This window comes from Lathamus discolor, chromosome 1 (assembly GCF_037157495.1).
Source record: "Lathamus discolor isolate bLatDis1 chromosome 1, bLatDis1.hap1, whole genome shotgun sequence".
NCBI classification, from domain to species: Eukaryota; Metazoa; Chordata; class Aves; order Psittaciformes; family Psittacidae; genus Lathamus; species Lathamus discolor.
The window spans coordinates 60,361,236-60,503,571 of NC_088884.1; the positions used below are offsets into that span (position 1 = coordinate 60,361,236).

Here is a 142,336-nt window from a genome sequence, read left to right on the forward strand (position 1 = left end):
AAATGGAAAACCAAGGATTCTGCAATGCTCTGAGAGGAAAGACAGCATCAATAACTGGAGCTGAGAACAGACACCTCTGATGAGATCCGTGAGAGTTTGCAAAGCTCTGAAAAGACAGTATTGCTAAAAGGCATATGAAATTTATCCTGTCCCACGTTGGTCTTATAACAACTGATTGCACATATTCATGCAATGGAGAAAATGTAAGGCTCGGGTACTGACTGATTGATAGTGGCTTAACAAGGAGTGAAGTGAACTGGTCTGAGCTGCTAGATCCACAGGCAGGCTCGATGAGAGGCTGAGGCAATGAATCATGAATGATTATCTGGGTTACATTGCTGAACTGTGCTATCACTGTAATAAGCCTTTTATACTACAAATGCTGACGCTCTAAAGAACCCAACCTCCACGCTCTAAACCCTAGAGCTGTCAGAAAGAGCAATCCCAAAGCAAATGGAGTGTGGCTGTAGGTATTAACCCAGATCCAAACTTGTTATTTTTGCCATAAGGGTAGCATCTTGTAAGTGATGAATGTATGTAGATAATTTATGTATACTTGGTACTCTACATCAAGACATAATTCACAACTATTCTAATTTACATTAATCTTTGGCCTCTTTGCTAGTTGAAGACATGCAGTAGTGAGAGATGTTTGTGCCTGCTTTGTCTTCTTGAGCCACAACGTGGAGAAGCTTGGTTGAATCAAGAGACAAAGAGGTATATTGCTTGGGTTCCTAAGGTTTGATCAAGAGATCCCTGATGCCAGTGAAATATAAGTGACAAAATAAAGTGGGAAGAAGACTCAAGATTTTTGTACTTAGTTGTAGGCCAGGGCTAAACCACAACAGGCCTGAATTCAATTAAGTGTAAGAAACGTAATTCAATTACTTGTAAGGTGCTGATCCAAAGTCCGTGAGTCCACAAAAGCTCTGCACTTGTTCCCTTGGGCAGGGATCAGGCCCTGTGCTAGTTCATGTTTTGGTCAGATCTAACTGATTTTGTTGAAATAGTTGTTCTTGCTATGTCAGAGTTTCAGGAGCCTCAAATTGCAGAAAGTAAGCAGCTGAACCTTTACTATTTTAATGGCTGTATTAAACATTTTGTAACTCTGCTCAGGCCAGACTTTAAAAGAGAGAGCAATGGGTTGCACCTGCAGTTCTGAGCAGGGAGAGTAGGCAGTTAATCTCCCAAGAAGCATTTCTTTACAACAGGCGCTTGAGCCATACAAATCTATGTGCAAATTAAATGGGAGGGGGAGGGAGTTGGGTTTGAGGTTTATTTGTGAACAATTTGGCAGTCTTTGAATAAATTATATGAACTTATCACACACAAATAAGCTTGAACTCTTTCTCTGCCCCTCCATCCCTATTTTGTATATTTGTTTGTATCCTTTTTATCTGATTTAACAAAGAAGCTAAAATAAACATCTGCTCTCTTTCAGGGATAAATTTAGGGATTACTTCCAAGATTTCAAGAAGGCCTTTCATAAAGTAGATAAAAATAGAGATGGCTATGGCACACTCTGTGACCTGAACAGGATACTACAAAAATTCAACTATTACCTTGATCACAATCAATTCAACAGTATTCTAAACAGGCTTGTATGATTATCCCCTCAGCACCTCTTTGGTCACACCCAGCAAAGCCTTAGCAGAACTAAGCTTCTATTTAGTATTAACCATACAAGAAGCTCTGTTAAAACAATGGAGCTACCAATATGCGTCGAACTGCACAGCCATGGAAAATCTTAATTAATTCTGCAGGTAACAGGAGTGAAATGGCTTCTTACATAAGAAGTATGCTTTGAGTACTTGTATTTGTTTGCTGGTTTGTTCTATTTATTTAATTTCAATTTAGTAGAGCAGGTGTGTGAAACATATCCTATTCAACACAGAATCAGAATTAATTCAGGTTATAAAATAGCAATAATCAAATAATCCAATGTTGTTGCTGTGCAAGACTATGCTTTTAATTGTCTGTGTTAACATGAGTAAGAAGAAAAATCTTTTGTAGAGGCTGAAGAGCAAAAAGGGCTCTAACATTAGGTACTGTGGTTCTTTGCACCAAATAGTCCCCAAAAGATTACATGCCTGGCAGCACTGGGTTTTGTTCTCCAGAGTCTATGAGACCAGACTCTTTTTCTGAAATAAAATTAACAAAGTCTTTTCACAGTTCACCTTTAATTGGGTGATCAACTTTTTATGAATTGAAACCTTAATAAGAATCTGCTGCTTGTTTCTTTCTCAAAGACCTCTTGATGATAAACACCTCTATTCATTGTAATTTTGTGCAGATTATTCCTTTCTTGATCCAAAATAGTCTTTTCTAAATAATGCAGAGTAGATTAGCATATGCATTTAGTTTTATTACTAAAATTTTAATGCCCACTTGGCAATTTATTTCTCTGCTGAAATGGTGTTGATTATTTCCTTTTCCACACAGTCTCCAATATTGGAGCCAGCTTGACACGGGTAGTATGTGGGAGTGCTGTGCAGCTGCAAGATGCAAAATCAGGGCTCTTGAATATTTTTTTTCTTACTAGCAGATATGGGGTCTATAGTTAATTTATTTTCCAGCCTGTTTTATAAAGCTTCTCCTTTGTTTTACTGGCTCTCCCCATTAATTAGGCATTCTTGTAACTGGATATGTTGGTGATTGGTAGCTGAGGCATTGGTCCCCAGTGATTTACTGTGGAAACAGATGATAAAAGTATGTTACAGTAACTCAGATTTAAATGAGAAAATCGGGGTTGTGTAGTGGGGCCATCTCCTCTGTCAAGTCTTGGGTTACTAGGATTTGCTTTGACCATAATTCTAATAAAAGCTGAATACAAGACTAAAAATGTCCAGTGTTTCCCCTGCAGCATAGGAATTGTTTATGTAATACATGTGTGAAAGCAATCTACAGTTCTTGCCATTGACTATGAAATTATTAAAGTCAATTAGAAACCTCTACATAGATGGTAACTCTAAGGTCAATCTGGAATAATTCCACAGGATTCAATGGTTCTGTACCAAAAAAACCTAATATATATTGTGGTCTGGAGACACTGTTGTTCAGTGACAGAAAATTCCCCAGACTGACTGCACTAGCTTTATACTGGCTTTATAAGCAAGAGCAGGGCAAGCCCCTGCTATTGAATCCCTTGTGGTGATGAACTCTACAGGCTCATTAGGTTTGAAGTCCTTGTTTAAAATATACCAGGTGTCTTTTCACGAAGTGGTCAAAAGCCACAGGACATTGGAGGAAAGTAGTTTTTCATATAATGGTTAGTGCTATTCATCTTTTAGTGTTTCATCCTGAATAAATTTATGATGTTGTATTTTCTGTATATGTGAAACTTGCCTTAATTCTAGTCTTTTTATGATAAAACATCTTTGAATTAAAATAATTCAGTTTGGTAACAAAGTCCTTTGCAAAAAACAATTTCCCAAATCATATGCAAGAGCTCGTCACTCCCCACACTGGTATTTGATGAAAAAATATATTCACTGTTTTTACCTGGAGCTATCCATAGTCAGCTCTGCAGCCCCCTGAATTTCCAGTGTGAGAGAACATGAAATTCCCCAGCGTCTGTGATCCAGCAGATGTTTCAGCTGACAGGCAGAAATTCAGCAAGTTGTGAGCGCAGCCTGCAGTGCCCGTGGGCTGGGCTCCCAGGCACAGCCTGAACACAAGCCGTCAGAGGAGAAATCCTCCCAGGACACTGGGTGGCACAGGTCAATGGTGGCAGCAGCTGATGGGCCAAATGTAGCAGCCCCTTATGAGGCTCAGTGGATGGGTGAGTGCCTGAAAGAGTGAGGCTGAGTCCTGCCGAGAACATGTAAAATAATCCTCTATGGGCCTGACAAGCTGTGCAAAGAGCAGTCTGAGAGGGAAGGAAAGGCCTTCCGTCACAAACATAAGGAGAAGCATTGAATGGAGGCTGGTTTGGTTTCTTTCCATGGGGTAGAGAAATTGTGAGTGAGCAAAGACCTGTGCTGGTACATCCATGAAACATACCATGAAGTGGTACTGGATGTCTTAGTTTGTGTCTGGTAACAGCTTACCAGACATGGAATGTGGTTCTGCTTCTTTCTGTCTGAATTGTAACTACCACAACGCACTGGGAGGCTTAGGTAGCACTTCAGCGTCTATGAGTTGAAGTATTTTTGTAAAGCCAATGCCCAGAAAGTCAAGGGAAAATACCAGGACTTGGCACAATGAACATCTACTCCTCAAGAGAGTCTGTTAGACTGTTTACACTGTGATCTGAAAAGGAGATTCAAGGACAAGGTTGGGAGCCTACCGTGTCCTCCAGCCAGATTTGGAATGGTAAATTCTTCAGCAGATTGTGATCAAACAACTGTGCTGTGTTTAAAAACCACCAAGTTAATGCTGATGGACTGGAAGGTTGTGCACTTGGGTCCAGGCTAAAGCAGGGCTCCTCTTGAGCATCTGGAGATTAGCCTGGAACTGCATGTGAGAGTATGGCTGCATTTAAATTACAGGATTGGTGTCTTAGACCTGAGAAAGAACTTGGGTTGTAACTAACAGGATTTATACACTGACAGCACAAGCATATCCTGAAGTACAAATAATACTTCATAATAATTAATCAGCACAGACAACAGTGAGATAATTATTCAAAATCATTGATATCTCATTCTGTGTTTTTCCTTTAGCTTAGGAATCAGCATTCATGACAGCAAGCTCTCTTATCTTGATTTCGCAAGTGCAATTGATGATGGCAGAGCATCTAAATACCAACAGAGACAAAAGCAGGATACACCACCTGCAAGTTTTGCAGTGCTCAGCTTAGAACAGACCCTAATTAAAATAAAAGAAATAGTTGCATCATCTCATGATTTGTTGTACAAAGTAAGTTTCATGTGGTCACCGCATCTTATTTAGTGTCTATTTTTTCCTGCCTGGATGGGGACTAACACAAAGACTTCAAAACTTTTCTGCTATTAATTGAGTACTACCAGCCACCTCAGCCTATGTAGAAATATCATCTTCTGACAACTGCAGACTTCTTGATTGTCTTCTAGTAACTCCACAAAACAGGCATATCAAATCATGCCTAGAGTTTTTGTGAAGGTAAGGATTGGAAATGAAATAGTGAATAGCACATTATCAGGACCTTCATCTCTTCCCCAAACCTCTTTTCCTCTTTCAGTTGCCTCTAAATTGTATTCCAAGCATGTAAATTATCACGTCTTTCAAACAGCTCTGTTAAGTTTCCTAAGCTGAGGCTTATTATAAGTAGATATAATGTGCTACTGCAGACAGGCATTATGGTTTTATCAGACAAAAGGATCATGTAGCAACTGAGGGTAAAGACAAACGATCAGATGTGAGCGCATTATAGTGGCTGCAGAAGTTAGCACCTGTCAGCTGGGGCTCTGTAGTTATCTGCATTTATGCTCTGGGCCACTTCTGATTCTGACACAGACAGATAAGGTGCGTTAGCTGTCGAGCAGCAAGTTTCCTGGTTTTCCCACCTCTAAAATGAGAGCAATAAATATAACCACTTCTCTGCAGAATTTTGAAAGCCCTGAATGAGAAAATGCTGTATATTAAGTAGTCTTAGGCTGTTGTGTTGGAGTCTACTGAAATGCAGCAGCCTCTAGAGTAAATAATTCTTGATGCCGCAGCAAGATTGTTTTCAAGCATAGGAAAGAAGAATCAAAAATACCTTGACGGAAACATTGCTATTGCAAAGAACTGTAGAGCCATCTCATGTGCACTTGCAGTTTCAGGTCCAGTTTAAGCTTATGGATTTAGAGACAAGCTTATGCCTGCAAAGGTGGTCTCACTACCCCTGTATCCCCAACAATGTGGTCTTCCTTCCTGCCTGCCAACCAGTGCTTGTCTTCCTGCCCAGTGACCTGGGTCAGGGAACTTCAACCTGACAAAAGCCTGATCAGTTGTGTGTGGCCATGGCGGAGCTGCTACCCACACAGGAGAGGAGAACAGTGGCTGGGGGTAGAAATTCCCTGTCATCAGTGGCTGCATTTCCTAAATCTCAATCTGTAAACTGTGTCCTGCAGTTAAAGATAACATAGGCTTCCAGCAAAGACCTCACTAGTGATGTCACTTACACAAACACCCCCAAAAAAGTAGTACCATGGGAGATGCTGGGTTTTTACAGAAATCTTTTTTTCACACTATTTGGAGACTTCTGTGATGTTTGTAAATTCGCTGGGGCCACATTCCTATTTTGGCCAGACAGATTAACTATTGAACTGGATATCGAAATATTTATATAATCACTTCACATTTTTCACAGTAAGCGTGTGTGTGTGTTGGGGGGGGGGGGGGGGGGAAGCCTTCCTGTGCTCTCTGTTATTGAAATAAGAAATAGATAAATCCAATAGCCCAGGTTAGTGTTAGCTACAGGTTAATGGAAGATAATATCTGTCCTGTCATCCCTGGGTGTCTTGGGAATCATAGAATGGTTAGGGTTGGAAAGGACATTAAGATATCTGTTTCCAACCCATTTGCCATGGGCAGGGATGCCTGGAAATTTTAGAGGTCATAGTTTTGTCTGCTGAGGATATGATTTAAAAATGGCCTTTGGCATGAACAAGTTGTCCATTTAGTTTTTTAGGATACCAGTTGATTGTTAATATAACTTTAGGGACCAAGGGGTTTTCTTCATGGGGAGCCAGGCTTTGTCCATGATACTATGGAAAAGCCGAACTCTTTCTCATTTCCCCTACAAGAAAAAAATAAGGAAGTTCTCAACTTTCTTCTGAGCCATTTTTTTGAGTAATAGTTGCTGCCATCTGTGTGGTGGGGGCTCTATGACACAAAGTTATAATATCTTGTTAAGAAGAGGCAGACCTGAAAGCGCAGTTCCCAGAGTCCAGCCAGTTGAATAAAATAACCCAAAACATCACATCCCATCCATGACATTCTACAAATGAAAGTTCTTCTACTTTGAAGTTTAATAATTCAGGTGCGTCTCTGTCAGTGTTATCATTTCCCACGCAGTTTCACCACACCTGGCGCAGCGCATGCTGTATACTCAGTGCTTTGGTTTTCCTAGAAGACTTTCAGTAAGTAAGCAAAGATCAAACTTTCATGTTAAGAAGTTACAAAATCCTCTTTAGTATCCAAAGGATTCCTTTCCAATGACCTTTGGATATGGTAGTTTTTGTTTTGCCAATAGACACAGTTCAGGTTCTATAAATACACATTTTTAAACCCATTATTTAGAATAGTTCTAACGGTAAAACAGAAATTGCTGTATTACACCAATGTGCAATAGTATTAGCAGGCTAATAGGTCTTTAACGTGAAGTTTAGAAAGGCATAATATTTCTTTTCATTTATGGAATCAGTGATTTATATGTGCAGCATCATAACGGGCAGAATAAAACAAGGGGGCACAGTGAGTCAGTAACAGAATGCGAGAGGATATGACCCACACCTTTTCTAGACCTTTGTATTTCTGCCACTCATTTGAACTACTCTCTTGTATGCCTCCTGCTACAACTGTGCTAAACCAAATCTGTTTCCCTGAGAAACCTTTGGAAAACTCCTGTGAAGAATAGGTCGGGTGTTCTGAGCAAGGAAGGACAAGAATAGATCAAGTAACCTTTCAGGATGAGGTGAAGCTGATGAGAATGAAGGACTATTGAGTTCTTTACACAGTAGAAAACAAACTTGCCCCACGAGGGGCAATGAGCTGAGGGGAGAACAAAAGGCAAATTGAACATGCTCAGGTGAGCTTAATTAAAAATACCTTAATTTAAATTATTTGAGGCAGCCCTCATGTTTTTGTTTCTTTCGTTTCTTGTCTTAACCGCCGCCTTTTCTGGAAAGTTTGGGTACTTGTTAGAATGCCTTTTTGCTTTTACTGCAGGTTGTTGTTCATTTCCATGTTTATGTTTACGTGTGGCACAGAAATACAGGCTATTTTTTGTCTTATTTCAAGAATTGCACCTCATTTTTTAAAGAAAGGAAAGCTTCAGACTAAGTAAGGTTCTGAGAAATGTGTTTTATTTCTCCGTGTATAAAATACCTGCAAATAAAGGGCATGTGGGTCTCAGGTATTTCCATGTGAAGTGCTAAATAGTTGCTAAAAAAGACTTCTTTTCTGAAATGCCTACATTTGCTTAAATAATTTGAATTCTAGCTTCTCAGGCATTTCCTCTATTTAATAAAGAAGGCACTGAAGTAATTAAAACACTAGAATTTCAGCAAGTACTTGACCATTTCTGCTTTAAATTATCAGACAAAGCAGTTCAGGCACCTTTTCAAGTACCTTACGTTTATGAGGACTTCAGAGTAGACTGGAAAGATTTCCTAAAAACTATGAACCACCTCATAGAGATACTAAGAGCTATCAAGCTATGATGTATTTCTTTAAAATATAGACTTAAAAACCTGACTAACTAAGCATGCACAATTCATATATATTTCTGTTAAACTCCATGAAGCCCTTGTCTCCTTACTAACTGCTTTAAGGAGTTACATCTTACACTCAGGTAGATTTAGGTCTGTACACGGGGCAAGCTGAAAGTACGCAGCCATACTGCCCCAGCTGAACAATGCAGGACATGAGATATCCAGATATGCCCAGTGATCCCTGAAAACTGTCTAGATGGACTGCAGTGGCAGGATAGAAAAATGAGTAGAGCGGGAAGCCCACCAGGTTCTTGGTGCAAATAATAATAGCAGTGTAGATGTAGCAGGAAGGTCAAATACAGAGATTAGTCAAGTACAGAGCAAATCTTGACTGAAGTCATGGAGAGTCTTCTGATGCTCTGAATATGCATGTTGCAACAACTCAAATTAGAGGTGCTGTTTCTCTGTGACAGAGGTTTGTGTCCACAGTGCCTGTCTTGGAGTCACTCACTTGGTACAGACTGCAGGCACAGATCCCTCAGTCCATAATCACATGCTTTTATCTGTGCTTACTGTATTTGTGAATAGCAGGAACATTATCAAAAGTGTAAATAAAGAATTCTCTGCCCAATTTTAATTTCATAGTCCTTCCTTTCCCTCTGGCTTTTTCCCTCTTAGTCTGGCTTACCAGTGGGAAGAGGGTGTAAGTACATCTGAGGGTGCAGGAGTCGAAATGACATTACCTTACAGCTCATTTCTGAACTTGGCTAAGAATGAAAGCTGGTTGCTAGCTGGATAAAAAACAGTTCTAATAAAATAATAAAAAAAACCCCACATTAATTTGCATCTTATATTCTGAGAAGTAACTATGTTTCATTCTCAAAAGTATATGCTCAAAGCACAAATAAAATGAGAAAAATAATAATCATCATCCAATGGAAAAACGTATAAAAAGCCTACCACTTTATTGCCATGGCGATAATAGAATGTTGTGCTAAACAAATCTGTATGGTGATTAAGTCTTGTGTCATAAAGTAGAAACTGGAAAACCGGTGAGAGCTGCTGCAGCCTCTTCATGTCCCAAGTCCAAGTCTGTCAGGCTTCAAATAATTGCAGGACTTGAGTGACTCATGGAAGGAGAAGAAGGAGGAGGAAGGACCATAGATTTCAAATAAAGGAGGAACCATGAACAGTCCCAAATGTATGTGATGTGTTATAGGTTTCTGAAGCTGGTTAGAGACTTTACATGTCAGTTACCAATAGGCATAGCTTCACCAAAGTGCTTATCAAAGTGTAGCTCTAGTCAAAATTTTATAAGGTTGCTTAAATGTATTTTATTCTCTGTAAATTTAGCATTAATATTTATAGTAGTGCAACTGTTACTTTGTCCTTAGTGGCAGGGCTACATTTAATTATAGTTATTTAAAAAATAGTTGGGGGGATTTTTAAACATTTATATTTTCAGCTTATTAAAATTAAAATGCAGTCTTAACAGATATAATAGATTACATGGTTCTGAAGTGTGAAACAGTGGATTACTTTGTATAGGTTAGAAAATGCAGCATTTCCCCTTTTCCTGCTTTTATGCTGAGACAAATTTGGTAAGTTTCAACTGAGTCATATCAGCACAAAGACCAATTGTATGAAATATCTGTATAATTATTCTAAGAGTGTATTTGTGTGCTGTAATATTGACCTGCCAGCAAGCTCCCATGTTAACTTTAGAATAAGTAGCTGCTTTTGTTAGGGAAGGGTTTGCTGTAACATCTTCTCATTCTCCAAGTAGGTGCTAAGCCTCCTTAATAACTTGTCAAGCTGCACAATTCCTGGGATCAAGTTCTGCAAGAGTGTGTGTTTAACATGAAGTCTCTTTAACAATTAGTCCTCCAAGACCCCAGATACCTTCCACTCAACTTAGCAAAAAAAAAAGATACTTGGTCCATGACAGGACTGGAGCCTGTACTGCTTTTTCAGTATCAAGCATTCAACTTGAGCAGTTTTCTGTGCTGTTTTAGAGGTAAAAGGGATAAATCCATCATTAAAATCCCAAATTAATCCACAGGGGAACATTTTTGAAAAGACAAAACAAATACGACCCAGGTTCACAGTGCTGGTTCAGCTTCCAGATGCTCTCAAATCTCATGTTTTCGTTTTGGGTTCAACCCAAAATTTCCCACGCCTTTGCAATTTCATCCCACCCTGGGTTCACACGTATTCCTGGGCTCCTGTGCAGGTTCCGAGAGAAGGGTGGTTGTTAAATTATTCACTTCGTTCAAACACACTGCAATTTTGGCCTGTAAAGTATGTATCTAAATTAATGAGGTATGCAACTCATTCAGGCACATTAGGAAAACTGATCATTATGCTGTACAATTTGATCACTGAAGTATATTAAAAACTAACAAGTAAAGTATGCAGCTTGATCATTAAAGTATGGAAAATTTACTGGACTAGTAAAGTATGAGCCTGGGATGACTTTTGTCTCAAATGGCACCTCATAAATAAAACCCACGACCACAAAGGCAAACATTCACAAACCCAAAAGCTATATAGGTTTAAGTTGTATTTTTCCTAGAAAACAGCTGAATAAGGGGACATGAAAAAATTCTTGTGGAAATTATTTCTGGATGTTTTATGCATCATGTGGATCTTTTGATGGCTTTGACATACGTTGATGAGCTTTACATTCTGATTGACTCTCTAAAATACACACTACAGCATCTGTATATGAGCAGGATGTTCACTGAAGTACGGCTCTGTAGAGCTTTAGGGCTACACTGTACAAAAATAGAACTAAAGATGCGAAGTATTTTAAGCAATATGACTGCAGCTTAATATTCAAATAAGAAAAAACCACAGTTATGGCACTTAGCTTGGATGTTGCTAACCAACGGCAGAAGAGCAAAGGAAGGAGACACAGAGCATATTGTCTCAGATGGGATGCTACTAACCACAGGTGGACTCTATGAGGATATTTGTAAAAGTCCAGACCCCTGAGCTAGGAATATACATTGTGAACTTTCGGCTGGCCTGCCAGTCTTGTGATTAATAAGGCCTGAATGCAGCTCTTCTCCATTAAAGTAAGTGGCTAATACATTCGGGCCTGCTGAAAGCTGCAGATGGGAATCAGACTCCCCCCAAAAGAAAATGTACTCATCTGTCCTTCCCCACTGTGAGCTATTTCAGATGCAGAAAGGGAAAAAGTAGTGAATGTGTAAAAAGCAATAGTTCAGGTCATGCTGGTCAGGTCTAGAACAGCAAGATATTCATATAGCATCAGCACAGCTGCCTGTAGGGGGGAATATATGGGGAAAGGATGGATTATAATCAATGTCAAACAATTTGCTGTTTAGCCTTCCTGGAGCTGAGGCCCCTGAGTGATTTGCTGCAAGCTCAGTAAACCTTTACCTGTCAAGTCCAGTAGGCAGGAGAAAGAGGGCAAGGCAGGTTGAGGTGATGGCAAGGAGAAGAGACAGAGGCACAGCTGACTAGGGGTTTGCTGATATGTGTGTCTCAGCTGACAAAGGGAATGCGTAGAAACATATTTAGCAAAGCTTTTTTCTTTTCTTTTCTTTTTTTTTTTTTAAGTGATTTAATTTGAAATTATGGAATTTGGAAATCAGATTCTTTGCAGAAAAAATTGCACAACATTTCAGTATCAAATCATGCATTTGGTTTAGCTTCATCCTGAACTTTCTGTTTTCAAACTAAATTCTCCATTTTTGTTTGTGCTTCCTCTTTTGAGTTTCTCTGCAGTCTCATGCTGCAGAGTGCTTTCATCACCAGCTGAGTGCATTTTGTTTCCAGTCACTTCCATCTAATCAACCTGCCTGCAAAACTACAGGCTTGTTTGTTCAGCCTTGGTGCTCTTCCTGCCAGAGAAAGCATCCTACTTCTTCTTGGACCAGTATCCATGAGAGGATTCCCGTCAGTATAGCAAGTTTATATATCTCTCTACTGAGCTAAAGCCACTTGCTTTCACATTGCTCTCAGCAGTGGTTGCTACAACCCCTTCCTGTACAAAAACATATAAAAAGAGGTTCCTTGTGATCTTGGAAACTAGTCTTATATCTACAGAGGGGACAGCACTGACACAACTTACCAGTTCCATAAATGGAGAGTGGCTGTGCTGTGGCCCCCCACTGTGCTGTGGCTCACTGATTTGCCTGCAAGTGATGGAATGCACAGAGTGCAGCTCTGTAGTGTATCTGTTGTAAACATACTGTTTTAGAGCTCAAAAACGCTATGCAACAGAAAAGTTACTCATTGGTCTTCCCACAACCCTGTTTCCTAAATCCAACAGTGTTACTAACCCAGCTGTGTTCACCACTGTGAACCAACTGTGTTCAGGCGGTTGAAGTTCATTTTGCTGCCATGATCTACCTGTGAAATTGCAGCAGGACTGCATAATGACCTCCTTTACAGAGGTGGTGCTTTTCCCTGTCTTGAGAGTGGGTATTTTACAGGTTTATTCATTACTCATTGTCCTCATATGTTGAACCTCTGGGCCTTCCTGTTCTGGGCCACTGATATAATCAGACAACTGGCTGTCATCCATCATGACCCACTGCACCAGCATCAGAGATTGCAGGCCTGCTGATTATGTCCCTACTCTCAGTCAGCAGCACCACAAACTTTGTCTGAGCTCAGGTAGAACAGCTGTGCTCCAGAGAAATATCCCCTCTAGGATGCCTGCCTGTTTGCATCTATTTCCGAATATTACACCTGCTTCAGGCTGAGAAACATTAAAGCTTTCCTTACACCATGATTTAACTCCATATTCCTCTTTATCCATAGCAAAACTGGTTTAAAAATTCCCCTTCCTTGCCCTGCTCTCCTGTGCAGTGCCCTCCCCAAGACTTGCTGTCCATTATTGTGCTAGGGTATCTGGTTTGGACTCTTTCCTCAATGACGAGTGAAGAAAAGGTTCTAATGGAATTTTAAAATGGCAGATTCTTCTTTGGGAAGCCTTTCGCTCTATATTTACTAAAAGTACAAGGGGAAAGTAGGAATAATGGAAAATAGGGAACGTAGTATTAGACCATCAGCTGTACTGCTGATGGGCTACACACTGTTGGGAAGACAGAGGAGCAGGGAAGTCTCACCATGGCTCCTGCTTTTTAACAAGTTCTATCTAGGCTTAATATTTCATACTCATTTAATACAATAGTTATTTTAATTACATTTAGAGGAATGTGGCTTTTCTTTTTTTCTAGACAGGGCAGAGATTGGCATGTGGGCCACCTTTGACTCGTGTCAAATCGTATTTTCAAACCATTTTATACTGTTACGTATTCTAAACACTGCCAAGGGTATTTTATCCTACAAATGTGACCCCAAAACTTGAATCTGTTGCAAACACTTGGTCAAAAGGAAAATGGTACACTACAGAATGACCCTTGATGGAGTTTTCATAGTTTGTTTATAATTGGGTTTATCGTTGCAAGCTCCTGTTGCACACCAGCTATCAAATCCTCAGCAGGCATAAATAAGCACTCAGGTTAATGCAGCTAGACTGATCACTGCCAGATGAGGATACAGGTCTACTTGTAACCCAGGGATAAAATATAAGCTTTTATATAGTGCTGAGAGCTAGAACAGGCTGGCTGGTTATTACTGGTTATAACCAGGAATTCACCAGTGCATTTCCACCCCAATCCGTGCTCCGACAACTAACTGCTTCTTCCACACATCTTTAGGGAAAAGCACTTACGAAAACAACTTGAAGATACATATTGCTAGGATAAAGTCCCATGGGCTAAGCACAAAAGCCTCTAAAACTGTGTAAACTGTCAAAAGGATGATTACTTCTGGCAAAGGTCATTCCCATCTACAAAGAGGGAAATGTATATGTCCCCTTTTTTAGGGAAAGATACAAAGGCTTTCTTGTGGAAGCTGTTTCCCAAGACCTTTTCTCTCTGAGCCTCCCCAGAAAGGGATGGAGGTGAGACTTGTGGCAAGGCAGGGAGAAGGGCTAGAGAAACTATAATTTATCTCGATGTACTGATTTACTTTCTAATTAAGAATTCTTCTTAATAGAAAAATCTTCCAGAAACAGGAAGGAGCTGCAGGAATGGAGCTTCACTAAGCAGGTGTGGGTGGCAGAGCCTTCTTTTATTACTAATCAGCATAGTTATGCCATTTATAGAAAAGGACATGAGGCTCTGAAGGAACTTTCTAAAGAACAAAAATACAGCCCTGCTTTGAACAGCAAGCAAGCTACACAGACTAGCCCATAAGAGCCTCCTAATAATGCCTCCCCTTTCTTGGTGAAAGCAGGCGGTGAAAGTGGATTTACATGGTCCTCCCAAGGCACCTCAAATTCTGTTAGGAAGAGGAAGAAAGCCTGTACAGAGCTGAGCAGGACAGCCAGGTAATCCAGACCTCACAGGCTAGGGCAGCAGCTGACATTTGGCCATCGCATGGGACAGGTACTCAGAGGCCATGCGGTAGTGTGAGAAGCTGTGAAGCAGGAGCAGAGTCCTGGCCCTTGAATTCTAAAGTGATATACTTACAGAGCTTGATGGGAGTTGTGGAGCACATGGAACCAAATATCAGGAAATCACTAAAAGAGAAGTAACCCCTTTTCTATACAACAGAAAGTCTTCTATAAATGATCTGTAAGTGTATGCTAGGGCATGTACACAGCTCTGAGGCAGCTTCATTCCAGTTCCCTTTCACTCATGAGGTTAAGTCAGACACAGCAAAGCTAAGAAATGTACCCACACTGTGTATCCAGTTAATTTCAAATGAAGAAATAACACTTACATGTCCAGATTCCCAGTCCAAAGTGTGAGAATTTAGGTTCCAGCTCCATTATTTCAGCTAAAGGTGATTCTTTCAACAGCAGATGATAGTGTCGTAGATACACACTGGATGCACTGACTGCACGTGGTAGATGAGTGTAATGCAATAACTGAATATAAAAGCTTTCTGTTTTTCATTGTGTGGTTTGCAAGAAGAACAAGTGATTTATTTTTTTATCGGCTCTCTAACCATTCTAAGATCAAAGTGCATTAAGTCTTATGAAATAAACAAAAAGCTCTTGAAATTAAATGAATTAGGAAAGGTTGCATTTACAAAATATGTTTCTTTAAAAGGTTGCAGGGTAGTAACACTTTTCCTGAGCCTTTGGCTTCATTAGGATAATTAAAACCAGCAGTACAGTGCTTTCTAGTTGCAGTAATATTAGGCAGGCAGAAGGTGCGCCCTGCGCTGGACCATGCCTGGCAGTCTTTATTTCCTGACTACGGCACAGTCTGGCTTCTGCCTCTGCAGCCACAATTCCACTTCTCATATTTCTTCCCTTAGTAATAATGCAGCCGCAACGCTTGTCCCACACGTATGTTTTATGTAAAGCATGGTTAATATTGGAAAGTGTTATTTGCATCTGAAGATAGTGGAGTCTTTTCTGATTAGGAGGCAGGTTTCTTGCAGTTCTGTAAGAAACATATTCTCTTTTCCATCCAGTTATAATGATCATGTGAGACGTGACAAGGGAACAGGAGCGCAGGACCAAAAGCCATCTGTTTCTTTTTTGGTATTTCATATTGCATGGAGCAAGAAAGTGGCAAAGCTTAAATGCTTAAACATGGTGGTATGAAACATGATAGTAACATTTAACTTGCTGTAAAGAGATGTCTGAACCAAAACCAGATTTTCTTTTTTGGTTTGTTTTTACAACGACATCTTACCACAGCTATAGTAAAACTGGCTGCTACTTGTGCTTGTGAAAACTTTGCTTTCAAGATATTTTACATATTTAGTTTAGGCAGTGCAGTGGGTGGAAAGTCAGCTTCCACTCCTGAAAATAAGTAGTTTCGTCTTCAGAATTCTGAAACTGCCTATTATTATTATTATTTTTATGCACTGTGCCATTCTTTAGACTAATTTTATAAGTAAAACTTGGTTTGACTTTAAAAACTGCAGTTTACTGCTAATTCTGGAGGTAGAATGTAAATGTTGAATAGACTTCGCTGATATTTAACTTTATTAAATGTAGCCTTTTGCATGCACAGCTAGACTTTTGGCATTCTCAGGTATGTCCATACCAAAGCCCAGCAGCATTTTACTCTACATTTTATTCCAACCAACTGTATTTTGTCATTTTTATTTCTGCTTGCCATATGACCTTCTCCCGTATTTACCCAAAGTGTGCTTTTCCCGGGGCAGAATGCATAATGGGAATTTAATCAGTAATAAGCTCCAGTGCTAAAGTTTAAAAAACATACACTGCTGTTAGATTTGAAATCAACACCCTGAAAGAAAAAGGGGTTTGCACACACCTTGTGCTAGCATTAACACTCTTGCACCCAACCCTTTCCCTGCTTTCCCCTCATACATTCTGTACCTTTGCAGCCTTCAACTGCATCATTTAGCTGTAGTACCCCTACTGTGGATGACCAGATTAAAAAGTACCGCCATAAATATGCCTAGAACTTAAAAAGGAAAGGAACATAATTGCCCTCTCTTTCATCTCAGGACTGAAGTGCCTTTTCAATCAAAGAGATTTCCACTGCTTGCTAAAGACTATTCAGATGAGAAGAATACATTTGGGATATTTGGGCTGGTTAGCGCTCACTTCCCTTTTTTCTATATTAACAGAATAACCCTCTTTGTATGATCACCCAATTTTTTTAGACCCTTGTAAAAGTTTAGGTCAGTCTTGGAATCCTGTGCTTTTGTTGGCCTGTCACCAGTTGGATCACGTTTGTAGTCTATTTTTTCCCTTAACTACTTGCATAGCCCCCTTTCTTTTTTGTGGTGCAAGCCAGAATTCCTGGAAGCAGTTTTTACTGCCTGCAGGATCTCGAAGGCCGCCTTCTCCATGGGTTCTTTGACTGGCTGAATGCCACACCACAATTTATAATTTATTCAGTGGATCCATTAGTGATTCTCTGTGTATGTTTTTTGTCTAGACTGAGGAAGGGCAAAAAGTCACTCCTCCTTAATCTGCTTGGGAGCTGTCAGAGAGAGGCGTCTTCTCACAGATACAAGAAGTAGTGACTGCTGGCTTTAACACAATTGCACAGGAGTTTAAAGATGTTTACTCTTCAAAAGATACTACAGTGTATCAAAAAAGGAGTTCTGGGATATATGTAACCGACATTTTCAGCAGCTGACTGAAGAGCAAGTAAGAAACCTATATTATTTTGTCTTGTTAATTGAAGTGTACAACTGGGTAAATTGGCTGTGGCTGGAGACGTGTTTGTATACTGCCGTGTATAGGCAAGTAGTTTAGAAATCTGGATGAAATGAAAATGTTTTAAGGCTATCATTCCATGAACATTTGTTGCTACATTTGGGGGAGATTATTTTTTTCCTTATCTCTGTGTATGGTTATGAACTATAATAATCACAGGCTTTCTAAAGCAAAGTCATGGAGATGCTATTGCTAATAGCAAAGGTGTGAATTTAAAGCACAGTAGTTCTCTTTCACTAGCTCTTTATATGTATACTTGCTATTTCAAAAGTCGTTTTTTTTAAATTTTAAATTAATACACTTCCAGTTGACGGGGGAAAAAAGCCTTCTCAGCATGGAATAAAAGGTATTTCCATGGGGAGCTAATTCCTTTAATGCAAATTCCTTTTTCTCAGTAGCTATTTTGAACTGCTTGGACAAAGAAAGGGGCAAGCTTTTGACGTTTCCCGGCCACCTTTCAGCCGCTTTTCTGGGTAAAAGATTCCACCCGATTAGTGTTAGCAGAGTTTATGTAACCCTGAATTTAGCTTGAATGACTGAAGTCATGGCATGAATCTGCCAGTACAAACCATCTTACTAGCCCAGTGCTAGTCTCAGGGCAACCTGAGAGGCCAGTCTTTCATAAGATTCTGCTTCTGCTGAACTTAGAATAAAAAGAGCCATATTTTTATCTTTGTTAATGCTGGTTCAGTGTGGTTTTTCCTAGTCCAAAGACGAGGTGAATAGTAAAACAGAGGGAACCTTGACTAAAAGATTTCAGATTTTACTTAGCAGCATTCTAACCTTCATACTCATGATTGCATCAATGCCATTTGGCAGCAAACTGAAAGACAAGACACAGAGCCTCCAAACTCATATGCATGTCTGCACTACAGAAAGATATTTTGGTACTTTGCTCATTACAGGTATACCCTCTGGCCCAGCATTTTTTACAATAAATTGCAGACAGGAGCAGGGCCTGCTTGTGATTGCAACAAAGAGATTGCACAATCTTCCATGTTATCAGGTGCTGCTGCACATGTGTGAAGTTGCAGACGAAAGCACTCTAAAAATCAAAATATCTTCCAAATAACAGAAAAATAACAGAAAACCCCATATGTCCTATGTGCTCTATTCCTACATACTCTATTCCTCACCACACTTCTGGTGAGCAACTAAGTGCAAGTGCTGTATTTGAACCTGAAGCCTCAACAGCAGTTGAAAGCAGAAGTGAAAATGTGGTGATACTCTTTCCTCATCCCTATGAACCACTGACCAGAAGTACTGGGGTGAGCTCACAGCTAAGCTCTGGCCAAGGCAGGAGAGCACACACCTCCGTGGGATGTGAAAAATATCTTCGTTTTTTAATTATTTGCTTTTTTTGGAAGCATAAGGCAGCCATCTCCAGCTGAAGAGTCCTCCAGACTAGATCCTGTCTACACTCAAAAAGCAGCAAAGGGACACAGGAGCTATTTTATACTTAAAAGAACCTCAGGCAAGTCAATAAAAAAAATCTCGATAGAAACTGTCATCCATAATAGCAACGAGAAACAGGCCTGAGGAGCTTCATTTATATAAACAGCAGCCTTTGTGTGAGTGAGACTCAAGCCCTGTATTTCCAGAGATATTTTGATTTTGACAGGCTTCTCAAAGATATGCCTACGTATATCTATATGAAGATGCCCCAGGAGAGCCTTCCAATCTGGGTACAGGTTTTGCCACTGCTAATCCAAACCAATCCATTCTGGCTGTTGTCACTGCTTAGAGTTGTTACAGAAGTGTTTCTAAAGTCAGAGTCTGGATGACTTCATAGAAAACATCTTTTATCCTTTCCCAGATGATGGCCTCTTACTGTTTGCTATTAGCTGCAGTCTACGTAGAGTAGTGGATGAAGAATTTTTTCCTGAAGTCTGGGTTCTTGGTCTTATTGGTCTTTCAGAATTTCTGATACTGTGACCTTTTTCATAAAAGGCTAAGGATGGCAAAAACTCTGCAAGCAAGGTGTTGATTAATATCTCATCAGCTGGCACCCCCTTTTTATCACAGGCACTTTTTTTGCTTGAACTCCCTTGACTTGCTCGAACTATCGGCAATTCCCCAAATGGCTAAACTTCGTTGGGTGTTAAAATAGTTTCTATAGCTAATCCAGCTCATCAGGGTATTGTTCTATTTAATTGAAGTTTATAATACACTTTGAGATCCCCGTATGAAGTGCAAAGTATAATCAGAAGCGCAAAATAGAATTGTTTATAATTCATAATGTGGTAGCAGCCAGGCCAATGGGGGAAAGTTGAAAGGAAATTCAAAATGTATCCTTTGCCCTTTGAAGTTTGACTGCAACTTGGCACATGCATCAAAGAGGTGACTAGTTTCCTTTAGGGTTTAAGTCTCTGCCAAAAAAAGATCAAATCAAAAGGAATCTGAGGTTCCCAATTAGATTTATATTAAAAATCAATAATGAAGACCCTATAAAGGCACACTGATGACTCTTGAAACACAAAATGAGTGCAACTTATTTAAGGGCAGGCTGTGCTAATCCTTGCTTTGATTAGTAGCTTATATCATGAGTAGTCCCATTTAATTCAGTGCAGCTACTTACTGAATGAAGTGCTGTTCAGCAGGAAATCAACTCAACTGATTCCATAGGATTCCATACAAAGCCCAGAAGGTGGGCCACCTGCCCTGTGCCAGGCCAAACAGCCACATGAACCTTCATGAGCAGCAGAAGCAAGGGTATCAGCAGCTGCCCCCAGGTCTTCTATAGGCTGGCTGTACGTCGTAACTATATGTGATTCTCAAGGCTGTAAAGATTTCCTGCTATGTTCTTTCCTGCTGATTCATTTTTTCCCTCAGGGTGAAATAATTTGTTGATGCAAATACAATAGCTGAGGAACCTTAATGGCCTCCTGAGATGGTGATATAAACTTAGGTGCACCTGATAGCATGAGAAATTTGCCTCAGTGGTACTTAACCAGGATACAGGTGCATTGTGTATTTGATTTACATCTCATGTTAAAGCGTTATCCTTCTATACTGCAGCTCAATCACTGTGTCTAATCACAGGGTTTAGTAGTTGAAACAGCACACTAAGGGCCCAATTCAATTAAAAAATGTCCTGCAGAAATCCTTTTTTTCATTGTTTTTCCAGCCTTGTGCAGACTTCTGCAGAGAAGCTTTGATTTTTTTATTTTATATTTTTAATAAGATGGGACCTAGGATTCCTTCTATTCCAAAGCATCCTCACACTTTTTTAAGATATGTTTTGTCATATTATTAGCACATAAGGGGATTCTGGTTTTGTAAAACTAGAATTTACAAAAGCCATCTTTTTCTTCATTATTAGTTTGAGAATCTCTGGAACACGACGGATGTCGGTGATAGTGGACAGTTGCAATAACAGGACTTTTTTGAAGAAGTTCAGCTCTGAACTTGTAACAATGCCATCAAGCACTCCCAACACCCAACTCATTCTGCAACTTCTACCAAGTCAGCTACTACTTACGCAGTGCATGATCCACGCGTGTCTTCTCAGGCTGAACGTCTCAGGACATCATCTTCTCCAGTGCAAAACAGCGTAAGTGTGGTTTTTCTGTGAATTTTCTGGATTTTCATTTGTGTGAATAGGTTGAAAATAATACCTGTGGAACTCAGTGAAGGTATTCTTATTGATTTCCCATGAAAGCAGACACAGCCACCTGCCAATAAGCAAACGAGGTAATTTGCAAAACTGTGTTACAATGACAAAAAGGGCTAGACAGTAACTCTGCTGAAGTCAAAGGATATGTGTCAATGTTTACCAATAGCATTCCCTGCTGTTACCGTACGCATATCCATCAGTGCTGGGCAGCTAATAAAATTTCTGTCTTTAAGCACAATCAGATTTCTGAAAACAAAGAAAATCCAAACTCCAAGTGCCCAATAGCTGCAAAAGCAGCATACAAAAATGTAGACAGCTTATCTGTGATCATCTGACAAAGCTAGGCAGGATTGGCAGTTGCAGTTTTCCAAAAGGTGTTTGCTGGCCTGTCCTAAAACATTCTGGTGGTCTTGCCTGCTTTCTGGTAGATACCAAACAACAGCTGTTAATGCCTGATGGTCTGACTGATAGACTTGCCATGAAGGACAGTGATCCAAGAGAGGTAAGACAAATGGATTAGGAATTTGCTTCATTTTTGCATCCAACCCTATACTTCCTGTCAATAATGCACTTTGGTTCTCTCCACTGCCATGCTGGCCTCTTACCCAAGTGTTAGAATTCACAGAAAGATGGGGAAATCATTACAGGAACTGAAATATCCCACTTGCGGAGCTGCACCTACTTATTCTAGTTCTTCAGCTACAACCAAACCTACAACAGAAAAATAAAATATTTAGAATTATTCAGTGCCTGGAACATGCTTGGATATTCTGACTACTGCTACATGGAGATGTTTAGCTACTGAAAAAGAAATAACAGATTGAGCAAATTAAAGATGCAAACAACTTGTCAGGGCTGGTAAAACTAAACATTGTCCCATCTCTGGCTCAATTATTGCATTAACTATAGGTTCTTTCTTGAAAAGCCCAGACAATTACTTACATGCATCCTTTACGCTTTGATCCAGTTCCCAGTGAAAGCAACAGAAAATTCCTTGTTACTGCCTGTGAATGTTAGACTGGGCAGTAGGAACAGAACTTAATTCTTCCCAAGCTTACAGCTGTTGGAAAGACCCCAGCCAGCCTGAGCACCAATCAAGATGAATGCAGCATTCATTGCATGGATATATGTGTGAGGCCTCAGCAAGTATGCACCAGTGAGACCCTGAAGTCTCACTAAATGTGAGATTATACACTGGATCTGGAAGCATAAATACCACTTATGCACGTATCATAGGCTGAGACTTTGCACCCAGCTCACCTACAGTACTTCTGAGGCAGCAGTCAAAAAGACGCTGTTCACCAAGATCCTCTCACATTACTCCTTCTGTGGTTCTACATAGGACCACTGCAGAACTGAGTCCTCCCAGTAGCAAATCAAAGCAATGTTATTTCATAATTTAGTGACTGTCATTGGTTTGTGTTTGGTCTAAGATGGTTCTATATAGCTTTTTTTGACTATGGTACCTGTTGTTTAATACAAAACATCAAGCCAAATTAAGAAGAAATGATCAAGGCCCGCTAAATGTGTAGTGTCATTTTGACACTAAGAGTGTTCTCATATTTTCACCTACAGTTTTGCAGACCAAATTCAAACCAGCCTTAGAAGTGACCCAAATGGGACATTAATCTCAAGTCTGGAAGACCAGAAATTGGATTTGTCGTCTGGTGATTTGTCTACACAACCAGTAAAACTCAATAGAAAAAAACCCAAACAGCATTATCTTTTGCTTTTAGATACCAGCATCCAGTTGATCTCAGAAAACAACTTATTCTGCACGTGACCTTAACTGCAAAACAGTAGAAAATAAGAAAGAAAATCAAGCATTCCTGGAAAGGGATACTGAAAGGGTGCAAAGAGAAGGATATCAGCAATGTAGGAGAAATCCCAGTGTCAGACTTCCTAGGTTTCTTACCATCTGAAAAGTGCTTTATTCATTCTCAGATATATTCTGTTGTTCTTCTGGTGTCCCAGCCATAGGAACATCTGGCCTGAAGTAAGTGCTACCCACTGCATGATTTCTCCACCTTTATACTGCAAAGCAGAATAGCCTTGGGTGCAATACATTCACATTCCTATTCAGAATTAGCTACTCCTTGAAAAAAGGAGTGCACGGCTTTGCTTGTGGGTACTTCAGCATGCATACAAGTTCCTCATTACCTTCCCAAGTCACTATCCTTTCTGTGCCTGGGGATATGTCAGTAAATAGATTCACCAGACTTTTCCTTGTGAGCTTGTGTGTGTTTCTGGGTTCAATGCTTAACACCTGCTGATTTGAGAGGACCCTGGATTTTACTCTTAGAAGCACACACATTTGTGTGTGTGTGATGAGTGCACACCTGTATAATCAAATGTAAAGTCATGGCTATAAGAACATGTCAGCTTATCAAATCTTTTATCTCAGTTAACATCAAGGAGTACTTCTTGTGCATTTAAAATCAAAATGACATGTTATCAGTCCTCTGAAACCATGTAAAAGGTGAACTACCACCCCATAGGTATATGCTTATGCTTATACCTACATGTAGCAAGATCTGCATAACACACACAGCAGTCACTGCAACTGTTGAGCTGGCATCATATCCCAGGTAAAATTTGTGAAGATAGGACAATGACTGGCTATTTTTAAGGATGACAAAATTAATATTCTTTCTTTGCATTTCAGATATAGCAGGGAAATTCAATTTGGATTTAAGGGGAGATTAACCAAATAACAGCAAAATATGATTCCAAGAAAAATGGAAGATTTGCATACTATGACTTTCTTCAGAGTTATGTCTTATTCTTAAAACCACAGGAAGAGGGTGATTATACAGAAGCCACAAAAGCCGGTAGGTACAAAGCTAATAAAAATCAAAGCAAAATTTGGGGTTTTTTTCAGTTTCTGCTATACTGACAAGTTATTTCATGGCCCGTTTTTACAGTCACTTTTAAACAAAGATTTTCCTTTCTCTTATTTAATACCATGGTACTAGTTGCTTAGTATTCATTTGGTACCTCTTTCAGTTAGAGGATTTAACTCATTGGGATCATATTCGGTGTATCCAGGTTATAAGGTAAATTGGCCAAATTTGCTAAAATTTGCCTACCAATTCCAAATAGAAAACATGGGAGCTGACAGTTTAAGAGCTTTTGTTGAATTAAATTAAATCAAGCTAGAAATAAAAAGTGCATGGGATGTGTCTTAGGATGACCCCAATTTGTCATCAAGCTGCTCCACACCCATCACCCTAAGTCCAGAAGAATCTCTCACTTGCAGTGCTGTTAATGGACATTAAAAATGTCTGTTATCCAGGACTGGCCAGCACATATTGCGCCCTTGCAGCTCTCCCTGCCACATGTATATACCATCTCCTTAAGCTACAACGAAGGGGCAAAGGAGTCCCAGCAAAATGGCTACACACAGGCTGTTTTCCTCTGCCTGCAGTACTGCTTTAGGGCAGAAAAGATCAGAAGAGACACTGAAATCTGGCTCTGGTGGGCCAGAAAGAAAGGCATTGGTAGTAGCATCCCAATCAAGTTATGTAGTAGGAACGGTGCCAAATTCCAAATCTGCTCATTCAGCGAGCCTGCTGCATTTTTAGGCTGTTTCTGACTGTGCCTAATTAGTTTAGATATGGTTAGTAGCAGCATTTTATAGAGAAATTACATTACTGAACTGTTTTCACATGTGGAATGAACAGATTGCTACCAAGGTATGAAGAGAGTATCATTAGGAATTACCAAGTATTCAGTACCAGTAGGGAGAGTGAGGTAAAACCATTAAGTTTTGCATTAAAGAACTTCATTATCTTCCATAAGATCTTCTTTTATACACAAACTTGATGCTGTAAAATTACATCCCAGTGTTCTGGGGTGGATAGAGCAGTAATTTTTAAGTCCTTATGTAGTTGTCTCAAATAATTTTTATTTTATTTATTCTACTTAGAAAAATAATAAAGGTCTCAGTCCATGTTCTGAGCACCTTTATGTAAGGTAATATGCAAAGCAAAATTTCCTCAGAGATTGTTCAGTCCATTTCACCTAATAAGTGTACAGATGCACATCAAAAGGAAACTTAAAACCCCCAAATAAACCATTTTTCTTTCAGTGGCAGGCACAATTCCTTCTCTTTCTCAAAAGCCTGAGAGAATCAATGGCCTAGGGCTTCATGGAAGCATCCAGGCTCTGAGCAATGAAAATAACCCATGTTGCAGTCACCATAAAGCGCTCTTTCCCTCCCTTCACCCCACAAGGAGGGCTTAGTACTTTGGGTTGGAAACTGCATTATTCATGTACCCACTCATTCCTTAGCTGCATAGTCTGTCAGAGCAATACCCCAGGAGCACAGAAAGATGATGCAGCTGCCTCCCAGTCCTCTTATAACACATGTAGGTGCAGCACAGCCCCTGTGTGTTCACAAAGCAGATGTATAAAGTCAACTGTGTGCTTCCTTCACGTGCAGATGCTTGTGGAGGCTGCAGTGGCACGTGCAACCGGCACCCAGTTGCAATAATAAATGCCAGGAAAGTGAGACGGAGATGGTTTGGTTTGGTTTATTTTTTTAAAAAAGGTAGTAGAGGAGGTCCAGAGCCTGCAGGTGGACTGGGGCTTGCTGGCTTTGGGAAAAGTCCCTTACTCATCACACCAGTGATAAAGCTTTGTACAAGTGGAATTAGTTTTGCCTTAACAAATAGTTCTGCAGTTCTTTAGTGTAATGAGTTTAGTCAGGCTAAAAACAACAGGTCACAGCATGTCCCAGTGAAAATTAACCTTATGGACTTGTGAAAACAAAGGTTAAAAAACTGGTTACAAGTTATTTTTAAACTGGGAAAAGTGTATAGTAAGGTTTTGGGTTTTGTTAAATACTGTACTGCTCCCACAGTTGGCTTATGTAGTCACTTTGAAAAATGAACAGTGCAGAGAATTAAAAATGACTGAAAGAAGGAGTTGAGAAAAGGCAAGCTGAATACATGTGAAAACACAGATCTGAGCAGAAGTAACACTGACTTCGGAATCAGTTTCAAATAACAAAAAGTTAAGGCTTTGACAGTGATTAAGTAAATATACCATCTGCACTTCCCAAGAATATCAAAATGTTATAGGTTAAAATGATCTTGTGTAAACAGTATCTTGCAATAATTTGTAAACAAATTATTGTTTACAGTATTAAGACAGTATTACAGTCCAGCATCTTTTCTCTCTGCACTATAGTTCTTCTTCCCAGTTGTGCCCATGATCTGTTATTAATGTGAGTCTTTCTCATCCAGCTTCACTAGCTGAGTCCTGGACCACAAACCACATCATTTTTCAGTTCAATGCTGAGAATTCAGCCCAAGATCCTGCACTGCTGGAGACCAATGGAGCGAACTTTTAAATCTGATGATGAAACTCATAGCGGTCAGATTTCAGACAAGCAGGTTGCTTTTACCAAATAATGGTCAGAAAATTACAGCTGTCTAATCTAAGATTCCAGATTGATTTTTTTCTGGAAAATGGTACCGAACTAGAGCATACAATTTCATTCTGGATCCTGTCTGTGACTTTAGCTCTGAACATCACTCACAGTAATCTTTCTCTACATGTAATTACAGTTCCTTGAGGTCTGAGGTCTTGGTGGGATCCTGACTAGATAAAACAGAGAAAAACCTGCCTTAGCCCCTATACCAAGTTTAAATGTTTATCTTTCACAAACACATGGCAACAGAACACAAGCATACTTGCCGATAGATCTCTCTACAGGCACTGCTATAGCTGCAGGATTCTGTGACCCTCCAACTGCCGTGGCCGCTTCTAAATTTAGAATGGGCTCAAGTAATCCTGATTTAAAAGCCTCTGTTTCTGTTTTCTTTTTCTGTTTCTGGAATCCTTTCTCTTCTGTATGCAGTATAATTCTGTATTAGGTAAGGGATCCATATCCTCTGCAAATATTTAGGCATCTCATATCTCCTCAAACAGCAAATACACACCTGTGTATTCTGGATATTAGTGATTCTTCATCATGATCAATGGGTAGTTTGATTTTTGCTTAGCTTTACTGATTTAAAAATCTTTGACACTGTTTTAACTAATAATAAGAATCACTGTTCTGAAGTAATTCTGACTACTTTCTATCCAGTTGCAAGTTAAAACAAAAAACTAAAAAGAAAAGAGTGGGGCCTGAACCCATTAAATGCTGTGTGCATTAGGACACCCCTTGGTATCACTACTACTAAGCAACTAGAAGACAGGACGCTTACAGTATATGAATGCTTGGATGCAATAAGCAACAATAAAGTGTGTTTCTGATGCTCCTCTTCCCCTGGAGCTGCAGGAAGGTGGGCTGTTGCCTGATAGGTATAAACCTGTTCAATATACTGGTCACAGAAATGCTCTGTCAAATCTTTACGCATTTAGGACTGGTGGGAATGCAATATGTTCTGGCACTGCCACATAGCTGAAACCCGAGTCCCTGCCTGCTCCTCTACAAAGGCTGAGGAGCTAGATGTGTCAAAGAGGCCATATCAAATTCTTGCCTGGGGCTCCCTGTCTATCGCTGCAGCTTTCTGACTGCTTGGGCACTGCCTCAGCAGACTAGGCTCAGAGGAGGAGGAGTGAAGATCAGGCTTCTTTGCATTTGATTTTAATTTGTTATGTTCCTCTAGGACATATGATGATTACTATTTGTAGTTAAAGCAACGTCAACAACTTTTATATCAAGCTTCCTAACATGATATAAGCTAAGCAAAAGAAACAACAAAAAAAAACCAACAAACAAACCCACACCAAAAAATTAACTCTTTGTGGATCTAGATCCCTGAAGAAACAATCCCTGATTACACAGTCCTACTACAAAGGTGTTAATCTGCTGTTTGACAAGATATCAAGTGATTTATGGAGGTACAGATCCCTTTATCTCCTAAGTAACTTAATTTACTGAAATGGGGAAATTAGCTCTCTACTAACTTCAGTACCACTGCTATTTATGGCTGTACTGTCTTGCAAGGGGTCATTAGTGATTTCTGATGCTGAGCTGTTAAGAGGGAAATGGGCAGACTAATCTGAGGTTGCCAAAAAACTAATGACAACTGGCATAGCACATAAGGACACACCATATTGCTAGTCACTTTCAGGGTTTAAATTCTGAAGTGCCTCTAAACCCAGATGTAATCCTCAGAAATTAGTGCATTATTTTCTTTTACGTCATGGCACTGAGAACACTTCAAACCACTGAAGTGCTGAAAAAGACACTTGGTCAAATATTTGAAAGATGCACATATGTAAACTGGCTTTTACCATCATGTGAAACAGATTCATCCTGCTCAAGCTGGGTTCTCACTGAAGTGCTAGGAAGCTTTCAGGCTGAGCATTTGTTCCATGGAAATTAAAAGCACGGAGTGCATCAAGAGCAGTATCATATACATCAGGGTTCGTACAGTTTGAGGGACTTCTGTTTCTCTGAATGCAAAGGCTTCAGATCACCAAGAAGGGTAGAAAAGAAGGTTCCACCTCTTCATCTCATCTCCAGATAGCAGTGGATGCCTTTTAAATATGCGCTTTCTGTAAATTAGCTTCTATGCATATGGGTGCTACGCATTTCCCAGTGTGTCCTCAGACAAGTGCTGGTTGGCCTAGTGGACAAAACCCCTCTGTATGCCGGTTTTCAGGCACACATCTGAGGGAGCCAGTATTGGCACAGGAAGGGCAAGGAATAGTGAAGTAAGGTTTGATTTTCTAACTCTGAGAAACCCAAAACAGAGTGGAGCTGAACCATCAAGATACTTTGTAATGAAATTTCATCAAGATAAACAAAAGTTTTTACTTCTTGCTCACCAGAAGCACTGAAATTAATTTTAAAGTTGTCTATGTCTTTTGCAGGTTCTCCATGACTACAACATTGACCTAGCTGAAAAGGAGTTATTCAACATTTTGGAATACTATGATAAAAATTTGACTTAAAAAATAGACTATAATGATTTTCTCCAGACATTCATACAGTAGGGTTTGGTCAAAAGCAAAAAAAATCCAGATAAAGACAGTAACTGATTTACAATTTCAAATTTCAAACTAATAAATTATTTGACTACAGCTTTTTTTTATCTTTTCATTAGAAAACTCAAAATACTTCTAAATTCTGACAGTGGTCTTGTGGATTAAATCTACATAGTGAAAGAATTAATTTTGCATAATCCTTTTATCAAAAAAAAGAAAAAGACAACAATTAATATTGTCAAAATAATGCTTCCTAAGACGTCTCCAAAAGTAATTCATTTAATTTTATGCATTTTATTACTGACATACTCTTAACTTCAGTAAAAAGGTTTACAAGACATATTATTGAATTTCCTCAATTGTCATTTTCCAGATTTGCTACTTTTAATACATTAGGCTTCATTATCCGAAAAAATCATCCTGTTTCTTGGAGCATCATTTTCCTCTACTTGCAGTGCCATATGTGTATTGTCAAAGAACACGTTCATAGGGACCAGCCGTTGAAATCTGAGCAGATGCCAACTGTGTGTGAACACCACACCTTTCTCTGTTAAAACTATTCTTCTACATCCACCAACACAGTTTGGAAAAGAAGCTACTTTACCAATAAACATTGGCTTCATAATTGCAGAGAAATATTCCCAGCGCTAGCCATGAGGTTTATTTTTTAAGGATACTACATATAAATTTATATAGCAAGCAGTAAACTGCAAATAAAATCTCTGGTTGGATTTCCCAATTCTAGAAATACTCTGGTTTAATATCTTGTGAAGTACTTCTATCTTGGTGAGAAAATTAAAAGATATCTGACTGTTGAACTCTTGTGATAATTAAAGGATAATATGATCATCAGAGCCTGCTTCCTAAGATTGCATCAACAATTAAACACATACCTGCTCTGAAGAGCTGTTAGATAAATGTTTCATTGTCTGGTTCCTGAATTAGTTTTCATCAGTACACAAAAGAACCCTGTCCTCACCACCTGAACTGATCTGGTATCTTCCTTTCTCCCAGGTAACATATAAAGATAAGTCAATAAAAAATAATTTTTAAAAGAGAGAGCAAGTTATGGGTGTACAAACACACATGCACGCACCCACACACATATATCTCAAGGGAAGTCTTTGGAATGGGAAGGGGTAGTAGAACGTAATCTTGTTTTTCTTACTACTTCTAGTGCAAGTGTGAGCCATTGCAGTGAATCTGAAAGATTCCCAGTGCAGAGCACTTTACTGCATGTTATTGTCTGAGAAAATGTTTCTTTGCATTTGGAGTTTTTCTGGAGATATTTTGAGTAAAAAGCATTGGGGAGGTTTCAGGTTGGATGTTCTGTATGGTTTCTGGTTTAGTTTCCAAGATTCATGTAGTTTGTACTCTAAGAGAAATACATTTGGAGTTTAATATATTTGAAATAATAACATAAAAATTGCTTCCTATGCTTTTTTTTTTTTTTTTCCCCAAAACTGATGGCTTTCTGTAAGCTGCTGAAATTGCTGCTTAGATATTTGATTAACAGAGGAGACTGAAACTACTGGTATTAAAGGATGTTCTCCCATGCTAAATCAATACAAAAAATCCTAGTTCAATTAATAGAAAACAGTAGGGTTTAAGAATACACGTACACGTATAGCAAGTGACTAAAAAGAGCTGGTCCTGGTTCAGTTGCAGGAACACAGTCACGATTTAGCTACTCCCAGCTGGCCACCCTGGCAGGTCGTGTGTTAACCCCAGCTAGCCTCACAGGGATGACTCCAGTGTCAGAGGCATTCTCAAACAGCAACAGGTAACCATGCTTCAGCAACTGACCTGAGCCCAAGAGGGGGGCGGCTTAGCCCCACTTATGATCCAGTTGGCCCATCTTTGTTTAATTTTACCCTTGTAACTGGTGTGGAGCCCCACACTGCTCTGTGCTCTAACGGCAACTTCTTCCCTCCTCCCCAGCCATTCCTAATTTAATTTCTGTAAGTATTTCATACAGTTCATGTACTGAATTAATCATTCATATCAGTTAAATAAATAATTGCTATTTGGAATACCTATGATTAAAACACAAATACAACAGTAATTATTTTAAAAATTGTGGATTTCACTGCACTGATCTAACCGAGGAGACAAAAATAGACTGCATAAGTGAGTATCCGGTCGAGCTGTTGCGGGGTTTGCTGGCTTGTTTTGTTTTTTCCTAAAAAAGTCTTCTCCTGTACCTCCTGTTTGACAATTGGGTCTAATTTTATACCAAATACAGACTGCCATCCCTGCGCTGCTTTCTGGCACAGAGCACGGCTACTGTGTTTCACAAAGGGGTGCAGGAGTTGTGTCCCTTGCCCTGCCACTTTTAGGATACCCACCATCATCAGGAGGGGTGATGTGGCGAGGGGATGGATGTCTCTGAGTTTCCTGACACATCCTGACAGAGGATTTTTCATTAGTTCAACTGGCAGGAGTATCAAATCCAGCAACTCCGAAGGGATTAAAGAACAATCTCTTTGCTGTACAAACAAATCAAATCACGCTGGGGCGTTTTCAGTGAGTTCTTACCAGCTATTTCTCCAACCTCAAAATCAAGCCAAACCCAAACCAAACTGAATTTCAACTGCCAGCGTTTTGAAATAACCAAGGTAATTCTTCATATTAAAATTGCAAACTGATGGACGGATAAACTTTGTAATAGAAGAGGGCTTATTTGTTTTGCAGCCGCTCCACCTAACCAAGGGTCAGCCACCCAGCTACGAAGGGCTGGCAGAGATCCCTTGTTTCCACTGTGAGGTGGATAATGTCAGTGGGATTGAGCATTATGCCAGGGTAATGGTCTCCTGCTGCTGTACGTAAACACCGCAGCAAAGCCAAGGTAGTTATGAAAATAAAAGCATCAATGCAAAGCTCAGAAATGTAATTTCCAAGCAGAGGACAGCGGTCCAGTGTCTGCTCCAGCAGGACCGGCGTTTGCCCTGCTATCCCTGGGGGCAGCAGCACAGGCACACGGACTGCTGGTTTGGAAACTTGGGAAGGGGGAGCAAAGGGAGGGATTTTGGCAGCACGGGTCTCTGCCAGCACTCCCTGCGAGGCGGCATCTGCTGCCACTGAAACGCAGCAGCAGGTGACAGCCCATTGCTGGCTGCTCCCTCCAGACATGCCCCTTCTAGGCTCGGCGAAGAAAAACCCTTAGGCAAGGTCTCTCACCTCCCTCCCCAAGGGTCCTGCTGCCGGTGTTGGGAAGAGACGCACTGACCCTCACACCCGAGAGCCAGGGCACGGCCTCCTGGTTACAGCCCAGCCCTTGCACTAGGCTTAGCGGCAGGTGGCCATCAAGCATCTGACTGGGCTGATCACGATTAACGCTGCCAGGCATCTTGTGAGGCGTGAAGGAGGCCAAGCACACCCCATAGTCAGGGGGTACGTCTGCCTTCAGCAGCCCCTCCAGCAAAGCTTGGAGAACAGCAGACATGGATCCCCAGGGGTTAACTCAACTGTGGATGACAACCTGCGTTGCCACACCTGCCATAGTGCTTCCCTGCTGTTCTGCCCCCAAACCAGCAGTCTCTGTGACTGCTTATTTGCTTCTTCTGAGCTGGAGACAAAGGGCTTCCTAAGGCTGGAGGAAAATGGGTCCTTCTGCAGTGCTCTAACATTGGTTTAAGTTTCATTTCCTTCACTTCAGAGCAGAATAAGCCCATTGAATGAGACTGAAGACACTAACAGATCTACTGCTGCACAGGAGCCTCATGTCACTGTCAGGTCACCCACCGTCCTGCTAGACCCATCTTGTTTCCCCACCTGCACAGCCAAGTTTTGCCCATTGCTACATCCCTCAGCAAAACAGCCAGCCACCCACATATGGCACCTCTGTCTTAGAGGTGTAGTGCAAGAAAGCTCACACCAGACAAGCACCATAATGGTTCCGGGGAATTAACACACAATGTAAATACCCATCACCACATAGAAAGTGGATATCAGGTAGAAGCAGACTATAGAAGAAGGCAGTGCCTGTCCCTAAATTTTCTTCTCCCCCAATCATTCCTTTCAGGCTTTTCTCACTTCAAAGCCCCAGTAAATATGGGTGCTCACCAGAAACATGTGCTGCTCATTAGCACATCCCCAAGCCCACCTGAGCTACTTGGCCTCTTCAAATCCCCTGCCCTGAGGCCAGCCTGCTGCTATTGCCAAGAAACAGAGGTTGGCTTAGGGGAAGGAGCAGCTTCGTAAGAGCCCTTTTGGAGCAGAGTAAAAAGGCATAGCACGAAAGCTGTTTGCTAGAAGCGTGAGGAAGCAGGACAAGGGAAATGAAAGATGGGAATCAGTCAGAGGAGTGGAAGGAAGAAGAGGTTTGTAGACTCTGTACTAGTTATTTCTGTCCTAGGGCTTGGTGTGGAGCCTGCAAGAGTGGGAACAGTGTGCTCAAAGAATGAAGAATTAGGGAAGGGCAGAAAGAGGGCTAAGGTTAGGAAAAGGGACTGAAGAGAAAGGAAAGAAAGAAGAGATTCATATGGGCCATCTTCTATATGACAACTGGCATAAAGCCTGCAAGGGCAGAAATAAAGTGTGCTTCAGGAAAAAAAGAGTCAAACTTCTTCAGAATACAGTCATTTGATTAAGGCATTACTGTGTGAAGTGCCTATATCTCTGTGCAGTTACTGGTTTTATCTGGATGATATGCAGCTGGTCATGAGTACTAAGGGATGCTCCAAACAGGGGAAAATGAAAACCAGGTTAAAAAAAAAAAAATCTGTTTCCTAAAGAATAATTTTATTCTGTTTTTGTATTTTTCTATGCTAAAAGCTGCCATGCAATGGAAGAGTATTACTATGCTGTGAAAAGAGTCATAAAAAGAATTTTGTATTATATCAATACTTAAAATATGCAAATATGATATCTTCACAACGCCCCAAAATTATGCCTGGCATGAGTTCTTAGCAACAATACAAATATCATCATCTTCAAATAAGCAGGTATAACATGCTGCTCAAATAGCTGTAAAAATAACCTCATCACAGCTCTGGGAGCATCCAGATTTCATCTTTGATGTAGATAGATTTTAAGTAGGAAAGCAAAGAAAGTTGTCTTAAACATCAGGGTGTATAGGGATGAGCTGTAGTGGAGCAATCATATATTCAACATGGAAAGGAGACCTGCTGGCATTCATTTACAGAGCTGCTGTTGTTATAAAAACCCAGTTCTGGTACTGTGTATGCAGAGCTTCAGAGGCTGAGTGCTGTAGCACAGCCTTCTTCCATCCTGAGTCCCCATTGAAACAAGGTTAGCCCCAGGCTGCCATCCAGTATGTTTGAGTCTTAGGTTGGGTAGTGGTTAGCTAGCATCTGGCTTTATCACTGCATGTAAATTGGCTGTGATTTAATAAAGAAAAGGGCGCGACAGCAAAACTAGTATAACATAGACATTTCCTTGTGGGGTGAATAACTTTTCACTCCTGCTTTCAGTGCGTTTATACAGGGCTCGATTTTGATCTCGTTAAATCAACAATCTCCCATGACTGCTTTGACTTCAGTGAATTTACCCCAGCATTTGAGATCAGGATCAGACCTTGGTACTTTGTTTTCTTTTCTTCTGATTTTTTCTTTTTCTGTAGTCAGGTTTTCGAAAAAAGTAGCAGCTATTTCTGCTCACTCCAGAGCGAGAGTGGCGGGAGGGTTTTGCCTGAGGAACAATGCATCTTTCTCTGTACACTGTGCAGAATTCCCATCTTGTGCATTAGAATAGATGTTGAAACAGTTCTAATTAACATTTATAATTTGCATTTTAATTGCCTGCCAGGGTGTGAAATGACATGTCTGGGTAAAAGGAGCATTCTCCTTAGTTCCAGTGGTTTGCACAGTCCCAGCGAGGCGACGGGGCGGAAGGACCCTGGCCAATGGTCCTTTTGCAGCATTCCTCCTAATTAAGGCAGAGCCTGATCCGAAGCCCAGTGAGCTAAGCTGAAAGAGTTCACATGGGTGTGTGTTTGTTTGTTTATTTATTTTTAATGAATGGGACTCCCATCATTAATTTTTGTCTGAAGATACACATCAAACCTTGATTTTAAAATTGCCAGTTGCAAAGAATCAGCACGATCATTTGATGGTTGTTTTAGTGGCTAATTACTCTCTTCTTTATGAAGAAAACGCCATGTACGTACATATGAATACATATATATGTATTTTTAAGGTGATGTTCTTTTAGATAAGAATGTGCCTCTGTGCAGCTTTCAGCTTGTGCACCCTGCAGTTACATAAAGGTCATGGTGAAATCATAGAATCACAGACTGATTTGGGTTGGAAGGGACCTTAAAGACCATCTAGTTCCAATCCCTCTTCCATGGGCAGGAATACCTCCCATTAGACCAGGAAGCCCTGTATAACCTGGCTTTGAACACTGCCAGGGTTGGGGCAGCCACAGCTGCTCTGGGCAACCTGTGACAGTGTGTCACCACCCTCACAGGGAAGAATTTTTTGCTTAATATCTAATCTAATGAACCTCTTCTTTCAACAGCAAGACAAAGTGAGCTCCCTAGATTTTCACTTCTTAGAGCAAATTTTCCAGTTCTTTTCCCATTTCCACAGGTCCTTCTGGTGTTGATTCCAACTTCTCAAAATCATGCTAGAGTCAGTGATGTATGAACTGGGAAGTTTTCAAATCTTAGCTGTAGGGATGTCAAATACAGAGGACATGTAACGTCTTCCTGCCAGCTTTGTCCACTCAATTGCTGCATTTGCTCTTCTGGCCATGACACCAGCTGAGCACACCAGGCACTTTCTGCCAACCACAGCCATCCTGTTCTTAGAGCTCTTCTCCCTGAGGCAAAGTGACTCTGGCCCATGTCCTTGTATTAAGTGATACAGCTTCATATGTGGCCATACTGAAATGTAGACCAATTTGCTGTACCTCATTTTCTAAAATAAAAACATGTAGATTGGAGCGTACCTGTGAGCCCTCGTATTCAGTATTCCCTGTGGCCCAACACTTGGTTCGTCTGTAAAAAGTTTCAGTAGCACCTTCTTTGGCAGGGGGAAGGAGCAGGTTTCCTGGTCAAGATCTAGCAGCTAAATCATGTCGGGACAGAAACCACTACCTGGAGGATCCTACAAAACATATAGCCTCTTAAAGATAATTCCTCATTTAATTACATTGGTTAGGTGGTTTTTAACTCATTTAACGTGTGCCATGCTGAAACTATATCATTCCCGTTTCCTCCGCAAAATACTAGGCAATGGCGCCAAGTCATGTGCCTTACAGAAGTCTATTACCTTAACACTATTTCATTTGTCATCCAAACTTGTAATCTCATAGAAAGATACCAAATTAGTTTAAGAAGATCCATTTTACTTAAACCCACCTTGATTAGCATTTAATTTTATTAGCTCCTTTTAATTCTTTATTACTTCAGCCTTGTACAATCAATCCTATCACTGCTTTTTTCCAAGTATCAAAGTCAGGCTAACGCTCTCTGACTTTGACCATCCTATTTCCCTTTTTTATAATATTGGCACTGTTTCAGCTTTCTATGGACTGCTGAGATTTCTCTCATGTCCTAAAGTGTCTGAAAATTCATTCAGTAACAGTTTAAAAAGCTCCTCAGTTTGTCAGATATAAAGTTCCCAATTCATAACATTTGGTAATTGCCATTTAACATGCTGTTCAAGGACTACTGGGCTGAAAAGCCACCAGCACTGGGTAATGTCCCACTACCACCTGGCCTTTTTGTCTGCCCACTGCAGAGAGATTTATTTTAAAATTACACCTTTTTAATAATACTGTTGATGCATCTCCCATTCCCATCATTCCCATTTGATTTTGTATTCTTATCATTACTATTTCAAGCCATTGATACTCCCTCTGCATGTTTGCTTTCCTCATCATTTTTAACACAATTTTCTTCCTTGACCAGTTTGGTATACATCTTTATTCTTCATTCATTTTGCATTTATTTACCCTGAAAAATGGGTTTGTAAGTTGGGTTGGGGTTTTTTTGGCTTGCTTGATTGTTGGGGTTTTTTACCCGTTTCAGGTATTCCTGGATTCTGGGACTGTTTTCTGACAAACTTTCTTAAATAGTTTTCAAATACCATCTATGTTTCCCTGTTTAAGTGTTTTTTCTCCCCATTGATTTGTTAGTTTTTGGCTTTCTGAAATTCCCCTTTTTGAAAGACAAAAAGCTTATCTGACTTGTTCTATCTCCTTGTTTTACACTCACACAGTGGACGTGATCAAAGTCATGGCTGCAGATGATACCACAAACTGCATCAGTGTTCTATTCTCTGGACCAGTTCTTGTCCATCAAGAAGAGACATGGTGACTTCCTGCTGGAAGTAATGTTTTTGTCAGAAAATTGTCATCTGGAGTTTGTAGAAATTCTGGCAGACTGTAATCTCCGCTTTACACCATTCAGAACAAACTGCCTCATGATGCCGAGTGTGGGGTGTGTTGCAACCATTTTTGATCTGTGTTTAAGTAGTGGTCATCCTCTATAGGGAAGACTCCATAAAGCTTAATTCAGTTTAATAGTGTCAAGGGCATACTGTCTGGAGAGACACCACCAGCTTTACTTCTTAGGTCCAGTGGATGAAAAAATATTCCAGTTGACTGACTTCATCGTTGCCAGCATCACCATTTTATACCGTGAGTCAGTTTTATTTCCCTTTTGCCAAGTTGATCTTTTCTAAAGAGATTATAAACAACTTAATCAACATTCCTGTCATGTGTCATCCTATTAGGTTTCATTAATATCAGCTAGTTCTAATGCATGTTTCTAAACAAGCAATTTCTATTCCTTGCATTTATTACCTGGGCTTTTAATCTTGATGAATTTCCGCACAGCACAGTCTTTGTCTCTGTTGCCAACACACAGATTTTGTACAGTCTGAGGGTTTGGTGGTGCCGCCTTTTCACACGCTTCTGTTAATTGTAACCCCTCCTTGCAGCTCCAGACAGTCAAGTCTTCTGCAGAACCCCATATTCTTTAACTTAAATCTCCTAGTTAAGCAGCATTTTCACTGTCAGGTCCTCGCATCTTCTGATTTCCTTCATTTACTTCCATGAGGATACATTGAACATCTCTCTCCAACTTCTTTTGGAGTGTAATGTTTATTAAACTGCATCATGATTCAGTGCAGTTCATGATGTGCCATCCTTTGTGCTGTGACCCTTTGTGTCAGTTCATCACTCTGGTGCCAGCCTGTCCCTTGGAGAATATTTCTTCCTCCGCTTATCCATGGCACAGGAGTTGATCTGCCGCCATGCAGATCAACTGCCTCCCCAACTTTTCTGCTTCTTCCAGGTATGCAGTGAGGGGATGTTCTCTGCATTTCACTGTCCCAGTACACAAAATTTCTTAGACTTGCCTTGTGGAAATAGGAAAGGCTGTGCACCATATTTACTTATCAAAGGCAACCATCAAAGATGATTAAGGGAGTGGAACATCTCCCTTATGAGGAGAGGCTGAGGGAGCTGGGTCTCTTTAGCTTGGAGAAGAGGAGACTGAGGGGTGACCTCATCAATGTTTACAAATATGTAAAGGGTAGGTGTCAGGATGATGGAGCTAGGCTTTTTTCAGTGATATCCAGTGATAGGACAAGGGGCAATGGGTGTAAACTGGAGCATAGGAAGTTCCACGTTAACATCAGGAAGAACTTCTTTACTGTAAGAGTGACAGAGCACTGGAACAGGTTGCCCAGGGGGGTTGTGGAGTCTCCTACACTGGAGATATTCAAGGCCCGCCTGGACAAGTTCCTGTGTGATGTACTGTAGGTTACCCTGCTCTTGCAGGGGGGTTGGACTAGATGATCTTTTTAGGTCCCTTCCAACCCTTGGGATTCTGTGATTCTGTGATCAGTTGAACAGCTTTTAAAGCAAATTTTTTTCCCCAAAGAATGAATCTTTTTGCTTGCTATAACTCAGGTTCCTGCATTTGAACTGTCATATCCCAGCTAAACCTGAACTAAACTGCCATGATTTGCAAAATACTGCACAGCCCAGCACTCTGAGCGCCTGACTCTTGCAGGGATAAAACCCTGGTGACACAAGGGCACACACCTGAGGAGTCATTCCACTTTGAAGATGAAATGACTTGAAAAGCTGAAACGTCCCTTGGAAAACAGTCATGAAAACAAAGTGAAAGTGGATCATAAATTCAGACATAATGAGCACATCTTCCACTAAAACATGATCGGAGTGTTTCTCCTTGGAAAGGAGGCCACTTACGTGGCCAAAGTGAAGGTCCAGCATAGTGGGTATACCTCCTGACTACTCCAGCTCAGCTACAAAAGGGCACAGTGCAGGGATAAACTCAACTACTCTTGAAACATCATGAAAAATTGCAGAAGTTTTTGGGTGCAGTCATAGATGAGGATGCTCGTTTTGCTGAGGTCTGTGCCCATACTTCTGCTGATTCCAACAGGACCATTTTTCATCACGTTTCTTCCAACAACTGAAGGAAATAAAGTTGTTGTATTGAAGACATCAGAGCAAAAGAAAGAAATACAGCAGGCTCCAGGATTTTGATGTGGCTTTCTTGCACACATGAAGCTTTGGAGCTGTTGGGTCAGCCAGACAGTGCAGGTGGCTTCCCTTGGTAATGAAGGACATAAAACTTTCCCTTCTACAAGGAGGAGCATTTTACACCATGAGGGTGGTCAAACACCCTCACACAGATGTCCAGAGGGTGATGAGCTATCCATCTTTGGAGATACTCAAAAGTCACTTGGAGGAGCCCAGCCAGATGTGCTTGGAGTGGGAGGTTGGGCTGGGTACCACCAGAGGTGTTCCAGCCTGAGTGACTCTGAAACCAGACTTGGGACATTTACTCTTCAGGGAGTAAGTTGGTTTCCAGGTTCAAAGGACTGTGGGCTTCTGAGAGTCTTGCACAAATTCAGCTCAGTTTTGCCTTCCCACTGATACCAGCACCATCTTGAGTGAAGAACTTTGCCATCCTCTGTAGCCATGCACACGGGAAAGGAAAAGCTGCTGTGAAGCCCCTGAGAAGTCAAGAGAAGTAACTGCCTTTTACATCTATAACAAAGTTTTAAAGAATTTTCTTTATTAAAAAATAAAACGCCCATATACCTCCTTTCTATTTCAACTCTGTGTGTGGGCTGTGAGTTCCTGATGATTTTTAGACCAACACCACAATTACTAAACACAACCGCTGTTGATAGCGCCAGTGCGGAGACTACTGATTCAACACTGTTCTTTAAAGGACACTCTCCCTTTTCACTCAGAAACAGAAATGAAGCCAATAGGGAGCACAAAACGTCATCATCACTTCTGAAAGCCCCATTGAAGTCATTTGCTTTCATGCATTTTGTTGCTTTCCATCTCTCAGCATTGAGTTTCTTTTGTTGTTTCTTATAGATAACACCAGCTTCAAAGTTTGGAGGAACCGTTCCCCTTCTGCCGCTGTTGTCCTTTTTTCTTTTATTCCTTTAGCAAATGTTGATTTCTTTGCAAGTTAAAAGGAGCTGCTTTAACAAAGCACACCCAGGATCCAGGAGAGCTGGGTGTCTCGCACAGCAGCATCCTTTCCTGACCAGCAAATGCAGCTGCTCCCTTTGCCCCTTTGGTCTACCCAATCTTGTGGCCTTGGCAGAGAGTTCTACTCTACAGGTTAGAGTCTGTGCTCTATAAGTTCATATACCTTCATTTTAAGGGATGGCATGGGCTCAGTACCAGGTGAATTAATAGCAATTAAGAAATCCTTTACTTTTAACTTAGAAGAAAGCACAGTATTTCCAGGTTTACCGCAGCATTAGTGAATGCTGGCTGGTTACATCTGTCACGCAACTAGCTCAGCCAGTGTCAACTGCAGTGTAACACACTGATGTGGAGCTAAAGGCAGCTGAGGAAGTGTCTTCATCATGGTTTGCTGAATGCTTTGTCTATATTTTCATGATTTATTACTTCCTTGACTTTCTTAGGTGTTGGGAGGAACAATGAATCAATCGAAGCGTTTTCAGAGCAGGGACTGCTAATTGTGTGAGCTCTATTTACTGCTCGAGAGTTCCAATTTTGACAAGTCTCTTGACCGCATGTTGGTATGTATGATTAATTATTGTTACAGGTATCTGCAGAAGCAAAGAGGATAGGTAACACTTCAGAGCTATGATTTCTTTCTGAACAAGCAATAAACCTAATGATGTACACTCTATAAGCATAACAGGTGAGGAAAGAAGGTGCTTTTGAAGGTGTGCAGGTAAAACATCCCTCCCCAGCAACGAGTACCCAGAGCGCACAGGCTGAAACAATGGGGCAGCAAGTTGGAAAGAGTTACTTCTATTGACTTCTTCACAGCAGCTTTCCCTTTCCTATGTACATGGCTACAGAGGACTGCAAATGAGGTGCTGCATCACCTGGCACATGAATGAGGGGTGGAAGTCCTGGTCAGTGTGTTGCAGGCAGGCCACAAGGTTATTGAGGTGCCAAATGTTTGCACACCACAAACAGATAGGACAAATTCCAATGCTTGGGTTGCTGAGGGACCCTGCTGGGCACTTCTTTCTAGAGGCTTGTCCTGTCATGCTTCTGCTTGGTCACCCTGGTGAAGAGCTGCCTTTGCTCTGGCTGGTGTTGGCATTTGCTCTTGCCAGAGCAGAGATCTTCCCTCCCCATAGAGGGGATCTGCCCCATATGAGGGTAGTCACTCACCCAGAGAGGCTCCAGGTGATGCTGAGAGGTGTCCCCAGGCTCACCACAAGCAGAAGGACCTGCCCCCTTGTCCCACAGTACTCTCGGCTTGTTGCAGGTCCTTCAAGCTGGTGCTGCTGGGGAAGGTGGCCAGTTTGTCTGTGGGCTCAAAAGCAAGAGCAAGGTTAAGGCTTGCACATCATCCCTGGGGAGGCTATAGAGGCATCTAGAATGGGGTGCCCATGATGAGGAGCTGCTTGGGGAGCCCCACCATGAGTGGCATGAGGCGGCGAGGACTGACAGGACTGGCTGTGGGAAGCAGAGGAGTCGGTGACAAAGGAAAGGTAATCTGCAGCCGGCACACGTCTGCGTGAAGCAGCTCTCTGTTCATTTTAAGATATCAGGTAACAGATGCAATCAGAATGGCTGCGCCATGCAACAGCCTTATAAAACAGTAGAAGAAATATAAATACGGGTTTAATTGCTCACTCCACTTAAATTGCTTTATCCCGCGTTACTTCATTATTTCTAGAAAATTTGTCCTAAGCCATTACGGTGGGAGGCAAAGTTTGCAGGAGGCCATGAAATTTCCCACTGCAGCAGCAGCAGCCTGCCAGAGCAGGATATTACACCGTGCAGATGAGAGTATTTCTGTCTGAACAAAGCCCTCCATCAGCACACTGGAAGCAAGGCACCGTGCTGTGCAGCTGGGAACCCGACCATCACTTCTCCATGTCCCTTGTGTCTTGGTGGAGGGGCAGCACCACCAGTCTGAAATGGAAACCTGAAATGCCATGGGGAAGGCTTTCTCTGAAATCCACAGCACACAGCAGCAGGGCTGCCTGACTGCACCACGCAGGGGTGCAGACGGAATCACTTACCCCAGCGCCATCGGCTTTGGCCCAATGCACCCGCAGGCAGGGTCACTGCCAGGATGCACGCTGTGGCATCCCCTGTTGTCCTCCCATGAACAAGTGGGCACTTGTTAAGGGGAGGCATCCCAGGACTCTTTATGATGCCTTCCCACTGCATCAGTGGCCTCTGTGGAAAGGGCTGTGCCACCAATCTCAGTATCTTCTCATATTCCCAATCTGCACTCAGGAAACTGGGGCAGCCCCAGTCCCTGCAGCTGGACTCTAAGTGCAGCAGGGAAGGTGCAGCTGGGGCCTGGCTGGCAGAACGGTGCTTCAGTGTCACCTCTGACTCTCCTGAGTCTTTGCTGGGTATTGGATAGCTCAGCTGGCGGGCAGAGCATTTTCCTTATCCTGATTTTGAAGCTTAACACTACTGTAAGCCATTGCAGCATGCTTATTGCATCCAGTGTTTTCCCATCCAGCCCTCCCCAGGCTGCTCATCCCTTCCACAAGGCAGGAAGCATTACAAGAAATATGTTTGAGAGTAATTGAAAGGGCAAACCTGTCCAGGTCACTGTTTCTAACGTCTGTCCCTTCTCCCCAAGGTTTGCTGCAAGCCCCTAGCACCACCTCACTGTGCAGCTGTGCCCCTCTGGCAAAACAAGGGGAGAAGCATCCACACTACCGGCTTCAGTCCAAGCAAGCAAACAGCCTCTTCTCCAGTGGTGGGAATGGATTTGTCCACTGACTGGGCCCAGATTGTGCTGAATTGGAGCAAATGAGTGGCATGAGTGCCAGGGCATGTTATGCGCACTACCTGGCGGCAGGTAGTGAGGTTAATTGCTCTGCTCAGTTTTAGCCCATTGTGCTCTAAAGGACGAATGCACTTCACTGGGCAGGGGAGTGGGAAACAAAGACAACCGGTTTGTGCAAAAAAAACCCTGCTCCTTTAATCTGTTTGAAAGCTTTTGGGACATCAAAGTCCTAGCAAGAAGAGATATCTCTGATATAATTGGTGTGGACACTTGCAAAGGTTTTGATAAAGACCTTCATGAAAGAGCTATATGTGGGAGGCAAAAAGGGGTTGTGGGCTGGGCATGAGCCAAGAAAGGAAAACCCAAAAAGCAAGATGAGGACTGTGCAGATGTCACTTCGCTCCATACCCCACCCAGCAGCACCTCCAGCCGCAGGGCTGCTCACCACACATGGCAGATGAGGTGTCCCTGACAGTAAAGCCGGACCATGGGAGACGAGGATTGCCAAGGGCACCCCAAAGCCAAGGGATCAGGCCAGAGCAAGGGAAAAGGATCCCCCCATGAACACACTCTGGAAGGGCTCCCTGGGAGGAAGGGGGTGATGGTTGTGAAAACCAGGTAAGTCCAGTCCAGAGGAGCTGTCACCTCTTCAGAAAACCCAGCTAGGGCCACGGATAGCTCACCATAGTTCTCCACTGGGGATTGCAAATATATGCTATTACCCTCAGAAATCCTAAACAAATGAAGAACAGAGTTGGATAAAGATCAGGAGAGAAAGTAGCAGGGAACTGTGTCCAAATGCTTGGATAGGAAGCAAGAGGAGGTTCTCTTCTGGCATCACTGCCTCTCACTGATTCCCAAAGGACACATCAGAAAGAGAGGAGGGGAACATTTCAGAGATGGGAAAGTTAAGAGAGTTAGAAATAGAATCTAGCTAGAATTGAAATGATTTTAATTTCTAAACAAAGTGAGTAAAATGCAACATAATGGCAGTTTACAAAATAATGAATGGCACAAAGAAGGTACATATAAGTACTCCTATTTACACTTTTCACATAAAACGAGAAGAAAGGGATAGTCAATAAACCCGAACAGCAGCACACGCACAAGGATAAGCTAAGTAGTGTTGTTCTAATGCACTGTGCATAATCACCCGGGGAGCTCGCTGTTCCACAATATCATTAAAATCCCAGATGCAGAGAGACTTGCAGAAAAGGGACAGGAATGTACCTGAAAGAAAAGAACATTTGGAGTTATATTCACTATGCGTGAGTTATACCAGCAGTGAGCAATAATATGGGGTTTTAAGAGAGAAATTGTACAAACAGGAATAAATGGGAGTGGGGCAAAGATCCCCATGGGCAGATTATTTCAAACATTGCCTTCTGCAGAATGTTGTGTTTCTCCTTTCTCTGAAGCATTTACATTGACTATTATGGCTTTAAACCGACAGAGGGTAGATTTAGACTAGGTATTAGGAAGAAATTCTTTCCTGTGAGGGTGCTGAAGCACTGGCAGAGGTTGCCCAGAGAAGTTGTGGCTGCCCCATCCCTGGCAGTGTTCAAGGCCAGGCTGGATGGGGCTTTGAACAGCCTGGTCTAGTGTGAGGCGTTCCGGCCCATAGCAGGGGAGGTAGAACTAGGTGGTCTTTAAGGTCCCTTCCAATGCAAAACATTCTAGGATTCTATTAGCAGCTGTCAGTGACTGGAGAAGACAAATCACTTCTTATCCCCACGGGCCCCGTCCTGCAGCAAGGCCAGAGCACTTCACACCCACTCTGTCCCCGTGATCACCCAGAGAACAGAGCTTTTCCCCTTCCCTGCCCACAGCTATCTGGTCCGTGGAGCACCCGTCAGGGCCAGGCAGGCAAGCTGCTCCCACCAGCCTTGCCCCCTGCAGCAACCCCCTTGAAAACTGCTGTAGTTTTGGGGGCTGTAGGGGCCACCATGTTAACATCATGTGGGAGCCTAAACCCAGTTCCACAGGCTGCGGTACAGCTGCAGTGGGTTGGGGCTGCCTGGGAAAACGCATCTGAGTCCCAGCTTGCTCATTGCTTGTAGCCAAGGAACATTTCACATCCTCAGCCGTATGTGACTAAGGGAGGTGAAAATAACGTCAGTTTTTTTCATTGACATGCAGTGCTATCTCCCCTGTTCATGGTCAAAATCAACTGAAATTAAACTTGGTTAACAATTCTGCAGTGTTGGAAATGTGGAAGGTGGGAGGTGTCCCTGCCCATGGCAGGTGAGTTGGAATTAGATGATCTTAAGATCCTTTCCAAACCAAATCATTCTACGATTCTACACACTTAGCGATACACACCAGCACACTTCTGGGAGCAATGCTGCCTGGATAAATATCAGTGAAGGTCAGCAATGGGGAGGTGGTGTGGGAGAATGATTTGAGAAAGCATCCCTGAATTTAAATAGAGCCGACAACTGAAAACCGTGTTTGTGGAAACCTTCCTTTTCACGGCCTCCCTAGTCCAAGGTACATCAGATTTGAGGCAAGAAGCCCAGGCCTTGACTGTGCCCACAAAGTTAAAAATAACTCACCTCACTTTGATCTCTCTGTGAGCTTCATGTCCTTACACTCGGAGCACAAACCATCCTTCCCCTGACTGCTGCCCATTCCCAAAGCATGGCACCCCAATTCCCTACTGCTTCACAGCCCCATTGCAGCACTTCCTCACATTAGCTTTTCCCAGCCTCACCGACACATCTGGCGTATTCCCCCACCAAAATACGTTGGTTACAGGTAGCAGTTGTGGCTTTCCCCTCTCTGCAACCCTGACTTCCAATTTGCTGCCTTCTGCAGGAGATGTGGTGGCCAGAAGAAGCTGGCAGGTGGAGCAGGGCACCTTCTGCCTATCACCCCCAGCCCCTCTGCCACATGCCCCTCAACCCCTCCCGATAAGAACTTTCATGTCCTGCAGCCTGGCTCCTACTCCTGGAGCAGACAGGCAGCCTTTCCCACAGAATGCATGAGGTGGACATAAAGAGTCTCTCTTTTTTGTTTGTTTTGGTTTTTTTAAGATTTATTTGTCCAACATGCTTGACCAAAAAGTACAACAACAATCAAGTTATGCCAAAATGATTAAATAATCTTTAAGCTTTCATACCTCAAGTATTTTAAATGATATTCTGAAGGAACAGCTGCTTTCGTATCCTTTCCACATAAAAATACACAGTATTTTGAAGATGCCTTGGGAAAAATTATTTTTAAGAGAATAGTTTACGGTCAACATACAAATTTTGTTGAGCCTAATAAAAGGACCTCTTCCCCAACTTTAACACTTTTTAGTCTCTTAAGTGCCGTGAGCGAATGTAAACATTTCAGACTTTTAACATACAGCCAATTTCCTGCCACATTTGTGGCAAATCTCTTGAATTGTGACTAGCTAAGACACTTTTATTCTAACTACGCGCTATTGCTCATCTTCCCAGTGATGGCCGGAGTTCATATTCAACTATGAATTTCAGTGCTTGCTGATTTAGGAGCTGATCCTGCAGTTTCTACACCAACAGCTTTGACAAAAGCACTCATCTGAATTCATGGCAGGCTACTCATGCACTTGTGAACTATTCACCCAACAACCAGTTGTGGGCATCACCGGTTGGTTTGGGTTTTGTTTCAGGAAAAAGCAGCACGTTAGCTTAGACCCCAAATCACCCAAAAGCTTACAGGGAACGACAGACCTGCAACTTCTCATGGTTTCTGGCGGTTTCTGGTGGGTCCACAGCATGAGTTAGTTACAGGGCTCGAATGCCACAGCTCCCAGCAACAGCTGGAAAAGCTGCTGTCCATGGGAAGCCAGCAAAACACAATGCTTCTGCCCACCTTGCTTAGAGTTGAGGCTGACATAGCCTGGTTTTGTGACACAGGCATTTTAAATTGTGTATGCATATGAAGTACATGCAGCTGCTATGTGAAGCTCATTTACACCCATAGATCAAGTGAAAAGTAACATACACAATTATCCAATGCATGTGTGCAGATGTGGGCTATGCACAGACCTGCAAACAAGCCTGTATTGGTAGCGTGATGGTCTGCCCAATATATGTGCACAAGATTAATGTCTAGATGCCATCAGCCCCAAATTCAGGATGCAGCAGTTAAATTAAAACAGCTCCTCTTTGCGCACAGAGTTATTGATGGAACTGACCATTGTCAGTTCAAGACAGAAACCCATTTCTTGTAGGGCACATCTGAAAACACATTTTTTTCTGGCGGGTCTGTAATCAATTCTCAACCGTCTGCCTAGGAAGGTTTTAATCCCAGCAGCTTCAACACCTCTGTTAACCTGCAGGAAAGATGCATGCGCAGTACCATGGCACTTGGCCACCCCAGTGAGCTTCTGACACATGTCCTGCTTTACCTGGCGTCACATGCAAAACGACAGATGGGTTTCAACTCAGTTGACAATTTTGTCTTGGGCCTCTTTTAGCAGTGTCCATGAGTGAGCGAACACCAATGACAGATTTTACGAGTCTTTGTACCCACTGGTGTGTACTCATTACTCATTGCATTCACACTACCACATAGCTACCCAAAAGTGAATGCCCAATCTCCACCTTGGGATGACCCCTTCCCCTTGACATCTGTAACATTCTCCAAGGACAAAATGATCACATTTAATCACTTTCTGACTGGGGCCAAATTCGAATCAGTAACCTCATTATTGGCTGCATGTCCCATTAACAGGTTTTAAATAGTCCCAGTGGATTCTATTCAAAATACCACAAATGAACATACAATCACGTATCGCCTGACCATAAGAAAACACAGTTATATTTTTTTCTTTTCTGTTTTTTGTTGGTTTTTTTTTTTTTTTTTTTTTAAGGGAAATGTCATCCTTTTTTTTCACAGGTGAGGCCAGGTTACAAATTCCTGAGTTTATACTGCACTTAACACAGTCTCCCTTCTTGAACGTTGAGCTGTTTACAGCATGCTGGCAATATGCACCATTTCCCTTACCATCTGTAATGCCAGATGTAGTAAAACTTCATTTCAGTACAGTGAATTAGGGCCTCTATTGTATTGGTTTTGAATAGATGCAAAGACTTAGACCTGGAGGACTTGAAGTAACAGCTTTCCTCATGTGACTGGTCAGTCGTGCACCATCTTTTATATTTGCCTTGTTAATTAAGGGAAAACATCTTTACCATCATTCTTCTTTTACCGAGAGCTCACTGGGAAACATCTGAAATGAGGAAATCCTAGTCTAAACACTTAAGTTTAAACTGCAAACTTTCTTAGAGAAACATTACTTTGAAAGACATTGTTCTTTTAATAAGTCCAATATAATGTGCGGTATATACAAAAGTCCCTACTTGAGATATATATATATGTATACGTATATTATATATGTGGAATGCATTCACTTTTCTGTGTTCACAAATATTTTAATGGTGAAATGTTAAGAGTCTTTAATCTGTTTCTGGCACCAAAATGTCTTTGTTCCTCATCCACTTTCATCACTCAAAATTTATCTGTTAAGAGCTAGCAGAGAAAAAAGAAGATTTTTGCTTTTTTTTTTTGTTGTTGAATGAATCCCTATTGGGATTCTCAGCCAGCAATATAAAGTTGCTAATGTGTTGGGTACAACTTTAAATCCTCATTATAATCATGTGTTCCTTGGAGTAGGTAAGTCAATAACTATAGGCGGATTAAGTGGCTGGTAATTCACAGTGCACACAGATGCGTTCACATAGGTAGTAGTTCCATCAGCCATGACACCATAGCCTGTGAAGAAAGACAAACTCTGGTTACTCTCATTATTCATTACTATCTTCTTCCTTTTTTAATTATTCACCTTTATCACACAGCAGTAAGTGCCACATTTATTACTCAGAAGGAATTTAAAAATTCACTTCATGCAAAACATAAAGGTCTCCTGAATTAACACCATCTTTGTCCTGCAGCAGAACTTTTTGCCATCTTTTAGATTGTGTACGAAAATCAAAATGGACCCTCACTAGCTAGTGGCTATATTCTCTGGTAGCCAGCTCACCAAAACTTCCTGGAAAGACAGGTAATTTTCTCTGCAAAGCTTTTTTCTTAAAACCTTCTCAGTTTTGGAAAGGATAAGGAGATAGATAGAGCTTAGGCAACTGCAGCATTGAAAAAACCCCACAGTTCTGATCATTTAGGTTTGCAGTCATCAGTGCAGCAAACTCTGGACAATTTTCATCTTTCCACCTTTTTTCCTGTCCTTTGTTGTGTATCTTGTAAGCAACCAATAAGGATAAAGCATTGCTTGAGTAAGGGGAGTATGTGTGCATGTGCACCTGGGCGGGATTTGTCTAGTAGGGATCTCTTGTCACTACATGTTTGAATTTGTTGACCAAGTTCCACCAAATTTGCTGGAAAGACACTAAAATGCCTGACCAGTCAAAGAAAAAACATGGCTATGACAAGGTGAATTTAAGCCTAAGACACCACAGCATTTCCATAGGAGAAAACACTTCTGTAAGTCTCACCAGTGGTAAAACAGCTTTAAGTACATCTCATGTCTTACTAAACACCCAAGCCAAACAATTCCAGAGCTAAATCTGCAAAAAATCAGACTTCCAGCTCTAATGCCTGTAAGAAATACAGTGAAATGCTGTTTCAGAGAGTGAAGCAGAAGCCCTTTAACTGCCCTCGTGTTATGAAAAAGGAGACACACTCTCCATTGCCAAAAATCTTTTCATGAATGACTAGGAAAAAACAGAAGCTTGATTCACCAAAACTAAAAGATTAATGTTGGAAACTTGCATTGAAACATTATGATCATCATGAAGGAATGCATTCAAAATCAGAAATATATGATTTTAGGGAAATCACATGCTAGAAAGCATTTGTACTAAGATTCAATCCCACTATTATTGAAGTTAATAGTGAAACGTATGTGTTGCTACTGAGGTACAGCTATTCAAATCCTAACTGCTTAGGATTCTACAGTTTTTCTGAGTGCAATTTTATGTCTTATGGAAGCATTGATAGATGCATAATTTACAAACAAAGAAACGGTAGCCAAATTCCTCTCTTTTTTGTTCCTTAAAACACCCTGAATAATGCAAGGCCTCCTGGACTCCCCATGGAAAAGCCACACTATAATTAGGGACAAGGGAGGGAAGAAAACTCTGTCAGGTTCCTGTCACAGACATTTCTTTAAATCATTTGCTGTTGCCACAGAACAATTGTTCTGTGTAAAACACAAACTGCACAGAGGACAGTCAGCATTGCTGCTGGGACTTTCTGTCTCCTCGGCTACATCTTCAGAGAGAACAGAATCAGCTTGCTAATACGTTCTTTTTGCTGAAAGATTACTAATGCTACAGTTCTCACTCATACCCTACTGCCAGCAGAGTTTCCTTTTGCATTACCCTGGCCAAGTACTGGCTGCAATGGGCAAAGCAGGATTTTAGCCGGAGTCCCTGCCATGCTGCTAGTCACTTCTGTGGGTCAACCAGCAGCAAGCCCATGTGTAGAGGTATTTTTTGGCAGAGACAGCAGTGCAGAGGGGGAATAAAGAAGAAACATCTCTTCTAAGCATCTTTTCCTCCTGGATATTCAGTAAATGACTGCTGCAGATGTAGTTATGCTCAGTCAGGGGAAGAACTCATCTGTTCAAATCATGCATTCCCTCTACAAAGAACAGCTTCGTTTGCACAGGCTGTCTGCAATGGGAATTCTCCCCTGCAGAGATTTAGCATCCCACTGCAAAACAGGCTATGCAGTTCCCCATTTGTTTTCTCTAAATTATGATAGTTAACAAGACGAGTACCTTGTTTCTGTGTTCTGATATCTACTGTGCCAACTGTATTAATTCACAGGATTTACGATTCTGTGGAGGTGCCATTCTCTTCCCTTGGGAGCCAAAGTTGGGTTTGGTCTTAGCAGATGTGATTTTGTTTACCTGCCTGAAGCTTCATGGCTTGCTAGCTGTTTGCTTATATCCCCTGCAACCCACTTGGCTTACTATTTCTGAAAAGACAATGAGTTTGAACTGTATTCATCAACTCTCTTATACAGAATCTCAAAGACTGCTCTAACAGTGGAGGGTTAGGGAAAATACTGACTACGTAATGTGTGTTCACTCTGTGATTTAACAGCACACTAGACACTACCTAGGCATTAACAGGCCACCATAGACAAGACACATAAGGAGAATCAACTTAATCCCTGAGCTGTAAAATAATGATTTGAATGTCTTCTCCACCAATTTCACACCAGCACACCTCTCAGCAATGTCACTTCTAACTTAGCATGGTGAAAGCCCCTAGCGGCAAGCTGGAGTGGGATTTCTTGGTAAGGATAATGATTCTTCACAAAACCAAAAATATCTGCATTCCAGCTATTTCAGTGTTCCCATTTGTTCATTTCTACACTGGTGAGACCTACAGAAATCCTACATCAAAGGCTGGAGCAGTCCCAGAAGCAGAAAACTGGCAGTTATGGAGCACCTTTTTCTGCCAGTAAATTAACGTTGCCAAGGACTACGCAGCTGATAATAACATGCTTACATGCCAATGGGTACACTTCTGCACAGCCCAATGGTTTCTTTGGATGGGGCCACTGCTTGAAGTCTTGCTGCCATAATATGTGAACAAGACAGACCTCTCTACAGCAGACAGCATCTACTTCCCCTTTGTCTGGAAACAAATTCCCCTAGTCACCGACTTCGGTGGAGCAGATTTGTCACCAGTTACTGACTTATGTGAAGGGAACTCATTTGTTTCCAGTTAAAAATTAAACAGTCAAGGGAATCATTTTGTTTTGTCTGGGTACAAAATGTTTTCCTTGCCAAGGCAAATAAATATACGAATAAGTATCTTAAACTTCTGCCCAAGTCAGTGGTGACATCCCTCTTGACTTTAATTTCATATACATGCTGATGAGGAGAGACAACCTTTACTGTGCAATCTTGAAGATTTAGACTTAGAAGCACCCCTCAAAGTATTCTTACACATTCACACAGAAAACTGAGACACAGAGATCTTACATGAATTATCTGTCTTAAGTCACAGAGACTCAGCAGAGGAAAATACAATCCATCAATCCTAATATTTAGTCACTTTCTGTAACTACTGGACTCATGTTCTTATTTTAAAATCCATAGTAATCCTCTCTGTGGAGGAGGCATCACCCTGTTTTACAGATGAAGAAAAGAAGCCATAGTACAAACACTGAAATTAGAGTATCAGCCAATTTCCTCTCTATATATGCAGCTAAATAAGTATCTGAATTCCAGAAGTGCTTCAGTTCAGACATTCAAGTTTGAAAATGCTGTTAAACCGGACAACTTCTGTGTTTGCGGTTTCCGCATATATAAAGAAATGTGTTCTGACCTTCATGGATATGTCCAAAAACATGAAGCCTTGGCTGTATTCGTCTCTGGACTGTATTCAGCAGCTCAACACATCCTACCCGTTGCATTTTCTTAGGAACCCAGTCTAGAAAACCTTGGAAAAAAAACCAGAAAGATTTAAAAGAAGACAGGGTATCTGCAAAGCTGTACTGCTATACAGCATTTATGAGATTTAATGATTTGTGGCTTTTCATAAGCAGCCACTGAAGAACGGACATGGAAATAAGTGTTTGCCTTGGTAAGTGCAAGAAGGAAGGAAAAATACTTGAGGAAAACCATAAAAGCTCATCTGAAGAAAAAGGACTATGATAACTCTTTGCCAGGTGTCTTCCAGGGAAAATAAATCACTGCAATTAAAGCATTTTTAATGTGAAAACTCAATGCTTTATGAAGTTTTCTTCCTTTAACAAAGGGAGGTTCAAAGAGCAGTATGTCCAGAGTCAGTCTCTTAAGAATGCAAATCAACATTTGGCTATTTAAATCTAGCCCTGAGATGTAGTTTTTGAAACTGAACAATTTAACTGATGTAATGGAATCTGTGTTGTTAGTAATAAAACTGTACTATTATCACATTCAGTCTTACAGTAGTGGAATTCACACGGGGAACCCAGGGCATACCTAAACCCAACCTTATCAAGTAAATGGGTTTAAGCACCTCATGACACACCAAGGCCAACTAGCCTAAATCTATGAACTTCAGATAGGAAAAGAAACTCAGCCCATCTGCAGCAGATGTTTTTAAGAGCTATAGTTAGTTGCACCACATTTGTATAAAAAATCATTTTTTTATGTACACAGGCAAAAATGTACACCAACTTGCTTTTATGTCTAGGAACATACTGCAGGGGGATGCTTACTGCCAACTTAAGTCTCATGTTTCCTTCAAAGTAGTAGTATAGGAAGGATGTTGTTTCATTAGAGGGTTTGCAATAACCATTCTTGTTATCTTTCTGTTGTTCTGACATTTTCATCAGGCTCAAAATTTGGAAACCTAAAAGATATAATCACTCTGTTTCTCTTTAGTTGTTCTTTCCCTGTGTGCCTGTCATAGCTTTGTATCTCTTAAACCGCTGCAACAGAAGGAATATATTGTGCCTCTGAGAAAACAGTAGTCAGCCAGAGAGGTATAGAGCATGGACCTAGTTTTCATATGTTTACTTTTGACGTCCACTCAAGCATGGCTAAATAGCAGCTAACCAGCTGGCTTAAAAGACCAGGACTGTGGCATTCAAGCTCTTGGAAAAATTCACAGATCTGCTAAAGCTTCAGGGTAGGTTCCGAATTGAGATGATCATCTCTAGATGCCAGTGCTTGAAAACTGGGCTCAGTGTAGTGTGGGGTTTTATGAAAATTGAAAAAAATTCCCCTTTTATCATAGTTACTCAGAGAGCAAAGTCCAATTTTCAGAAATGAGTTGGGAATGAGACATCCTAAATCTCAAAAAAAGAGGAAGTTCTCACGACGGCCACAGACTCCTAATTAATTCAGACACAAAGATGTACAAAGAAAAAGCCCTGCTGAATTACAGGGAGCAGAGCAATGCTCGATTCAGGTAACTGATTGTATCAGTCACCCTTGGTATCCAATGCAGGTCAAAATTCACTGTAGGAAATAATAAGTATTTAGGATGCCAAAGTGAGGCCAGAAACTCCCCTAGAATCCAGTCATGCTTTTCTTCAGAGCAAGAGTGTTATAACCATAGGTTTTGTTACTGCAGTGATTTGAAATAGTTAATTGTCAAAATGTCTGTGGTGAACATAAAGTCAAAAGTATTTCCACTTCAAAAACTTCACAAACAAAAATTCATAAAATTAACTTCTCCATTAAATTAAGCATTATTTATGTTGAACATGTTTTTGTTTACATGCATTATCACCCTTCTGAAGCTTTCCCATATGTTTGCAGCTTATTATGTACACCTGACTACACAAACTAAGAATAATTGATTACACCTAGCTAACAATTAGAGTTCATCTTAGGGTTTTTTTAATGTTTGGTTACTTGAAACAGGTTTCTGCAGCTGTCAGGAAAGTATAAATCTTTGTCACCGACAATCAAGCAGACAGCTACAAATGAAGACTTAAATGTGAAATTAAATTAAAAACAAACAAAGAAAAGTAAACTTTGTGAAGATGAATAAAAGAATCATAAAGGCAGATCTTTAGGAATCAGGGAAAAGACTTGAAAAGTTATACCATACATAAATGTAACAAAAATATGCTGATATAGAAATGAGAGTTAGCACTGATCCCATAATCACAAATACAGTATTTCATAAGCTATGAAATACATGCCTTATCATAGTTAACAACACATAGGTCACATAAAATGGTCAGTAATAGCTGTTTTAACCTTTGTTTTCTCATCCTGTGTGAACCTCCTGTGTATCCCTCCCCCGGTTTCATCCCAAAGCACTACTGAGAAAAGAAAAATTACTCAGAATTTTGTTACATGCATAACTGACTTAGAAACTCTAAGTCCATTAACTCTTAATGGTGCTTCTGCATCTAAATCATGCAGGCAATTTAAAATCTATCTAACAATGTAGTATTAATTAGTTTAGGAGGATGCGTGCTCTTTTGAAGTGAGTGAATGAGAAAGCAGCACAGAAAATAGATGATGGACAGAATTTAGGCAGCCATGCTGGAGAAAAAAAGAGAAGAGGAATTTGCAAGAGCACTGATTGCTATTTATGATCGTTAGGAACAGCTCTGGTGATGCTGTCCAAGATCAGAACAACAGTAATCAGTTTTCTGGTTAAAATAATTGGCTGGGAGGGTCAAGGAGGATCCTGTTTCCCAAAATGTCTGTGGACAGAGCTATACCATAAGGAGGTTCTGTAAGTTAAGCAGAGTGCTAATTTCTTTTGAAGCATCATATATTTGTTGCAATGGGGGTCAGGGAGACCAACAGCTGATGCCCTCAGGCAAAGGGATCTGTGCCTGAGCCATCTATTAATGCATCAAAAAGAAAGACAAAGAAATGGGAACTTTTAAAAAACAAAACCCTTGGAGGACAGTTGAATCTTAAGAATTAAAAAGAGAATAAATACTGAGACATGGAGATGGGGGAATTAATGTTTCCCCATTACAGTCAGCGGAGATGCACGGCTCTTCATCAGAATTACTACAATTACTAAATTCATTATTAAATTTATTATTAAAGCATGTCTACTGAGTGCCAGCTCTGTAGTGCTCTCTAGAGGTTCTCCTGCCTCTGCTGATCCTAGAGGCTGCCTGGAGAGGCCCGGTGGCTAAATTAGCAAGGCAGCTAAAGCTGGGTTGTGTGAACCCCTCTCTCCACTTTCCAACACTGGATTTCATGTGCTAGATACAGGGATATTGTTTGGATCAGCTGAAGGTTGGATTACTTTACAGCTGATCAGTTGGTTTTAAAAATTGCTTAAAAATGCTGAAAAAGCTTCTGAAAAAGTTTTAAATATGACTTATAAATAAAAGTATATCAAAGACCCGGTATCATGCCTTGGATGCTAACAGGGATTATCTCCAGTAATAACTGTTTGGAGCTGGTATCTCAAGGTCTAAATAATTTCTGCCATCCACTTTTACAATAGAGGTCCATATTAAAATCAGTCAATGGTATGACATGAGACTCCACTTAGGTGAAGTATCAAAACACATGCCTTCACTGTGAGAAACTGTGCTCACAAAGAAGCCCTTTCCCCCAGGATTAGTGAGCAGTGGAATGCAAACATGTCTTTCTAAAGAAAACAACAAAACACAAACCCTTTAGATACTTTCTCCTCCAAGCTCTGAGAGAGAAGAAAGGGTGGAAGACAAGAGGGTTTTAGCTTCCGGAAATTGGGGAATCTAAAGGTTTAAAGAAACCAGCTGCCTTCATTTCACACAAAGCACTCCTCCACAGTAAGACTCAGCAGACCACTTAAGTATATGCTTCACCTTGTGTCCACTGATTAAATTAGTGAGAGCTAAATGCATAGCTGCATTAAATGTAGCCTGCTGTATGTTAAATACATTGAAAACCATGTTAAAAGCTTTACTAAATCTGGACAAATTTCTGAGATTACATTATTTCTGTAACACATATTCACTTTTTTCTAGGAATACAAGAAATATCTCCTGACTTTTATATCACCTATATTAATATTTGTAAAACACAAATGCGGAACTATTTCTTGTTGGTGTGTTGGTCTTGCCAGACTGTATTACAGATAGGCAATTCAAAGAACAGGCAAACAATGGCAGGCAGCATTTGGGTCTGTGAGGCAGGAGATGCACCAAGTTGGTATGATGGGGAAAAACACAGACTCTGAGTACTTGGTGGTGGGGGAATGCTACTGAAAGTGAGGGACAAAGGCAGCGCTAAAAACAGAAGATCCCGATCCTGCATTTCTCTTCAAGCAGGCTCCATGCTTTAAAACCTACTAATTTCAGCAGTGACAGAGTGGACAGACGCATAGGAAAATCAGACCTCTCTTCTTTATAAAGCTCATTGAGGCTTTATATATTAAGGCTTTATTTTTAAGCCATTATATAATTCCCTACCATTGAGCACAGGTAATCACTAAACATAAACCTGCACTGGAGTCCTGGTGCTGCTGAAATCAATATGGATGTTACTTTTGACTCTTGTAAGTCAGGACTGCACTCTTTGTCTAAGGAGAGGCATCAGTTACTCATAATAACAGAATTTCAGATAATCATCTGAAATACACAGCTAAGAGCACTAGTATTTTCTTACCGAGAGGTGGTCCATGTGTTATAAGAATATCTATTCCATCTGGAATAAGGTTCCATTTCTCTAATAGTGCTTGGCCTCGTGGAAGATTAAAGCCCCAGCCATAAAACCAAGGTTGCCTGCCAAGAGAGGAGGAGAATGTCTTCAGTGCTACTTCCATATACTGGTTATCTAATTAAAATACGGAGATTGACTCTCTACTAGCATGGAATTTGGAGACACAAATAGCATTCATTTTATTCTTTGTGTGCACAGTAAAACTCTCTTTCCATACAACCAGTGTTATTTAGCTTGTGTGGAAAATCAGTGCAGTCCTTACCACTTTCAGTAGGCAGCATACAGTAAAACATTCACAGTATTCCTCTAACTAGTTGAAAAGTAACTCTTACAAGAGCTGGGTAACAAGATCTCCATGTGTGGATTAGCATGCTGCACTCCCACAACATCTAAAAGAACACCCATCTCAGATATCTAGGTGTGGATCTATGTTTCACATTTGCTCCTGTCTTGTTTGGCCCTTAGCCTGTGACCAACTGGGCAAGGACACACCCTGGCACAATGACAGATCCCACTCCAAAGTCGGAGACATCATCTATGCTGCTTTGTTTCCTAATTGGAAGCATCCCATCAGAACAAGAATACTGCTTCTTTCCTTACACATTATTTTCTTCTGTCCTCGGTGCGTTGACTTGCTTTTATGTAAGACTTTCCATATTCAGGATTTCTTATCATATGGGCATATACATTTTTTAAAACATATTTATGGAGCAGCTCATCATGGAACAGTGGGACTATAACACTGCCCGTCAGAACACAATTTATCCATGTCTTGCTATCCCATTGATTAAAAAACTGTATTTCACAGCAATTATATCACAGTGGTAAATTATGTGTTGCTGACTATGCTCTGATTCTAGGTCATAAAATTGAAGGATTAGTTTTAGGTTGGAATTTTTTAATAATTTTTTGACTGACATCTTCTGGCCAAATCCATATTTGGAGAACAACAAATAGGCTACCTTTCTTCCTCGGACAAACAGCCTGAACAATTCTAGACAGGTAACTGAAAGGCTTTCTGTGTCCAAAAATAAGAGCTCATCTTGTAGCTCTTCATCACATGCCATGGATAACCAGGGTCTGGATAAACAGGTGTCCCAGGGAAAAAGAATAAAAGGTAAAACTTTCTACATCTGCCACTGGGACCAGAAATATACCCCAGCCTCCCAAAGCTGTGATAAGGGAGGTGAAGGTGTGTGAAGAAAAGATGCTAATAGCAGTAGCAATGAAGCAGAAACCTTGCTCTGAGTTAGGTTGCTCAGACCAAGGCATCTGGCTAAGAAACACATATCCCTATATCAAGGATATGAAATCACAGTTTTCTGGTTACCTGTTCAACTCCTAGCAGCCTTTCCTCATAGGAATAACAGCACCTGGCTCACAGGTACATGACTTCTCACCTTCTGGGTGGTAACTCACAGTCCAGCTAGGAGGCTCAGAAGGGACCTTATCACTCTCTACAAGTACCTGAAAGGAGGTTATAGTTAGGTGGGTGTTGGTCTCTTCTCCCAAGTAACAAGTGATAGGACAAGAGGTAAAGGCCTCAAGATACACCAGGAGAGGCTTAAACTGGATATTAGGAAAAATGTCTTGACTGAAAGGGTGATCAGACATTGGAACAGGCTGCCCAGGGAAGTGGTGCAGTCACCACCCCTGGCGATATTTAACAGATGTGTAGATATGGCACTCAAGGGACATGGTTTAAGTGAGGGACTTGGCAGTGCTGGGTTAACGGCTGGACTTGATGATCTTAAAGGTATTTTCCAACCTAAATGATTCTTGACTGTAGTTACCGGCTTATTCTGCAGTAGGTGACCAATAATGTTACCATGACGTTATAACACTGTCACACAGAACTAAATTCCAGTCTGTGGACCTTCATCAGCCTGTCTTTACATTCAGCTCTCCATTGATGAATGGGAGTAGTTTTATCTCACAGGAATGCCATGAAAATAAATAAAACTGAAGTCTGTGAGGCACTCAAGTATTACAGAAGTGGCAGGCTTTATAAAAATATACAGAGGTTAGACTGCTTCTAAACTCTCCATCCGTTCCCACCTTGGGATTGCGTTCCACAACTTACATGTTAAGCACCATGAAGATGAGAATATTCAACTGTTTGGCAAATTGTCTACAGGCCCAGAGCAAGTTTTCCAGGAGCAAAATCTCAGCGAAAGAAAATATTTGCAAGGGCAAATATTACGCAAACAAAATGTCAGGATAGTAAATCATGCTTTTAAAGCCCCTGACAGATTCAGTGAACACAGGCCCCTGCTCCCACTCGCTGCTGGCACCAGTGCTGCTGGGCATGGACAGGACCATCCCCAGGTCCTCAATGGGAAGTGAGGTGAGGCACTGTCCTGCACCCCACAAGTGTGCCATACACAGCAGAATTGGCCATGGCCACTCCATACCCCAAGAAAGAAACCAAGGGGAATGACTCGTACTTGTCCAAGAAGAAAAGGTAAAAAACCTATGGAATAATTATTTTAAGGATGCAAAGAAGTATTTATAAGGAGAAATAATCATGACTGCCACAAGTCTTGCCAAAAGTCAGCTTAGTCCTGCTGAAATCCAAATATGCAGCTGTGAGAATCTCTTCCTGCCTCTATTAGGGCTAGCCTGTACACAGCCACTTTTTAAAAAGCCCATTTCCCCTTATGAATAGGCATGATCTGCTTATTAAGACAAGAAGCACTTTCCCTCGTCCCTCCCTCCCTCCCTTTGTGGTGACTGCAGCGTAGCCGCCTGAGCACAGGGCTGGTAAGTTATGCATGCTGGAGCTGTTCTTTTGTGAAGGGGAGATGTTACAACTTGTGTGATTTGCCATTATGCTGTCTTTTGTGACAATCCCAAGATTGAAAGAAATGTCTGGAATATTTCTGGAAAAAAAAAAAAAAAAAAAAAAAAAGACAATCTGAAGTCCAAGAAAGGATTCAGGGGAGGATGTTGGTATGCTTTACATCTGAGAGAAGAAAGACAAATCAAATATATCAGTGCCCCCACCCCAAAGCAAAACCATCTTTATATGCACACAGGGATTTTATAAATCCCCAAGCCCCCTTCTCTGCAAACGTATTCCAAAACGACCATCAAAGTTTCTGAGTAGGGGAAAAATGTCTTCTCAAATACCCAATTAACAAGTGTGTGACCTGGGTATCACACAAAGAAAACTTTGTCTAAAATTTGCATTTACAATAGAACCTGAAAGCAAGTTAAATTCTTCATATGAAGCACCAAATTTCCGGATCCCCACTTAATGCCTGCTCAGGAAAAGTGTAATTTTTTTTTTGTAAATTATTTTTCAGTGTATCCTGGTTTCAGACGTACTGAATGCTTTACATTTACATATTACATACTGTAATATTTTACATTTTACAAAGACAATACTGTTGTCACGTATGTTCTGTAAGAGAAAAATCCACTGTTCCCTAAAAACCCCAAGAAAAACGTATTTGGCAATTAAAGACACACAATATGAATGCATTCCATCTCTGAAGTGAAGCGCTCGTGTATAGAAATGCACTTTGATTTAGGTCTTACCTGCTTACACTGAACAGTTTGAGTCTCTCCATATACTACTGAAATTCCAACAGTTATTATTGTTATGGTAAGAATAATGACTGTCTACATGTAAGATGCTAGGGGCAAAAGACATTGGAAGTGAATTTGTTTACAGCACAATTAACCTTATGTTAAAAACATATGAACAAGTTTTGCAGGTCAAATAATCCACCATACAAAAAGGGCTGAATTATCAGAGTTTGTGCTAGCAATCGGATGTTGCTTTATGTACTGAATTTCTATCTTTCTGTTCTAAAGTAACCATTGGAATAATTTTCTTACAGAATGATAGTTGCTATGACAACCATAGCAAATTTTCCTTTTCTGAAACAGATGTCTCATTTAGTTGAAAATTAGAATGTGAAAAACCCATGGGAAAAATTAATTCAAACTTTAACAGAACACTGACTACAATGTAATCTCTTATAGGTTAACCCCTTAACATCTTTCTGCACTCTTAGAGTAACCTTCTCATAAATTCTAATTAAACCAGTTTAACCTCCTAGGAATGACCTTCTTCAGTTGTCTTTGAAAGGAGCATTTCTGCTACAATAATAACAGAAAAAAGTCATGCTAAAAAAACAGTGGTCAAACACATTACTGCCTTAATTATTTGGGCAAACACATTACTGCCTTAATTATTTATTAGTTTTTCTTCTTTTATTCAGCTGTTATTGGAAAGGGCTACCATGTAGTCCAAGGACTCTTCTGTCATTTAAAATGAGGCATAACTTAGCTTTACATGTGATTTACTGTAAAGGGCAGTGAGGTACTACACAGATTTGACCTGTAATTTACATGAAAATTGAAGGTTTTCAATTTTCAAACCACTAGTATCCATTTCAATCTGCTCAGCAGATATATAAAAAGGGGACACAAAAAGGGACACTTGTCTGGGGAAAACTAGCAATGTGAATGGATTTTCCCATTATAAGCAATGAAGATTGAAATCTGATTCTCCATTACTTTGATTCAATGTAAATGTTTTAACTTAAAGAATGGATCCCTTCCTCTCTGTACACCTAAAGGAGACTCTCCACAGTACTTGGTCATCAGCTACAAATGAACACAGCAGGCAGCCAGTGGGCAGTTGAAGAAATATCCTCACCACAGCACTGCCTGTAGTGCTTGTGGGATGTCAGCTAGCGCAGGAACTTCAAGACTGCAAGATTTACTGCAGCAGCTACATCTAGGCTGTCCAGATGAGTAAGACAAATCTTGCCACCAGTAGGCAAACAATTGCTCTCTTTGACTTCAAGGGAAAATTCACTTCCACAGCACAGTACCTATGGAGACTAAGTGAATGGCCATTAGCGTATCAAAGGGATTGGTGGGCAGCATCTTGCAAACATGTTAATAGCAAGAAATACAGAACTAAAACACAATGCACAGATATTGTACCTCCTCATTTCTATAAGGCTTCCTACAGAAACCTTTTTTGCAGCTGAAAGGCAAGTTATCTCCCTAGAATTCCTTCGCTTACAAAATAAATTTCAAAGGTTCACAAACACATGACTTGTGCCAGTCTTTCCTCCACAACAGCTGTCATTTTCCTCCTATCATAAAATAAACGGATATTGGACAGTGATTGTAAAGAAGCTCAGTGGGAAAAGAATAGACCAAATCAGTTTTCCCATTCCTGCTTCCCTTCCTGACAACTGCAGAGCTGCACATAGTCAGCATTTAGAAGATTAGTCTATACATGCTGAGACTCACACTGGTAAAAGTGACTGGCTGAGAGCCATGGAGCACCAGAAAGCAGTTAAATTCAGCAGCGCGATCACAGGCAAAACTCTGATACATCCTGATTCCCAGCCCAAGAAATCTCACTACTGGATCTATAATGTCACTATTTAAGTCTAACTTTTCCTGGTCTTGATTTAATCTTATTATTGTAACTAGCTACAGTCCTACGAATACGGGTATACAGTACTAAATACACTATCTACCTTCCTTCACCTGCCTGGCGTTAATATCCTTCAGGTATTCATATTTTTACATCCCAGATCACAGTGTTCTCTGAATTTATCCAATCTCCGTAATTGCAATTTTAGCCTTTCCTCAGTAAGCAACTAACCGGTTTACTAAGTATTTCTACTGCTTTTTACTCAATTTTCTCTAACATGTAAGTATGCAGAGAAGTTCACCTTTGTGGGTGGGGGTATTGCCTGTTTCAACATCTGAAGCAAGTTGTGAAATAACACTCATCTTTCTGTCTTTTCTTCCTCACATTCAAGAGGATGGTCCAAAGGAGGCAGGGCTGAAACTAGCCGTGAGACCATAAATGCTAAGAAGGACTGCCAGGGCACTGTTTGCTTACAGCCTTTGAAATACCATTCAAAATCTTGGCATCTAAGCATTTCAACAGCATAACTGAGATGTAAAGGAAGACAGGTTTCAAAAGTTTTGAGGAGTATGAGGAGACTTATATTTTGGCTAACCTCCATGTGACAGAGACAACGGATGGTTTGATTTTAGAGAAGATGTATGAAAGCAGTGTACAGAAAGAATTAAAACTGCACCAAAAAAGAAACTTAGATTCACTCATTCATAATATTGGAACCAGGGTTTTCTTAATAAAATCTAAGGCCTTATACTTTAATAAATGCAAATGATGGTTAATGTCATAGAAGATTATCTCCTGGAACAAAAGGCCATAAAGCACAACACAGCAGGTGTAAAGGAGAATGCAGAAGGAAGGAAAATGTAGATGCTAAGATGGAGAAGGCTTGCACAGTATTAGTTCAGGAAACTGTAGTGAGCAGCAAACTGAAGTCAGATCTTCTATCAGTCTGCTGGCTGTACTAGACAACATTTCTTCGATGAGGAAGGAAGTTTGCTGTGTTGTTTTTCTGCCTTACTAGCTTTGCATCCAAGGCTGTCCTTCTTGAAACTCTAAATCTAATTAAATTATAGTTTTCACAAAAGGATAAAAATCCGAATATGGCCCTTTGTCAGTAATTATTTCTCTTGCAATTTGAGTTACACATGAAATCATTCATCTTTTGTTTAGTAAAGGATTTTCTCTGACTGGAAAGAAGAAGGAATAAGCTGTGACTAATAGGAACTGATCATTTCTAAACATTAATCTGTTATAAAACAATGAAAAATAAAAGGAAATCTATCTTCATAACAAGAAAACAGAAGATAACAGGTAAGGAGAAAAATTAATGAAGGACTGAATTTACAATATGCCAACAACAAATGCAAATAGTTTATGTCATTCTGCTGGGAGGCAAATGATAATATCCCATCTGATAGATTTCAAAAATAATAAAATAAACCCAACAAATAATTAACCAAGAGATTCACTGATGATGATACAGATGTAGAAGTGTACAGACTTTCAGTACGCTCTTACACATTTAATGCAGGACTAAGTCCTTGAGTTCCTGATGTCTTAGAGAGTGCTCCCTCAGTCTCTCTGATTCTTAATATATAAAAATATACGTACAGCCAGGTTATCCAGTTTGTACTTCAGATACTGATAGCTGACAGCCACAGAAAGATTAAGAGAGAGGAGGAGTTAACATGCCCTCTGTACACAGTACAGTCACCATCTCATTTTAAAAGTAACTTACCACAAATGAGCCAATCTGTTAGCAAAAATAATTTTAGGCCCATCTATGTATGGCATCCCTACAGTTTTTCACTATCAAATGACCAGACAGCTAAAGAGAAACGATGTTCTTCCATACATCCAGCTACTGTCTACTGCAGTCCCCCAAGACTTTGCAGAAGTTCATGACCTGAGAAGATTTACTATCCCTCCAAATTGAGACACTAGTGGGATTTTTTTTACGATTCAGCTACTAGAGGGACTCTCCTAGATGAAACATGACTGAAATAGGTAGAATGTGTACTAAGTGCACTAAGAACTGAGAAGAAAGGTCCTCAGAGTAGCCACTTCGCAGTTCAGTAACTCTCCAGGTTTACATTCTTTTCTCAAAATACCAGGAGTAATTAGGCCATATGGACTAACTGTCTGCCAGTTCTTTTCTGTTTTTGTTTTTTTTTTTTTTTACCTCCTTTTCTGTTGAAAATTCAACGCCATTTTGAGTTAAACAAGCATGAAAATGCTTCCAAAACGAATAAACTAACATAGCACATGTGCATACACGCAACAAGTATATTATTTTTAACATTTTTAATTTAGCAACAGATGAAATTACTGTTACTTCTTGTTTAAAAAAACAAAGTACTGATACTTCATATGCCATGTTTCTACCTGAGGTGAACAACATCCAAGTAATCCTAAATTCCAAATCCCTATTTTCCTGCAGTCCTAAATTCACCCCACAGTACAGTGGTGGAAACCAATTGCTGCAATGTAACTTTCTATATGAAAAAGGTACAGCTTTAACATCTGGATGCGCTTTCAGCTCGCTAGGGATTATGAGATAACCTTAAAAAGTCATATGCTTATCTGATGTAAATTACATCATTAGGAATATTTGACACATACAGGTGCAGCCCTGTGTTGTAATATTGGTTCCAATTTACTTTCTTACTGGAGAAGAAAATTCCCATATTAATTCATATTAAATTATGCTAATTTAGTAAATAAAATTAGTCTATGAACAACAAATCCAAAGAAAGTGTTCTGATGTTGAACAGCTTCACAACAAGTGGTAAATTACTTTTCTGCTTAAAATCTGGTCAGGGAAAAGAGAAAGAACTCAGACTACTGTGTTACAATTAGTTACTCTGATGGTGGCTCCATTTACAGTTCTTCACGTAGAGCACAACGTAAAGTCACCATCTAGTACTTGATGTAGTAACATAACTACTGCGTAAAAACCTAGGAAAAATGCATACATACAACCTGCTGTGGAGTAGGGAGGCTGATTCTCACCAGGTGTAAATGGCTCAAAAGCCAATGGAGCTCTGCCAATTTACTCCAGCTGAGAATCGGCTCCATATAGATCCACTCCAAACTAGTTAGCTATTTGTGTTTCTCTTGGAATACTGCCAAAGGGCTCAACTCAGTACCCAACTGTGTTTACATCTTTGAAACATCCTGAAATTGCTGCTGAGACAACAGCCCAGACTACAGATAAAGCTGGTAGTCCTTTTGTTCAAGAAAAAATGGTGGGAAAAAAGCACCAAAACAAGAGAAAACCCGCTTTAAACTTTAAAATCAGCTCTGTTGCATAAAATTAAACTTTCAAGCAAATGTGAAAAATAAAGAGAAAACTGCTGTGGGGGATTGCAATTTCACTCTTGTGGTTTATGAACTGCAGGAAAGTGAAGCCAATTCCCTGTAGTGAGATTACAGGTCTTCTCTTCTATAGGTCTTAAATTAAAAACCAGCTGAATCCAAAGTGAGCTCGTTTACTGGATCAGAAGATTCAATTATTTCTGCTAAGTAACTGAATGTGAACTACTTCCTTTTAGTAATATACGACTAATAATTACCGCCTAAGAACAGACTTTTTTCCACCAAGCTAATTAAACTAAAGCAATATATTTTTCAACTGCTCTCAAATTTAACTAAAACTAGAAACATTGCAACAAAACAAGTAAATGAAACCCTCACTCACATACAGAAATATAAAGCCACACAATGTATTCAGACATTATAAGAAAAGAAACAGCACTTGCCCAAAAATGTTATGTGAAATCAATATAACTTCTGGACTATATTCAGCATACATGCACACAAAGGCAGTGTAATGTCCTGCACACTTGCACAGACACAGCGGAGGAAAGCAACTGCAAAGCGGATGCAAAGCATTTTGGGCTTCAGTAACTGATTAAGCTGACTCTGCAAGAGGTCACTGTGAAATGTGTTAAAAAAAAATTGATTCATAACCCTAACAGTTAAACATGTAAAGTAAGCAGCATGCAAAGGTGTTCAACTTGCTGTTTTTCCTCTACTGTGCCTATTCTAGGATTGAACTGTTCCAGACTCCTCAACCCTGAGCGATGTTGGGAAGCAATTTTATTTGAGAGAAAACATTTTCTGGAATGTTCATTAATGACAAAAGAAAAAAGGATATTCTAAACTGCTGTGACTTAAAAAAAAATCTTATGGGAAATAGAAATTAAATTTCTCAGAAAATAAAACTTCTAAGGAGCTCATAATAGCTAGAATTTAACATATTGGTCTGACTTTGATGGTATCTATGGGCTACAATAGGCATAGTTCGGTTTACATTTTCATTCACTCACATACCTATTGCAGAATTCAATTAATAGCAACTATGTTCCTCTACCATGCTACAGAAAATTCACTTGGAGTCTAAGAAACTTTTATTTTGTTCTACACACCTTTTTTTTCAGCAGTGTAATGATTCTTGCTAATTCATTTCAGTCATTTAATTTGTACTGCAGTCTTCGTTAAAAAACCTCTCCTGAATTCAGTATGATTACTCACATGTACAATAGCACCTGTATACCTACTGCCTACTGAATGAGATTCAACGTTTCCTGTATTTCCAAGTCACATTAAAAAAAAAAAATGCTTTCCAAGACGTTTTTACCACATGAAATGCACCAATTTTAGCAAACTGCCACTAGTAAAAAAGATGAAAAAAAAAAAAAAGGAGAAAAACAACCCAATGATCTGTTTCTGATGTTAAAACAGCCAGAACAAACTCTTAAAGTCTCACTTTCTGCCACTGGGAAGCCTTTCATACTTCAGGAGTTCAATATATTGCATTTCCCCCCACCACATTCCCTGAGCAGCTGAATTTAATAGATCAAAATCATTTTGCAGGAAAAATACTCATTCTTATGATCTTCCATATGCTGCAAACTAAACTACAGCGTATTGTCGTTTTAAGCATTTCTAGAAGCAGCACTTTCCAAAATGCAAAATGGTTTCTGGTAAGTACGGAAGAAGAAATAAAAATATCACTCTAGCATTCTATTAAAATACAATTAAATCTGTATCCATGTGCCTCAGACTCTTAATTAATATATTTTAACAGGATGATGAATTTTGCTTTCTCTCTTCTAAACACGCTGCTATTTCTTACACATCTGTCACATCTTACCTACCTTTTACTGAATGCCTGAAATAAAACATCTTCAGCATTCTAACCATAGTAATGCAGCCACATCAGGTAGGCTCAGATGCCAACATTCTCCCCAGTCTTTCTGAAACATGACATGTCTCAATTCTAAGTAACAAGTATAAACTATTGTTCTCACTCATGATTTTCATTTTATTCAAGAACCATACCAGCCTACCCAAATTATTTACTTATTTTCCTTGCCTCGATGTCACTAATTAATAAAACTCCACATAGTTCCCAACTTAGAAAAACAGGAAACGTCTACTGTTTTTAAAACATACTTATGAGCAACAAAAACCCATCACTCTGTAATATGTCCACATCCAGCATTTCCACACCCATCCGTACAAAACTGCAGTACTGACAAAGCTAGACAGCAAAACAAGCCACCTGCTCAAAAATCTACCTAATCTGAGGCTTTCAAGAATTTTAAAGTGGTATTTTATTGCTTTAGAAAACAGTACAGAAGTAATTGCAGTGTAGTTATCTGTACTATCTTTTGACCAAGTGAGGGTGCAGAGAGAACACAGGAGGATGAGCTATTTTACTTAAAAGAAGTCTAGTACGGTTTTGTACAGTAACACACATTTTTGGTCTCTACATATATTTCAGTCATGTGCAAGGTACTGAATAGGGGTGGGGTTTTTTGCAGATTTGAAAGGGGGCATAAGAACTAAGAATCAAGAGTGGTCACTTTGAGGCAGAACTTACTACTTTCTGTGAATTTTACAAAGAATGAAACCTGCAATGTAACATCTTGCACTGCTGCTGCTGGAAAGCACACTCCCAACTTGGGAGGTATACTATGTTAAATGAAGTCAATATTTTATTTTATTACAGTTTCATTTTAATTGATGTTCACCTCAATGACTGTAAAGATTTGTACAAGGTCTGGGAAAGTAAACATTAGATGATTCATCACTGGCAAAATGAAAGCGTGTCCCTCTCATGAAATGAATCTATAAATCTTTACTGCATTATTTTACTGATGGAAACTAAGTTCAGCGAGGAATGAAAGAGACTATTATAGCTGTTCTTAAAAAGATGGAGGAGGAAGGCAGTGAAACGAGACCTAGGGTATGGGTGGCCTCAGTTCTGTGTGGAACAAAAATAAGTCTGCCTCATTTTGCCGTCTGCATGCTCTTTCAAACTACCCAAAATACACATGGAAGTTGTCAGTCTTTCTATCCAAAGTGCACATGTGCATGTGCATACACACACACAGAGAATATCTGAGAAGGGGTCTAACAAAGTCAGCTAATTTGTGATGAAAAAACAAATCAGATAAGAAAGTAACAGATGAGAGTTATGCACCTACAGCTAAGTACTACTGATCACACTGGACTACACAGCTTGAGTAAGGACACTTGGCAGCATACTGGAACAGTACAGATAGCTGCAGTGCACCAAGAAAAGGGCCAACAGGTTGGAACAAATTTCCAGCCCTCACACTAAAGAGGGATGATGATTCGAAAGTAAGCTCCCTGGCAAGGCTCCTCTGGGCTGAGTTGGTGACTGATACTCACTAATGCAACCTACAAGTTGGAATGGAAAGAATTCAGCCATCTTCTCCAACATATTTCACTTAAAAAAAACTGACTGCGTAGCCCTGACTCAGAATGCTAAACTCAGTAAAAGCAACTCTCCACGTACACACCCCTAGCTTTCAGCACTCGGTTCCCATAATCTGGCAAACAATGCTGAATGAGAGCTGTTGGCCCACGAGTAAATATGCAGGGGCCACATCTATCTAATCAATGTTCCACTGGAGGGAGCTAAAAAAACCCAGGAGTGCAGCCCAGGCATCTGTCACTTCAGGATAAACGATCACAAATGTCTTTGTAGGCTGATATTAATCTTTGCTCTCCCATTTTCCCTAACTGGGAAATGAAAGTTTCTGAAGTTCCAGATGGCCTAACAAAAGAATGAAGGAGGAAATGAGAATACATAGACACTAGAAAAAAACGTAATTCTGCAAAAAGAAAAATGAGGTTCTGTTTCACAGAACACATCCTTCCAGATAATCAAAGCCAAGCAAAAATCCACTCTCTGGATAATGAATCTGGAGGCAATCTCCTCCTAAATGTCTTCTTTTTGCTATTCAGGCCAATATGTCATTTAGAATAATGAAATTATCATACATTTGGCGAGAGGGCCTTGACTGTCCCTTCCTTTCCCACACTGTGGAAAACGAAAAAAAAAAGTAAAACCCTGAAGGAGGTAAAAAACTCTCCTGTCACCTTGTATGCTTGTTTGAAAGCAGGAGGACCAAAGCTTCTCCTCCAGTTGTGTACAGCTGATCAGAAGTATTATGGAAATTCAGTGGCTAGGAAGAATACGTTTTTCTTCAGCCACTTGTGTTTCTCTTGCTATGTCAAGTGTGTACTCTAGCCTTACCATTAATGCACAATAATCCATTTTTAATAGAAAATGCCACTGGAATTCCTGCCATTTTAGACAAGATCACATACAGAGTAACAGCTCTTCCGCAGATGCACATCTTCTATAAATCTGAGGCAGGGATACAATATTACACACTGGTGGAAGGGCCAGTATAACCTCTGACACTAACAGCTTCTGATTATTGACCAGGTCAACTCGTTAATCTTCAGGTCTTATCATTAGTTACTGCATGCAACTTGAGAACAAGAGAGCAAAATTATTTACCCACCGAGTTGTAAAAATCTCAATAGAAAAAACATGTAGCAGGGCAGAGTCCCTTGTTGGAATCTTGTGCAGCAGAGCAGCAGACGTAGCAACACTCAGATCACACATGCAAGTACGAACCTCAGAGAGGTATTCTCATGTTGAAATAAAAATGTACATGCACCTGTATAGGCATTTATTTTTGCATAGGCAAATGAAGTAATACATAGTTAACTCAGTAAGCACAGCAGATCTTGTGCACTGAATGCGTCAGGGGGGTTTGTGCAAATACAGTGTGTAATTGTGCAATTAAAATCTTTAGCAGAGGCACAAGTGGATTGTATAGCCTATCTTCATTCCAGCTGTAGCTAACACTAAAACTTTTACCTGCAAATAGTAACACATTGTGAGGATAATGAGCTATAACAGAATGCTAAAAATCTGTAACTGAAATACTCACTAATCATTTATTAATATAGTTCTGTGAATGATGTCATCACAGAGATAATACTCAGACTGATGACACAGAAAAGACCTTCTGCTTCAAATCCAAATTCAACTTTCCACTATCATCTTGGCTTCCAGACTTCCAAGCCACCTGTGAGGGCCATCTACTGCTTATAGAGTTTCATATCAACAGCAGTACTTATTGTAAGGACTTTGCTGATACCTGCTTATTTCAGGTATCAATGCTGACATCTAACTCTAGCTCTACAGTGAGATGGAAAGAATCACAGAAACATTGTTCAAAAGAGACCTTTGAAGATCTTTAGTCCAACCTACCACTGCCTACAACCACTAGATCTGGTCAGCCACAACTGTCCAGCCAAATCTTGAGAACACACCTGAGGATGGATTCTCTGCTCCTCTCTGGTGTTCCTGCTTGCTGTATTTTTACTCACATGTTATGATTCCGTATGTCATACTGAAAAACAAATTAAACTCTTCTGGAAGATGCTTTCATCTTTGGGAACGCTTAGCAGTTAAATGCTAACTACAGAATTATTCTGTAGAATTATTTGGGTTATTCTGTCTGCCAGTTTGACTTTTATTATACCAGTCCAGAATAAATAAGAGTGTTTAAAAGTACTTTCCAATCAGAAGCTTTACAATTTACAACAAATGCTACAGAGAAACCAAAATCTTTGGTTTACATTCCTAGCAACTATGGATACTCTCTACACAAGATTGCTTCCAGGTCTGTGAATATGTTCTGGCCATGTCCTTGGTTTTGCTGGGATGACACTAGGGTGCATCTTCCTGTGCCTAGCTTTTTATGAAAAAATTCCCCAACAGTTCCCAGCATGTGGGCTACACTAGAATGAAGCACGATGCATTCTTCCTCATGTCCTGCTCATCCAGATCTGGCAACCAACACTGTATGGTGCACTGTCAAGCATCTTACTTATTTATACTCCTCTCACTTACAATCTATGCTGATAATCCGTAGTCCAAGTCTTGCAAATACCAATTCCTAAATAGCAGATTTTGTGCTTTGCAACTTGATTTCAAAATGGATGCTCCCTGCTTGATGATTACACTAGAGTAATTAACATTTAAGGCAGTTAAATTTTCGTTAGTGGGTAGAGGCTCAATCTGGCACTTGAAATCTTGCCCTTGGAGCCTAGGAGAGTAAAAGCATTGGTTTATGAGACAAAACTGTGTCCCATTTCTTCTATGCAATTAAAAATAACCACTGAATTTTAGATAATAATAGAGGTCAAAATACCCAAGTGCTATTGAAAACATTTAACCACACACAAATGGTACATATTTAAAAGGCCTTAGAGACAGGCATATTATGCAAACCAATCAAGCTCTCACAGTTTATTCTGCAACTAAAACATCTTAAGCATAAGTATAATCTAATTGTGTACAAGTCACATATAAAACCACACGTGGCTATGGGTAAACACACTAAGTTAATGCTCATTGACATTGACACAGACCTTACTCCAGCATTCTCAAAGTACTTTGCAACTATTGATTAACCTGTTTTATAGAGCAAGAATATCTCTAGCTTGTACTTATTTTTACAAAGGATGAAGTAAGGTCAGGGCTGTAATCAGAAATGGAAAGGCAGGACCTAAAATACTAGGGCCTCAGTCTTTTCATTTCTAGATAGTTCACCTTCTCATTAAATAGTCAGCCATGGACAAAAACATGTACTATAACTGGGAGTTCTACCATTAAACAAACCCATTCAAAAAGCTAGATGCACATTTTCAAGGCTGGAAAAGAAAATCATTTTAGGATATTAAACAAGCAGCTGCATGAAATTTAGCTTTCTTACTGAGTTCTAAGATCTTAAAGAATTCTGAATATTGAAGTCTTGACTAAGTTCATAAGCATTTTCTGAAGGACTGGCTTCATGATGCAAGGGCAAAAATAGATTCACCATGAAACATTCACCGAAGTTCTGTAGTTTTTAGAGATTACATTAGCATGACACAGAAAGAAACTGAGACTGATTTCCCAGAGAGGCTATGACAAACCTCTTTTTTTCACAAGGAATGAAATATGGAGCCAAAACGAACTGCTAAAGAACTGTAGTGATCAATAAGCACAGACTTGTACTACAGCCTTCAATATAGCAGGAAGGTAGTTTAACCTACACAAAATTGCTACTTCTCTTCCTAAGATTTCTGACCAGTGAGCTGGCTGATGTGACTTGGTTACTTCTGCATCTGCTCTTCTGATAGACTAATGAAGAGTGACTTAAATTACTGCTATTGCTGTTGCTCACTCTACTGGACATGACATCAGTTAGCATGGAACCTTCATCCGGCATTGCACAATAACAAGCAAAAAAAACCCAGTTTGGCTGGAAGACTTTCATCAAGACTTTCTCCCATATGGAGCAAGCAAAGATCTTCAAAGGACCTTACAACACTCATCTTCCAGGACCATAAGGGGGTGGGAGATGATTTAGCAACACTGTGAAACATGTAGCGAGGAAGTTTAGATATGACCTGAAGATGCATAGATGGAAAGCAATCTTTTTTCATGCAGGATAGGTCATGCCAGATAGCTTAGGCAACTTGCGCAAAATGACAGGATTAGCGCACAAAGGAAATGCAATGCGGCAGATCTGATTTTACAGAAACATTATTTATGGGTTAGTGGGTGGACAAAAGTTTTCTCAACAGATTTTTGCACATCGAATCAGACACGGAGTTCAAATGGTTTCTTTAGCCTTTACTTAGTGCCACTTTCTAGATAATGTTTTGCTGTAATTTAATTTATCTAGACTTTAATGAGACTTTTGGTACTTTACTGCCTAGAAAATTATTACTGACACTGGAAATATGGTGCCTGGTTACGAATATTGCAATGAAGATATGAAGTTGCCAGACATATTGTAAACAGAGCATAATTACAGTATATTTACAGTTGAACATCAAAATGGGAAGAGATGCCAAGTGGCATTTCTCAGAAGTTAATATTGGGACTGATACCATCTAATATCTTCCCTAATAATTTGGAAAATGAAGAAAATTGTACATTGATTGAATACACAGTAGACATAAGAGGAACATGAACTACAACACAGCAGGTGGGTGGATTAAAAAATACCCCCAGAACAATCTGGATATCTAAGAGGGATAGAGAGAAGGGTGCATTTAAAAGGGAAGATATTTAATGCAGACAAATGTAGAATAATAAGCTCAGAGAAAATTAACACCCATCTCAAGTAACCAAGTGGGAAAATGCCAATTTTCATTACAAAAAAAAAATTAATAACAAAAATCCAAGAGATTTCACAGTTTATTCACACTGAAAATTCACATTGGGGTATATGCATCAGGTTTGACAACTTGTTTGCTACATTCCAGCCTGATGTGATTTTAGAAGGAAGAGTAACAGATTCCCTTAAAAATCTGCCTTTTAAAATAAATTTTTACTTATTTTATATGTATAGCGAATGCTCATAAAAGACTCAATTTACAGTCTTGTTAGTGGAAGTAACACAGTAGTAATGTAACTTAAGTAAGAGACACAGAAGCAGTATATACAAGGGCCAAGGTGGAGGTCAGGAAGCCAAATCCCATCTGTCTCCAATACTGTTGAGGAATTCTAAGTGTTCACTCGATGCAACAGAGCAAAATCTATGAAATACTAGATTGCCACTGTTTTGTTGACTTCAATTTAGAAGCTCAACTATGCCTTAAGGAAAACTATTACTGTATTAAAGAAATGAGGTTCTGAGGGATATTAAAAAAAAAAAAAAGGAGGCTTAAAAAATGCTGTAACAAGCTTGCTATGTTAAATGGCTACTGTATACAGTAATGAAACAAATATTATCTGTAGGATGGAAATTGTCAAAAGAATATACCCTCTGCAATAAAATTAACCTGTAATTACATAAACTCACTAAGTATAGAAACATATTTTATGACACAAAAAAACCCTACACGGACTATGTTACAGAACTGCTACTGGCTCAGAGTTAAAGAGCACACTATCTTTTCCCCATCATTATTTGGTTAACAATACCCATAGTACATTATTTTGTCACAGGAATGATTCATTACAAGAAAATATAAAAACTTTATCAAACTGAGTATTACTTTTCTTCCTAAGAGAGCAATCCAAATATAGCTGATGCATACAAAATGGCTGATGTGATAGCAATCAATAATACTTTTTTTTAGGTATGTTTAAAAACCTGCTTACCAAGGGGAGCCATATATTCTGAATCCCCTCACCGTCACTTCAGAGTCTTGAAGATAGATGCAGTTTGTTAGAAGAGACTGTACATTTTCATAGCTCTCTGGCTTCAGCTTAGAAACAGAGGGGAAATAGTAAAAGTCCTGCTTGATCAAGTCAGCCATGAATTCCTGGTCAAAGGTCAATTCATGATTTCCTGCTATCACAATCTTGTATTCATAGGGCAGGCTACCTAAAACAGTGAAAAGCAAACAAATTACGTGTTTTATGGAAAATCCGATAAAAGAAAACAGACAGACTCACAGACTATTATCAATCCCTATAATATGCTCACATGCTGAAAACAACTGAGCATACCCCTTACTACATTTTACTGCAATTCCTGGTGATTTCAGGTAAATGACATTACTGTCTTTTTCAGGGCACACTATGATTTAGCATACTTAGCATTAATGTGTTGAAATTACTTTCAACTCATCAACCTTAAAAACCAGTCTGCAGACTTCTGCTCTACTATTTACTTCTAGTTAATTGCCATTTGTGCTGCAAGTATCACTTACTGTGACAGTGATGATAACTCTTTGACAGAAATTAGGGTTCAAAGAAGATCAGCCGTAACGCTTCACAAAATAATGTCAGCTCTTCTCCCAGAGATGTGGTCTTTATCTGCTTGTATTGAGGAGGTCTTACAGACTTAGAACTTGGGTCAGCCAGAGAGGTCTGCTGCCCTCTTTGCCCTTTCAAATCAAGCCTTCAACCAAGATGGGGATGGGGTTTAGCTGTCAAAACTCCACATCCCACAAAGAAGTCTTGCAGTTTGCCTCTATCCCATGTTTTTTCCTGCTCCATTTTCTCAGTGACTTCCTTAGATCCATGGACTATAATTTAAAGTGACTCATGTTCAAGAATATTTTACAACCTGTATTTAGCGAAAAACCTTACAACCTCCTGCTGACTGCAAGAATATACATGCCCACACATATGGGTTCTCCCTGAGAGCAGCACTGCAACAGGAACTTTCTACCTCACATTTGGTTATCAACTGGATTCTGTCCTTGAAGAGCAGGCATCACCTGCCTCAAGAAGCTTAACAGAAACCGGAGTACATCTGAGAGGAAACAAAGATGGAAACTGTGTAAAGCTGCATTCATTAGCTTTGCTTCTGCACTGTCACTGTGCATCAGGATGAAGACAGTCAGAAAAGGAGACTGGGACCAGGAAGAAATATTTTCTTGAAAATGAGACCCACTGTGCATAGCAGCAATCTTGTCATTTTTAACATGTATTGTTGGTAACATAGAAATGACCAGAACCATAACCTAGAGGTAGGATATTTAGAGAAGGTAAACCACCACCCAATATGCAGTCGCAAAAGTTGGCATGCATAGGACTTAAGAATAAAATGCAAGAGTGTAATTCAGAGTTACAGAAATAGAAAACAAAGAACAGTGCTAGCCCAGAGGAGATGCCACAAAGCTAAACTCATTATTCGCCATATGAAACGATCTTGGTAACTCTGAAGTGTAAATTTCAGACACCTGGAACACCTGTATTAGGAAAATTGATTGTGCATTTTCCAGTCTTTCTTGTGGATTCAATACATATGTGCCTTTAGAATATTTACTAGGAGAAACTGTTTTCAGATACTTATAATTACATGTTGAATGCTGGAGATTCTTTTTTTTTACTTGAAAGACTACCTGAGATGTACATTTTGTAATTTTTGCCTCTGAAATGCTTAGCATTTTGCAGATGTGCACTCCATCTCTACAAGTTTTCTGGGTGTGTGCACATACACACACATAAGCTAAAAATGTTACTTAGATGCTACAATATGTATGGGCATCTACATGCCTTAAAGCATTCTTGGGAAAAAGGAAAATAAAATCCTGAATACTGCAGTGCTGTTAACAATTCCATTTCTATTGTTTTGTACATCTTTTCCAGCTCATCTGATCCATCCATCTAGCAGCCAAGAACCTGCACGAGCTTGTTATAGTTGTTGCTTCCACTAATGTATTTATGTCATGTTGCTGTCTGTGGGTGTTACTTAGGCAAATTAGCAAATTACTCTAAATGTACAGTTACATTTATTATAGTGGCGTCCAGAAGCGCTGCTGTAGTTACAGGTCTGTCAGCTTTTCAATTAACAACTGTGTTTTTGATGAGTTTGCAGCTCAAGTTTTTTTTCTTTCATTCCATACCAGGTGGCACCTTGCTAAACCCATTTCCCTCTTTTTGCCTCCACAACCTCTCTTTACCGTCATTTTTATTATTTTTTTTTTTTTGTCTAACAGGTATTTTTTGCTGCTCATGCAGGTTTTCATTGCTTCTTATAGCAACTGGAGACATGGTGGAATAGCTCACCTGACTGGAGAGATGCAATGGATGGACACAGGCTTATAACCTGCCTACAACACCTTTGAAAAGTCAGGGGGATTGGAGCAGTTTCCCTTGGCTGGAAAAAGGCAAATGCCCCATCCACCTTCAAGAAAGACAAGAAGGGGAATCTGGGAAACTACATGTCATCAAGCTTCACATCAGGCCTGGGAAAATTATGGAACACATCTCTCATAAAGTAATTTTCCAAGCAATGAAGGTCAGGAAAGTGAATGGGAGCAGCCATCAGTGATTGCTAAATCATACCTGACTAACACAATTGCATTCTATGAGGAGATGACTGACTCTGTGGTGAAGAGGGAGTACTGGATGCTGTTTGCCTTGATCTTAGCCTTTGACACAATCTCCCACAGCATCCTTACATCCAAATTGCTAAGATACAGATGGATGACAAGGTGGGTCAAGTACCCTCTAGAATACTGAGCTCAAAGGGCTAAAATCAGTGGTACAAAGTCCACCTGGAAGTAAGTCACTAGAGGTATCCCTCAGCTAGTGATGTTGGGGCCAATACTACTTCCCTTCTTTACTAACAGCCTGGATAATCTGATGGGAGTGCTCTTTCAGCAAATTTGCAAGACACCACCAAATTACAAGTGAGGATATGCTGACCCACTCTGGAAGGCATGTGTGCTCTTCGGAGGAACCTCCAAAGTTTGGAAAAATGGGATGGCAGGAACCTCATAAATTTCATCAAAAGCAAATGCAAAGTCCTGTATTTGTATACTCCTATGATGGAGTAACTTAATTCAACAAGACTAGGCACAGTGTCTCTTTGTCGCAAAGCCAGACAACCACACTGTATTAGTTAACAGTGAAAACAGCTGAACAAAGGGAGTGATCTTTCTCCTCTGTCTAGCACCTGTGAGATCAAGTCTGGAGCACGGTGTCCAGTTCTGGGCTCCTCAGTAAAAGAAAACATATAGACAAACTGAAGGAAGTCCAGCAGATGGCCACCAAGATGGCTGGGGAATGTGGCATATGGGAAGAGGCCGAGATGTGAGTCTCTTCAGCCTACAGAAGATGAAGACTCTACTGCTGCCTGCAACTACCTGATCTCAGGATACAGAGAAGCCAGAGCTAGGTTCTTCTCAGAGGTGCACACAGATACAAGAGGCAACAGACACAAGTGGGAACATGGTATGAGGAAAGAATTTTACTATGAGGATGGTCAAAACATGGAAGAGGTGCCAGAGGAGCTGTGAAATCTCCACTCTTAGAGATATTCAAAACGCAACTGGACAAGGAGGTTCTGAGCAGCCTGCTCTAACTAGGCCTGCTCCAAACAGGAGGCTGGACTCTGACCTCCAGAGGTACCCTCCATCCTGTGTGATTCCAGGTTTCTGCAAGTCTACACTGGAAAACTGACAGTAATTTTAAAGAACCTGCAATGTTACAAAGAATTAAAAACCCATTTCATGTTGTGATTCTAATGGAACAAATCTACAGTAGGCAAGTAATTTAACAAGACTAGACAGCATATTCCATTACCTGGTATAAGTTTTCATACTATCCATTTAGCAGATGAGTAGGACTAAATACCCAATTGATAGCTAATTAACATCTGATGCTAGTATATGGCTTTACTGGAGGGAAGGTAGCAAACTCGGCATTAATGGAGAAGCTCTATGTATACAAAGATCTTACAGAAAATTTACGGCTGTCACAGGAATTCTGCACACATATCCAGAACAAAACTCATTCCCCAGTAAAATTAACGCATCAAGCATGTAAGAAATAGATCTGCCCTTCTGGTGTGCCAAGAAACACAGACAAGAACATATGCCACAGGAGTCAAAGATGTATTTCTGAACCAAAAAACAAAAGGCAAAGTTATGAATTTGGTGGAAAGTTATGTTCTTTTTTAACTTCTTATTTTGAGTAGCCAAAACAAGACAGGTGTTTTTTCTTGAAGACCAGGGAATTCCCTGTTCTTGGCACCTGAGAAGCTTCTCCTAAAACATTTCTATAAGCTGGAGAGGAACTAGAACTAGAATTGGTTGAAAAAAATTCACCTTAACAGCAAGCTATATTAAAATTATTAAAATGCCACTTGGATGGAATGGAATATATTTGGAAATTCATGTAGTGATTCTGACATTACCAAGGAAAGAAAATGAACCAAAATATCAGTTTAAAATATCTAAGCAATTTTTTTTTTCTCAAATAAGGGGGGTTTCCCTCCCAAAATATCTAACTTGCAAGAAATTAAAATTATTTTCCTCCATAATCAACCTCTAGCCACCTCATCCTATTTGGATTTGGAATCAACAGAATCTTTACACATCAAAATTCTGTCAGAAACATACTGGCTCAAGTTCAGTCCTGGGCTTCAGGGCTTTTAGGCCACATCCAACTTTTGCCTTCTGCCAATTTGGAGTGAGGCTCCAAGCCACCATTCGCTTTCAGACTCTACCTTAAAGCATGAGAGATTTTCCCCTTCCTTTTCCTTCATCTATGCTACATGGTTTTCCATCTTTCCTGCCGCAGTTTCCCCCTCCTCTCCTTTTTGTAATTTCCCCCTGTATGCAGAAAAATGCTAGAGACATTACCTTGCACTTAATTTAGCATTTTACCAAAGGGCTTTTTCTTTTTCTTACAGAAACAAAACTTGCAGAAGTATGATGCTTCAGACTTCTGTATGTTTGTTTCTCAATACCCCTCTGAAAATGCCCAGCAAATTCAGAAGTTATTTGTTAAATTCAGCAAAGTAAGTACCTCAAAGGTACTTATGTTCCATTGAGCTTCCTCAGTATGTCTAAGAAGACTAATGCCCAGTCTGAAGGAGAGGTTTCAAAGGAATGAGACTCCTAAGGATCCACAGAAAGTCTCTGAAACAAAATCCACAAAGTCAGGCAGCAGTGGTTCTCGTCCCAGAACAACTAAGCAGACAAAGTTTCTGCCCTAAATCAATGCAATTTACTGTTTTTTGAGATCATCTTACTATCTTACTTTTTTGACAGCTACAGCAAGCCCTCCTGAGACAGTTTCTTACCTTTTGTTGCTTAGAATAAGAATCTGATAGCAGTTCTAGTAATATATGATGTATAAGAATATAGATATTGTTCAGCTAATAACATCTTTGTTTATTCCCTTCATTACTGTAGATTGCTAATTAAGAAAATCAACTGAACATCTAATTTTTTGCATGTTTATGCACCAATTACAAAATTATTACAGCAATTCTTAACTTCTAAACTACAGTAGGCCCTTTTTATGGCAAGCATAATTTTTACAAAATAACTTGAAATGCTGGGGAACCATTACTTGAACTACAAACTGCATCATGTGAAGCACTGAACAATGTGCCTCTGTCTGCTATTTCTCTGCATCTGAATTTGTTCAAAGCAGGATTCTGTGTGCTTAAAGGTTCATCCTGTTCTATCAGTCACCTTCCCTGTAAATAAACTAGATCAACACTGAAAATAATTCAAAAGCAAATGATGATGTTTATACTCTGGGTTTGTCTGGTACTAAGAGGTTAGGCATCTTTATCAAACAGTAACCTCCTTTGCAGCTTAGAGTTGTTATCAACTTGCACCTTCACCAAGATAAATGCAAACTTGTACAAGCAGATGTGCTTTGCTTCTCTCTTGGTATTGTAGTGTGCAGAATTTTTAGTATTCATTAAAAGCAGAGACAATCATGTAAGTGCCCACTTAATGCTTTCTCCCTCTCATTTCAACCTTTGGCAATACAGCAGTGAGTGATATAGTAAAAAGACTGCCTAACTGTCTCAGATTGCTTTTTAGCATCTCTTTGACAGTTCTGTGTTTAAACACTGGGGCTGATGTCTGGGAAATTCACATTAACATACTTTTTGTATGGTGTGTAATCTGGAATAACATTGTAAATGAACACTCCCTCCTAAGTCATCTGTAACCTGCTAGCTTCTAGACATTCTTGCATTGTAAAAGCTAGTAATTATATCAAGCACTAAAACAGCAACCACATACAATACTGCTCACATTTACAAAACAGGATTTCTTAGTATAAATAGATAAAGGCAAATCAAACTAAAAAATACCTGATAATAGCCCAACTTAGGCTCTTTGATATACTGTGTTTTATATGCACACACGCGCATGTATAATAATTGGCCAAAATTACTCCTAAAGGAAAAATGGCTTCCTTTTATCCTGGTTTATTTAATTACCCTGTAATTACGCAGAATGAACCCAATGCATGTTGCAAACTAGGCCATTACAGTGGCTGTAGTGAGTCAAACCAAAAGATTATGTAGGTCTGTACCTTCTGTCCACTAGTGGTCAGTAACAGATGCCTAGAAAATTGTACGACTGCAAGGTTTGCCTAAACTGAACCTTCCTTTGATATTGCCTTACATTATGGCAATGGATGGTTTGAAAACCCCCAACTATGTAAGCCACAGGGTCCATTTTAATAAATTTTATTTTTTTTTATTTCCTGGAATAGTTCTAATCTTAAAAAATATACATTTCTGTGGAGATAAATTTCTACAACAGCTTTTCTGCCCTTTGGAATATTCTATTTCTGGTTTATAACATGCGTAACTGGGGAAAATGAAAGAAAAGAAGATGGAGAACTGTGTTAAAAAGTAACAATCAAAAATATTTCAGACTTCCTACATGGATCTCGCCGCACACTGACACAGATTCCTATTCAGATCTTCAGATACCACAAATGTGCTTTTAGTACCTCCCAGTCATCACCTTCTGGAAGAGAGGACTACAAAGAGCTGTGTGTCATGTCACTGTACAAGGTGCACAGCACTAATAACAGTATTTAATGTTTGTGTACAGTGCTTTGCAGTAGATGTTCAAAGTGCTGCACTGATGATAATTAATCCTCCAACACATTCATGTGGTAGGTGGATCAAGCATCATTTTCACAATTTTACAAGGGGGAACAATAAAGAGACTGTCAAGTCTGAAGACGACTAACCACAATTTAGTCGCTTATGTTCCTCAGGCTCTTCCAAATATCTCCACCAGAGGCAATGTCAATTCGTGGAATCATACTCCAGATCTCTCAGTTCCTTGATTGATCTCTGCACATCTGGGCCACATTGCTTTCTTAAAGCTACACTTGTCTCCTAGTCTGGAGTAAGACTGGGTGTTTTTACTCACATGTTATTTGGAGGGTCAGGGATCTCCATATTTATGAAAATCACAGGACATTTTTAGGTGAGTCACTCCAGAGACTAAGAATCTTTAAGTCTGGCTACTTTCCACTCCACCAGTGGAAACAAGCAACCTCAGTATTAGTGCAAAGTGCAAGAAATCCCCCAAAAGCATACGCGTGCTTGGAAGCAGGAAATTAAGAGAAAATCTTTTCGCACCTACCACTCCTACAGCTTGTCACCACTAGTATGGGAGAAATACTTGGAGAACAGCTGTTCTGAGTCATCTTGCCAATACAGGGATGTAGTTTAAATATTCCCTGAGATACCCGGCCAGTTTAGCGTTCAGAAGTCTTTAGGACATACTAACTACCCAGAACTGGAGAGTGTGTTGCAGTGCACTTTTCTGTGCTGTACTGTCTGAATTTTAGACGTACAAACGGAGCTGAGCCATTGCACATTTAAGAAATGCAATAAAAACAACACTTTTTTTAGTATGCCTAGTCTTTTAAAAATGACATCTGTTCTAAATCCCTACACAGCTCAATGTTTTTCACTGCATTTCCAAAGCCATTCTTTTGTAAATAGATAATTAGTACTTAAATGCCTCTTTCAAAGGGTTTCCACATTAACATAAAAATAGTGTAATTACCGATGGTCAAAATGGCATGACTACAATTTATAAATTCTAATTTCTTTTGCTGCTTGGAAGATTATTTTTTTTTTCTTACTTCAACACAATTTTTATCTGTTTTAAATGTATTATTGAACGTAAAAATATAACATACCTGTTAGGAAGAAAAATCGCTGCCATCATTTTGCAAGATTGAACACTAAAGCAAATGTAAAGCTAAGCCTAGTATTTCAGGCTTTTCTGAAGAGTTTTAATTTTTTATCAAGAGCTTAAAAGTAGGGATGATGTTTAATGACAAAAATTAGCTTATTTTCTTCTATAAACTAACACTAGAAACAGGTAATTCTAGTAGTGCTATTTACTATAGCTGGGATGGCATCTTCAGACTAAAATACTTTTTAGTTTGAAATAAAAAAAATGAATCTGAGATGAATCTGCCTAGGTCAGTTCCTGAAGTGCATGTCAAATAATTTAATCTAGGTTTTTTGTGTGTGTACGATATACAGGTAAAATTAACATTTTCACGAAAATACTCTAAAGAGCTAATTACTGTTTTCCATGACAATGCAAAGCCACCAATTTTTTTTATTTCAAATTTAGCTTGAACTTGAATTTCAAATAGGAAGACTTTGACACTGGAAAATCTCAAGCAAACATACTGAAACAATGGATATTAGTTAAAGTAATCTTTTCAATCCATGCACAGAAGAGAATTCACAGATAGAATACAAAAGCATGTGTTGAGGCTTACATCACAGATTGGCTATTTAGCCAAATTTCCAGGAAAGTAACCCAGAAGCTCAAAGTGACAGTGGGTCCTGGAGCATACACAATTTGGAAATGATATTACAGACTTGAGCAAGGGGAATTACACGAGCAACTGAGCCAAGCAGGCAATTTCCAGTGCCAACAATATGGGATATGAAAAATAGACATGGTTTTGGAGTCATTATTTGATGAGTGCAGTAAAGCAGGACATGTGACTTTGTCCTACAACACATTTGATTTATATGCAGGTAGGGAATAAGCAACAAAACCAAAAATAATGAAAAAGCCGAGCACAAGGACAGCTACAGTGCACAGTCAGCCTGATATATCTTACGATATAATCTACCTTATCTAACCTTGATTACACAGAATCACAGAATTATTTGGGTTGGAAAGGACCTTTAAAGATGACCTAGTTCCAAACCCCCTGTCATGGGCAGGGACACCTTCCACTAGACCAGGTTGCTCAAAGCCCCATCCAACCTGGCCTTGAACATTTTCAGTGATGGGACATCCACAACTTCTCTGGGCAACCTGTTTCAATGCCTCACCACCCTCACTGTAAAATATTACTTCCCTATAGCCAATCTGAATCTCACCTTTTTCAGTTTAAAACTGCTGCCTATTGTCCTATCACTACATACCCTTGTAAGAAGTCCTTCTCCAGATTTCTTATAAGCCCCCCTTCGGTAATGAAAGCCTGCAATAAGGTCTCCCCCGAGCCTTCTCTTCTCCAGGCTGAACAAGCCAAACTCTCTCAGCTTGTCTTCAAAGGAGAGGTGCTCCAGCCCTCTACTTACTTTCATGGCTCTCCTCTGGACCTGCTCTAGCATGTCCATATATTGAGAAAAAATTCCCCAGAATTATTTTTGGCCGTTTAAAGTGATGTCATTAAAATCTCCTGGACATACTGGAAAATTAGCATGTGTTCAAAGCTGTCATACCATGAATCCTTACAATGTCATTAGAAAGTTCCACTGGCTTCATGCCCTTCCATGCAGCCCTGCCATAATACATATTCAATCCTTCATTTTTTCTCATTCTCCAAAATTGGATTTTCAAATTTGGAAGAAAAATAGAGAGGAAAGTATGTAAAAAAGGCAAAAAGTAAAATATAAGATCAGGAGAAAGGTTAATTCATAAAAAGAAGGGAGGGAAATTATCAGGTTGGCACCACTGTCAAGCTTTGTAAACTGACTATTCATCCCTGTTTCCCCTCTTTTTCTAAGCTATTCTGAATAAGGACAGCAAAATAGAAAACTGACTTGCAAAAGTACATCATGATACTGCATGACTGGGCAATAAGATGACAGATGAAACTGAACATAAATTTATGCAGAATAATTCAATTGCAGGAAAATATATACCAACTACAGATACACACTGATGGGCTCTGAACTAGATATTACCATTCAGGAAGAGTTCATAGAGTTGTAACAGCCAATTTTATGAAAATGCTATCTCATTGTGCAGTCACAGCCAAAAATAAAAACAGAATAATCCACAACACTAGAGAGGAAAAGAGAACAAACTAGGAAATTTCATTATGCCAGAGGATAAATCTGCGGTGTTCTCAGCTCATGTGCAGTTCTGGTCTTACTGTTTTTAAAAGGATATAGAACAAAAGGGTACAAAGAGTGACACATATGATCAAAGGCATTTGAGGGCTTCTAAACAGGCTTCAGACTGAAAAATATCTTAAGGGCAGATATTGGAAGAGCCTATATTCTCAAGCAGAATGAAGAATGAAATTGTTCACTTTTCTCTTCCTGTATCAGGAAACACATTATGACACTAGTAGGTGACAGGTTCAAAATAAGCACAGCACTTCACACAAACACAGAATCATAGACTGGTTTGGGTTGGAAGGGAGCTTAAAGACCATCTAGTTTCAACACCCTGAGATGGGCAGGGACACCTTCATGGGACTCTGATGTAAAATTGTCGGCACTCAAAATATGCATAGATCCAAAAGGCAATTAAAAAACTAAGAAGAAAGATCTATATATTGAAAACAAAGTAATGCTGTGGCTCAGGATGTCCTTGGACTGCCTACTAGAGAAAGCTGACAAAATATGCACATCCAGTTATCACCAGCATTTCATCTCCTCCACAGAGTTAGGCATCTTTCTAGCCCTATTAAAACCTCAAATTACTCCCTGGGAAGCAGACGGGAGGGGGAAAAAAAGTGAAAGGAAAGAACAAATTACCAGAAAGAACAAAGTGAAATTAAATGGAGGGCTTTAGGGATCAGATGATAAAAAATACAAAACTAAGTAACTAAGGGGCAGACAATGCAGAGCACCTTAGCTGCTAGCTACAGTCGAAGACAATACAGTGCTAGAGACATATCATCTGAGCTGGTATAGGCCTTCCTGTGTACCCACATACAGCTGGCCTAAAAAAGAGAGAACATATTTTAAGGTATGACTCAGCAAGCCAACGTGCCTCTATTAGCACAACACTTGAGCATGTGGTCGATATAGCCATAAGGTCCATGGAAGTTAATGATGTTAATGTAAAACATACTTTGCATCAGACAGGAACAGAAATTTTATGTACAGCAGAAAAATAAAATCTGAACTTGCTGAAGGCCCTACTGAAAAGATGGAATAGGCTGATAGATAAGAGTGGCACAGACCCAAGACGATCCAACGGAACAGAAAGCTAAAAGGTAGGAATCAATGCTACACATGAAGATATGGAGCAAAAGGAGTAGTAGGATACGAATCTAGTGCCCAAGAGGAAGCTGAGATCAAGAGAAACTGTAACAAGCAAATATTCTAGCATTTATTCCAAGGCATAAACAGAGTTATAGTCTAATGATGGCAGAAGACATAGATTTGACACAGAACAAAGTAAGTGGGAAGCTGAGCCCTGTGCTATGGAATGAAGGAACAAAGAAATTTGGTGGCAGCAAGTTAAGAATGATGCTGGAGGTAGAAGTCCGTGCCAGAGTCTGTCAATTGCTTTCTCACAAAACTAGTCAAATGTTAAGACAAGGAAGAAGGAAAAGGTTGGTTAAGCTGTGGGAGTTGCAAAATCATGGAAGGTACTGGAAGCAGCTATCTAGAAAAATCAAAACTTGCAGACTAGTGCCTTTCACAACAAGATGCACAGCTAGCAAAATCTTTTTTAATTTCTTCTTCTTAAAGAGAACACTTTAACCACACTACCGTTTACTATAGATTTTGCAAACACTCATGGTATTATAGTGCTGCTAAATTGCTCATTAAAAAAAAAAATTGAAAAAGCTAAAGCTTCCATTTTGAATTCTGACTGCTAGTTAAAGAAATAGTTTACAGTTCTGAACTGGAACAAAACTTTACATGGTAGCTGATGAAACCTACATCGTGATGCCGAGTTATTTTTCTATCGGATCTTCCAGAATGAATTTAAAAAATAGGTTAAACATCCCCTTTCTTCAAATTGCCAAGAAACTGAAAAAAATCTCTGACTTGTTAAATTTGCGTATCTCAAAGATGCTCTTGCAAAAATACATCTGAAACCACCAAGATCATCTTTTCCCAAACTGCATGTGCTACCATGAAGCTGGAACATGCCTGTAAAGTCAGAAAATTAAACCTTTTGGAATAAAAATGATGAAGAGACCATCACAGAAATGCCTTGGGAAATCTCTCTGCCACACTGAGAGTCTTTCAGCTTATGGACTTCTTCAGAACACTGTACAGATGTGACCAGCAGGGAGGCAGATGGAGAACAAGGGAGACAAAAACTGTGCAGCAAGTAATGTGTGTAGCCACCATCCTTGCTTGCTAACAATATCCCAAAGCACTTTTCTTCCCACACTAGCAGATAAATAAAATCGGTATTATTTAGAAGGGCTAACCATATGGTTTGTGTAATCTTTATATGCTATTTTCAGTACATTATTACAATACACGAAAGAGACCTACAAAACGGGATTAAAATTTGCTTTCTGTTTTACAACCAACCTGTTCCATTTGGATACCGTTCTATGATTCAATGATACAGAGACAGAGGTGAGGGCACTGTACCAGAGTGTATTACTTCCACATGCTGTCTCTACCTTAATGAGCTTAGAACAATGCAATTGTTCCATGTGAGGTATATTATTGGGTTCCCAAGCTCAAACAGGTATTTATCAGCCTTGCTGATAATTATTTGTTAGTAAATATTTGATTAAATTGCAAAGTCCTGACTTTTTTTTATATTTCATTTCAGCCTACATGTATCTGTCTGCTTCGTGCCTTCCCAATGTAGAATGCTGTAATATGTAGCAAAAAAAAAAAAAGATAGGAATAAAGCAAAAATACCAACTACAGGAAAAAAACCAAACCTAAACCCTGAAATCCATTACTCATAAATTGTGTCCTCTCTCTCCTTTGTTTCCTCTCACTCTTTTTTTGATAATGAAGTATCAGAATCCAGAAGCCATTTTCATTCTAAATTAAGGTATCCACACTGCTGTAAGAACAATACAGATCAGCGGTTTTGTCTGGGTATGTTTTTCCCATTTTCACTGTCATTTTTGTTTTAGCATATACAAAATGTTGCAGAAGCACATGTAAATCACCACTCTCTTGCCCAGTGGAACAGAATTTCAGTTACCAATGCCAACAGTTGCCTACAGAAGGCATCTACATCTGGTCTGCTACATCCAAGACAGCAACCACCGGCACACGTTTTGCTTTGTTTGGAATTCATCACCGTGGTGCAGCTGAGCCTCAGATAAAAAAAAACAACTATGAGCCTCCAGGGTTAAACAGACAAATGTTTTCAGTCACAACAACTTTTTTTGGGAAGGAAGCAAAGCCATAACAATGTATGTAAGAGGTTTTATGTAAATCATTAAAGGCCTTCTGACTTAAATTGTTGCTAACACCAAGAAGTTGCTTAATGTACACTTGAGAGTGTGAAGGCAGAACAGATGAATTGTCTCACAAATCTACTTGCTCAGTTGGAAAAATGCAAAAATATTTGTAAAAAAAAAAAAGAAAAAAGAAAAAAAATCAGACTCCTGCTCACTGCCATTGAAATTTAACAGTCTAATTAATATTCATCATTTCTGAGTGCATGATGGCTTCTACTGAGAGGCAGAAGGGGCAGATACAATCAGTAAACAAATTTACTGTCAAATCCACAGAATTCAATACCTACCTAGCCACTCGTTGAATTTTTTTACTTCACTAGGAAGTCCCAGCTCAGTAAAATCACCAGCATGTATTAACACATCTCCATATGGCATTTGGATGGGATCAGTTCTTGAGTGAGTATCAGAAATACAGACAAATCGTGTATATCCTGGAGGTTTGGGAGCATCATGGGGCACCGGATCAACCCTGTAGGAAATGCATCATAACAAGGTTATAAAGTACTTATGTACTTCTTAGTGTCTACTTTGCTATTCTAATACTACTTTTTACCTTTACAAAAGATTACGCAGACTTCTAGATAAGGCTGATGGAAGGGATTTATTAAAACAAACCTCACACTAATGGGAGGTGTAAAAATTCTTGATGTTGACATCACAACATTTTCAGTATTTGTTGGGTAGATGGATTAATTTAAAGAGATTAAGGAAAAAAAATGGACTATTGCAGTTACTCTAACACAAATACAAATAAATCAAAGGCACCACCAGTTTCAAAGGAATACTTACTATCCCATTTCATTGTTTAAATATGATTACACAGTATACAGGGAAAAGATTTATTTTAGATACATAAATACATTTCAACGTATTTTTTCTAATTATAACTTTTTTTCTCCCTGCGAATTATGTAATTCCAGCAAATTTAATTAACACATTTTGGAGATATGCTTCAGTGTGTTAACACAAAGCAACGTAAGAACTCTCCTTACAACTGTAAATGTACATTCAAGTCTGACTATTGTCAGGATAAATGTGGCGACTTTCTGGGCTTAATTATACTAAAAGAAATCAGATGCTGTGAGGGGTGAGGCTGCATTGTTCAGAGCCCAATCTCGGTATTCAAAACTGAGGAATCTAAAAGATCTGACCCAGTTTGATGAGACTTATAGTTTAGAACATGAAAGTAGAGAACACTTCTTGCTATATGAGGAATACTTATTTTCAACTCAGTCTTTTCACCCTTTATCCATATTTTGTTAAAATATAGAGAAGCAAATGTATCTATATGCAGCTATACCATATCCAGTTAGAGAATTCTGGTGGAATAAAATTTAAATGCCAGAGATGCAAAGAGTTATATTTATGTCGCCTGAAAACAGAAAGAGATAGAGAATTGTTAAGAATTGTTTTACCTTTCCAAAATATATTTTGAAAGGACAAATAAAATTAGTTTGGTTCAGTGTTGCAGGATATGTAATACATATCCTTATTCCTTGCTGGTTGGGCTTCAATTCAAGAGCTTACTTTTATATAAACTCAGAACAAAAGTTAGAGACCTTTGCTATTAATACTACCTGTTTACTTGGTAAATTTTCAAAAGGCATTTTATTACTTGAAAGATGTAAGAAAATAATCTTTATAATCACATAATATTTTCTCCAAGTCAAAGAATTCTGCAAAATATATAGGCTGGTAAACTGAGATGGTTTTGACAATTCCATGAGATTAGTAAGAGAGTGAGGAATATATCTAAAACCTTTAAATCTTACTAAATACAGAGAAAGTTCTTAGCATTTTCCACAATGTAACTACACAACTAGAGTATGAACAAATTATTTCATACCAATCTTTCCTGTACCTTTTTAGGAAGAAGAAATGTTGGGTTTTCTACAGCAGAAATGGAGAAACAGCTTTTTAGCACAAGTACCTTGGAGTTGCCTTTTTGAAGTTCCAGGTTTTGAGCAGAAAGTAACCAAACAGGAGGTAAGGAGAAAAACCAGCTGTGATCAAATCATACCTAATGAATACCCAGCAGTATATATATGCTAGTGGGATATGTAAGTAAGCATGTACTTCAAGTTGTAAAACTTGGCTTACAAACAGTGGAACATTTGGACTTGAGAGAGCAGCTGCAAACATTGCGTGTAAGGCTGAGGGAATGTGCATGTTGCAAGAGAACAAGCACATGCAGAAGGGCAGGTGAAAAGTGTTAAATGCAGGAGGAGTTAGTCATAGGAGGTCACAACCTCAACCATGCAGCTGCATTACTGCCATCACGTGTAAAAACCACCTCAGTTTTGGAGGGAAGAGAGTTGCCATAGAGAAAGTTCCATGGGTGGTTAGTAGAAATAGCGGGGTTGCAAAGGAATATACATGGTGAATGGTGGGGTTTAGACTAGTGAGTGAGACTTGTGAGAAGGTGTGAAGGGTAATGCAGTCAGTTCATGAAGTTCCTTCACAAAATGAACTGCGATGGCTAGACAAAATGATGAGATGCTGACCCTGGCTATCACTGCTGCCATTTAAGCTAAAAAGATTAAACATCAGTCCCGTAAACAAATTTCTGCTTACTGTTCTTGGTGTCCACCATGTGAGTTATAGGTCATAATAGTAAGCCAGCTTTAAATTATGCTTACTACCCTGGAACAACCTAACAATATGGACTGGTCTAAAATACCACTTTTCATGGTAGGGTAGCCTTTAAAGCTGGTACTGCTTCTCCTTCAGAAATCTGTTAAAGCTCAGCACAGCAGGAAGTTGGGTGTTGTGGAGTAGCACACATTTCACATGTTGCTCCTCTGAGGCTGAATGGAAAAAACAACAGACTTACCATGGCAACCCATGCATCACATAATATGCATGTTTTTTCTTATAGTTTTAATGGGGATGGTTAAGATGTCGACAGCATGTTCCTGGCTGCTGAAGTATATATAACTTTTAAAACCTGTGCAATGGGCCAGGTAATTTTCATGGGGAAAAAAAGCATCAATACAAAAGAAAAAAAACCAACAAATGAGATGTAGATTTTTCACATGGAAGTGATATGCACACAGAGAGGCCATATATAGGTAAAAACATATGTCAAGTTTCACAAACACATCGAAGTTGTATTACTGGAAATAATTTCTGAAGTCTCCATCCTCATATTCTTGTGTAACGCATTCCCACAGCAGCTGTCACACCAACACCCAATGCACCGCTTGCAGTATGAGCGGAGGAATAAAGATCTGGTGATTATTTTTGTGCAAATGCTTTTGCTTTTCTTTAAACCAGTATGAAAATTTGCAGAGAAATTGAAAAGCCAAGTCAAAAAATCTCAGACCAAAACCACTGCCAGAGGTTAGTTTATATATTAGTTTTCAGTGGTTTCACAAAGGAGTAAGACAGGAACTTTCCAGAAACAAGGGATGGACTTGAAAACACTGACAGAATTTACCACCCTTGTCAGTGGCAACCCAATCATTGCACAAGCACAGGTATGCCAGATCAAGATGGGGCTATGAACGGGTTCTCAGCATGTTATGGCTGCTCAGAAGTGAAACAAGAAATATGGAACTGCACAAAGGACCAAGGAAGAGCTGCAAGACTGAATTCAGAAGAAAAAGAGCACACAAAAAAAATGCAGTTTAAGCAGTTTACTACGAGTTCATATGTTAATAAGTCTATGTGAAATCTGTTTATGATTGACTGCAACATCACTTATATAGTGATATTTTGAACTATACACAAAGACAGTGCAAAGCCCTCACCTCTCTGAAGTCAGTGACAAAACTTGCACGGAGTAAAGCAGGGCTAAGATTTCACCCATAACAATCATGTGAATAAAAGGTGCTTTTGTTATACTTTTTATGTCTACTTCTCCCTTCTTTTTTATTATTCTATTCACTGGTAGGAGGCAAAAGCAATACTGCTAGTATTCAGAAACATTACTTACAATTTCTGTACCAAGAAGAAGAGTTCAGATTGTGGTTAAATGTTTCAATTGATTTAGCCTGTTCTTCTAGTTGTACAAGCTTCTTCAATAGTATTAATCATTTATGAGAGATTGCTAAACTCTTCTGAGCATCCATTTTCTATGGACAGCTTATTTTCAACTACTTGCTTAGGTGCTGAACTTCTATCATGCAGTTGACTGTCTAAGCCTTCCAGTAATATGATTTGATACTGGTTAGAAGTTGTAACAGCATATTGTTGAGTACCAAGTGGATACTAATAAATAACTTATTTTCAGCCCAGTAAGAAACATTCAGCATTTAAGAGCAGTGAAGAAATTCATGAATGCCCAGGAACTGTCTGAATATTCACAAATAGCTAAGCCTCAACAAATAAAGCAACCTGCATTTCTCATTTTCATTCACAGAAGTATTTCTGAACCCACATTTGTTTGTTTGTACTTTTGCTACCATTTGCCAGCTCTGTAAACAAAAGATGCTTCCCAGTGCTAACACTTCACTCATTTTACTGTTTGCATTCCAGTGGTATCTAAAAAAAAACCCCAACACAGACCATACGCTAATACACTGCCCCCAAAACCTTAGTATTTGCTCACTACCCTGATATATATGTCAGTCTTAAGAATTTTTTTTAATAAAGTATCTCATTTGTGCCGAAGAATGTACATAAGCATTCACTAAATAGACACAGAATTCAAACAGTCATAACTGACGAGGTTTTTTAGCTGTAGAAATCATGGCCTGTGTTTGTAAATTATCAGATCAAATTTAACACCAAAAATGTGAATGAAGTGTTTTTTATCAGTCCTCCTAAAGCAAAAAAATGTTTCCATCAAAAGAAATTAAAAACTAGGTTTCTGATCTAAAGATAAAGCTGCTTCTCTCTATAATAAACACAAAAAAACAGTGCAGACATTTTTATTCCCTATAAAAATATTTTACAGTAGATTTTTATACTTTATTTGTAATAGCTTTACTGTTTTGCTCTTCCTTCTGGCTTTAAAGTTTATGGCAGGTTTCATTTTGCAATTATAATTCTCCACTTTACATTACAAGTAAATCATTTAGAGTAGTTAATTTTACTGATGTTGTCATTATATAAGAAGTCAGAAACAAACACATTATTTTAATTACTCTTTAAGTACTTGGCATCTTCAGCCCATCCGTAGGAAAGTAAGTTGTCGGATGGGTGCCCACACTATTTTATTATTGATGTGATTTTTCCCTTGTATGTAGCTGCAATATAACTAATCAAACAGTATGTGTTGTACAGAGACAGGATGGTATTTTCAACATCTATTTACATCAATAAGTGAGTGCACAATGCAAACAAACATTGTCAAGATCGCAGAAAATATCCTTGTAGCATCTTTCATTACCACTGTTTTCTTTTTAATACACTAAGTATTATGTATTAAAGTAATGCTAGCTGAGTGATCTTTCTCCCATCCTTTAGCAAAGTACTTACACTTTCCAAAAGAACTGACTTTGTATCATTACAGTAATTATTATCAGAAAGGCAGCAAAATGGTGTTCTTTGAATTCTTTTTGACCGGTCCATCAAATACCACATCGACAAGGCCATAACAATTCAGAAGGCTGTGCTAGAGCAATAACAAAACTATAATACTTACATTTGCACATGTGGGGGCTGGAAACGTCCCTGGTTAATGTTGTAGAACGTGAAAGCCTGTGTGGGGTTGGAGCTGTACTCATCCACTTCAATTATGAGTCTACTGTGCTGATGCCTTCTAGCTGCCATAATGTGCGACTGGGAGAAAGCCATGCTTGCACTGCGTAGTTCGGCTTTTTCAGGCAATCATAACTGCTATCTTCCTACATCGACGGAAGTAGACCATGACATCTCCTTACCTAATCAGCACACTCCCCTTCGAAAAACCTAAAAACAGATTGAAGAGAAAGAGCGTAACGGTTTGACAGTTAATATGTTTGGAATTGCTTTATTTAATATGAGATGAAGATGAAGGGAGGATAGTGAGGGGCGAAGACACACAGCTCTAAGAACTCGTCACAAACCTTTCCAACCCAGCAATTTGATGATCATACTTCAGCTGTGGGTGGGAAGCAGGGTGAGGAAGTAAACTTGCTAAAGAGCACACGGGCAACTTGCTCAAGTATTTCAGACATTTAATACAAAACTTAAAAGACAGGGTGGTCATTCAGAATGGTGTGTCAAATAATAATGTTTCTTCAACCCAATCATTTCCTTTCTTTTTTACTGCATTGCTGAATATTTATTACCCACCCACCTTCTAAAAAACAAAACAATCCACCAAGCCTGACACTGAATACACGGCTATGCACAACTAAAAGGCGAGTTAATTAAACAAGAATCAGTTTAACCAATTCTTCAGAAAGTCTGCACCATTTATTACCAGGAAGCATTTCAAGTGGTTGTTCTTTACATCCTAAGGAACAGAGCAAAAGGCCTTCTGTGCCCTTGCTCCTGGTTTTATAGCATCACTGAAGGAAGTTGTGACATAGATAGGGAGGGCTCCCCCTTTCAAACACATTCTCTTTCTCAGTCAACACTAACCCAACATTCTGAATTCACTGGAAAAGAAAGCAATTCAGAAGCTAACACACAGTTAAATGTTACTAAGTATTAAAAAAAAAAAGAAAAATCTGTACAGGTTTTATGCTTGGGAATAAATTTTTCCCTGAAGGTTACACAAGTCTAGAACAGCAGCACTGAAAACCAGCAGAGGAACAGCAAAGTGAAATCAACCGAAATGCAGAGTATCCCCTAGAAACAGCAGAAAGTAATTTAAATGTGAATTTTACTTTTATTTCCCAGTTTTAATAAAAAATGGATTATAAGATATAAAGGTGGGTATTTTTACAGTATAATTTTGCATCCTTTTAAAAAATAGTCTGTCTTAAATATTTACTTTCATGCAAGTGAGGGCTCTTTTCTTCTACAGAATAGAAGTGATCTGCCTCAGAAGATGTATTTCATGAGAAGCCATGCTAGAATGCAGCAAGTCACTTAATATATGCAGTTTCTGGAAAGCAGAGCTACAAGTATTTTATGTGACCTTGCTGTTGTGCCTAACTTCCATTCTGAAGGGACCACTGCCAACAGTGATGGATGTCTTCACAGTCACTCAAATTTTTAAAGCTGTTTACAGGTACTTAGGTCCAATTCAGTTCTAGTGGCAGTCAAGCACCTAAGCATCTTTAAAAATCTGGGCTTCAGTCTTTGCTTAACTACTGCAGATGTTAAGTGCTCCAAGAAGTGGCAGTGTTATTTTTGTTTTGGGAAATCTTGTTCTTAGGAAAGTAAAATGAGGGATTCAGCTTAGTTTTGTTAGTTGCTGAATGGCTATAAAATGATGACAACTTGCTGTCACTAACAACTGGCAGGAAAACAGTCTGAGAATAAAAGAGCAGATTCCTTCATGCCCTCCCCTAGAATTGAGTGGTAAGGAAATGGCAGAATAACAACAAAGAAAATTTTGGATTTTAAACACTCTCAGATGCCGTGTGCTCAGGCTACTGAACAAGCAGCAGCACAAAGGAATGTGCCAGAGCAGGAGGAGGGAAGGGAGGCATGATCCTTGTAAGAATAATCAAGTACAAATTGCTGCATTTAGGAAATAAGAAATTATGACAGCAGATGTGAAGAACCCTCCCTGAGGAGCTTTCTGTATTAAATGATGCATTTGTAAAGAAGTTTGAATAGGCAAGGTCAGAGATTTTATAGGGGGCAAACTGTTCTAAGTGAACCTACTTCTGTTTGAAAAAAACTATTAGAACTGGTGACCTCTAGAAATATTCTCCAGTAAGATTAATAATTTATGATTCCACATCTCTACATAAGGATTTCAAACTACCTGAAAGACACGGCCTTTGTTTTATAATTCAGGGATTATGCCCACTTTACACACAACTGCAGTTACAAAAGAGTCAAGGCACTGTCTTAGGCACCTAGAATCTCCCTTTGGCCTTAGTAAGTTCTCAGGAGCTCACAGCAGCTGAGAAAACAGCTTCTGTCAGCCTCCTCTTCAGGTCCTGTCTTTCATGACTTATTTCAAGTTATACATCACATCTCCTGCAGAATCAGTATATTTATGCAGGTACCCTAATATCCACTCTTGAGCTCTGCCTCCTCATTCTGGTTAAGTGGAAAATAGCACTTACCAACACAAACTCAAAAGAACAAATTTGTTTGCAAACAGAAACAAAACCACAGCCAGCACACCGCCAATATACCCTTTAGTGCTGAAGAGTTCTCGTAAGCAGGGAATCAAGCCATGCACATGGGAGAGTGTGTGAATCATACCATTAGGCCAGCTTGAGAGGATGCTAGCCACAGACATTCAGCAAGAAGTTCACCATATAAACATGTAGGAAACAGAAAGACAACATATTTACTTGAGGTAAGGAAAAAAAGAAAAGAAGAAAACAAACTGAAAAAAAGGAGAAAAAACCCCCAGTATTCCACAGCACTACTAATCCTTCTGCCAAACGACAGTCACCCAACATCAACCCTGCACATATAAAAAGCATCCAAGACTTGAAAAGAAAGAGCCAAATACTGCAATAAAAATTAAATAACTAGCAATCATATGAATAGCCTGTGATAAACAAGAATCAGATATGTAACACACATAATCAGTAAGCATAATTCAATAGCCAGCTTCATTCAAGCTCATTTCAGAAACATACACAGATGTCTTTGAACCTTACCTTTCAGTCTAGGGTTTTCTTCCTGCATAAGTGGTTGGCTGACTACTAACATTCTTGGTGTTCGACAGAACAAGCTGTCTCTTTGCAGCTTGACTGATAACCAGACTGACACCCATTACTCCCCTCTTTCTGTTTCCATTTTGAACAGTCCCCAAATCATAACTTTTTCTTTCTTTTAATATTCAGAACTTTCTTCCTTTCCCAAACCAAGGTATAAAATGCAGTAGGGAAATAATTATCTGCTTCTATAGCATGAAAGTTTTAAGATTATATGCCCAGCATTACCAACACAGAGCATTAAAACTCATATCCCCACAGCAACAACATGCTAACCATCCTCTTCCCCCAGACTTATGGAGCTGCGGGATGTCTGCCAGGGAAAAACAGAGAAATGTAAAAAGGACTGCAAGAACATGAATACTAAAATAAATATCAGAAACCTGGCTGTTAGAATCACAGACTGAGAAAAAGCTATTAAATCAGCTAAGCCATCTTCTTACTGATGGCATGAATGTTCTCCATACATTATATTTCTGCTGCTTTCTCTAGCATATGGTCAAATGTTCTCAAGAGCTCTGACCCAAAGCCCATTGTGTACAATGGACACTGCTCCACCGTCTTCAGAAGGCTTCCCATCAGGCCATAAGCTACATGAATTGCAACATCCGTCCTGAGGCAAGCCCCTGAAACCAGATGTATATTTACACCCTTTGATGAGGTCCTCAAATAAATCTTTGTATTAAGATTTTTCTTTCTCAGCCTGAAATTTCTGGTATTTTCATCTCACAGCCTTCTTGTATAGCTGGCATAGTTATTTCCCTCTTTTACATAAATTTTCCAGCCTTTTTATGCATCCTGTTTCTCTCCTTTTTTTTTTTTTTTTTTTCATTTCAAGCCAACATTTTATTATAATCTCACTTCTTCATTCTCAGATTCTGGTTTATTCTGTGTTCATCTTTCAGTTCACTCTCATCCACCAATCTCTTGCTACATCTCATTCCATCATCCCCACTGTTTCCTTCATCATCTGCCCTTTGTCTCAAAGCCTAAAAACAACAAAAAAAGGGCATTTTCATGCAGCTATGAAACATCATCAAAGCGTTTTTTTTTTTTTTTTTTTTTTTTTTTTAGGGAAAGATAGTAAGACAATAGCAGTAAAATACCTTGAAGAAGCACATGAGTCTGTGATAGACTACATAGTGTGACACACTTTCTTATTGGGTAAATTTTGGATACTGCTAACCAGAAACCCTTCCAACAGCTTGCCCAAGGGTTCAGGTCTTCCCCATGCAGCACTACAGCGCTTTTCATAAGCTGCCAGGTCATCCTTTAAACAGAGAAGTAGACGCTTTATTTTAAAAAAAAAAAAAAAAAAAAAAAAGCATTACAGAGTATTTCACAGCAGTGGTCCCAATTGTCATAGTAACATTTCTATCACCACTAGTGATTGGCTTCCTTACCACAAATTACTGTTTTTGTCTTAAACACAACCCCCCAAAGCTTGTTCTAGACACTTGAGAAACAAGCTGAAAAAGGTAAAGGGTTTTTGCTGTCTAAAATACCCATTCCAGATAGAAGACAATCAATGGAACTAGGCTGCTATCTTCAGTTCTGCTATCTGGAAATGAATACTGAAATAATCCTAAAAAGTCATTATTCTGTGGGAAAGGACGAGCCAGGCAAATAAATCTGCAAATGAAAGCTTTACTAAAGAGATACACTCTCCTCTTCCTCCTCTTCCTTGCAAGACCTGGCAAACCAAAACCACCAAGCCTTCCCTGAGAAGACTGGACTTACTTGACAAATTAGGACTCTAAGTGAAGCCAGCATAATCAAATGTCATTAAGACACTTGTAGAATTTAAGGTTCATCGTGAACATTTCTTCTTTTCTAAATGAGTATGATTTATTGCAGACAGAAACATTTCTCGTTGCATTTTAGAATAAACAAATAAAACTGCAATGTTTGGAAGTGAAACATACAATTGCAAGCCCTTTTCCCAAAGCAAACACTTTATGCACCTGCAATTTGTGTCAATGAGAACTAAACAACAGCATTAAAAAATGAGCAGGCTCCTCAAGGATATCTGAATTACAGTCTCATAACCTGTGGTGCCATTTAAGGTGTTTACCACCCTTACAAACCTCCCAGAGTTCATCATGATAAATGGAGTGATTTAGATACCTGCCAGGAAACCTAACCCTAGTTCAGCCCCAGCAGCAGCACAGCATTTGAGAGCATCAGTTCTTCTAAATGCCGGTTTAGCAGTGGTGAACGTGCCAGGGTGACAGCCTTCAAGCCTGCAGCCCTCTATCCCCAGCCCAGACAGCGTGCAGAGGGGCTGGCACCCACACCAGGCCTGGCACCATTCCCCAGCCCACTGGTGCGCCTCAGGCCTCCACTGCAGAGACCTCCAAAGCACTCCATATCCATACAGGCCAAGAAATCCCCTGGTTTAAGCATCAAGTAAATGTACAAATGAGTTTTGTAATGCAGATTTATCTTAAAAAAAAATAATAAATTGCAACGCACTCACTGGTCCGTTCTGTGAGTACCATGAGAAGGCAACACACACTGCTCCATCTGCTCCACAGAGGATAAAGCGTATGTATACTGCTGTGCAAGTCTGTAAAGTTGTCCTAAGGTCAAAACACGGAATAAAAGCTTTACAAATGGTTCTTTACCATGGCTCTTACTACAGATTTCACAATCCTCATCTGGTAACTAGAGCACATATGCTCCACCATGGTATTTTCAAAAACCTTCGCCCATGGTGTATCTTTAATTGAAAGATTTTAAGCATCCCGTTTTTCAGTCTCTGCTCTCTTCAGTGGCTTCTGTCGACAGAAATTATACCAAACCCATGATTTATTAAGGAAACTCTTTGGATGGTCTTTTTAAACCATGTATGAGATGGTTCTCCGTGCCAGTGAATCCAAATTTGCTGTTATCACTCAAATACTCAGTTCTGTGACTGTGTCTTTATCCTCAAAGTCAGAGCTATTCCCATTCAGATGGCCAAAACCAAGGGGCATAATTCTGAGTTACTGATATGCCTCAAAATCTCACTCACTTCTGTGAGAAGAAAGGTAGTATATCTATCCTCTTTTGTTTAGAATCTCCTATTTCACCTACCAATGAACACTTCAGTGCCTCATCATATATATCACGTTTGTTAACTGCAGATCTACAGGGCACTGTGCAATCTGTTTTGTAATGTGTAAAAAAGTCAGTGACTTAAATAAGACCTCTTATTTCCCTGTAATTACAATCACCTTAACCTGCATTACAAAAAAAAAAGCCACAACAAAATCCCCCAAGTTATTACTCACCATGCTAAACCACACATCATTGCTCTCCTTTGCTGATTATAATGACCTGTCAAATACAGTATGACAAAATTCTTCAATGATTTTTTTTTTCTTCAAATTAGTTTTCTTCCATTGCTCTCAAATGCAAATATTCTATGTTTCTCTCATAACTTTACTTATAAAGAACGCTAAATTATATGGACACATCAAGTAAGAAATGAGAGAAATTATTTGTCTTTTTGAACTGTGCCCTAATACCCACTTTCCACCAAACATACACTGTACCTACTGTATCTCAAAGTTCTTATCAGGAATCCAGAAAAAAAGACAGATAAATGAGTTCAGAAAGCACAAAAATCATACATATAACTATGAAATCCAATTCTGTATTTATTTAAAGGTTAGAAACCTTCTTAGCTCGTCTTATTTTGAATGATGACTTTATGATTTAAAATAGCTTTTTCTCATTTCCCTACCTAGGTTCCCAGAACTACAGTATCTGAATATTCTATTTATGAGGATTTAATTTTATTTTGGCTCAACAGCAGTATCATTTTCTAAATCAAATTCTCATCCATATAGATAACTGTTCATTTATTCAATTTAAAAAATAAACACAAGCTAATAATACTGCTTTTTTTCACCTTTAACTTCCACTTTACAATATATCCAATATATTTTAGATTTAAACACTGCAAGACTCTAAGATTTACAAATAGATTGAACATTTGTCAAGGCTAAATGCATTATTGTAATCCTACATATGATCTTGCCTGAATATATAAAACATTATCATATTTGGATAAAATGTTTAAATGCATACATTTTTCTTACGCAAAACCAAATCTTTTCCCTGAAAAATATACTGTTTTGGCTCAATACTACCCGTATTTATTCCAAAATACCTGCAGAGGTAACTAATCTATTTATTTAAGTAATTAGCTCTAGGGGAAGGAAATTTTAAATAAATATCTAAAAGCCACAAAACTCATTCCTCACTCTAACAAATTTGCCTTCAGTATTTCAAAATCTATTACATTACTGAAAATCATGACTATGCATTCATAAAGGACAAATTACATGTCCCAGAATTAGGGGAAATAGCTAAAATACAGATTATGGGAGGGAATTATCAAAAATGGACATTCCAACAGGACTAAAGTAGGGTTGTGAGGACTTGATTCTACATTTTGGTCTGCAATTTGGGCATGTGATCTGATTAACCTCTTGAATCTCTCAAAACATTATTACTGAGAAGAAGACTACGTAAGTACTGAAATGTTATGTATTTAAGAAACAGTTTGGTTTTATTTTTAACTGAAGAATTTTTTTTGCCTTCACCCTTTCATGACAGCTGGCCTCACATTCATTTCATTGCCTTAACCTGCACAACCCCTGCTGGGTCAAGTCCCACTTGCCTGCAACACATACTTTATCCTGACCAATTCCAATGGAAGTTGTATATAAATGCATAGAATTTGACCGATTTGATCATTCATGTATATCTGAGGGCAGAATACATCCCTTCTGGTTTAGTGTGTTCACTCTGATACCAAACTTGCGTAAGAATATGCCATGTCTATTTAGTAAACAGTTGTAGTTTCCACATAAGCATTCAAAACCATCATTGGTCACCAAGAGCATTAGTCTGTGGGTCAGCAACGTACAGCAGAGGTGAATGGCACACAACACTCTTGGAACAGCCAGCAGTAGAGACAACAACTCCCCTGCTCTGAGTTTAGCAGGAGCTAGGAGCTGCTGCTTCATACATAGGAATATTAACACCTTTAAGACAGTTCATAAGATCTTCCCTATTTGTGCAGCAGCACCTCTCGGCTGTGGATGAATTTCTATTGCAAATAGTCTTGTCTGATTTCAGAAAGAAATCTGGCACTAACAACTCTTGAAATGTTGCTGATCTCTACATCAATACAAAGAATGGAAAATAGAAGTGGTCAATCTATTCCAGTAGTTCAAGATGAATGAAATGCCAAAGTACCAGCACACAAGCATATATATAAGGTGGAATGGAGAACACAGCTTACACGTAAATATATTTATAGTGACACTACTTCTGAGATCAGTGTGCCTTTTTCTGTTAGGGCCTGGAGTCAAACTGTAGACTTAATCAAGCAAATCCTTAACAGCTACAATTTTTTCCTGGAAAATTAAGTATAAACTTGGAAAATTAAGTATACTATCCTATTAATTTTGTTGTTTTCACTTTTCACTCATTTAGCTGCATCCATCCCATTGAAATTCTTCATTTCATTTGATTCATGTTCAGGAAGGGACTCACTGGGTTTGTTCTGTCTGTTTTTCCAGGCATCTTCCCCAGGACTAATACAAGGAAAAAGTACTCAACAGTTCTTTTGGCCACTCACTCCTCTTACCCAAAAAGTCACGTCCATGAAGAGCCCCCCTACATGTCCACACAAAACTGAAACAAAGGCAACCAAACCCTTTTCTTAAAAGAAAAATAGGCAATAAAGATAGAATGGGGTAAGTCCCAGACACACAGTCCTGAAGGGAAGAATTTCAGGTCAAACACCTCTAGATATTCATCAGACCTAAAATGGAGCCTACTGATTAGCAAAGCATCCAGTTCACAGTGCCCTTCTCACACAGGGATGCTTCAAATCACTGCTCTCCCTGAAGCTGAAGAGCTCATAAAAGAAGCAAGGTTCAGGAGAAGAGCTACATGGAGAGTGCACACATGACACTCCACGGCAGCTAGGCTAGATCAGGTGGAAGCTATCACACTGCAAAATACTGGGAAGGCTGTGACAAGTGACAGAAGAGCTGGACAGTGACAGGGCTGGCTGCCTCCGAACTGTGACTCCAAGCTGTATGCACTGTGTATCAGCTGATTTGCTGGCTGCTTAAAAAACTATTTTGAAAATTGTATTTCTACTGACTACAAATTTTCATGCTACATAAAAGTGCTAAAACAGAGCCAAACGGTTTAGGGGTGAAAAGTAAAGGAAGATCAAAATGAAAAAATACTTCAGAGGAAAATGCTTAAGTAGTGAAATGATTTCAGTACGCATTTTTGGCTTTTCTCTTCCTTTCCGTCGTACTTGGATGAACGTGGTGAAACCAGAACATTTTTTTTGGTGTTGCCAAACCTGAAGTTTCTACTGAAATGCATTGAAGCTGGCATTTTTTAAGTTTGGGTTCTTGTTCAAGGTACTAGATTATTAACTACTCACACTATCTAAGTTTTAACCCATCCCATCTTTGCCGCAAAGTATCTGGAACTTTTACCAGAAACTACTTATACTAGAGTCAAAGTGTTGAGAGGCAAAATTGAGATGCACTTCAGAACAGCAATACAGTAAAGACTGAGTAAGAATCTTTTTTATTTTCTACCAAAGAACCAGAATAAAGACTGTCCCACAAAATCAAAATAATCCTAGTATTGTAGTATTAATATGTATTACGGGTGTCCACAGACCAGGTGAAATCCAACAGCAAACTATGCTAGACACTGTACAACCACACAGTAACAGAAAGTCTGCCCCAAACAGCTTACAGTCTCCAGAAACTCAACAAAGGATATGGGAGAAAAATAACACAGCCACAGAGAGAAATTGTCAGTGCAGTGGCAGAACACTATGTTCTTTCCATTTTCTTCTATGGAGAAGGAAAAAATAAGCAAGATTAGCTCACAAAAGACAAAAGCAGCAAGATGGGGTACCACAGAGTCAGTGAGAGGAGGAAAAAGGTGATAAGAAATAAAGTGGCATGCAGGATGTTTGAGCTATACAGCATGCTAAGCAAAGTGATGTGACTGCGAGAGCTGGCAAAAAGGGAGCTTGAACAAAACAGCCAATTAGGAAAAGGCAGAGAAAAAACAGTCAAAAATATCAGTAACCATCAGTCTCCTTTGTATGCTGCTTCTAACAGCTGCTCTGCTGGCTTCAGTCTTTGGTTGAATGGCAAGACCTGCCATAAGGGAAACTGGACCGGCTGTATGGCAGAGGAACTGAATTTAAAAGGTCGAGAGGACATGCCACATGAAAAACAGCTTTCAAAGTCATTCATATTAAATACAGCGATCTTGGGTTTAGCAGAAATATATACATTAAAAATATACACCAAATAAGTGCAAATACTTGCAACTGAAATATATTATGCATCTGTATTACACCTCTGAATCTGAGTAAGAGAGAAGTCCTTATTACACTAATATTAGTATGGCTTTCCAAAGTCACACAATACGGCATATTTAAATGACATTATGAACACAATCTTACTCCCATAGTAAACGATGGCATTTTTAAAAGTGACTGAATGGAAAACACTAAATATTTTGTATTTAGGCTAGTGTAATGAATCCCAAATTAGTTATGACTGCAAGTTCATACATATATACCATGATGGTTATTTGCTAATCCTAATGCAATTCCCACTGTCTTATCAAATCACAGCAGAACTGTGACACCTGTTGACAGTTTCAACAATGAGGTCAAGCAGTGAGCAGCCATAAAGAGTGAACTGCTTCAGCCTCCAGAGATGGTCACTGCAAGAAGCCATTACCATAACAGCTCTGCTCCTTTTTGCAATAGATCTTATACTGGACTGTCATTCTGCAACCTTGCCTGAAAAGATGACTAAGAAAGTCAAAGGATAACAGCCAGCTCACCGACCTTTAAGAACTCTCTTCAATTACTAACTTTGCTCATATTTTGAAACATAACCAAAAATACCCAGGATTTAAACAGAAGTATGTATTTTAAGTTGGAAATAACAATTATGAAAACACCTTTCCCTCAGACACTCTCACACAGACCCAATCTTCTTATGGACGATGATCACAGAATCCAAACTGGGGTACAGCGCTACACTGAAGTCTTATTCTGAGAGCTGATACTCTATTGTAATATCCTAATACATCTTACTGTAACGGAACATGCTGAAAGGCTTTTCCTTCAGACTATCTTATACATCCTCCCTGAATTCTTCAAACCAGGGTTCAGCAAGAATCAAATGGACTGCATTGATTTGTTTTCACTGTATTATCATTTGAGATTAAAACTGTTTCCATGGATAAAAATATTAAAATTCTCCATTACAAATGCACTTTTTTCTTTATTATATTGGTACCATATGTCTGAAAAAAATAAACTGACCAGAGAACTGACTAAGCAGTTGCCTGGTTTCAGGAGATTAGAATCTCCTTCCTTGTAATTCAGTGGCAGAACTCTAGCTGACTTAAAAAACAGTAACCTTTTTATATACTTGTACATGTTTTACTATGTAGAAGAGCCCACTCCTGTGTAATTCTTCAGGTGAGGAGGACTGCACCTGAGGTGGCAGGTTTGATCATACTTGGTTCCTAAAATACCCTAATCCAGACCTTTTTTTCCCAATTCCATATAATAAAATCTATTAAATAAGTATGATCACAAACATCACTATATTCTATGAGCCATTAAATCAAGGAACAGAAACATGCATGTCAGAATTGACTACGTATGCCAAATCAGAAGTCCATTCGCTTTACATTCCTGCTGACAGATCCTGTAATGAGCATGCAGCATTAAATAAAACCATGACCTGTTTAAACAAAGATCAGAACGCCAGCTTTATCTTTGCATTCTCTCATGGTTGTTGTTTGGCATCACAAACTAATATCAAAACAAGTATCTTGTTAACACCAGCCCAGTAGGTTTTCGTACAGGGCATGAGAGGTTTGCTCTCGTCCACCAAGTACATTCATGCATCTTTAAAACGGGCATTTTTCTTCACATGAACATATACAGGTATCCTTAGTGGTTACTCTGCTTTGAATTAGACTGAAGGAGAGCTGGGAGAAAAGAGAAGGGGAATAATGTGCAAGGAAGAAATATTCAGATTCTTCTGTCTCAGAAGGCTTGAGACAATGAAACAAACCAAATGCCAAGCTAAAACTGTTTAAACATACCATTAAAATTTCATGGGTAATAATTAGTATTAAACAATTCATACATTTGTATCTTATATGGGATAACCACTACATTAACTAATTTCAAAAAATACAAATGTAAAATAGAAATTAACTCCCCCCTATTTGTGTAGTACACTACCAGAAAATTTACAGGGCTTGGCATCATGAAACTGTTCATTATGAATAGGTGCAACACAGACTGCCATCATATAACCCTTCAGTTGTCATCTCAAAAGAGACACTCTTTATCGGTTGCCAAATTTCATGCACATTTTAAAATGTTGTCTTGTATTTTAAATATCTATTGATATCCTTTTGAAAAAACTGAGAGTTCACTTCGCCAGGAACCAATCACAAAGTTTAATAATCTTGCCTAGTTAACAATTCATCCAGAATATCCAAAGCTCCTTTACACTAGTAATAATTATGTGCAAAATTCATTAAGCCTTAACTCAAGTTGAAATGGCTATCAATCCCATACATTATCAGCAGATCTCTTAATTGTGATATTGTCAAGGCAGAGACTGTGTAAGCAGAAATCTTCAACTATTGATCTTCTGCCAAAGAAAACTGAATGTTTAAAATCTGTCCAGTTCCTGCATGTTCCCCATCTTTATCCCCTCCGTTAATCCACAGGCAAGAATGCGCATTTATGAATGTATTCCACACTACCCATCTGAAAGTGCAAAATATAAAATGCAGGTGTTAAGAAAGCAATGTATTAAAAGTAATGAAATCCCTACCGAAAAGTCCCTAATATTTTTTTCCTTCTCCTCCACTGCTTTGAGCATGCTGGATACCAAAAAACAGCGCGATAAACTGCATGAAAATCAGCACGAATCTTACAAACATCATCAAACTTAACGAGCGGTTTCCTCCCGGAACAAAACTTTAGAGGTCACTAAATCCTCTCCTCCGACAAAGGAAAGTTCCTCCACTTCCATCACCCCTTCCCCCGGCTACGCGAGGAGGGGAAGCTATCGCGGAAGGCGCACACCAATTTTTCCGGGAGACCTCTTCCCTCCCGGGAAGTCTCCGCCGGCCGCTGGTGACACCTGAACACGGGGAGGGGGGTAGGATGCGCGGGGCGGTGTGCCTGCCGCCCGGGGGCCGCTGCCCAGCCTCCGCGGGAACTCTGCGAACAAAGTAACTTGGCGGCTGGGTGGCGGCGGGACACGCGTGGGGCAGGGGCACGCAGCGGGCCGCCTGGGAGAAGAGCCCCCGGCGAGGCAGGCGCCGGCAGGGCAGCGGCAACCCTCAGCCCTTCTCCGGGAGCACAGTGACAGCCCTTACCTTCGCACCCCCCTTCCTCACGCCCGGCGGCAGGCGACCGCCGGCAGAGCAGCACGGAGGCAGAGCGAGGGGAGCTCCGAGGCTCTCGGCGGCTCTCCCTCCGCCTCTCTCCCGCTCCTCAGAGAAGCCCTTCCCCGCCCCCCCGACCGCCTCACTCTCTCTAGCTTTGGGGCATATATATAATTTTTTATTTTTTTTTAAGCAGCAGAGAGAAGCCACGGGGAAGCTTGGTTGGGAGAAGCAAAGCCCTGACGCGCTTGGGGGTGGGTAGGTGGGGGGTACAGCTGGGGGGGGTTCAGACCCTCGCACGGCAACACAGGCAGACCCATCCACCCCCACCCCCCGCCTTCAGTGCCCGGCGGGGGAAGGCAGCGCTGAGGCTTGGAACCTCGCTGTCTCGAACCGATCCCGCACCAGGGACCGGGCCCTGCGCACAATCCCCCCTCCCCGAGCCGGCACGGAGACCCCGCCCGGGGCGGCCGCACGCATCCTTCCCCCGATCCCCGTCCCTGCACGGGCAGGGGGGCGTCAGGGGCAGGAAGGTCTTCCCAAGAACACTTACCCTGCCCGCCGGGGCTGCTTGGAGGGCGCAGGATTTTGTGCGAGCGATCGTCTCCTTCTCCGGGAGCCCAGCCTCCCCTCCCCCCGGCCTCCCCTCCCCCGCCTCCTTTGGGGGGCCAGGAATCCCCCACTGCCGGCCCTCCCCTCCTCCCCGCCCGGCCGGGGAGCCCCGCCGGCCGGCCGTGCTCCGCGCCGCCGGAGCTCTGAGCCGCCCGGGCCCACGGCCGGGCCGGGTACGGGGCCCGCGGTACTCCATGGCCCCTGACCGGGACCGGGGAGCGCTGCCGGCCTGCGCTGCGGCGGAGGCACGGGTTGGCGCCCTCCCGCCTCGGGCGGGGGTCAGCGGGGGGCGGCGCGGTGCCGCCTCCGGCGGGAGGAGAAGGCTGCGCCCCGCAGCCCTCGGCACGGGGGGCCCGGGGCAGCGTTGCGGCAGCACCCTGGGGGGCGCTTGTGTGTGTAGGGAGGGAGGCAGCCCCTCCGCGCCGGCCTGGCGGGGGTGAGGGGAGGGATCCCGGCCTCCCGCGCCCGGTCGCCCCCCGTCTCCCCACAGCAAGGGGGGGAAGTTCGGCTACGGGGGTCCCGGGCGTTCTGCGCGCGGCCAGGGCCCGCCGCGCGGCGCCGGCCGTTAGGCGGGAAGGCGACCGTTAGGAGGGCGGGCGGGCGGGCGGGTGACGCGCGGGGGTCAGGGCCAGCCGCCCCCGGTGCTGGAGCTCTTGTCCCCGCCGCCGATGAAGTTTTCCTCCCCGGGCAGCGAGTCGGGGCCGGAGGAGCCACTGGGCGTCCCTTCAGCGGTGCCGGGGGGCTGCCGAGGTCCGGTCCGGTGTGAGGTAGCACTAGGGCAGAGGGGAGCATCGCGGGTGTCGAGAGGAAAGGCCCCATTCCTGCCGGCGCCCCGTGTATTTCTCAGAGGCACTGAGCATGCACAGCTTGCTTTCACTTCGAAATCAGGCCATGATAGAATCATAAATATATAATATTACACTCCTATGATATTATGAATAGAGAGCAGGAGAGTTAAATGCACACATCGAGGAGAGGCAAATTACATATAAAGGGCTTTACTGCACAATTGTTGAGCGATTCTAAAATGAAATATTTTAAAATCCTTCCAGGAATAGATGTAATTCCTGTGCACTTGCTCCCGTATTGCCTGCTAGGCAAAGAAGCGTGCTGGGTATCTAGGAGCAATTAGTGGAGTTGCATCTGCTTTTAGTGCACATGGTAACTTTATCACTGATCAATCTGCCTGTTTAATCCTGAACTGAAAAATACCCATTGTATAAAAGAAAATTGCAGTTTGGACATTTGTTCTATATCAGGGTGAAATAGGAAATTTTCTGGAGAAACAGAGGAATGCATTGCAGCCTAGCCCCATAGTCAGTGTGTTACTGAAACAGAGGCCAAACTTGAACACAGGCCTCTGCACAGGGTGGAAAATACCTCAGCTATCCACTGAGCCATTATCTGTTCTGCGTGCAGATGGAGATGAGGCTGGGCTGTGTATCAGAAACCGAAGATTGGACTTCAGAGCCCTCCCGCACAGTTTTCTGTTACTGGCAAACATATATTTATTTTGAAAGTTTGCATTTTGGCATGTCAGCATTTTTTATAACAATATAAATGTGCTTGAACATTTTTTGATCAGCCTAATGGTTAAGACCTATTAGAAACTGCAGAACATAGTCACAATCAATTCACTTATTCAGATGCATGAATACAAGCTTAGGAAAGTAATTACAGGCACCTTTTTTTGGAAATCTTGAGGCTGTGTAGTTCCCCCATGGGAAATATGAGTAATAAATTCCTACCAAAAAAAAGAAAGAAAAAAAAAAGGCAAATGTGCTAAGCATTTTTCTTATTTATTTTTATCTTTAATATTGAAAATTGTTGATTAAATGTTCCAGATAGGGTAAGGGTAGCTGGCTGTAAATCCTTCTTTTTAACTACTGTTTGAAAGAACAAGCAGAAGGAAACTTATCTTGGTAATTTAAATCTTGCTGTTTCAATTTTTTGTTGTCTTTCTTAAAAGAAATTGATTTCCCTTTTTTGGAGAAGATGTAAACATAAATTTGCAACTGATCAGTATTACCTAATCTGGCTATTTTGATCCTTCAACTAAGAGATGACATTGTATCCATACACATTGAATTCATCATCTTAGCTTTAAAATCGTTTATTCAGAATATTAATTTCTCACCCTTTAATGTTACAAAATAGTGAGTGGTATTTTATATTTTACTTGTTTATGATTTGTATCTAGCTCTCTGTGAAAACTGACATTTAATTATAATTTGCATGTAGTCATTTTAAATTGTTCATCAATACTACCTTAAATGTGCTTGATGCATTTCAAAAGCATGTTTGCATTTTAAAATATTTCCTGAAAGAAGTGAAATAATGGCCTGTAGAATGGGAATTAAATGGGAAACTTCTAGTAGCTATGTCCTTCACAGTCTTAGAGAAGGTAGGTCTTATCCTCTCATAGCTAGTTCTAGCTGTAGAGTGACAGAAGAAAAGAGGCAATCTTACTTTTTCCACTCTTAGGTTGATTTTTCAGCTTTCAGTTAAATAGTTCTTAACTACTCAAATGGATTGAAACAAAGAAGATATTCACCCTGCCTGCAGAAGAAACTGCAGCTCTTAAAAATTGCTTTCCTGCATCAGCTATCTCTTGCTCCATCTGCTTAGCCAATGACTTCAGTCAGATCAGTCTAAACTTAAGCAGCAAATATTTTTTCACTATCTTAACTCACATCATTACACAACAGCAAGTATAAAACCAAATTTAGCAACAATATCAAGTATAAAAAGAGATGAAGATAAAATACCAACAAAATGTTACTTAAATTTTTCAAAATAGTGAATTTTGGGGAAAATATTATGCAATAATGTTATCCCGTTAGAACAGTAGTTGTAGTGGGATTTTGATCCAATTCATGGGATAATGAAGCAAGTAACCCCTAAATACTTACCCTTGGTTGTCCAAAGAGATATTTTAAGGTGGAAGAGGTTCTATATCTTAATTTTTTGGATTATTAGTTTTGTTGACAGAAAGTGCTCTTACATGAACCTTCACTTACATAGCAACAGACAAAAATGAATTTCAAGTGATAGTGGAGAAAATGGTCCATTATCTAAAGTGAAAGGTAGTTGGGCAAGTGAAGTTCAGATCACTGGGGAAGGCAGAAATAGATAATAAATACAATCCTATATAACAGTGCCTCACTTTATTTCTGCTGAATTTTTGTACTTATTTTGGCTTTTCTGTGGCTGACAACTATTTATGTGTAGTTTTGTTTAAATCTGTATTTAAAAAACACCCATTAAGTGAACAGATCTATCTAGTCTACTTCAGGATTTTTTATATTTCACGAGCAGTTTGATTTTTACAGATAAGAGTTTGTGCAGCCTTCTGTCAGCACGGCGTCACTGCAGAAGAGGAACAGTAGACCACTGCTGAGTGACAGCCTATAGCTCTGAAATCTGTAATCCATCCTCTCTTACGTTATCAATTTCCCATCCTCTGTGCTTCTTTGACATGTCAGACTTCCTGCACATGCACAGCTAGTCTATCCATATGCACTGAAGTCAATACTTCCTAAACTTGTCTGACTTATGCTCCTAAAATGCTTTCCTGAAGGATCGGATTTAATGCACATGTGCAATTAACAGTGTAGTCTTAGCCAGAACACTTGCACATATAGCATGCAAGTTAGATTCAGTGTACATGAGCTCTGATGCTTTCCTGCATGTCCATAAAACATGGACAAATGCAGAAGAACATCAAGTTGTGCCTGGGCATAATTACCACAGGGGAAATAGTGTATGGAGGAAGCTTTGTATGTAAAGTAGCCTTACCTCTTCCTTGTCCAGAATGGAAAGATCTGTTATTTGGGCAGTGGAACTTCACTGCTAACACACAAAAAAAAAAAAGTGTTACAGGGCTTTTTTACTCTAAATTTTACATCTTTTCCACATAAATTTAAAACTCTCTGGTGTGCGACTAATATCCTATTGTCATTTCTTTAGCGGAGAGGCAGTCTCTAACATGCATTATATTTTTAATCTAATAAATACATAGGTAGTTCTTAACACTAAACATATCAATCAAATCAGTCTCCCGTAGATTTCCAGTAAACCTCAGTGGTCTTCTTTCAACTGTGGTGAAGTGTTCCCTCCAACTCCTCATAAAATACAAAACTGCAGTGCTCTGCCTGTGGGGAAAAAGTCTGCAGCCACATACTAATGTATCTTTTCAACAGTGTGAAAGAGAAGTTCCCTATTCACAGCCCTGCACAGTCAACATTACCTGCTGGCAAACTGAGTTGCTTAACATCATGATTAAAAGCCATTTGTTTGTTTCTTGTATTGTGTTGTGTTTGACAAAGTAGAAGAGACAAAAGTCTCACGATTGTTTGCATACCAAACAATTGTACATTGTCCAATTGTACAGGTTTTTATTAAAACTATGGTCTAGTAACACTATCAATACCCAAATCAAATATAATAATACTGTTGAATCCCAAAGCACAATTATGTGGAATTGTGAAACTGAGTAGGTATATCCAGCAGCTACAGAAAAATGACAGGACAAAACCTCAGACAAGCCAGCATTGTTTCTTCCTAAGGATGCCAAAAATTGCTTTGGAATTATATCCAGCTTTCAATGAAGACAAACGAGAAATGTCGCAAATCATCCATTGTACAGATTACAGCAAAACCACGTAACTACAGGAGAATGTCTCCTTCCTAAACACTGATGTAGTTCCCAGTTTCATTTAGCTGGAGGGTTTTTTTGAAGTTTACAACTATGTCAGAGGCTGGAGTACTACAGATAACTGTAGAGCCTGAATAGCTGTTGCTTATGTTACTAATAGTAAGATGAAATATCTGCATTCTCCTGTATTAAAAGGAGAAAATTAAGTAGAGTGAATAAAAAAAAGAAAACAAAGTATTTGTATTTTGAAAGATCTAGAGTTACGTGTTTGGAACACCTCTAAAGATGGCCTTCTTTTCTGTGGTCTAAATTTTAAAATATAACAGATATCATGTATAGTGGTGAAAGGTGAGGGGTTTTTTTATCAGTGATACATTTCCTTCATCTGCAGGGAAAAAGTCCATTTAAACAACCAAGTGGATGTGTTTGTGCTCCTATTTTAGGAATGCAGGTCCCTTTTATAGACATTAAACATAGTGTATTGGGGGAAAAATTTAATTTATTGTAACTGCTTCATGTAGTGTCTTTCATGTAAACATAAAAAAGATTTAGTGTTTGATTTGGAAGTTGGGGTTGGGGTGGGATTTTTTGCCCTTTGTTCTTGTTTTGTATTTTATTTCTTTGGAGAACTCTTTTTTTCTCCCCCCTTTCAGGAAAATTCACATAATCTTTTCCATTCGTCATCAGCCAGGTTGCTGATTACCAGAGTAACTGCCAAGCTTTCAACTCCTTGTCATCAATGGGCTGTGAATGACAGACAGCATTAATGTTGGCAAGCTCCCACTCTCCCTTTTGCCTTTCCCAAATGTAATTAAACTGCACTAATACAGCAAAAGAAAAGCTGCAGCTTTATTTTACTCACCCTAATAACATAACAATTAAATCACAGAAGCACACAATACAGTTAAATAAAACCATCATGACAAATTCAGAGGTAAGGGGAGTGTGTATCTACAATATAAAGAAAAACACGAGTAAAGAATCTTCCTTTCCTAGCACTACAGCAACTGCAGTGTTTGACCTTCAGCAAGATGATATGGCCAACAAGTAACCACACTGCTGCAGCCTGGTCGAAGGCCTCAGGTGTTTCCTCTTCTCTTGCATCTTTGGTTTAAGCATAAAAGGAATAATTAGCTTCTTCCTTCAAATGATTTGTTATCTCCCTGGTAAGGGACAGCTGGATAAGGAACAGAAGGGGTGTGGGTCATAACATACAGTTCAAATGGTAGTGCACAGCCTACCCACCAAAAAAAAAGATGGCATTATCCTAATCGTTGAGGAAGTTCTGTGCCTTTGGTTTAAAGGCTCTTGGGTTTAGTGGATAGCCAAGAATCAGGAAGACACCAGAGTCCTCAACTCACTTACAGAGGACTATGGAGGTTTATAGAGTGCACAGGCACCACTTAACTTTTCTGAAGTAGATAAATTGTCAGTAGATTAATTTATATGTTTCTCTGGATGAAGAAGAGTGAAGAAGCTGCTGGCCCTCAGAAAAGGAATGGAATTTAACCATAAACCTGTCACTCCTTCCAGCAGCGCTCTAGGATGGGAAGCAAGCACTTAAAAGGAGGCTGAGAACTCACTGCCATGAGCTCTGCAAACACGGCTCTGAGGCTAGCATGGCCCATCTCATTTTTCAAGCCATCAATAAAAATAATACATTTTGGCTTATAAGGCAAAGTAAATTTACAGTAATGCAAAGAACCAGTTTGACTAAATGCAGACACAAGAAAATAAATAGGAACAAAGAGTACCCTACTCAACAGAGAAAGCATGGAAGAGGGGGACCCTCCCCGGTGTATCCTTGAGCAACCAGAAAAGGAACTTGGTTACTGACCGAAGTAGATGTAGGCTCAACCATGACAATTATTAGGCCAGTCAGGCTAAATGAGACTGCTTGTGCAATTTTGGTGACTAATAGTGACTGATAGCTGACAGGTGGTACCTTATAAATCCAGCCTGTGCCAAATTCTCCGAAGATCTGTTAGTGTGGAGTAAGTAATTTACCACTGTGAACAAACTGTCCTGCAATATTAAATGCAGTTCAGTATGATGGTAGTCCTCCAGAGGAAGAAATCTTTGGCTGAAACCATCTTTTAGACAAAGCTTACAGCAGGAATCTGTGCGTTACATTTTTAGTACATCTGGAGCAGGGGTGAATTTTTTATGTTTGATAGTGTGGCTAACATGCAGTGAACAGCAAAAAGGAAAAAAAGGGTTGCATGTAGAACGTAAAAATGTAAACCCACTGGAGGAAATGAATTGTGTATAGGAGAAATACTAAAGAGATGAAGGTTTCTGCTTTGATTTGTTCTCATACGGTACTGTTGCTTTAAACAAGCAGTTGCAAAATGGCCCAAAAGACCTTTTGGTTAAGTGTTCATGATTTTCTCCTTGATTCAGCAAAGATCGAGGCTGCAGTGTTCCAAGCCAGCTCCAGGCCATCAGAGAGAGAAACAGCACATCAAACACCTACCTCATCTGGTTTTGCCATCAAGCAAAGAAAGAAGAGACCACAAAGGACATGGAAAAAACCTGTCAGAAGAGCATAACTGAGCCTTCAGCTGTTCTTGTCTGTCCACCATAATTCTTGTTAGGAAAAAAAAAAAGGCAGATTTGTTCCCTGTGTAGAAACTGCCTTGAACACTTTAAAAGGCTTTCTCTGAGTGCCCATGAATAGATGATTTCCCAGACCCTGTAGAAATTTAATCTGATTTTTCAGACTGAATATTAAGCCAAGATTGGCAATAGAAATTGGCCCTAAAAATGAGAAAAAGTGCTTTTATTGCAAGCAAGGCTTGCAGCATTTCAATGCAATGGCCTTTGATTTTCATAGTGGGCAGCTACACTTGAGGGACCACCAGAGGAGGCTTTGGTCCAGAACTACTCTTGGCCTGTTCACTACACCTGGATAATACTCTAGGCACACACTAGTATCTTTGAACAGAATTAGATCTATTTATAAATAGGCTGGGATCAGATCAAGCTTGCTGGTCTGAAACTGTACCCAAAGCAATACGAATTGTATTTAAAAGAATGAACTAAGGTCTGATGCAGAGAACAGTGAGGACGGAAATCATACTCTTAAGATCTTTGAACACCAGCCAGCTCCCCTGAGACTCCCAGATGTGCAGTTTTGTGGGACTTTAATCCTACCAAAGGAAGTTTATTTCTGTGTTTTGCAATATTACATAACATTTGCATAAAAGGGGTAGGGAAAGAATGTTATTTCATCAGTCAGTGTGGGATTTAGTATCAGAGATGAAAAGGTTCTTCTGACTTTTTCCCTGTTAGCTGACCAGGGCTTCAGACCTTGTTTTCAATTACGTGCAAAGACTAGTGTTTATGGACTGGGTATTGATACAGAAGTGTAAATGACTTGAGACAACGACAGTTTATTAAGAGTCAGTGGCTAAACTCTCCTGGGAAAAACTGTCATATAATCTGCCAGTTATTAAAACTATGGAACGTGTTCACAACTGCTTGTCTGGAAAGAAGCTTGTGATGAGAATGGACCAGCAATGGTTCTACCAGAGGGACAACTAACTCCAACCACAGACTGGAACACCTGTGGTACTATGGGTTTTGTAGTATCCCAAAATCTTGGATTTGGGCTTAACACTGACTGCTATTGATGTTTTGTCCAGATAGGTTCATTGTGGGATTGGTTGCAAATGCCAGTCTAAACAAGCAAAGAGAATTGATTATTCAGGGGAATGAGCATGGTTGGGAAGAGGTGATTGTTTCTGCTTCCTGCACCTTGCAGAAGTGCAAATCCAGTGGAACAGTAGCTACAGGGATTCCCAAGAAACCAAGTGATTCCCACTCAATACCAGAGTACTGTGCTATTGGCAACAGTTACTCTGGAATATAGTCTCTCCCTTAGTATACCTCAGTAAAAGTGCTATTCACAGTGGAATGGCTCAGGGTTTAAGATCAAGTTCTGTCGAAAAGATGGGAAGAAAGCAGTAGATTATAAACTTCATTAGCTAGCTGTAGATCCATGAAAAAGAAGTCTGTAATGTCATTATTTAAAAGATGCTGGATATTTAAGGGTTTGCAAAGTGGTATGATTTCATTTGCAAAAAAAGTTACACAATAGATGTAGAAAAGGTGGCTAGGAACTGTTAAGAGAAAAGGCCTCTGTTGGGCAGTATTTTGCTAGGTAGATCTTTCTGCTATTTTTGAGGAAGGACCAGTAATTATTATTTGGTTAGTTGATTTTTTTTTTTAACTAGTTCGCAAAATGGCATAAAGATTCATTAGTGTCCAAGTGTACTAATAAGTTTTACTACCCCTAACCAGTCTCACCTGAGGCCTCCAACCACACTTACGGGCCCAGGAGTTCTATTTAAGCTCAGCCCTGGTTCTTCGCTCTCTCCCTGAGCTTTGCTGAGTGAGTCATGGCCATGCTATGCAGCCACTTGATCTGAATCTCAACCTTTGGACCAACTTAGATGGCTTGACCTGGGACCTGCCTTGTTGCTCTGCATTTGTCTAATGATCACTGAACCCGATCTTAACCTGAACCTATGGACTGACTTTCTAGTTTGACCTGGTACCTGCCTCATCACTATGGTGTTGCCTTAAGATCTGGTTTCTTTGTTGGGTCTGCCCACCATCTCCGTTTTGTCCTACTGCCTCTCTTTGAGTTTTGTGGGGTGGGCTCTGGCTAATGAGACACCTGTCCTGGTGGCCCCAGTGTTCTCCTTGGCCCACCTTCCTTTAGGGAACAGCCTTGTCCTGCCTGCTCCTTACAGACATGAACTAGAGCAGGCTGTAGCAGAGAGGATGGATTATATTTGGAATTTTTGGGGTGGGTTGTACACAGGTCAGAGAAGAAAATTTGAATCAAAAGTTTCTGTAGATTTATTGTAAGACTACAGGAAATCAACTGCCATCTTAGTCCACCAATTTCTGATGAGATAGTAGAGCAATTCAGAGTGGATGATGACAGTTCAGATGGCTTTCTTATCAACAAGAGGCACGAATTAGCATTTTTCATTCCTTTTAAGCTTGTAGGCTAGTGCTCCTCACTCTTGGGTGGGGGCTGGAGAATTCTGGGAATCATCTACCTGGAGTTCCTGTAGAGTAAGAGTTATTTAGGTCATTCAGAAATTTAAGATTCCAAAGGGAGAAGTTTAATTGTTCTGTGCTTGCTGGAATATATTTTAAGGCAACTGCTGATAAATGGGACTACCTACTACTGATGCTTCTAGTATGTAAGCCAGAAGTACTTACCTGGTCTCGGCTCTGGGTGCTGTGCAGGGCAGGATCCAGAGTACCTCAGCCCTTTACATATCCATCTTCACTGAGGAATTCAAAGAAAGCTTGGTCTTTCTCAATTGGAGAGATCAGGTGCCATGGGTGACACTTTTTCAGCAGCAACAGTGCTATTCCTGAAACAAAGATGACTTGCTAGAAACATCTCAAGCCCTGTTCAGTTTCACTGGATCTAAGATAGATCCTGAGTTTCTGGCAAACTTTGGAGACTATCATGTCCTTCCCACAGAGCAAATCACAGATGGAACTACTTGGAACTGGGAGTTTTGAGTCCCTATCACTGCTTTGTGAAGTCAGTGCTCATTTTAGCTGTGATAATCACTGAGCAGCTGAATGGTTTGGGGAACTTCCAGTTCAGAAGAATTCCTGAAAATATCTCACTTAGATTTGATTTGGACTGAAATCAAATCTGAAAAGCCCCCTCAAATTTCCATTGAACTGCAAATCTTGCTTTTGAGCCAGATCTGACTGGAAACCTTAAACTGGGTAAACCTTGGACAGAACCCTGCGTAGAACTGATGTGAATACAAGCAGTGTCATTGAAGATAATTTGGGGTTCAGTCTTGGAAATAAATTGTCATGTCCAACTGAGAGCATTTCCAGTGTTAAGATTATTCTCTTCCCTTTCTTATCCTAAAAGTTGAGAGAATACCTGTCAATCTTGAAATTGCAAAAGCTGTTTCAGTAACAAGCTCACTCTGTTCAGATAAACTGTGTGGGGTGCCTCAGCCAGCAATTTCTGCTCATACAAAAGACATTGTTCAGGAGCCTGTTGTAAGGGGTCCCTCCAAGCAGCCCGGGAGAAATCTGGGTAGCGAATGGAGAACTCCAAAGACAGATGCAGTGAGGTACAATTGGTTTGGACTAGCACATGAAAACATCCAAATATAAATATAGAGCTGCTTAAAGTTATGTAATTTGTAATGAATCTTCTATGAAGACTCTTTAATCTTTATACCCTTTTGAAGGTCACTTAGAGGTGTTAAACTTTCTGTCCTGAGCTGCAGTGAGGAGCAGATGAGGTTTAGCAAGATAGGGCAATGAATTGCCGTGAATCTGATTTTCATTGCTGCCTTGTACTTCTAGCAAAGCTACCTGATGAAATTGCAGAAGTCATGGAGATTTCAATCTAAAGCTCATTGTCCAGATCCAAGGATGAAAAGCTGTTCAGGAATTTACAGTATGTGGCCAGAGAGTCTTCAGTGGGAATCCCTTTGAAAGGAATGCAGTTTGTATGCATGAAAAACAGAGAAGAGAAAGCTAATTATGCAAAATGGACAAGTATTTGGAGTATGATTCTAACAAATAGCCAAAGGAGAAGTTTGGGGGCTGGACTGTCAGATGACAGGCATTTTGAGCAGAGACAGTTTCCTGCTATTTGAAGAGTCGTCTATATGTTCAGGCAAACAGGATGGCATCAGGGAAGTAGCTGACTCCATCAACCAGTTTCTCCTCCTAACTGGAACAACCTGCAATGCTCACAGTTGTGACTCAGCAGATAAGAGGGGTTATAGCACATATGCATTACTTGCTAGTTATGATGGTTTAGAAAATGGTTTCTCTCCTCCATTCAGTGTATGGATCCAGTCTGTCATCTCATTGTTTGCAAAGGGCAGTAGCGGAAAAAAAAATACCAGCACCAAAAGTGGATCCTGCACACTGAAGTTAAGGAACTGAGACAAGTACAGAGGAAAGGCCACCGTAGGAACATTTTTGTTCATATTCCCAAGACAAAGGATGAATGATGAACCTATTAAGCTTGGAAAATAGGAATCTTATGCCAGTGATGTTAGAACCTCAGAAATAATGTGTCAAAGATGTTGGAACAGTTAGAGTACAATCTTCTACTGTTTCAATGTCATCAACATGTTGTTCTCACTATTTTCTATGACAAGAGAATTTATTGAGTCAATTTGTCTTCAACATGCTAAATGTACTATGTGTAGGTGGGTAAGCTAACCTTATTTATATAGTATTACAAGGGAGAATGCTAACTGCATTCACTTTTCCACTCTTGAAAACTGTATTTCTTCTGACACAAAATACCACACATCCATTTTCACACATCCATTTTTCAGAGTTGCAACACTCGGGCAGGTGTGAGAATACTGTTTGTTGCAAGAATGGCTTCAACAAAGAAGAGATGGGGTTGGGGGTAATCCTATCTGTGCCGTTGAAATTACACTGAAGTTGTTTGGCTCTTGCTACTTTGCTTGAACTGCTTTACCACTAGATAATACTAGTCCATCTTTCCTACAGAAAATATATCTTGGAATGAGACCGGAGATAATCTTTCCTTGCTGTCCCTGAAATATGTCCCTTTCTGTTTCATGCATTACTTCAATCTTAGCTCCATTTTTTACTTCTTTTTCTGTCACTCTTTTTGACTTACAGAGAGAATTTCTTGTCTCTGCCTTTATGTTAATTAATTTCTGTTGACATTGCTTCTCCCCCTTCTCTCCCTCCTCTCTCCTTTCCTAGTATTTTGTATTTTTGTTATCTTTAACCCTGGCCACTTCAAATCAGCAGTGTGCTTTCAAGGGGCTCAGTTCTCCAGCCTGCTGCTGCTAACTGAGTTGCTTTTTTGTCACTGTCTGGTACATCTTTTGCAATACAACATCGCTGTCCATCACTGCACACGCTGGAGCCCAAGTGGGTGTCTTTGTGTTAATTTCACACATCTTACTGCAATCTCGGAGTCTCGAGGGCTCAAACAGTTGCTGCCGACTGAGGTGCTCTTTGTACTACTGAACTTAAGTGGTTGTTCTTTTCATGTCCTCTTCCCCACCTTGTGGCTGTCTGCCACCTTTGGTGTTTTCTGTGTTACTCTTCCTGTATACCCATTCCCTGAACACAACAACGGAGACTGTGGCTATGTATATTCCTGTGCCTATGTTCCCTGACATTTTCCTGCAATCTGGTTGAGATCAGCAGTTGTTTATTTGAAATTTTACCCTGAGTATCTAGTTTAAGTATGTACTCTTTACCTTTTTTAATTTTTGCCCCTCCATTTTTCTGCACAAATTTCCTTAAGATAATTCCACTGGTCTCATAGTTTTTACTCATTTTTTTATATGCTTTCTAAGTAGCTTTGTCTATTTTACTATTTAAATGGCTATTAGTGAAAACCCAGTACCTACATTTCAGCAAAGCAGTCATCCTATGCAAGTAAAATCTTGTAACAGCCCTTTTCCCCCCAAGCAAAGGTAGGCTTGGTAGTATTTCTAGACAATTAATTAATCTTTCAGTGCCTTCTTGTTCCTGAGAGGGGTGCCATATGCTTGACTTTCTCCCCTTCAAGCCGAGGTGACGTAGCTGCTTTTGCTAATCATGTGAAAGGTGATATTATATGCAGAGATAGGATAACAAGTAAACTGGAGCCAAACTAGTCCAAAGGGTTCACAACTCGAGAAGCATGGTCTGACACCTCATTCCTTCTTCTCCCCACTCTTGCCAAGTATTTTTTCAAAGCATGACATGAGTTTCTTCTCTTGCTAAAATAGCGGGCCTTGCCATACTCTCTCTCTCTTGTCATAGATACTGCAATCTGCTCTCCTTTGTATTTATAACAGTAACCTCACTTATCCAGTCTAAGACATTAGAAGAAGCAGTCCTTGAATTTTAGTCTTGCAATCCGTCTCTCTTTTCCGCTTCCCACTTTAATCACTGCATCTGCTTTTCACACCAGGCAAAAGCTCATACTTGTTACCTTTCAGCACTCAGTACCTGTCTGTTGACGCATCCATCAGCTCAAACCGAGCAAACACCCTACTTTTACAAACTGGTATGGATTATCCTCCTTCCCTCCTATCTTTTCTTTAACCAAACCCATACACCTACAACATTGTGCTGGATGTTGTGCCCTGCAGCCTCATTTATCTTCAGGTCCTTTTCAGTTGCACTGCAGTAACCTTTCCATTCTTCTGAGCTTTGCCATTAAGAGTCTTAAATGTCCAAAAGAAATAATCCATTCCTTAAATATCAAAACTACTCTGATGCTTTATACAGATGTACATCTTATCATTCATTATGATGTCTAAGGAAGAGCAATCTCTGACTGAAACTTTTTTAATGGTGGTTTGTATGGTCACTCTCAAGCACACGGATACTTGACATCCAAAAAAATCTAAATGGCACTTTTCTCAGTAGAGGCAATTGTAGGTTTTCTGGTCACTTGAATTCACTATTGTTGTAAGAATTCAGTTACTCAGTTTGGAACCTTTGCTGTCCGACAAATTTGGTTAAAAGCTGTTAATGACTTGGAGAGGTACTCTGGGAGGGACAGATGTGTATGGATGGGCACACTGAGAACACATTTGCACAGGTAAAAAGCCTAGAAAGAAGCTTCTAATGTTTGTAGGCCCAATATTCATCTCAAGACAATTTCATTGTTGTAGACTTTGTTTATCTTCCCTCACTGTTCTACACAGTCATTTGTGGTAATGTTGCCTCACCTACTACACCTTTTATTGGGCATAATGCATTCTTGTACAAGCCCTTCTTTAACTTTGCATGAGTATAAGGTTACAGTGGCATCAGGTGTTTCCTTCTCTTTTCTGTTGTTCAGACCATCAGCCCATCACATGCCAAAACAGGACTGCAAAGGCACTAGTGTAGGTATACTTTAAACATAAAATTTTGTATGTGAACTGCCTTCAAGAAGTTCTACTAGTTTGTACATTTGAAGATTTTGGAATTTCATAGAAAGCAATTGAAAATAGTTCTGTATCAATGTGTACAGAGGGAGAAGTTGGATACTTCTTTCCTCAGTTTTATTGCTTTTGTTGAAATAACAAAGAGCTCTGGTGGCAGAGGTCCCATCTGTGTCTACATTTTGTACAGTGGCAAGCACTCAACACCTAGTCATTGATACACGGGCAGGCCAATTTGCAAATTGTGGTGCTTTAATAGTGTATCTAAACACAGAACTTGGGCACTCTATTAAGGTCCTCCAGGGCTTGTGCAATTTGAATGAATTTGGAGATCCTGTTGGATGCTTTATAAAAGCAAGACTAAACAAAACAAAAATTCAAAATAATTAAAATAAAAAAACCCTCACTTGAGACATGGAAATTTGGACATTATTCAAACCATGAAACAAAATGGGTGTGGGGAAGTACAGTACAACCAGTAGCTGTTGAAACAGATCTGGAAGTTGGAAGAATCTCCACTTAGTTTCACTGGTGCAAATCTATTCGAAGACAAGCACTCAGCAACTTTCCAAAGCTTTAGCATGTAAAAAGATTTGAGCTATTTCTCTAAAGCAGATGAAATGACAGCAGCATAAAACCATCTTTCCAATAGCCGATTGTGTTAGGGCTTTAGCTAAAGTGTAATGACACTCAGAAAGCATGACTTGTAATGGGACACTGTAAAATGTAACAGGTCTCTGCACACATTGTAACCTTCATGTTGTTTGGATTTTACTGTGAATGTAATGCATTAAAGAACTAGCTTTGTCTAAATATGAACAATAATGAGAGAAGTATTTAAAATTCAGGGTTGAAGAAGAAAAGAAGAAGATGGACTTAGAGTGTCCATGTAAGCTCCGTGGGACAGGGTCTGATTCTTTGACAACATTTCTCTAAACCATGCCAAGATTAATAGAAGGACTGATTATATGGATCTGGAGAAACTAGAATTAGAAGATAAATGAATTTTCAACATACCCAAATCACAAAGCAACAGCATCTGAGAGAAAATGTCATTAAACATGGCGCATACGTACTAAAATCCTCTAAAGGGATGCTTAGTGAGAAGATTGTGCAAAGTTGGGGCTTTGTATACAAAATTAATATTACTTTCTGCATGTATATTAGGCAACAATTTCCAGCTTTCTTAATTTGTTGTTTACATTTTTCCTAATTACTATCCTTAATTTTGTTTCATTACTTCCCACAATGTTAAACCACATAAAAGAACATCTACAAAGTGAATAGTACTTATCACTATCCAAATGAAGTAACAAAGCTTAAACTTGTTAATTCTTCAACTGTGTGAAGGCATCTGTGCTATAGCAAGGTCACAGCAGAAGACTGCGAGGAACTCTAAGCTCCGCCCATAAGTGATTTTGGATGCCGTCCAGGTTTCACTGATGTTAATGTTAAAACTTGCACTAAGTTTAGTGACTTCTTTCAAGTCACACAATCTTTTCATGCCTTGATTTACTCCAACTAAAAAACTAACTGAATGAAGAATAGAGGAGAGTGAACTTGTTTCCCTACAGAAACATTTCTAAGGGGAGGAGGAAAACGAATAAAACTGCTGGAACAGACAAAAAATATATCTAAATAGAAGAGAAATCAAGTGATTTGGGTTGCAAGACAAAGGACTTCTAAGCAATGTTCAGAGGCACTGTTAAACTTTGTCTTGTACCTGAAGTACTTGTGGGGCAAACTCGAGTTCATACCTCTGATGCCTGGCACTTGGGAATTTAATGGGTTCTCTGCTTTCCTAGAAAAGCCCTATCTAAAGAGAAAATATTTTTCTGAAATAGACCCATCTTCAAATCCCTTTCCTTATTTTTCCTTTTTCTCCAAAACAGTCCTATTCACTGAACTACACAAGGGCAAATAATAACCTCCATTTTATTTGAACAACTTTCCTTATGAATCTGGCCATTTCTTTCCAAATTTTCATTTTTCAGAAATAAAACACTTCGGGTGAAACAGAATGTTTCCTTTCAGTTGAAGAGGAATGTTTTCCCTTCCCCTAAAGCCAAAAGTGTTACTGTGTGTCATATGGAAACCAAAAAGTATATTAGATTCAGCTACGAAAATCATTTATTCACACAGCTCCATGGCAGGGTGTTTTTCATGGCAAATTAACAACTGTAGTATGCTTTGGGACCTTTGGATGAAAGGGTCTATAGAACTGCAAAGGATTATTAGGTATATTTAATTTGCCTTTAGAAACATGATGGAGGAAATAATCAGTATATTAAACATACACGAAATATTTTTGGAATGTATAGTCTGTTGGAAAGGAATGAATGGTTTGTGTTATTAGCTGGGAAGTGAAGTATATATAATCCACTGTGTGTGGTTGTCATCAAAGTCCCACCAGGAATGTAAGACTAAATGTGCTATTTTTACCTTCTTTTTATTTCATGCTTTGTTTGTGGTTTTGGCAGAACAAAAAGAGACCTGGATGAAATGAGAAAGATTGTTTTGCATTTATCGTGATTGTGTTTGAGGCACTGTCTTCAGTGTGAAGGCACAGTAAGCTTTTCATTTATTATTTGCATTGGAGTAGAGCATAGAAGCCTACACTGATACTAAAACCCCACCATCCTAAGCACTCTGTGTACTCATGGGAAGGAACAGTCTCTGCATCCAAAGAGTTTATGATAAAATAGTTACGGCAAATGATGAGGAGTGAGCAGTCAGGGAGGAGTACCTCTGTGTTTACCTCATACCTAGAACATAACAAACCCAGTGCTTGGGTTCGCATCTGCTGCCTCCCTTGTTCCTTACTCTCTTGAAACATGCTGCCTTCTTCTGGAACTACACTCCTAGCAGCCCACAATCCCAGTAAAAGTATCATCATTTCTGTCCGCAGATTTCAGCAGAGGCAGTGGATGAGTGTGATACATGATTCACTAGAAGGCACACACATGGGTGCACATGTTATTTTAACTTCGTTGTGACAGAAGTTTAAAAATAAACATACTCCTTTCATCCCCCAAACCTGACCTGGCAAGAACATTCATTTAAAGAAGCTGGTGGGAACGCCATACAAGAGACTAATCATCCTTAAATCCATACCATTTGTAAAAGAAAATGGAATAGCACAAGCCTAGTCTTATTTTATTTCAGTATTTTAACAACAGATGCAATGCTGCCTTTGTTATTATCCTTTATTTCTCAGACAGTGTTCCCCCTCCTAATTACTACTTGTCTTCTTTAGTAAGATTGAGAAATGGCATTCTTTGAGCTCAGGTAAATATCAAAGCAGTCTTACACGTAATGACAGAGCTGCTTTTACTGGGGAGTGAAGTGTAATAAACTAAAAAAGGAATTTAGTACACTTTCCAAATTAAATAATGTATTACATTCTTCGGAACAGAGGCCCCCAGCCCCTCTTGAAAACAGTGGTGCTTTTAAATATCTGCAAAGTTCGAGGGCACTTGAGCTAATGTAACTAAAAGCAAAGGGCATTAGGGCCACCTCCTTCAGTAGAATGCTCTGTGTGAAATAGCTGGTGATGCACAAACTCGCCCATCATACCTCTGTGTGGGCTTTGTCCCACTGCCAGGCTGGTGCACCCTGTGCAGGGACTCGCTCTGTGGACACCAGTCTGTATCCATCATCTCTTCCTCGATTTTTCCCTCTTCAGCCACTGGCAGTGAAGCACATTACTGCTGCAGCTTTTGCTGCCATTCCCCACCATCTGAGCATCCCTTCACAAGGGCTGCTATCTCTTGCAATTCATTGTGACATGTATCATTTTCCTTGGCGCCTCAGCTGCTGGAACCATGATTATATCCCCCTCAAAAATGTCTGGTTTTCAGCCTTTGTGATTGCAGAGAATTGTTTGACTACAGAAATTCTAAAGGTTTGAAAATCAAAGGCAAGTTAAAAACCAGGCTTTTTTCTTTAATATTTTCCTTTAGGCAGATAGATACTCTTTTGTTTTACATTTGTGTTTATTCAAAAGGAGTAAGGGAAGATAAATTCATTCAATTTGGTAGTTTTAACCTTTTAGAGAATTCTTTAGGATTGTGCTGAAAAATCTGTGTGTTGAATGACTTTTTCTGGCAACATTTTTCTCTCTGAAACATCATTTATTATGTCAGGAAAGATTTGGAACAAAAAATCCCAACAGTTTTATGTAAAATGTAGTGATTACTCCTTGTAGAGTGGCTTGAGATCATTGAAAGTAGCATTGCTGAGAGCAAGCATGGGTACAGGCATGCTTCACTATGTGGAGACGAAAGCATAGACTTATTCCAACAGAGAGGTGAAGTGGGAACTGTGACTTTTTAATCTGCTCATCTCAATGAAGCTCCATGTAGTCTAAACTGCTCTGAACACATTTATATGTGTAGAGTGTAAAGCTATGCATGGAAACATATAGAGCTAAAACAGAGAAAGCGTGGAAGCCTGTATTCCACCACTCTCTTCAGCATAACCATAATTAATGCATTCTTATTTAGGTAGAGAGAAACAGACTTCCAAAAGTGTTAAGAAATAAAGGAACATTCCCCGAAACTGAGAAATTTGCAGACTATCACAGATACAGCAAAACTGACAGAGCTGGCCAAAAATTTACCATTTAAGAACTCTTTCAAAAACTCTAAATTTTGTTCATTAGATTCAAATCCATCTAATTTAAGTCAATACTTAATCAGTGAAATTATCATTCTCCACTTCAGGAAAAAAACTGAGAATCTGCTTCGCAGGCTTTGTTTAACAGCCTTCTATGTATGAATCTTAGGCTATTTCAAAAGAAGCCAGTAGCAGTCATAGAAATCCTCCTGTTTAGACTGAAGTGTCAAAATGTCAGGTTTTTTCATATAAACAAAAAGCTGTTTCAATAAGAATTCAGAAGTAGCTACTCATATTTGGAGTAAAAGTCTTTTACTGAGTGAACACTTAGTGAGTGTTCGCATCATGCTTTCTTCCTAATACCTAGGGCTGAGGTAAAGGTAATCAAAATACGTAAAGAAGGTGTGTTTAATTAAGACCTTTCCCCTCCAAACTGATTTATTTTTTCTTCCTTTTTTTTAATAGGCCTTTCACTCAGTCGGGAGGGGGCATTGGAAGCCGTTTCCTGTGATGTACTTAAAATATCTGGGCTTACTCTGACCTATAACGGGGGGGGCAGTCAAACCCTCTGGCAAACACAAACTCCCACCTCCTGTGGCAGGTGACGGTCCCCTGAAGACACACAGGGCGCAATCGTATTCCGCCGGTAGGACCCCAATGGGTCTCCTCCCCTACCGCCCGCCCCGCGTAACGCGGGGCCGAGGCAGGAGGGGCTGCGCAGCGGCAGACTCCCTCCGGCCCCGCTTAGGGGTTTATGTAGGTAAGAAAAAATCCCAGTGTCCCCCCATAGGCGAGGCACCGCCGTCCATTTCCGCACCCGTGCCGCGGCCTGCCCACGGGGCGCAGGCGAGCGGCGGGCGGCGGCGCCCCCTCGTGGCGGGCCACAGGACCCGGCGGCGGGAGCAGCCCCGACCCCGCGGTGAGCGGGCGGGCGGGCGGGCGGCGGTCGGGGCCGGGCGGCGCAGTGCCCTGAGCCGCCGCGGGCCCCGCGCTTCTGAGGAAGGCGTTTCGCTGGTGTGCGCACACGTTTCCTTCCGCTGCGGGGCCTGCTGCCTCCTTGCTCCGGCTTGTCCTGGGCTGGCAGCGAGCGCCGGGTTCGCGGCCAGGCACCCCCCGTTGGCCGCAGCTGCCGCATTTGTCACAGCTCTGCCGTAAGTCTCCAGCGAGCTTCGCTTGAGGAGTTCGCAGGCCTGCAGGGAGGCACGGTGCTCAGCTGCTGCGGGCGCTGCCCGGGGCAACTGAGGTGCTGGCTTGGGAGTTTTCTCCATGCCATGGGGCAGTCGTTCTCATTCTCCGCTCACGGTGACCGGCTCCAGAGCACCTGAGGGCGGTGAGGCACCGGCACTGGCTGCCCGGAGAAGCTGTGGCTGCCCCATCCCTGGCAGGGTTCAAGGTCAGGCTGGATGGGGCTTTGAACAGCCTGGTCTAGTGGAAGGTGTCCCTGCCCATGGCAGGGGGCGTGGAACTGGATGGGCTTTAAGGCCCCTTCCAATACAAGCCATTCTGTGATTCGATGATATGATTGCTGGAGCACCAGTTAGCTAAAATCTGAAACCAAGAAGTTCTCCAAGTAGGTCACACATGGAGATAAAGAAAGAAACTGAGCCATTTTCTCCCGTCTCAAGAGACAGGAAAGGGAATAAATGAACTGTACTACACGAGGCTGCAACCCAGACATGTTTCTTCCTTTTTCTCTCTGGCTAACTGGAAAAACTGCCTGTCTCAAGCAGATTCCCACCAATGTGTAGCCAGTCGTTTGCCTGGACTATGGGCCCTGTGCTCTGATGTACTACTGGGATCCTAAGATTGTCCTGTGTGGGAATGGGGCCTTGTGAAAAGAATCTTGCCATTCTTCCGAAGAAGGGAAATACATGCATCCTCTGCCTGCTTGCGCTCATCACGTAACTATGTAGAATCATAGAATGGTTTGTGTTGGAAGGGATCATAAGATAATCTAGTTCCAATTCCCCTGCCATGGGCAGGGACACCTCACTCTATACCATGTTGTCCAAGCCCCTGCTCAACCTGGCCTTGAACACCGCCAGGGATGGAGCATTCACAACTTCCCTGGGCAGCCCATTCCAGTGCCTCGCCACCCTAACATAGTTCAGGTTGGAAAGGACCTCAAGATCATCTAGTTCCAACCCCCCTCCCATGGGCAGGGACACCTCACACTAAACCATGTCACCCAAGGCTCTGTACAACCTGGCCTTGAACACTGCCAGGGATGGAGCATTCACAACCTCCCTGGGCAACCCATTCCAGTGCCTCACCACCCTTACAGTAAAGAACTTCTTCCTTATATCCAATCTAAACCTCCCCTGTTTAAGTTTTAACCCATTACCCCTTGTCCTGTCACTACAGTCCCTAATGAAGAGTCCCTCCCCAGCATCCCTATAGGCCCCCTTCAGATACTGGAAGGCTGCTATGAGGTCTCCACGCAGCTTTCTCTTCTCCAGGCTGAACAGCCCCAACTTCCTCAGCCTGTCTTCATACGGGAGGTGCTCCAGTCCCCTGATCATCTTCATGGCCCTCCTCTGGACTTGTTCCAACAGTTCCATGTCCTTTTTATGTTGAGGACACCAGAACTGCACACAATACTCCAGGTGAGGTCTCACAGGAGCACAGTAGAGGGGCAGGATCACTTCCTTCGACCTGCTGGTCACGCTCCTTTTGATGCAGCCCAGGATACGGTTGGCTTTCTGGGCTGCGAGCGCACACTGAAGCCGGCTCATGTTCATTTTCTCATCAACCAACACCCCCAAGTCCTTCTCCGCAGGGCTGCTCTGAATCTCTTCTCTGCCCAACCTGTAGCTGTGCCTGGGTTGCTCCGACCCAGGTGTAGGACCTTGCACTTGTCATGGTTAAACTTCATGAGGTTGGCATCTGCCCACCTCACAAGCATGTCAAGGTCCCTCTGGATGGCATCCCTTCCCTCCAGCATATCAACCGGACCACACAGCTTGGTGTCATCGGCAAACTTGCTGAGGGCGCACTCAATCCCACTGTCCATGTCACCAACGAAGATGTTGAACAAGACCGGTCCCAACACCGATTCCTGAGGGACACCAGTCGTTACTGGTCTCCAGTAAAGAACTTCCTCCTTATATCTAACCTGAACTTCCCCTTTTTAAGTTTTAACCCATTACCCCTTGTCCTGTCACTGCAGTCCCTGATGAAGAGTCCCTGTCCATCAGACTTGCAGGCCTTCTTCAGATACTGGAAGGCTGCTGTGAGGTCTCCGCACAAATTTCTTAGCCTGTCTTCTTAAGTGAAGTACTTGAAAGAGTGGAGGGGAGGATGGCACTGCTCAGATTCTCAGCGCTGGAAGCCTTAAACATGCAGTCAAGTATTTCTTCTAAAGACCACACCACACACAGTTCATCTCTACCACTCTACCAAGCTCTCAATAGTTAGGCCCATTATTTTTAATATTTGGTTATTGGAAAATATTAAAACCAGTGGCCTCAGGGTCTGATCTGACAGCCACACGCAGAAGAAACACCTGTGTCCAGGTGATACTCAGATATGCAATAAGTAGGTAGGTAGACAGATAAAAACATAGATTGCTCACTCAATTTGTGCATCAGTCATTAGCATTTTCTAGGTCATTCATTAATCCTAACACAGCCTCAGAAGTGACGCATTAAAAGGTAAATATAGGGTTTGGGGTTTTTTAAGCTTTTGAGACAGTTAGAGGCTTTTGAAAAAACAGGAACATTTGACTCATTTAAAATAGACATATTCTTTTCTTTGGCAAAGGGAGCAGAATTCCTGCCTTGTTAAAGCTTTCCCATTCTTTTGCCTTACCCACAGGTGAAAAAGTGCGTAAACAACAGAAAGCACCAAACCCTGTTTTTCTTAGTAATTTCTCTTTTCCCTTGGAAAAGGGATTTGCCTTCCTTGTTTTACTTGAAATGTGAGGGAAGGCTTGTGTTCCAGTTGTTTTTTTTTTATGGAGAACGGGTGAGAAGAAAGTAAATGTGAGTGCTTTTTGCTCTTTACTTACTTTGTTATGTTTTTATTCCATGGAAGAAGAAAAATGGTGACAGAACATTTCTTCCCACACACTCTTATTTAGAGTTCTGTGCCCTTTTCTTTGAGAAAAGGGGTTTGGAGAGCACAGAACAGGAATAAATCCCCTCCAAGAAGAGAGGAAGAGAGATGCTAGATAGCAAATAACATTAAAAGTGTTTTCTTTTAAAAGCAGTACTAGGAATTACAGCAGTATTCTTCCTAGGTTTCCAAATAACTTTCCCCTTCCCTAAAGTGTCTGCTGTTTTGTGGAAGTTGTTCCACATTTTAGTCAAAATCTGCAAACTGAAATTTTGTTTCAAGATTTCAACAGAAGAAAAGAAAAAACAGTGAGAAATTTGGCAAGGGAAAAAAAAAAAATAAATCCTGCTAACCAGCTTCCATAGTTACATGAAGTGGAAAATGGAGCCATTGCTGCTGTCTCTTGCTCAACTGACATCTGGTCTGGATGAGTAACTTCACATAATCAGTATGTAGCGTGTAAATCAGATGAGATCCCATGTCCTTCCTGCTCTTTCTGTAATTAGGAACAAGGTAAAGCCTCTGCTTCAGAACTGTCCCGGCCAGCCCTAGACATGTGGCCAACCTAGATAGAACAAGTGCCACCCTCACAGGAATAAAACAAGACCAGGAAAATGGAGGAGCAAACCAAAATTAATGTTTGCACGTCGGCGCGGTCTGAGACATGACACAGAGTTAAGTACAGATTGAGGCTTTTTTGTGACAAAAAGGCAATCTCATATTTTTAGTAGTTGTTATTTTTTCAGCCTGCTGCAACATTTAATGATAATAAACCAACAGATTGCTAGTATTTGAAGATCAAGCTACTTCTGCAGGTGGATTGTTCTGATAATCTCCTTAAGCAGTTTCCAAGCTGGGTGGTGTCCTGCTCTGCATTACTACTCTATGGACTAGGTGTGCCCTCATATGTTTAAAGCCCGGTGAGGAAGATGTGACAGTAAATTTCTGTGGGAAATTATTGCTGGAAATACTTGTTCTTAGTGATATTTCATTAGCTGTTGGCAGAACATACATTGTGGCTTTCTGCAATTTTGGTGGCTTCATCAAGATCTGCTGGAAGACTCAGAAGAGTCTGAGGCAATGATCTCAGTCTGTGCTGGCCTGTGCCTGGACAGCAGACCATCCACTTGCAGAGGATAAACAGGGTCATTCCCCAGTGGACTTGCACTCCCATGGGCTTGCCTTATCATGCTTCCTGGGAAAGCACCATGGAGAAGCTAATATAGTCAGTGGTATGTTGTCCTTGTTATGGTTAGTGAGTTGGTAGGTTGTGCTCTCAGTCCTTGCTTAGCCTGTTGCTATTAATCCCCTATAATTTCAGGCACACAAATCCAGAAGCTCCCCTGAGTTTCTTTTATCATCACTAGGGGAAGATCCCCACTGGTGGTAATTTGATTTTTAGTAAGGAGCAGTGAATCTCCAGAGGATGGGTTGGCTCACTCAGGTGGCTCATATGAGGTGGAATGCAATCACCACCTCTTCTTTCTTCCTCAGTGTAAATGCCAGTGAAGGCTCCATTGCATCTGGGTCACATACCAGTGAGAGTGCTGGTTGCTGAAGAAATTTGGGAAGTAGAAATACGAGACAAGGAATAACAAAGATCTGATCAGTCCTTCCGCTGCTAAAGAAGGGCAGGCTGGGCAATGCTGACCTGCTGACGTGACCTTATTCTGGCAAGCAGTGGTTGCTGAGTCAACAGTGGCTCATATCTCCTCTGGTGCTAGCCAAGAAGTGCAGTTGATGCCCCATTTTCTGTGGTTGCTCTGTGCCTGGTTGCTCCAGTGCAATAACACACTTCACTCCTTACAAAAGGCTTCTCCAGAGCCTCTTGTTTGTGCTAATGTATTCTGTAAAATGAGTGCTGTCTTCCTCACTGAATGAAGGGTCAGAGTTATTTGTCTGCCAGTTTACTGCTTCCCTACCTTCACTAACTCTCTAGAGGGCAGATTTGGGGCTAAACCAAAGAAAACTATTTTTTTGTTCTTCTTCTTAAGTTTAGTGTAGGAGTAACTAAGTGGGAATGTGTAGCAGAATGTCACAGTAGTTCCTTGCTCACCCAAAGTGCAGCCCTAGCCACTAGTCCAACAACAGATACAGAGCTCAGGGACTGTGCAGCCACCAGCACAAGTGTGCCTGTAATGGCATTTCCTCCTGTAATGGCATTTCTTCCTGTGGGCTGACCAGTGAGTACTTCAGCATCCTTCAGCATTCATTTGCATTGCTCCAGTGCGTTGTTTGTGTTTATGAACCACACAGGTAATTAGAAATACTCTAGCAAATTGGCTTCAACTAAAAATGCTCTTGCACTTTATTCTGATTTCAAAAGGAATTGTAGCTAAAGCATCCCAGTCTCCACAGGGAGGCAGCAGAATACCTCTGAATTTGTTTGCAAGCTTAAATAGGCTGATTTTTCTTTTTAAAGAACTCTTTTACCCGGTGTATATATATTGTTTGGATAAGAGGTTTTAAGAATTTTAAGTTCAGATGAAAATTCTGGGTTTCTTGCCAAGATCAACATTCCCCATATTTCCCTCTGAGCTGCCACCAGAATGATTTACAAGTTATATAAGGGCCAATTTTGAAAGAAATATGTATTTAATTAGAAACTAAAAATCACAATGTCTCATTTGAGACAGTACAGTTAAAGTTCTATCAGTATTTCCATTATTCTCAGGGATTTATCACTTGAGGAGAAGAAAACTTTCTACTCTGCTGAAACTTGGAATTTTAGGCCTCAATACTATAAATATAAAATAGGTAGGAAATAGTAATACTATAAAGTTTAGCATTTCCGAGCCAGGCATTCAAATATCATGGAGCAGACACCCAGCCCACCCTGCAAATTATATGATTGGCTTAAAAAGCAGGACATTTTTAAAATAATAAACATAAGGTTCTTTTTGTCTTCTGGCTTGTGAGAATTTATGATCCATATTTTCAAAATGTTTCTATGCAACCGCAAGGGCTGAAGACTTACTTCTTTTTTGGGTTTTTTGCCTTTTTTTGGCCTTTTTCTTACTTTTTAGATTTTTCACATGCCCACACACCCATGAAACCTGGGTCATGGAAAAGCTACATGTAACTTTCTTGGGCTGCCCATATTCTTAGAGTAGCCTGCTAGGAAATCAATAAAAGTCAGAAATGCTATAAATAAAGCAGAATGCACAAGCCAGGAAGATTTAAACTGTGTATTTACTTCAGTCAGAAGCAGCTGAATGTAAATGTATCCTTCAGGAAAAGATAGATTTTCGCTTTCATTGGATTTTTTTTAAATGCAAGTGAATTTATCATTTATAACTGTTAGATTTATCTACAGAAGAGGTATCTCACTGCTAGAAGCAGCATATATTTCTTTCATACTGTTCTGAAACAGGGATCAGTCTGCCTCTGAAGCTCATTTCACAGGAGAAATCCAAGTCAGCTTTCTCAGCTCCATTGCAGCACCCTGTATTTGCAAAAATACTCCTCTCACTTGAGGAGTAAGTTAAGTGATCCAGTGTGGCAGATCTTACATTCTGGGTAAGACTGGGGTTTTTAGACTATACTCACACATTTGCTGACTTAACATCTAGTCTTCTGGAGACAGGAAAGAAAAGCCATGCTCTCCTCAGGGTCATTTCTATCCAACACAGTGCTAGATTTGCTTTGCACAACTCCCATCTGCTTGGGAAAGACAAAGAATATTTTATATTTTTCTGTCCTCATAAAATTCTATTGAAAGTAAAAGCCTTAAAAAGTATAGTTCATTTTTAGCACATGCAGAGATTTTCTTTATATGCTTTTGAACACTTCAATTCCCAAATTGATCTGTGTGAAAAGCTCTCAGATTTTTTCTACAAAAACACAATTCTTTGGGAAGAAGCATTCAACCCAAATGCCTGTCAGGACCCTGAGCATGCCAATAGGCATGGTCACTCCAAGGTAACACCATGCGCCTTAGTGGCCCTGGCTTGGCCTTGCCTGGAGCTCCCACTACACCCTCTTCCCATTTAGGCTGGGCCTTCAGTCCCAACCTGAGCTGTCTGTAGTGCTGTTCCTGTGATGTTTGATTTCCTAACTTGACCTTGGACCTGCCTTGTTACCTTGCTTGATGCTTGCTGGGCAGGACTGCTTCCTGTCACCATCCTTCTCTGCTGGCCTGTGCCTGGTTCTGAGGCACTGTGCCTGGTTGGTGAGGTCACTGCCCACCCTGTGCTGTCTCCTGGTCTGTTCCTTGGTAGTAGCCCACTCTTGTTGCACCCAAACGATGCTGTTCTATTAAAAATTACTTTTTTTTTTTTTTTTTTTTCTGGTGAAATGGGGAGAAAGAACTGACCTGCAGTGAACAGCCCTAAATCAGTGAAAGCACCAAAGGATTGTTTGCAGTCTTATACTGAGGGAGATGGGGAGCTTGTAACCTCAGGGCAAAAAGCTCCAGAACTGATTGCCAGAGCTGTGAACTGTGTAGTTCCTGTGAAACATGATTATAGGTAGAAGATGAATGACAGCAATTCAAAACCATTGATGGTGTAAAGCTCTGGTGAGCCACTGGCTTCCTTCTCCAACATGAGCATTATTCTTGCTGCTTTGGAGATGCTTCATTCCTAATGTGAGCTGTTATGCTGAGCCGAAGGGAAGAGTTGGATATCCCAGGGTGAGATGGAGTGTGTGGTATTAGGAAAGAGCCAAAGGAGAGCTCCAGCTCTGAGACAGATGGGAAACAGGAACTCAAAGATGAGGCACAGCCTATCAGCAGTTAGGAAGATGTCCTAGAACATCATTCCCACAGCAACAGCCAGAAGTGAGGCCACCAAACCACACTTTGTGAGTCCTACTGCATGACCCCGAGAGTGATTTAGACCTAAGCCACTGAAGCCCCAAACCCTGCTGGGGTTTGTCAAGGAGAGAGGGGCCAGTCCTCAGCCTCTGCCTAGAAGCTTTGGCAGGGCTATGACACTGTGGTCTAACCTGAAAAACAGCTGCTGGATATGGGGGATGTGAGTCTTCCTGAGCCTTTGGTTTCTCCTCTGTGTAACTGATTATCTATACTGCACAGTACTGTTGTGAGGACGAATGCATTAGTACCCGTGAAGGACCAGAACTCTTGTTGGGTAATTTATTATCAGCCTTTCCTTCTGTGCTGCCTCATCTTCGGTGTTTGGACTTGGTGCCATCACGGCAAGTCCTACTGGTGTTCCCAATTAAATTTAAATAATGGTATTACGATTAAAGAACAATTGCACATCAGAACTGCTGCACAGGACCACTGTGTTTCAGCAGTAATGGGGAGCCAAAGAACCTGACAGTAGGGCACTGCTGAATATTTTTCTGACATCTTCTATTAAATAAGTGGGATTTAAAGGCTCTGATTCAGGCTCAAGTGGTTAAAATTCATCTGCCCTCAAAATTAGCCAGTTTATTTTTCACATCATTGCTGCGGTGTTTCCGTTCTATGTCCTCACTTCTCTTCAGATGTAATCACATTTTGATGGCAGATGAAGTGATTCCTATATATAGCATGCAAAACACTTTGGGATCCTTCCAATGAGTAAATCCCAGGTGCATGTCAGATACTCATTTAGCACAGCACTTTATAGTAGGCATCAGGGTCAAGAGCACAGCTTTGGAGCACTTTCTGGCTTCAAGCTCAAAGCTGAACCTGCTGTGTGTGTGGCTTGACCAGAATGTTTGAGTAGTAGATGTGCTGAGAAGAAAAAACCATTTTGTCTGCATCTTTGTTATGGCAATGAGCTCCTTACCCTAGATAAATTGCAGTTTCCAAGGAGGCTGCCAGTTCTGCCTATTTCCATAGGAAAGGAAATACCAAAGAGTAGGCTCAAAGGAGGCCTTTCCAGGAATTTAGGATTTGCTATAACTATCAGGTCAGATATCCTGTTCCTAACAGCTGTCAGGACATGGTGCTTCAAAGGAAGTGGGCTAAGTTTACCTAGCCAAAGCATGACTAACTAAGGCTGAAGAGAACTGAGGTAAGAATCACTTTAGGTGGTGCAGGACTCAGCTTTCTGCCCGGAACATGAGATCTGATTACCCTGGCTCAGTAAGTTGTACAGCTGTAATGTTAGTAGCAATCATATTCAGGCTTCTACAGCTTTGCCAGCTCTTTTCATTGTCCCTTTCAGTTACCTGTTCAGCATCTGCTATGTTTTCCCAAAGGTTTTACAACCAAAATAGGATACAGTTCAATGGGGAGGCACCATATAATTTTGTGTGATCAGTTACGTGATTATTCTGCAATGTATTTTCTGATCAGTCCTGATTTTTGAAACAGATGGGAAGTGGGCAGAGATCTGAAAGCCTTAGGACCACTCAGCTTCAGCTGCTTTCCTGCCCTCTAAATTGCAAGATCTGGCCTTCCTTAACACTTCTGAAAAGTGCCATATGCTAGTGATACCACCGGTCCTTTCAAGTTTCTGTTGACTTCAGAGTCCAGACATCTTAAATTACCCTTTACTCAGTGTGCCACTGAGGCTGCATAACACCAAATATTTTATTCCATCTATTCTTTGGATGTGTGTCATCTTTCAAAAGCTTCCAGCATTAAATTTGTCATCCAGAGTGAATAGACTTGAGTTTTTCAAAATACCCCAAAAATCAAGAATTCACTTATTCTCATCCGATCCTTGGAAATGACAGTTGTATGTGTACACTAGTGTTATTTCCTTGTATCTAGGAATTGGCTGACATGAAAGAAGGGCTGGTAATTTAACCAGACTTATTTCTAATTACCTCTACAGGAAAAGGACTCCTGAAAAAATTTAGTAGGCAAATAAAATAGAGAAAGAGTACCTTATTTCGTACCGTCCTAAACTTGTATATGTTTTTTTTCCTGAAGTATTAGACACAGTAGAAGGAGAGTATTTATTTAAAATTTTGTTGAGGAAAGATAAAAGATTAAACAGTCTTTACCATTCCAATTAATTTCATCTTATAATGGAAGGTTCCTTCTCTAAGTCTCTGGAGATATCATATCTTCTAGCATAGGCAAATCAATACAAAGGTTCCAGTTCAGTTTCCCCTGGATGTGATCAAGTATGTTCAAATATTAAGTGATAAATGGGCTAATTTACACATCTGCAAAACTGGCATTAGCATTTTACTGACTCCCTGCAGTACGATGAAGCTTAATTAACAGTTGTAAAGCACTCCTCTGAATGAAAGGTATGACTTCTAACGTCTGAGATTATGTAGATCCATAAGGTTCTGCTGTATTTGTAAGAGCCATCTAGAAGACTAATAGCCTTGCAGATTTACTGCTGGACTCTGCTGCTTTCTTTGTGCATTTTTTGTGAGTTTGATACTGGAGGTAACTCTCAGAGATTGAGGCCGATCCTATATTTGTATTCAGCTGAATGACACCTCTTAATTAATTAATTGTTCAAGGCAATTTCCTAACATTTTAATACCTGTGGCTTAAACTGTGTCAAACTAATACAAAGTGCACCACATTATTCACAAGAACAGTGGTTTTCAAATAGCCACGGAAAAAATACCATCTTAATTTCATGCAGACAACACAGTGCAGAAGTGAAATCTGTTCTGACTGCAGCATCACTAGGACAGTAAACCAGCTTCTGGATGCAGACCCAAGGCTGCATGCACTGGAACCTCTATTGATAGTCTTAAGAAGAAGCCAGCTGAAGTGACAATTCAAAATACTTGTGCAGTTCTTACCTGAAGGGTCTTTCTCAATTCCTGCTATTAGCTGAATATGGTTTTGTATGATGCACCCCTTGAGACTGCCTTATGACTGCCCAGAGTGTTTCAACGAGACTACCAGTCCTAATTAAAGATCAGGATGAGACTACCTTACTGGGGTACAAAGGTTTGGTTTTTTAAGCTCCCTACCCTCTGTTCTACTCTGTCAATGTCTATCCTGCTAGCTTGGTGTAACAACTGCTCTTTCTGGGTGGGTGGAAGGGAAAGATATGGCAGTCAGTGCATGGCTTTGAGTTCAGCAGCAAAAATCTGCGGCCCGGTCAAGTACTTAATAATTTTGGCCTTTGCCTTCTGGAGTGTTCCACATCATTTACTATGTTCTCTTGTTCCAAAAGTATCACTTTTTCCTAAAAAACTAAAGAGAGACAGATACAAAATGTGATTTCATCCTGAAAGTGTCATATCCCCAACTCAGGTGGAACTATTGTACCCCTTCTGAAACCAGGAAGATACCACAGCTCTGCAGCTGAGCCCCAAGTAATCCACTGCGATGTACCATGCCTTACTCCAAATGGACTTAATGGTCTCCTGAGGCTGATACACAGCTGTCAAATGTTAGCAGAATGAGAAAACACCAGGTAGGGTTTTGAGTATTATTCTGTAGTTCCACTACATATATCAACATTATATATGGATCAAGCCAGGGTATCTGGGGCCTAGGCAACTAGCAAGAGAATTACTGTACTTAGAGAAAGGCATGAGTTCTAGGCACACCAGGTAGAGCAATTAACCTAAAGTTGCATTATACATTGTTTATTTCTCTATTGATGTCAAATATCTGGGACTGCTAATTACAGCCATCTCTGCTTCTGCTTTAATTATTTGTATTTATATTGGCAGCATAAAGATCAGAACTATAGCAGCACATGTGTCTGAAGTGTTCACTTTTTTCCTTGCCTTTCTCAGGATAGCCAATTTATGTTCAATTATGTTTATAACCCAGCATATCTCTGGCAAGTTATATAAACCAGAAATAATCCTGACTCAGTCCAGATGGTGATATGCATTTTGATGATTCCTTTACTCACTTTCTAAGACAAAGATAATGTTTGAGATGTACTTTTTTAACCAGCACATCTTGTCTGAATAGCTAGAAAGCAGTCTTGCAAATAATTATCACCCCTGCATTAGTGCTGGAGCAGGATGCAATACTATACCAATGCTAGTGAAGCACAGAAAAGTACAGCATGGTTTTTGGAGCTCTGATTACTGGGCAGTTACTCACTCCACAGGAGTTCAGCAGCAAACTGCAATCAGTGTCATTCTATTATCCTGTTTCAGTGTTTCATTTTCCTGTGAGAATTATGACAAAAAAAAAACAGTACAAACCTTAGATGAGCTATGTGTGACAGCAGAAACATTCCAAGAGAGAAAAATCTCACTGTCAGTGACTTTAATCACTGTATTTTGAAAGGTTGTGAAAGATGCCTCTGTGGAATGTTTTAGGATATGAACTGATATTACAACTAGTACCTGGGAGTATGCAAGAAGACAGGACAAAGAGAGAAAAGAGTCACTGCTCTTACATATAGCAGAGTATGTCTAAAGGGCTTCAATTATTGTAGGACAAACAGTTTGAATTCCTGTGTGCAGTTGGTCAGCCTCTCCCATCACTGTCATCCCTATAGTGGGGGCAATTGCTCCTGTATGGTGGTCTTTTGCTCAGGTGGCTTCCTGTTAAGGCAGTAGTTCTGGAGTTCTTTGCCAGCCTCCTGCCATTGACAGAATCAGTCCTAAGGGCAGAGACTATGAAAAAACATGGGTAAGGCACCCACTAAACTCTGTTTTCTTTGCATGAAAGCAGTTAGAAGCCAGCAGGAGTGAAATACACTGCCCCTTGGTAGGCAGTGGACAAGTGCTGCAGCCATGCAATGTCCTGCTTCACCATGGCAGGAAAGAGAGCTGAGGTTCAGCCTTGGTGAGCTGCTGTGATGGCCTGGGTTAGACCTGTTCAAATAATCCATCTGTACAAGTGAAGTGGAGGGGAATGGAAGAGGGAAAACAAAGACTTTTGTAGATATTTTAAAGCAGAGAATGAAAGATTGACTTAATAAACAGAGTTGTACCATAATGTTGTAATATATCCAGAGGGTCTTTATATGCCTCCTTTGTATTGCCACCCACAAAGTTTTAGGGACTGCTTTGTGTAGCTGTGTGGCGCAATCTGCAGACTAAATGAAGGATGTGCCATTCCACTGAAATCTGTCGTTTCATTACTTCTTTTGTTTGACAGTAGACCACATTTGTACTTCCTGAATGTTTTTTTCTCTTGCATTTCAAGAACTGGATGGTGTTTCTGAGTAAAAGTAAATCCATCCATCCATCCTCTGTCAGGAGTGCTTCACTTTTAGGCAATCAAAATGGTCTGTATTATTCCTTGTAATCTTTGTTCTTCTGTCAATTATTCTTTCATTT

The 142,336-nt window shown here is 40.3% G+C and overlaps 1 protein-coding gene across 1 annotated transcript; it reads right to left on the bottom strand.

Annotated features, from left to right (window-relative positions):
* Nucleotides 1–46,374: 46,374 nt before the first annotated feature.
* On the bottom strand, nt 46,375–108,936 carry MPPED1 (metallophosphoesterase domain containing 1). Its single transcript, XM_065665081.1, has 7 exons — nt 108,882–108,936; nt 94,705–94,970; nt 89,398–89,583; nt 75,366–75,587; nt 57,403–57,518; nt 52,661–52,774; nt 46,375–49,070 (listed from the first exon to the last, which is right to left on the bottom strand). Exons 2-7 carry the CDS (start codon nt 94,854–94,856, stop codon nt 48,952–48,954), a joined length of 909 nt encoding a protein of 302 aa, XP_065521153.1. The 5' UTR covers nt 94,857–94,970; nt 108,882–108,936; the 3' UTR covers nt 46,375–48,951.
* Nucleotides 108,937–142,336: the final 33,400 nt, after the last annotated feature.

Excerpts from the sequence above, each read along its gene's own strand:
- MPPED1 (XM_065665081.1), bottom strand. The coding sequence starts at position 94,856 with ATGGCTTTCTCCCAGTCGCACATTATGGCAGCTAGAAGGCATCAGCAC. Across the intron at positions 89,584-94,704 it reads CAGCCCCCACATGTGCAAAT|GGTTGATCCGGTGCCCCATG; the intron begins GTAAGTATTATA and ends CATTTCCTACAG. Across the intron at positions 75,588-89,397 it reads TTCAACGAGTGGCTAGGTAG|CCTGCCCTATGAATACAAGA; the intron begins GTATTGAATTCT and ends TGTTTTAGGTAG.